The sequence below is a fragment of the Cynocephalus volans genome, chromosome X (genome assembly GCF_027409185.1).
Source record: "Cynocephalus volans isolate mCynVol1 chromosome X, mCynVol1.pri, whole genome shotgun sequence".
Taxonomy (NCBI): domain Eukaryota; kingdom Metazoa; phylum Chordata; class Mammalia; order Dermoptera; family Cynocephalidae; genus Cynocephalus; species Cynocephalus volans.
This window is the reverse complement of record NC_084478.1, coordinates 83968482-84112660: the sequence shown is the minus strand read 5'-3', so window position 1 is coordinate 84112660 and position 144179 is coordinate 83968482. Positions and strand designations below refer to the sequence as shown.

General features: G+C 39.4%; 1 protein-coding gene across 2 annotated transcripts; it reads right to left on the bottom strand.

Annotated features, from left to right (window-relative positions):
- Positions 1-32886: 32886 nt before the first annotated feature.
- Positions 32887-82991, bottom strand: UPRT (uracil phosphoribosyltransferase homolog). Of its 2 annotated transcripts, XM_063084036.1 has the most exons (8): positions 82955-82991; positions 82432-82852; positions 43702-43744; positions 40922-40991; positions 39795-39857; positions 36866-37027; positions 36073-36171; positions 32887-34039 (listed from the first exon to the last, which is right to left on the bottom strand). In XM_063084036.1, exons 2-8 carry the CDS (start codon positions 82815-82817, stop codon positions 33933-33935), a joined length of 930 nt encoding a protein of 309 aa, XP_062940106.1. In that variant the 5' UTR covers positions 82818-82852; positions 82955-82991; the 3' UTR covers positions 32887-33932. The 2 variants fall into 2 exon arrangements, with proteins under 2 accessions (XP_062940106.1, XP_062940107.1); XM_063084037.1 differs by lacking the exons at positions 82432-82852; positions 82955-82991 and adding an exon at positions 72035-72082.
- Positions 82992-144179: the final 61188 nt, after the last annotated feature.

Genomic DNA, 144179 nt, shown 5'->3' with positions numbered 1-144179 from the left:
TTTGCAGATGACATGATCCTATATATCGAACAGCCTAAAACCTCTACAAAAAAACTCTTGGAATTGATAAATGATTTCAGCACAGTAGCAGGATACAAAATCAACACACAAAAATCAGTAGCATTTCTTTTCTCCAATAGTGAACATGCAGAAGGAGAAATCAAGAAAGCCTGCCCATTTACAATAGCCACCAAAAAAATAAAATACTTAGGAATTGAGTTAACCAAGGAGGTGAAAAATCTCTATAATGAGAACTACAAACCACTGCTGAGAGAAATTAGAGAGGATACAAGAAGATGGAAAGATATTCCATGCTCTTGGATTGGAAGAATCAACATAGTGAAAATGTCCATACTACCCAAAGTGATATACAAATTCAATGCAATCCCCATCAAAATTCCAAAGACATTTTTCTCAGAAATGGAAAAAACTATTCAGACATTTATATGGAACAATAAAAGACCACGAATAGCCAAAGCAATGCTCAGCAAAAAAAATAAAGCTGGAGGCATAACACTACCTGACTTTAAGCTATACTACAAAGCTATAATAACCAAAACAGTATGGTACTGGCATAAAAACAGACACACTGACCAATGGAATAGAATAGAGAATCCAGAAATCAACCCACACACCTACAGCCATCTGATCTTTGACAAAGGCACCAAGCCTATTCACTGGGGAAGGGACTGCCTCTTCAGCAAGTGGTGTTGGGATAACTGGATATCGATATGCAGGAGAATGAAACTAGATCCATACCTCTCACCGTATACTAAAATCAACTCAAAATGGATTAAGGATTTAAATATACACCCTGAGACAATAAAACTTCTTAAAGAAAACATAGGGGAAACGCCCCTGAACTTATTTGACTGTTGAATTATTTATTTTGTGCATATTATGGAACCTTGTCTTCACTATAGTACTTGTCAGGACTTTTGGTATGCTAAGGAACTTTGTGAATCCCCAAAAGTGGAATAAGTTATTTCCCAAATTTATATGACCGTGTAACACTTTTTTTCCAGAACGTCTTGAGTGACAATTGAACAATGAAACACATTTTTGATGTGCTTCCACAGATAAGCAAAATTGCCCTTATGCAATGCCTTTTCCAGAGCACTCTGTACAAATAATTTAATTAACTGATTAGTTTTGTGGGAATAAAAAAGTCATGTTCTGATAGTAATGGAAAAATGTTTGGGAACACAGGAGGGAAGACTGGGAGAAGCATTTTGAAACTTATCAAAACAAGAATTGTTTTAAATGTATGTAAATAATTACTTCAGTGATATTTGCAAAAGCTCCAAACTGAAACAACCTGAATGTCTATCAGTAGGAGAATGGTTGAATAAGTTATGTATGTCCAAATTATTAGGTATCTTATACATATTTCTATTATTTTCTTTTGAAAATTTTTTAAATTAAAGGATGAAGATTAAAGTGAATACCCATGTGTTTACATCTTAGAATTAATAAATGCTAACTTTTAAATTTTTTAAATTAATTAATTAACTTATTTATTTTTGGTCAGAAAACAAGTCTTAATACATTTAAAAAGACTAAGATTATAGAAAATATGTGCTCTGACCACAATATCAGAAGGAAACTTAGAAAATTCATATATGTGTGGAAATTAACATTCTCCTAAATAAACAATGGGTAAAAGAGAAAAATCACCAGGAAATTAGAGAGTACTTTGAAATAAAAATCAAAGCTCAACATATCAAAATTTGTAGGATGCAGGGCTCATGCTGTGCTTAGAGGAAAATTTATACTTGTAAACACCTATATTAAAAATAAGAAAAATCTCAAATCAGTAATGTAAACTTCTCCCTTAATAGAAAAAGAAGAGCAAACTAAACCAAAAGCAAATGTAAGTAGGAAATAACAAAGATTACAACAGAAATATATGAAATAGGGAATTAAAAAACAAGAGAGAAAATCAACAATACCAAAAGTTGATTCTTTAAAAAGATCAACAAAATTTGCAAGCCTTTATCTAGACCAAGAAAAAAAGAGAGAATACAGAAATTACTAAAATCAGAAATAAAGCAGGGTCATTATTACTTTGTCATTATGGTTTTTTGTGGTGGTGTAAGATTTAGTTTCTTTCTCTTTCTTGTTTGCATTTTTGTTGTATCAATGGTTTTTGTTCTGGCCTGTGTATTCGTGGTAGTGATTATCATTTTTCAAATTCTAGATGCAGGACTCCCTTGAGGATTTCTTGTAGGGCTGGTTGTGTGGTAGTGAACTCCTGCAGTTTTTGTTTGTCTGGAAAATACACTATTTTCCCCTCATTTCTGAAAGATAGCCTTGCTGAGCATAGTGTTCTTGGCTGACAGGTTTTTTTCTTTTAGTATTTTGAATATATCAACCCATTTTATTCTTCTGGCCTGTAGAGTTTCTGTTGAGAATTATGCTGTTAATCTGATAAGGGCTCCCTTATAGGTGACTTGATGCTTTTCTCTTGCTTCTTTTAAGATTCTCTCTTTGTCTTTGAGTTTTGCCAGTTTGACTATAATGTGTCTTGGAGAGGATCTTTTTGGGTTGAATGTGTTTGGGGATCTTTGAACTTCCTGGATCTGAAGGTCTGCATCTCTCCCTATACCTGGGAAGTTTTTTGTTATTATTTCATTGAATAGGTTTTCCATGCCTTTTCCTTCCTCCTCCCCTTCTGGAACAACCATGATTCAAATGTTTGTGCACTTAAGGTTGTCTGCTAGCTCTCTTAGATTGTATTCAGTTTTTAAAATTCTTTTTTTCATTTTTTTGTCTGCCTGGGTTATTTGAAAAGTCTATCTTCAAGATCAGAAATTCTTTCTTCTGCTTTTCTAGCCTGCTGCTTAAGCTATTCATTGTGTTTTTTATTTAGTTGAGTGAATTTTTCAGTTCCGTGAGTTCTACTACATTCTTTTTTAAGGTATTAGTCTCTTTGTAAATTTCCTCTTTCATATCTTAGATTTCTTCTCTCATTTCATTATGTTGTCTAACTGAGTCTTCTTGTTTCTCAGTGAGTTTCCTTAAGATTGTTGTTTGGAATTCTTTTTCTGTCATTTCAAGGGTTTTCTGCTCTATAGGGTCTGGTTTTTGAGAGTTACTGTATTCTTTTGGTGGTGTCTCATATTTTCTTGAGTTTTTGTATTTCTAATATCTCTGCATTGGTATCCGGTGATCTGGTAGAGCAGTTGTTTCTTCTATTATTCTGGAGTGGGCTTTGAGGAGAGACATATCCTCTTCTTTTTCTGGTTTTCATTGGTGATTCTCCTTGTGTCAATGCAGTCGAGTGTCTGGCAGGTTGCCTGCATGGTGGCTGTGGCTACTGCTGTGGCGTCAAGCCACTTTTGCAGCAGCTGTAGCTGTGGCAATGGCTCTGGTGGGCCATCTGCACAGAAGTGTTTTTGGTGTGCTCTCTTGCCTGCTTCCAAGTGGAGGGGGTGGCCCTTGGCTCTTGCCTAGGACCCTGGGCATTACTCTCTTGTCTGCTTCTGCGTGGAGGGGGCTGCCTTCCAACATTTTTTATTCTGTCTCAAATATTTGTATATAAAAAAGTAATTGTTGCCATAATATTTACACAAAAAATGCATTGATATTTTCTTCGAAATGAAAAGGCAAACTTGGAAAAACATTTGCAAAATATACAATACAAAAAATTTAACATCCCTGATTTACAAAGCTCTTGAAAATCAGTAAGCAAAGGAAAAACACAGCAGTTAGAAAATGGGCAAAGGATGCAAACAATCAAACAGCAAAATAAAAATTAAAGTGAAGAATAAACATGAAAATTATTCAACTTCACTATAAAGAAATACAAATTAAAATAAATCAGTCAATTTTTACAAATTGTAGTACCTAGTGTTGGCAAGGACATGTTGAAACAGGTTTTCTTATACATTCCTGATGTAAGTTTAAATTTGTAGATAATTTCTCAAAGGCAATTTGGCAACATGTATGAAAACCTTAAAATATTCATATAATTTTATCTGGTAATGACTCCATTTTAGGAATGAATTTTAATGAAATAGAGATCTGTACAACTATTTGTCATCAACTTATTATAATAGCATAAAATTTGAATCAAAACTAAATATCTAGCAATAAATGGTGAAATAAATTGATACAGCATTATAAAATATTGTGCAATCATTGAAAAGAATAATTAATAGGGTTACGTGAAAAAGCTGTATGAGTGCAGTTTAAATGTAAAAGTACATTTTTTTTGTCATTTTTGTGACCGGCCACACCGTGCTCAGCCAGTGAGCGCACCGGCCATCCGTATATAGGATCCGAACCCGCAGCAGGAGCACTGCTGCGCTCCCAGCGCCGCACTCTCCCGAGTGCACCATGGGGTCGGCCCTAAAAGTACATTTTTAATCAGCTTTACTGAGATACAATTTACATACCATATAATTTGACCACTTAAACTGTACAAATCAGTGGTTTTTAGTATAGTCACAAAGTTGTACAACCATCACCAAAATCAATTTTAAGGCATTTTCACTACCCCAAAAAGAAACCCCATGCACATTAGCAGTCATTAACAATCCATCCCACTCCCACTCCTAGGAAATCACTAATCTATTTTCTATTGCTATAGATCTGCCTATTCTGGACATTTTATATAAATGGTATCATATAATATGTGGTCTTTGGGGAGAAAATATTTGTAAATCAAATAATAAGAGATTTTTATGTTAATATATAAAGAAGTTTCACAATTCAGTAATAAAAAGAAAAACAACCAAATTTTTTTTAATGGGCAATGACCATATCTCCAAAGAAGATACACAAATGACCAATAAACACATGAAAAGATGCTCAACATAATTAGCCATTAGAGAAGTGCAAATCAAAACCACAATGAGAGGCCACTTAATATCCACTAGACTGGCTATAATCCAAAAGATGGATAATATTAGTGTTGGTGAGGATGTGGAGAAATCAGAACCTTCATACATTGCTGGTAAGAATGTAAAATGGTGCAGTCACTTTGGAAAATGGTTTGGCAGTTTCTTAAAATGTTAAAAATAGAATTACCATATGACCAAGCAAGTCTACTCCTAGGTATATAACCAAAAAAACCAAAAACATATGTCCACACAAGAACTTATACATGAATGTTCATACCATTATTCATAGTAGCCAAAAATGGAGATAACCCAAGTGTCCATTTACTGATGAATAGCAATGCACATTTGGGAACCCAAAATTAAAAACACAATACCATTTATAATAACTTCAAAAAATTAAGTAGCTAGGTATAAATCTAACAAATCATATACAGATTTGTTATACATGTTGAACCTACAAAACACTGATGAAAGAGGCTAAAGAATACCTAAATTAATGGAGAGACATACCATGTTCATGGGTGAGAAGACTCAATGTAATTAAGATATCAATTCTCTCCAAATTGATATTCAGATTTAATGCAATCCCAACTAAAATTCCACCAGGATTTTTTTGTAGATATAGGCTGATTCTAAAATATAAGCTGATTCTAAAATTTATATGGAAAAATAAAGATCTAGAATAGCCAAAACAATTCTGAATAAGAAAAACAAAGTTGGAGGACTCAAACTATCCAATTTTAAGACATACTGTAAAGCCATAGTAGTCCAGGCAGTGTGGTATTGGCAAAAAGGTAGACTCATAAAGTAATGGAATAGGATAAAAAATAAAATAAGAAAATACAGAAATAGACCCACATAAAGTGGTTAACTGATTTCTCTACAAAGGAGTAATGGCAACTCAATAGAGAACATACAGTCATTGCAACAAATGGTGCTGGGACAACAGGACATCCTCACACCATATACACCTCACAACATATACAAAAATGAATGTAACATAAGCTTCTCTAAGTTCATCCAGGTTGCTGTGAATCATAGTATTTCATTCATTTGTACAGCAGGGTAATATTCCATTGTGTAGATATACCACATTTTCCTTATCCACTTATCTAGTAATGGGCATTTAGGCTGGTTCCAACTCTTGGCTATTGTACATAGAGCTGCAATAAACATGGGAGTACAGGTATCCCTTTGATGTGATGATTTCCATTCCTTTGGGTATATACCCAGCAGTGGGATAGCTGGGTCATATGGCAGATCTATCTGTAGTTGTTTAAGGAAACTCCATACCATTTTCCATAATGGCTACACCATTTTACAGTCCCACCAACAGTGGAGGAGGGTTCCTTTTTCTCTGCATCCTTGCTAGCATTTATTATTCTCAGTCTTTGGGGTATTAGCCAGCCTAACTGGAGCGAAATGATATCTCAATGTGGTTTTGATTTACATGTCTCAAATGCTGAGTGATGTTGAACATTTTTTCATGTGTCTGTTGGCCATTCGTATATCTTCCTTTGAGAAATGCTTATTCAGCTTCTTTGCCCATTTTTTAATTGGGTTACTTGGGGTTTTTTGCCGTTAAGCTGTTTGAGTTCCTTGTATATTCCGGATATTAATCCTTTGTCAGATGTGTATTTTGCAAATATTTAATCCCACTCTGTTGGTTGTCTTTTCACTCTGTTAATTGTTTCTTTTGCTGTGCAGAGCTTTTTAGTTTAATATAATCCCATTTGTTTATTTTTCCTTTGGTTGCCTGTGCTTTTGGGGTTATATTGATAAAGTCTATGTCCAATCTTACTTCCTGAAGTGTTTCCTCTATTTTTTCTTTTAGGAGTTTTATAGTTTCAGGACATACATTTAATTCTTTAATCCATTTTGAGTTGATTTTGGTATATGGCGAGAGGTAAAAGCCAGGCACAGAAAGAGAAATACTGAATGTTCTCATTTATGTGTGGGAGCTAATATAAATAAATAAACAAACAAGCAAACAAACAAACAAATGGGAGAAAAAAGACACAACCATCACAATAATTCTTTAACTTGTTAAGATAAGTGAACAGATATGATATTGATGGGAGTGGGAAAGGCAGGGGGCAGGGAAGAGAGGAATCAGTAAAGGGCCAGGAAAATCAACTACATTGTGTATTGATAAATTAAATTGTTTTTTAATTTTTAAAAAATGAACTTAAAATGGATCATAGACCTAAATGTAAACTGTAAAACTGTAAAACTCTTAGAAGAAAACATAGGAGAAAATCTTCATCACCTTGAGTTAGGCAAAGAGTTCTTAAATATGTCATCAAAAATAAGATACACAAAAGAAAAAAATACAAATTGGGCATCAAAAAAATTAAAAATGTTTCCTCTGCAAAGAACACTGTTAAGAGAATAAAAAAACAAGCCACTGACTGGAAGAAAATATCCTTAATATGAAAAGTGCTCTAAAATCTCAAAAATAAGAAAAAAAACCCAACAGAACAAAAAAGTAGCAAAGGTATAAATGCACATTTAATCAAAGAAGAAATGCAAATGACAATTTAGCACAAGAAAAGATGCTCAGCATCACTAGCCATTAGGAAAATGCAAATTAAAACCACAAGGAGATCGCCCATACTGGAATGGGTAAAATTAAAAAAAATAAATATTGTGATGATACCAAGTGCTGATAAGGATGCAGAAAAATCAAAACTCATACATTTCTGCTGGGAATGCAAAATAGTAAATCCACTCTGAAAAACAGTTTGGCAGTTATTTGTAAAGTTAAACAAACATCATGTGACTCAGTAATCCCACTACTGAATATTTCCCCTAGAGAAATGAAAACCTGTGTTCACACAAAAATTTGTATATGAATGTTTATAGCACCTCTATTCATAATAGCACAAGACTGGAAAACAAAACAAATATCCTTCAATGTGTGAATGAGTAAACAAACTATACTTCTCAACAATAAAAAAGAATGAATTATTGATACAACAACATAGATGAATCTTGAATGCATTATGGTAAGTGAAAAAAAGCAGTCTCAAAAGGCTACATACTGTATGATTACATTTCCATGACATTTTGGAAAAGGCAAAAATATAGGGACAGAAAAACATCAGTGGTTGACAGGGTTAGGAGTCAGGGAAGGTCCTGTGATAACAGTTACAAAATTCTATGCATGTGTAAAAGCTGTACACCAAGCAAAATCATTTTTAATGTATTTAAATTTTAAGATTAAAAAATTAAAGCAAAAAAAAAATCCTTCTCTCATGTTTCTCTCAAACTTTATATACCCTTCTTTCCTCCCCTCTACCACCAGAAGTCTCTTAAAGTGTCTTCCCAAACTTTGCTACGTTTTCTCCCAACCATCATCCTACTTATTCCTTAGGGAATCTATCCACTTATTGGCTAAAGACCATATATATGCTGATAACTACTGAACATGTGTCTCCAGCCCAGAACTCTTTCCTAAGCTCCAGACCTGAACGACCAAGTGACTTTCAACTTCAGTCCCCCCCCCCAAAAAAAACCCATTTACTGTTTTGCTCTCCTTCTCCCTCACCCTCATCTAATTAATCACCAAGGTGTGTTGGTTGTAACTATAATTCCTACATATCTACATATCCAGGGGAAAGCTGTGCACTTTATTCTAATTACCATAACCCCTAGATCACGTGTCATCCGTATTACTGCAATAGTCTCTTACTTGGTCTCCCTGCCTCCAATCTTGTCCCTCTTCCAGTCCATTCTCCATACTCCAACTAGAATGATGAAAAACTCAAATTCGTTCATGGCTCCTCCACTGACCTCGGAATAGTCTGAACTCCTTAACGCAGTTAACAAGCCCTTTCATGATCGGGCCCCTGCTCATCTCTCCAGGCTACTCTCTCATGATTTTCAACTCTGAAGCTTCCTATCCACCAGTACTATCCCCACACTCTGTGCTTGAACCACATTCTACTGCAGTCCCTCAAACATGCCCCTGCTGTTTCCCATGACTGGGATGCTTCCTCAGCCACCCCCACCTTCTCCACCCCAGCCCCATTCAGCTGGCTAATTAATATTTATTCTCCAGGTTTCAGCTTCCACATCACTTATTCAGGGTACCACTGATTGACCCCCCACAGCTGAGCTATATGTCCCTTCTGGGTGCTATCATAATATTGTTACAAGAGACTTTTATTCTGTGTTGTAATGGTCTACTGTCTGTCTCCCACACTAGATTGTAAGCTCCTTGAGGGCAATAACTATGTCTTGTTCACATTTTAGTACAGTGCCTGTCTCATGGTAAGTATTCAATAAATATTTCTTGAATAAATAAATGAGAAGGAGGGGGAATAGAAAACTGTCTCAGATTATACGTCATTATTTTTCCTACCCCTTTCTAAATTTTCTAAGTATTCTATGATGAACAAGCATTGCTTTTATAATCAGAAAACAATAATACATATTAATATTAGAATTAACTTTAAAGGTGTATTAAGCATACTCATAATAGAAAAGAGAAAAAACTATGAAGAAAATTAAATCACCCATAATCCTACCACCTAAAGAGAACTCTTGTTAACATTTTGTTGTAACCTTTCCAGTATTTTCTATGAATATATTTCTTAAACATTGAGACCTTATTGTGATCTCAAATTCTGCTTTTTTCATTAGTACAAAAAGTAAATTCCTGTTATATCAAGGTACTGTTGTTTAACCATTTCTCTACTGTCCAACATTAAGATTTTATCCAATTTTTCATGATTTGAATAAGGCCGTGAATAATATCATTGCACATAAATCTTTTCCTCATTCATAATTATTTCCATAGAATAGAATCCTAGAAGCAAAATTACTGAAACGAACTTCTTAAAGACTCAATGTGTGTGGCCAAATTGTTTCCAGAAAGCTTACACTAATAATAGCTATGTGAGGGCCTACTCTGTGCCAAATATTGCTTTAGGTAGATCTTATTATGCCTATTTTACAGATGAGGAAAGTAAGGTCTATTGACATTATTTCCCTAGAGTCATGGAGATAGCAAGAGGCAACAACTATAATTCAAATTCAGAATTGCCCAATTTCAAAGCTCATGTTATTTCCATGTGGATTTAAAAAATAAATATTTTGGAAAATTATATATTTAATAAAGAAAATGTGGAAAATACAGGTAGAAAGTAGAGAAAATGAAAATAAATTACCCATGAATCCACCACTTTCAACAGTTTAGTGTTTTGTTCCAAATATAATTTTGGGGTTAAAAATAACTATAACATTGTATATATAATTTTGCATCTTGCCTTTTTTTATTTGACATATTTCAATGCTTACCCATACTCTTCATAAACATTTTAATGGTTGCATATTATTGTCAAATAACTGTTAGCATGTGAATACTTACAGTTGTTCAGCTAACTTGTGAATTTTTTCTTTTCATTTCTAGGACCCGCCATTTCCCATGAAGCTTAGAAAGTTCAATGTTGGGAACCATTCTAATCTTCAAAATAAGTCACCATGTTGGATTAAAAGCTTCACAATTGAAAACATTCCATCAAATACTTGCTGTGCAGATGTTTAAGGATTTTACAAGTTACTTAATTTACTGACTGAACTCCAATTTGGTAGCAATTAATTCAGATCAGTTTCCCCTTCTTTCTTCATTTCCCCTCCCCCAATCCATGAAATTCTAAATGTAAAAATATGTATCTTTCATTCATCTTGTCAGGTAAAAGGGAATTCAGAAGACTTCCTTAGAGTCTTTAATTCCTACAGAAGACTCTTAATCACATCTTAGGGTCTTTTTTTGGTATTGAGGGGAATCAGACTCCATTTGCTGCTTGCATGCACGTGCATTTATAAACATGTATATGTGCAGCATATCTATACAAAATTCTGCTATGATGTCATGAAAATCAAGGTTAAAAAATTTGGAGGCTTTTATTTAATCATACTTTTCCCCTAAAGAGCAATTTAAATATTTGTTGAACTTTGAACCATCCCTGTATCAGGTATCTAAAACTTGAGAGGGAGATGCAATACACTGTGACCAAGGTCCTCAAATTGGGAACTTAACAATAGTGTAGAGCCTATTCTCTGTCACAGAGGTTCCTGGAAGCACCACAGCTAATAGAGAAGATCACATCAGATCAGCCTTCTTTATTAAACATAACAATGAGTGTTTTAAGGACTTTTAATGCCAGACTGTGGTAAAATTCTTTAATTACTTTTATTCATTTCTCTGCTACCTAGCTTTATTTTAGCCTTTATACATTACCTTTATGATGAAAGAAAAACTATGAGCCTAAGTTATGGACCATAGGTTTTGTTAAGGACTTTAAGGGTCATTTTGATTTTCAGGTTTAATTACAATACTGTCCATAGTGGTAAAGTTTCACAGATGACATTACCCTGAGGATTAGTACTAAAGATGCTGTGTTTTTACACAGGGGTTCAGGTACAGTGATAACCGATAAATAATGTGCCAATCCTTTCTTTCTTTCTTTAGCTTCAGTGGTAGCTCAGCCATTAAGATGGTTTACATCCATTTCCCCATTTATTTATAATCAGCCTTTCTTTCTTTCAGTCCTAGTGCCTGAATCAATGAATATGGACAATAATGCTGCTTCTTTATAATAATAATACCTAAGAGTATTGATATTTTTTCATTTTTCAGCCAGTGCTCTAGTGCTCAGCTGTTGACAATAAAAGCCCCAAATCTTACAGAGATCAGTGGGAGTTAGAGGCATCTTACAGATATCAAGGGATTAAGCTCCTAGAGGGATAGTTATGTCTACTAAATTATCCTCCTGAAATCTTTCTGAGTAAAAAAAGAGGTGCCTGCCACAAACAATTCAGTGTTGTTGCTCCAGTGGCACTGAGAAGGTGTTGCTCCAGCTACTTAGAGCAACAACAAAACCTATTCATTTAGACCCGCTAGGTAATTTTGACTGAGGTGAAACTTTTAGCATATATTAAATGGATTGTGGTCAGCATTTCTATGACAGAATACTAGACATGACTAAATCTATTAGGGTCAGGGACTGTTTCTCACACTCAGAAGCTAAGAAGCAGCCTGGAAGACTATGCACACTGGGTTTCATGATGAAATCTTATATGTACTGATGGAAAAATGCATCCCATCCCACTCTCTCTCTAAAACATTCTCTTGTTTAAGGTTCTCTTGAAAGCTTATTTGACTATCTACATGGTCTTATGATGGACAAGCCTTGCCTTCTGTTCTTTTAGAAATGGACCTTTCTCTAAATGTAGGGCCATTACTTACTCCACAGCCAGTGGGCCTCAAAGCAATCTTCCCCTTTCACATCTATCATCTTCTGCCAAGAGTTTAGGCAGAGCAGCTGCTAACTATGATTCAAAGTCAGGAAGGCATCAAGAACTTCTTCGATGCATGGAATATATCAGCACTCAGTTCTCACAGAAATCAGGTCACAAAAGACAGTATCAGGAAACTACAGGGAAGCATTGGAAGGGTAAAGCTCAGGAGAGCTATGATGCAAAGCTGATTGTTTAATATCTTACACACTTACACTGTCTTCAAAAGGCCAAATAAATCAGGGGTTTGGAGAAAAAAAGAAACCCTATTCCTATCTTAGCACCTTGATCCCTCTAGTTTATAGACTCTGATAATATCCCTATCCATGGATCATTTGAGTATTTGCTACTGTACATAGGCATCCAACTGGTTGATTATCGATCAAGAATTCAGAGAAGTTTGTCTAATAATTAGCACCCTCATCTGGCTCCTTTGCTTCCTTTTCCTTGGAGCCCTGTTCAATAACCTCTGTGGGATCTCATTCCCCAATCTTTGCTACTCATCTTCCCCATTTGCAAAATGAAGAAACTCACTGTTAGGATCCTACAGCTGAAAGGGGCTATGTAACTCCCTAGTGCTCTTACATCTTTAATTTCAGGACTGGAATGAAAAGTTTAACCATACCAGTATTTCTAAGCAAACTAGTTGCTCCATTCTTTCTTCCATGTACATTGTTGAGCTTAGAGTACTATGTTATTCTATTTGTTCTAACAATGTCCTTGGAAAGAGACAGAACAGAAATTATTTTCCTTCAGGCTGGCTGGTTAGCTCAGTTGGTTAGACCACCGTGTGTCATAACACCAAGGTCAAGGGTTCGGATCCCTGTACCAGCCAGCCACCAAAAAAAAAAAAAAAGAAAGAAAAGAAAAAAATTATTTTCCCCGTGGTACAATTGGAAAAATTAAGGGCAAAAGGTTGAAATGCCCTCCAAAAGTACATAGCTGCCTTGCGCAGACCTCACAGTTACCACGTCCTGTATACTGTCAGAGCTACTTGGCTTCCCAGTACTGGAATTACTAATTAGCAGTTTAGAATATTGAGAGCAATTAGAACAGAATCACATTCTAAAAGAGCCCCACTTTCTCCAAAATCTTAAAGTGTGCAATTTATACAACTCTTATTTTCTATGAAATAGAAATGCAAAATTCACCTCTTTCCCCCACATGCCCCATATGACACTTATTTTTCAGACTATGTGGCATCAGCTAGTGCCATGATCTCCTGTGGCACCCATATAGCCCAATTTCAGGGTTGTCTTTGCCAGGGAAAAGAACGTGCTTCCCCATGTTCATGCCAGATTGCACAAAGTGTAGACATTGAAGTTAATGGAGATTTAAGCACAATTCTAGCAGGTATGTTTTAAGAATATTGAATATACATTATTGTAATGTGCACCTGAAATTTAACAAGGCCCAAATCCACAGGAATGTAACAGTCATTCAAAGCCTACCCCTTTCACCTCTCATCACACATATCTACAATCTACATACATGTGTGCACATGCACACGCATATATACAAACACTTCCCCAAAGCAGGCTGCTTGGTCATCAGGAGCAAACACTTTAATGGAATGATTCTCTGTCCTCTCCTTTTAGGAAAAAAAAAGAACATTCCATTTATACATTAGAGAACCTCTGCTCTCAGAGTGGCTAAGAGACTCAGTTGGTGTAAAAGACATGATCTGTGCAGAGGCACAGAGGGCATCTGATAAGATCATCAGACCCTTCCACAAGTCCCATGTTTTTAAAAAATTCATGAGATCCATCAAATCAGTAGGAAATGGTTGATGAGGTATAGTACATCTGCATTTCTTTAACCATGTTGTAATGTACCATATCGAGTTGTAACCTTTTGCATGTGAGTCGTATGTAATATAATAATGAATGGGTGGCTCCTAATAGCATGCAATCCATGACTGTTTACTTCACCAAAAGGGGTAGGGCTGTGTCCTGCACAGTGCTCAGAACCATTAAAAGTGTTCTTTGGAACAGCCTGGAACATGGTCATCAGCAGAATGAGTTAAAACAAACAATGAATTGCGTACATCAGGAAATAGATTCTTAGTATGGCATGACAGTTAAAGAAAAAAAATGACAAGATGCATTCCAGGAATAATTGCTTTCACCCTGCTGGCTAAATCAGCAAAGGAATACAGCAGGAAAGCTGGGACTGGGTCGGTCTGGGTTACATATAAACTGTACTGGAGAACCAGAAAAAGAAAGACACTGGGGACCTCAGCAGTTAAGCTCAAGTTGCCAATTTGCTACAAGTCATTTTTTCCACCAATCTGCTCAAAGTGATTGTATATGGTATTCTTAAAACCATGTGTCTTGCTGCAGAAATACTGACAAATGCTGGCCAGCTTTATCTTCCTATGTCCTTTATTAAAAGTATATGCATAAAATCGTTTCTTTTCTATTATATGGTTTTGCCGAACAATGTTGGCAAAGCCTAAAGTTTCAGACCACTGTGATGCAAGTTTCTATACATCTCATTTCATGGGGTTATAGTGGAGTTTATTCACTTCCAAGTTTATTGGTATGTGTGATATGTAGACTCCTCTGTAACATATCTTCTGAACACCACCCCCCATGTGTTCAGCATTCCTCTCCGATGTTCCTACATGAATATGAGTTGGGAAATTAGCAGCAATGGCTTTTAGATACAAAGCTGACCAGTCTAATGGCACTTAATCATATTCAGTCTCTACTCAGCTTCACACATCTTTTGCCTTTCACTCTGCCATTGTGTTAAGCAAAAAGAAAAAGAAAGAACTTGTCTTATGTGCCTAAGGGTGATTTGAACTCTGGTTTGCTTTTTCTTATACTGAAGGCTATGTTTATTATTCTCCAGATACGTGTCACCTGAAAAAGAGAATACAATGGTCCTGAAAGAAGAACACAGTAGCCAACTTGCTCCTAAATCGTACATTACCCTCAGAGAAATATTTGAGGAGACTCTCATTAGGTAAGCCCCAAATAAGGTTTCCCTCAATAGATGCACCATTTGCACAAAAAATCCTCTTCAGACAGAAGGGAGAAAGCCCCCCAATTTGCCAACGAGGAAGGCAGAAGTCATTGAAAATGCAGAGCATTGAAAGCTGAAGTTTGGAACAGTCATTGCTGACTGTGTGACTAAGTAATAATGGAGAACTTGGATCACTTAGGAGAGGCCCAACCCATAGAGATCAGGCTTAACACAAAGCCAGAAAAAAGTCTTTTATTCCAGTTAAGCTTATGAAAACTGGTACTTTGTACTAGGTAAAGACCTAAATATCTCTGCTGAAAATCCCATTTCATTTTTTCCAATGCATCAGCTACAAACAGCTTGAATTTGCATCACAAACACAATGTAAAAAATTTATATCAGATTAGAAACAAAGGACAACTAATTTCTTTCTAGATTAAAAAAAGGCATAAAAGAGGAAACCTTTATAAAAGAATCTTATTTGAGTAAAAGTTACCAAGGAAATTTAAGGCATAGATGTTTAAAAGGAAACTTTAACTTATAAATATAAATAAAGATATACATATAATGCTTTGTACAGCAATGTGCAAACATACTGACATGCGTTTTCTTCATGTTACAAGCAACAAGATTTTCAAATCTAATTTTCTCACCCTATGCAATGACATTAAAAACAAGTCAGTTTCTCTTTGAATATTAAAATATTCATTCTCACACAGTAGCATAATGTTTCAAAGTTTAGACTTCCAATTTAGGGGAGTGGAACATTTATGACAGCAAAAAGTACATCTTAAGCAAACTTTTTTAAAACAAAGTATTTGAATATGTTTATGGTTTTGAAAGAAATTTTCCTCATAAACCTAAACTGAAGAACTCAAATCAATTTTGCAAATTAGCTCAGTCTCACACTCAGATCCTGACAATATTGGCAAACTAAAAATCCAGCTGTAGCATTTAGAATTTCAATGAAAATAAAACACAATTCACTGTATGAAAGGCAAAAGTTTTTCTATTGGAACATTAAAGAATGTAGGTTACCAATTAGTCAAAAATTATCCTAAAGTTATACTCACCAATCCACTGTTATACCATACATAAATTACCCTGAACAATTAGAAAGCATACATTAGAGTAATGTGATTCAGAGGGACCCAATACAAATGCAAATCTAAAGTTGCTTCTGAATCACAGAGTTTGTGTGTGGCAGGGCTACAGGGTTCTAAGAGCTGAGGGTCCTGTGAGACATAAAAAAATAAAGGGGAATATTGGGAAATATGCCAAGATGAGATAGAAAACATTTACATTTTAAACCCCTTTTCCCCTTCATTGTCATTTCCCTTAAACTCGAGACCTTCTATTTTCTATCTACATATTTTTGACCTATAAAAATTGCAGTTTTGTTGAGGGTAAAATTAATTTGCCTCTTCTATGTCTATCCTATTTGCTGAGTGATCCAGAGACAACTTCAGATTTGCATTTCTACCATTGCTTTGGTCTGATTATCTTAACAGAACCACCTGGAGCACCTATTTCTAAATATTATTTTTAAATACATTCATTTTGTAATAAACTTACAAAGTTTTCTATCTTTTATTCACTGGAAAGTTTTGGACAACCTCAATTCAGCCAAAGTCATTAGAAACACCTTTGCATTCATATACTGTTTTCTGTAGACATTACAGTCCTAGTTGATAAATTTAAAAATGTATATATTATATGGAGACATTCCAGTGCCATTCAATCTAGCTTTTCTACTAGAAGAAGCTACTTCTTCAGGATAATTCTCACTGCCATAGCTATCATCTTTGCGAACACAGTTGATAAGAAAGATGGGGAGTAGAAGGAAGGGAGGAAGAAAAGGACAGTGTTTGAAGTCATTTGAGGTTGCCTTAAACCTTACTTTGGTCATGCACCCCTTTCAGAATCTAAAAAAATCTATGGACACTCTCCATATTAAGATACATGCAAATGCATGCACACGCACACACACGTAACCTTACAATTTCAGAGGATTTCAAGAGGCTCTAAAATATATTCACGTACCCTAGTTAAGAATTCCTACCTTAAATTATGTCCCATATTTATAAAATCATCAAATCAAGACCCTGTGCTACATTATCAAAGGGGGCTACAAGTTACCAATTAATGCAAAGTCTATTATTAAGTTTATTATATTGTCAGAATCACTATTTTCGTAATCCTCCACCCCATTACCTGAGGCTTTGGAGCAATTGGATAAGCAGCAGTGTGGTTGTTGCTAAGGATATCAAAGAGATGGGCTGTGTACACAGCAGGTACTATATGAAACTCCTCTTTTCAGACAACAGGGGACCAAATGTTTCTCATCAAATTAAAAGAGCCTTAAGATGACAGCTGTTAGAATATTTAGCTCATGCCAGTGTTATTTTTAGTGGCATTGACATTGGTTTTTAAATGTCAGAAATGGGTTTTTAAAGAGAATTTTCTATTATAAGCATTATGCTCATTCTTCCTCTCAAGCCACCTGTCATTTATTGGATCTTGGAAATTGCATGCCTCAAGTTTTAATAGCTCTTTTAATTGTGTACAAATTAATACATCATGGCAGTGTTTCTCAAAGTGGGAACCCTAAAGAACTACCCAGGAGCAGAAGAAACAATATCTGAATCTTGTACAAGGACAAAAACAGTTCACTTTGCCTTCAGACAGTGAAAAAAAAAACTAGTAATACATATATAATGGACTAGAATACTCACAAGGGTTTTATGTGGTGAGTAGCAAGAAAAATTATTCCTAAAGGGTGCTCTGGACCTGCCCAGCAAAGCTCCTCTTATAAGGATCAAATTGTTTACAACTTCATTGCATCCCTGAACAAAACTCAAGAATATTTATGGTAACAAAAATATCTAGTACTGTAAGAAAATAATGTAAGTGATTCATTTTCAGAAATGACTTATCTGAGGGTGTTTTAACTGATTCAGGGTCTCAGAACAGATAGAGCTCTCCTTGAGATGGTAATTAGTTACTAGCCCCCATCGTTTTCTTCATTCCCTGGTGTTTCTCCTTTCACAGGTCTTAAGTGGACCTTTTTCAGAGGCTTATCCTGAGCCCACAAAGGAATTCCTTGCAAGCGGGTAATAAATTTAGGCATCATTTGGGAAGATTGTGCACCCTGTAGTACTCAGCCAATGAGGAAGCAGGGAGAGGGACTTGCATAGTAGGAAATAAATTGCTTGCTACAGCCCTTTTCCGTGTACCTGTCCCATTGACAGACATCTGGACTTGCAAGGCCATTATTAAAGTCTCTCTTGGCTGTACCTCGTGTCTCCATGTCCATCCTTTGACATTGGACAGGTGAGGGCATTTCTCACAAGTACCTAACAAGGTGAAATTCAAAATATCTGGCACCCAATAAAAAACGACTAGGCATTGAAAGGAGTGGTAAAATATAACCAATAAAGAAAAGAAAAATCAATCAGTAAAATCAGACCCAGCAATGACAGAAATAAGAGAATGTGCAGAAAAAAATATTAAAAGTTACATCTATATTGCAAGTTTTTAAAATTTATTTATTTCTATTAGCATATTCATTATTACAAATAATTATTCCTTATGCCCCTTATATTCAAAAAGGTAGAAGAAACTATAAGCATGTTAAGGAGAAAGATGAGGGATAAAAACAACTTCTAGAGTTTAAAAAAATGACAGAGGTGAAAAATATGCTGGATGATATAAACAAATGATTAGTCATGGCAGAAAAATGATTAGCGGGCTTGATCACATAGCAAGTTTAGATAGTTTATGAACTATCTAAAATTAAGCAGAAAAGATAAAAGACAAGTAAAAAGAACAAACAGTGAGCTGTGGGACATCCTCAAGCTGCTTAATCTAAGTATAATTGTAATCCTCATGGGGAGGGGGCAGAAAAACATTTTGAAGTAATAATGGCCAAAGGAGATTAACTCCAGAATGGTGGTATGAGAAGCCCCACAGACACTCTCTCAGCAAAAGAACCATAACTGGTAAAAATGTTTTTAAAACAACCATTTTAAGTCTGTCGAAATTATCCTAAGAGCATATAGCAAATGAAGACACAACGATTCAAAAAAATCTACAAAATTTCACTGCAAAGTGAGAATCTATAGCATTTGAAACACAGCCTGCTCTCTCCATTTGCGCCCTCCCCCACCAGCTCAGCATGATCCAAGCTCTACACCAAGTGGGTACAGCCAAGAACACAGAGCTTTCTCTCCCCTATCTGTTACTAGTGAAGGCTCTGGTCTCTGCCCTAAAGTGGCAGGCCTCAAACATTTCTCACCCGCTCCCCGCCAGTTGCATGTAGCAGAAGCTCTTTCCTAGGCAAGAGTGACTTAAAACTACAGGACTCTTCATCCGCCAGCCCACAACCATGGGGAAGAAGTTCTACCCCAGGCAAGGCAGGCTGAAAATACCAGTGCACCAACGCCATTCATGATAAAAACACTCAGAATATTAGGAATAGAAGGGAATTTGCTCAACATGATAAAAAGCATTTATGAAAAACCCACAACATCTCACTCAATGGCAAAGGGCTGAAAGTTTTTCTCCTAAGATCAGGCACAAGAAAAGTGTTCCTGCTTTCACCACTGCTATTCAACATTGTACTGGAAATTCTATTCATAGCAGTTAGACAAAATAAAAGCATCCAAATTGGAAAGAAGAAAGTAAAACTATCCCTATTCATAGATATGATCCTATATAGGGAATACCCCAAGGAATCCATAAGAAAGCAATAAGCGCTAATAAATGAATTTAGCAAAGTTACAGGGCTAACAAAAAATTAGTTTTGTTTCTATAAATCACTAATTAACAATCTGAAAAGGAAATTAAGAGAGTAATTCCATTTATAATAGCTTCTAAAAGAATAAAATACCTAGGAATAAATTTAACTAAGGAGATGAAAGACTTATACCCTGAAAACTGTAAAATATTGTTGAAAGAAATTAAAGAAAATCTAAACAAATGGAGAGACATCAAGTGCTTATGGATAGAAAGACAATTTTGTTAGGATATCAAATACTACCCAAAGCAATTTACAGATTCAGTGTAGTTTCTATTTTTGTATATATGGAAAAGCTGATTGTCAAATTCATATGGAATTGCAAGGGGCCCCAAATAGCCAAAATAATGCTGAAAAAGTAGAACAAACTAAGAAGATTCACATTTCTTGATACCAAACCTTACTACTAAGCTACAGTAATCAAAAAAGTGTGCTGCTGGCATAAGAACAGACATACAGACAATGCAATAGAAATGAGAGTTCAGAAGTAAATTCATATCTATGGCCAATTGATTTTTCACATGGGTGCCAAGTCCATTCGATGGGACAAGAATAGTCTCTTCAACAGATGATGCTGGTACAACTGGATATCCGCACACTAAAAAATGAAGTTGGACCCTTACCTTACACCATTTACAAAAGTTAACTGAAAATGGATCAAAAACCTAAACATAAAACTACAACCACACAACTCTTAGAAGAAAAACATAGGGAGAAATAGTCATGACCTTGGATTTGGCAACAGATTCTTAGATATACCAAAAGTACAAGCAACAACAAAAAAATATATAATTTGGATTTAATCAAATTTAAAAGCCTTTGGGCATCAAAGGACATTAACAAGAAAGTGAAAAAGCAATCTATAGAATGAGAGAAAATATTTGTAAATCATATAACTGATAAGGGTTTAATATTCAGAATATATAAAGAACTCCTACAGCTGAACAGCAAACAGACAAACAACTCAATTTAAAAATTTTGTGGCAAAGGCCAGCCACAATAAAAAAGAAAGGGCAAAGAACTAGAACAAATATTTCAGCCAAAGAAGATATACACATAAAAAATGCTCAAAATCATTAGTCATCAGGTAAATGTAAATCAAAACCGCAACGAGATCCACTTCACACCTGGCTATATTATAATAAATATATAATATATATGATATATAATATAATATCCAAAATACACTACAATCTGAAAATTTTGAGTGCTGATATGATGCTCAAAGGAAATGCTCACTGGGGCATTTTGGATTTCAGACTTTCGGATTAGGTATGTTAAACTTATATATATTCTGAAGATATTCCCAAACCTGAAAAAGTCCCAAATCCAAGACACTTCTGGTCCCAAGCATCTTGGGTAAGGGATACTCAATCTGTACATATAAAATTTAAAAGCCAGAAAATTACAAGTGTTAGAAAGGATGTGAATAAATTGGAACCCTCGTATATTGCTGTTGAGAGTGTAAAATGTTGAAGCTGCTGTGTAGAACAGTTTGGCAATTACTCAAAAAGCTAAATATGGAATTGCCTTATGACTCAGCAATTTCAGTCCTATATATACACCCAAAAGAAATGTAAACATGAACTCAAACATATGCTTGCATGTCAGTGTTCATAGAAGCCTTATTCATAAAAGCCAGATGGTGGAAACAACAGAAGTGTTCATCAACAGATAAATAAACAAAACACACACACACACACACACACACACACACACACACACACACACACACACAGAATGAAATATCATTCAACCATAGAGGAATGAAGTTCTGATATATGCTACAACATGAATGAAACTTCAAAGCATTATGCTAGGTGAAATAAGCCAGACATAAAAAAAGATATATATTGTATGATTCCACTTAAATGAAATACCCAGACTAGGCAAATTCATAGAAACTGAAAGTAGATAAGAGGTTACCAGGGCCGGGGGAAGGGGACAATGGAGAACTAATGCTTAATGGTTATAGAGTTTCAGTTTGGGGTGGAAAAAGTTTTGGAAATAGTAGTGATGGCTGCACACAATTGTAAATGTAATTTATACCACTGAGCTGTACTATTAAAATGGTTAAAATGGCAAATTGTATGTATACATATTTTACCACAATAGAAAAAAAGAAATAAAGACTTTCCTAGACAAACAAAAATGAGAGAATATATTGATAGCAGACATGCCTAATAAGAAATATGAAAGAAAGTTATTTGGTATGAAAAAAAGTAACCCAGACTGTAATTCAAATCTACACACGCAAAATAACAAACATTGCAAATAAAGGTTATTATAATTATATATAATATAAACATATAATTATAAACATTATATACTATATAATTATAATTATATAATTTCAATAATTTATAACAATTACAAATAAATTTATAAATGCTTATTTCTTTCCTTTCTTCTCGTATTTAAGAAGCCATTGTACAAAATGCGTAACACATAATGAATGTATTATTGCTCCTATAACATATACAAATATAATATATTTGGCAATAATAGCTCAAAGGAGTTAAGTAAAAAATGATGTCGAATCCACATGAAACAATGAAAAAATCCCAGAAATGGTAAATAAGAAGGTTGATATAATAAATTCTGTGAATATCTACTGGTTCTACTTTATTTTCTTAGGTTCTTTAAAAGACACAAAATTAATAAGGTAAAATTTTCACAATATATTGTTGGGTGATTGACATATATAGATGTAATATGCATAACAATAACAGTGCAAAGAAGGGGAAGAGCAAATAGAGCTACAAAAGAGTAATGTTTCGATACATCATTGGAATTGGTAGTATAAATCTGTGATATTGTGATATACTATACCTTGCCTTAGGTATCTCTTCCATCTGGCCGTTCATCTGTATTCTTTGTAATGCCCTTTATAATAAATCAGTAAATGTAAGTAAGTATTACCCTCTGTTCTGTGAGCCATCTAGCAAATTACTCGAACTCTAGGAGGGGGTCTTGAGAATACCCAATTCATAGCCGGTCAGTCAGAAACACAGGTAAAACAACCCAGGGCTTGCAACTGGCATCTAAGTGGAAGGCAGTCTTGTGGGACTGAGCACTTAACCTGTGGGATCTGATGCTGTCTGCAGTTAGTGACAGAATAGAACTGAATTAGAGGATATTCAGCTGGTATCTGCTGGAGAATTGATTGCTTGGAGCAGTCCCCACACATCTGGTATCAGAAGTGTTGTGTTGAGTGTGTGAGTAGGAAAAACACTTTGGTATTTCCAGTCTCTAATATAACATAAGTAAATTCAAGTAAGTTGAGATGTATATGGTAAGCCCTAGAGCACAGAGTAACCAATAAGAAAATAACTCAAGGGGCTGGCCAGTTAGCTCAGTTGGTTACAGCATGGTGCTGATAATACCAAGGCCCAGGGTTCAGACCCTGTAACAGCCAGATGCAAAAAAAAAAAAAAAAGAAAGAAAGAAAGAGAAAGAATAAAGAAAGAAGGAAAGAAAGAAACCTCAAAAAATATAGTAAAAAATAAGTAAAGTATAATGTTATAAAATATTCATTTAATGCAAAAGAAAACAGGAAGAAGGAACAGAGGAACAAGAAAGACATGAGATAGGGAAAAGAAAAAGTAAAATAGCAGACATAAATCCAAATACATCAATAATAATATTAAATTTGAACAGATTAAGCAATCCAATCAAAAGTCAGAGATTGTTAGAATGGATAAAATAATATCTAACTACATCCTGTCTACAGGAGAGATACTTTACATTTAAAGATAAAAATGGCTTGAAAGTAAAAGGATGGAAAAAGATATAATATGCAAAGAACAACATAAGAAACTGGAATGATGACACTATTATTAGCCAAAATAGACTTTAAACATGTTATAGAAATGAAGAGTTACATTTTATGATACTCAATAGTGAAAGTCTGGAATTGTTTTCCCTATGACCAGTAACAAGACAAGGATGTCTCCTCTCACCACTTTTATTCAATACTGTAAGGGAAGTTCTAGCTATAGCAATGACACAAAAAAGAAATAAAAGCCATCGAATTGGAGAGGAAGAAGTAAAACTCTATATGCTGATGACATAATCTTATATGAGAAAAATCCTAAAGAAAACAAACATAAAAAACAATTAAAGGTTATAGATGAATTCAGTGAAGTTGCAGGATACAAGATCAACACACAAAATCATTGGTATATCTATACATTAGCAATGAACAATACAAAAGGAAATTAAGAAAACAATTCTATTTACAATAGCATCAAAAAGAATAAAATATTTAGGGATACATTTAACCAAGGAGGTGCAAGCTTTATACATTGTAAACTACAAAACATTGTTGAAAGAAATTAAAGACCTAAATAAATGGAAAGACATACCATGTTCATGGATTGGAAGACTTAATATTAAGATGTCAATACTACCCAAAGTGACCTAGAGATTCAATGCAACCCTCATCAAAATCCCAATGGCCCTTTATGCAGAAATGGAAAAGCTGATCCTAAAATTCATAAGGTGTTGCAAGGGACCCAAAATAGGCAAAACAATCTTGACAAAGAATAACAAAGTAGGAGGACTCATACTTCCTGATATCAAAACTTGCTACAGGGCCGACCCCGTGGCGCACTCGGGAGGGTGCGGCGCTGGGAGTGCAGCAGTGCTCCCACCGCGGGTTTGGATCCTATATAAGGATGGCCAGTACGCTCACTGGCTGAGCGCGGTGCAGCCAGTCACAAAAAGACAAACAAAACAAAACAAAACAAAACAAAAAAACTTGCTACAGAGCTATAGTAATCGAAACTGCATAAGGACAGACACATAAGGCAATGAAATGGAATTGAGAGTCCAGAAATAAAACCTTCCATTTATGATCAATTGATTCTTGACAAGGGTACCAACACAATTCACTGGGGAATGAATGGTCTTTTCAACAAATGGTGCTGAGAAAACTGGATATCCTCATGTAAAAACATAAAGTTGAATTCCTTCCTTATACCATACATAAAAATTAACTGAAATGGATCATATATTGTATGATTCCATTTACATCAAATATTCAGAATAGGCAAATCCATAGAGACAGAAAGTAGATTAGTGGTTGACAGGAACTGGGGGAGGGTAATGGGAAGTGACTACTAATGAGTATGGGGTTTCTTGTTTGGTTGATGAAATTGTTTTGGTATTAGATTGTGGTGGTTGATCAGCTTTGTGAATATACTAAAAATCATTGAATTGAACACTTTAAAAAGGTTATTTTTATAGTATGTGAATTATATCTCAATAAAAAATGGACAGACTAAAGCATGGAAGCTTACATACCTTAATGAGTATCTGCTCACATTCAACATCAGGGGACTAAAGAAAGGTACCCTCTAGATAGACTTCTCTACTTTTGTGGGGGATCTGGGGTAGTGGGGGGTGGAGAAGATACTGTTACATCTATATAATTTTTCCCCACATCACATCCCCTTTCTTTTTTCCTACCTGATGCAGTCATTTCAAGACCAACTGCTCCTCCCAGAGACAGTGATAATCCCTAAGAAAATGTAAATATACCTTTAAACTGCTATTCCAGAATTTCTAAGGGCTGTTTAGGATGGATTATGCTTTCATCCTTAGGATTAACAATGACTACAACAGTATTGCCTAGTGGCCAAGACAGCCCACTAGTTTTATATCTGTGTAACTCTAATACAAGTAGAAATGGGCTGAAGGGAAAGAAAGCACATGATAGACTCATATTGCTGCTGGCAACAATCTGGGTCAGCCCTGTCACTGAATCTGATATTCCTTCCAGGTGAAAAGGTTTAGGTTAAAATCAATGACAAATACAAAGAAGAAAACATAGTAGCTGAAGGTAAAAGAATTAATAAGTGGATTGTGTAATGACGAAAATCCAACATTATGTTGGTTCCTCAAAGAGGCTCAGAGGAAGAGAATGCTCTCTCTTCACACAATTACACCAGATACACTAGAGGGTGAAGCTATACATTTGACCAGAACACCGTCATTTGGTGACCCTGACAAGGTCAAATGGAAAATTGAAAACTGGAGTGGTATCATGCTGGGAGACATTCTGGTCATGTGCTACGATGAACAAGATCAACTGTTGATAACTAAACAGAACCGTAGTAATTCACCAGTAACTTTTGATTCTTAGATTTCAATTTGTACCTACTATAAACGATATCATTTGGGAAAAAACTTCCAGGAATTACTCCCTGCTGAATTATCAAACCATGCAGTATACAATTGGCAGACTGATCACTGGGTAACTGTAAACTTTGATCACCAAATACTTAGGTTCTTGGCTATTATGAACAGAATACAGCAGCAGCATGCCTGTGCTGCTGAAGTGTGCTGTTTATAAATACAAATCACCCTTGTTTCTGTGGGCATAAAGCTATTAAATAAAATTGAAACAATGGGATTCTGGTGGAAATAAGGGAGTAGGCATCACATGGTGGACTCAAATTCCTATGAGAAATAACTCCATCACGTGACAAGGAAGGCTAGGGTAGCCCTTTATGGCATACTCAGAGTAAATCATATCTAAGTGTGATTATTACCCATAGAACCTTAATATGAGGACCCAACATTTTTGGGTACAAAACATGCATCCTAATTGCACTCAGGCAATTAGTACACAATGGCAAAACATGCCTGGTGAATTAAACATTGTTCCACAAGACGGAAGAAAGCTGCAGGAGAGATAGGTGCCAGTCTAAGTATCAAAGGATGAACCAAATTCTCTTTTAATGAGTGGCACTAAGAAGAAAAAAATGTGTTAGGCAGAGCAGAATAGGCCAATTAGAAGTAATACTCTTCCAGAAGAAAGGAAAAAGATGGGAAACAGCCTGGAAAGATGGTGAAGTTTTAGTAAACTGGGTCAGGCAGATTCAATGAATAATGCTGGGCAATGCTAGGACTTAGTGCTGGGAAAAGGCTTGTACTCTGACCCAACAGGGTCTCTTGACTATTTTTTACTTTTTTATTTTTTTAAATTTTTTGGCTCTTCTTTTGATTTTAATGAAGATTAGAAGAAGAAAAAGAAGCACAAAGGAATGAATACAGCTCCTCCAATATAATGAGTTAGACAGCCCCCCCCCTTGATCAAACAAAAGAATAAATGTATTAAAGAGTATAGATTTGACAAACCATCTCTGCTCTCACAAAGGATTTTTGAGGGGATTTGGAAAGTTGTAGCCTACTTGTGTTCTGTGATTTCTGAATACATTAAAGCCAGAACTCTGTTAGTTTAGGTATTGTTTTTGTGTGTGCTTTGCTTCCTGGCAATAGAGTCTTTAAGAAAAACAATTGGGAGATACCCTGGTCCTGGTTAATCTGTCCCCTTTTCACATACTAGGGATGCAGCTAGACTCTCAGCACCTCCATGGGGACAAATGTTATTTAGTGCCCTGCAGTCATCCATGAAGACAGCAGGACCTTTTCAAACTCTTGACTATTTTAAAACAGATGAAGCCTGATGTAGCAATGGGGCAATGACCCTTCATCAACACTTCTGGAAACCTTATGGATCTCCAAACTTATAAGTTCCCTGGGGGCAGGAGTAATTTACATTGATGTACTCTGTCTGCCCTCACCCCAAGAATGAATCAAAACAAGTTGTACCCTGTAGTGTGGTTAGCAGGAATAGGAACCATTCTGAATTACACCCTTACACTTGCCATAAGAAAGAGATAGTCCCTGCTACATAACAGCACACAAAAGAAACAGTCTCAGTAAAATCACGTGAATTGAGAGAAATTGACAAGTTTTGTCCCCATATGTTATGGGCTGAATTGTGTCCCTCCAAAATTCGTATGTTGAAGCCATAACCTCCAGTACCTCAGAATAAATATTTGGAGATAGGGTTTTTAAAGAATGGAATTAGTTAAAATAAAGTTGTTAGAGTGGACTCTAATCCAATCTGACTGGTCTCCTTATAAGAAGAGAAAATTTGAACATACAAAGAGACACCAGGGGCACATGCACAGAGGAAAGACAATGTGAAGACATGGCGGTCATCTGCAAGTCAAAGAGAGAGGCCTCAGAAGAAACCAAACTTGCCAGCACCTGGATCTTGGACTTCTAGACTCCAGAACTGTGAGAAAATAAGTTTCTGTTTTTAAAGCCACCTAGTCTGTAGTATATTGTTATGACAGCCTGAGCAAATTAATACACCATCTAACTTATAACCTGGAAACAACCAAATCCTGGTCAATTGTGACAACACCTGTCCAGAAGAACATCTGGCATGTGGTCAAGGGCCAATTATGTTGGGAAGGTTTAATAAATAGCTCTCTAACTTTTACTGTTTCATGGAATGAAAAGGAACTCTACTATAACCATTGTGTGATATGGTATAACATTAGCACTGCTGGTAAGATTGAATTACCTTATGTAAATAAGTCCTGTAATACAGATATTGATAATTATATATATTGGGAAATTTAATTAAAGCCTCCTCAGGATGTGACATCAATGGAAAATGATTGGCTTTAGGAGGAATTAGGTCTAGTTCAGCATCAGTTAATTAATATGCTAAATAGTTCTACATAAGTTTATTTTAAAGTACAAATAATGGTAGACCAAGGGAAGAAACAATCAAATTAATACAAAATTATGATGTATATAATGGCTTTAGCAGATAGATTAAATGCTTCTTCAAGTCTATCCCTATCTTGAACCAGCTCCTCCAAATGTTGGACATACTAATGCTAATGTTACTACATCTGTTAAATAAATGCTATACTAAATGTAGGCACTCAGAAAAATACAAAAGTTTTCCTTTAAGTGAGCCTGGGCCGAGGACCAGGAGGTGGACTTTACAGGAAAAATTGACTCAGCAGGTCTGAGTTGCTCAAACTTTGCACATTCCTAGAAGGGTCTGTTTTCATGAATAGCCCTTGTTCAGCTACTGAGAATTGAGGTCTTAGAATGCTCTAATTGATAAAATTGTTTTGCATACTTGGAGCTTTGAACCACACTTAGCTAATTACGTAGTCTTTGTAAACAATGTGATTTATAGGGAACACGTGCTTTCCCTCTGGTGGTACGTTTTGGTAACTGCAATGATTGCATATAGGCACTATGTGCCTATGTGACCAAACTCCAATTAAAAACTCTGGAATCTTAAGCTCCAGGGAGCTCCCTGGTAGACTACACTTCACACATGTTGCTACAATTTGTAGACAGAGGAATTAAATGCATCCTGTGCAATTCCACTGGGAAAAAACTCTTGGAAGCGTACATCTGGTTTCTTCTAGACTTTGCCCCATGTGCCTATTCCCTTTTGTTGTAATAAACCATAACCATGAATGTAATGGCTTCTGGGTCCTATGAGTTCTGAAGATGGTCTTAGGGATTCCTGACATAGGTACACTAGAAAATATACAATTAACATAAAAGAAGGCAGCAATGGAGATAAAAGACATAAGAAAACAAATAGCAAAATGACGGATGTAAATCCTACCTTATCAGTCATCACATTAAATGCAAATGGAAGAATAACAGCAGACTTCCATCGAAGAAATGCAAGAAAGACAGTGAAGCAGCATCTTTAAAGTACTGGGGGGAAAAAGCTGTCAACCTAGAATCTAATAACAGTGAAATGTCTTTCAAAAGTGTAGGTGAAATAAACACTTTTTCAGACATACAAAAGCTGAAATAATCCATTACTGGGAGATCTGCCTTACAAGAAATAGAAAGGAAGTCCTTCAGGTAGAAGGAAAATAATACCTGATGGAAATCTGGATCTACACAAAGAAATAGAAAGCACCAAAAATGTTAAATATATGGGTAAATAAAAATGGCCCTTTTTACTTATTTTTTATATCTCTTTGAAAGATAACTGTTGAAAGCAAAAAATAATAACAATATATTATGAGGTTTAACATGTGTAGAAAAGGTATGACGATAATCACAGAAAGGCTGGGGAAGGGGGAATAGAAGTACATTGTTTAAGTTCTTATATCATACTTAAAATGGACTGTGATAAAGATGTATATTATAAACTCTAAAAGAACCACTAAAAGAACAAAGCATAAATAAGCCATCAAGAGATAAAATGGAATCATAAATAATACCCAATTAATCCAAAAGAAGGCAGAAAGAGAGAAAAAAAGTGAACAAAGAACAAATAGAAAGCAAATAGCAAGATGGTATATTTAGAACTAATCATATCAATAATCACATTAAATGAAAATGGTCTAAACATCCCAATTAAAAGGCTGAGACTGTCAAATTGGATAAAAAGCAAGACCTGACTTGTAGGCTACCTACAAGAAACTCATATTAAATATAAAAACAAAAATAGGTTTAAAGTAAAAGAATGGGAAAAGATATGCCACATAAATACTATTCAAAAGAAAGCTGGAATATTTATATTAACATCAGCCAAAGCAGATTTCAGAACAAAGAATATTAATAGATTACTAGGGGATGTTTCATAATGATAAAGGGTCAATCCATCAAGAGGACATAACAATCCTTAAAGTTTATGTACCTAACAACAGAGCTTCAAAATACATGAAGCAAAAACTGATAGAACTGAAAGGAGAAACAGACAAATCCAAAATTTTAGTCTGAGATTTCAACACCCATCTCCCATAGAACAAGTAGACAGAAAATCAGCAACGAAATAGAAGACTTGAACAGCACTATCAACCAACTTAACCTAAGTGACATCTATAGAACACTCCACCCAAAAACAGTAGGATATGCATACTTTTCAAGCACACACAGAAGATTTACCATGAGAGACTATATTCTGGGCCATAAAACAAATCCCAATAATTTTAAAAGGATCCTTTCTCACAGAACAGGACCAGAATAAAAAAAACTAAAGGATTCAAATCATATAAAATATATTCTCTAACCACAATGGAATTAAATTTGGAAGAAATAGCAGAAAGAAATCTGTAAAATCTTATAAATATTTGGAAATCAAATGACATACTTCTAAATAACCCTAGGTCAAAGAAGAAATAAAAAAGGAAATGGGAAAGTGCTTTGAAATGAATGAAAATGAAAACACAACATATCAAAATTTGTGAGGTACGGGCCGACCCTGTGGCTCACTTGGGAGAGTGCAGCCCTGGGAGCGCCGAGGCCACGGGTTTGGATCCTATATAGGGATGGCCGGTGCGCTCACTGGCTGGGCGCGGTGTGGATGACACCAAGCCAAGGGTTACGCATCCCTTACCGGTCACAAAACAAAACAAAACAAAAAAATTTGTGAGGTACAGCTAAATCAATATATATAGGAAAATTTATATCATTAAATGCTTATATTACAAAAGAAGAAATGTCTGAAATCAAAATGTGGTCCCCAGACCAGTAACATCAGCATCATCTGGGAACTTGTTAGAAACACAAATCCTTGGGCCCTAACCCAGACCTACCAAATCAGAAAGTCTAGGGGTACACAGCCCAGCAATCTGTGGCCCTCCATTATTCTGATGCACATTCAAGTTTTGAGAACTACTGCTGTATATTATTTGAGGGTCAATTTTATTGTGCTAGAGATTTTCTTCTATAAGAAGTCTACACAGTTTATACCACTCTGAAGTTAATGTCATTTAAAAACGACCTTGTTTTGAATAGTCTGTTAATCTTGTGACAACTTTAGAAAATTTAGAAAATGTCCCAGGACGAAAGAGTTCTGCAAGTGATTAACCCTACAAATAATCCCTCATTTGCTAAAAAGACCAAAATTTCAAAAGAAATACTTACAATTTTTATTGAGATCTGTTGGGGGGTACAGGATAAACATCAGCAGGGGATATGACCCCAATGAATAATTCCTACTGTTTATGCTAGGCCGTCTGTGTGGGAACCGAATATAGTTAACTCCCAATCATGTTCACTGATGAAAAGGAACAGAGATGTTAAATCTAAATGGCTGATGATATAAAAATAATCTGCTTGAAATATGGTTTTATGCCTACATTTGAATATGAATTTACTGGTGTTCTGGAAAGTCACTTCAAACAAAATATTGTACACCTAACACAAGCACTAATTCAGAAGCACTGACTCTGCACTAATTCAGAAGCACTGACTCCTATACTGGTAGGCATCATCTTTCCAATTAATTCAGTACATCAATCTCAAGCAGATCTGGTCTCTATCTAAATTTGCTGGCTCACATTTTCCCTAGGACAGGGAGATAAAGATTTTGGCTTTAATGGGCTTCAGTTACAGCTTCTGCTAATCAGAAGTTAAAAAAAAAAAAAAAAAAACCATTGTATCAAAATACTTAATTGATAAGCATAGCTAAGAATTTAAATAAGAACTTGAAAGCAACAGTTACCATGGAAGAACAGTAATATGGGTAATCTATCTACAGTATTAATCGCAGCTTATTCTACAATAGTCTTCAAAAATAAAGGGAAAAATATAGTAAAGTTCTTCTGGTATTCTAGGCTTCAAAGGGAAAGTATAGTCCATTCTACACCAGATTTCTTCCTCTCCCCCTATTTTTGCTGACTTTCATCAGCTTTAGTTCTTTCTAAGACACTTTCTTCAGCTCTTTGCTTTTGAACAGAGGCCCACATCAGCTGCTGATGGGGCCATTAGAACATAATTAATCAAGTAATCAGCCAGCCACCACTGTTTTTTTTTTTCTTTTTTTTTTTTTTTTTTCGTGACCGGCACTCAGCCAGTGAGTGCACCGGTCAGTCCTATATAGGATCCGAACCCGCGGCGGGAGCGTTGCTGTGCTCCCAGCGCAGCACTCTACCAAGTGCGCCACGGGCTCGGCCCCAGCCACCACTGTTAAAATGTTTTAATATCAATATAAAATGAGATCATGGTTTTACAGATTTCTGAACACAAACACTGATTTCTAAAATGGTTTCTCTCCCTTTCAGAAGCCTAAATATGAACACGTGTAAACCTTATGGATTTTTTTTAATTATGGTATTTTTTTTCCATTAAACATGCAAAATAACTAATTTCTGAATCAAAGGCTTATAGTAGAAACATCTAAATTAAAAATGAAGCATTTTCATTTACTTATTGGCCATGAAATCTGGCAAGAAACCACTCTTTCCACCACAACTCAGAAAAACCACCACCAATTCCTTTCTTGAGGATTGATGACATTAACAGTACTTAGCACTCTCCCTTGTTAGCTTCTGGACATCCCTGGTTCAGTCTATGTAAATTAAAGTTACAGTTCCAGTTACTGAAAATGTTCTGCCATCTTCTTCACTGCATCACAGCTTGACAAGGCACCTACAACAATGCACAGTTTGGGAGATAAGCCATAAAGAACATAATGGCCTGACTGCAGAGTTAACCATACATCCTGGATCTGCCAATTTAGTGAGGATATTAATGGAAATGTAAAATTTCAGGAGGCATTCTTTTTTCTTCCTCTCCAAGTTACCAGAATATACAGTAGCAGGAAGTAAAGAGTAGAGGAAGGTGACAATAGCCACATACATGAAACCTCCCTAGAGCTAAAAGCAAACTAAACAAAATGCAAACTACAGCGGGACAAAGAACTGAGTCTCATTTGGGTTTTATTTGTGACTTCAAGCAATCTCCAAACTAAGAGGTTCACAAGTTAGGGAACAATTTCAATGCACTGAGGGTTCAGCAATTTTCATTAGCATATTATTAAAATTTCCATCTTTTCTAAGAGTTATGTGTGCTTCATTGTTGAATTTAGTACCAACAGTCAATAAACAATCAAATAAAATAAATAAACTTCAGATATTTCCTTTTTTCTATACCCACTTCCAAAACTAAAAAGCAACTCTAACGGGGCCGTGGCGCACCCGGGAGAGTGCGGCGCTGGGAGCGCGGCGACGCTCCCGCCACGGGTTCGGATCCTATATAGGAATGGCCGCTGCACTCACTGGCTGAGTGCCGGTCACGAAAAAGACAAAAAAAAAAAAAAAGCAACTCTAACGTATTTTTCTCTGCCATTCCTCAATCAAATTAGTAAAACAAGTAAAAACTCAAAATATAATTGTAATATTACACAAGATAATTCATTTTCCTTCAGTAACTTAGTCTGTTCCAAAGTATTTCTGTCCAAAATGTGTAGGTGCAACAGGATGAACTTCAGTAGTTAAAATTGTGATCTCTGGAAACTCTTGAATGATTGATTTGGCACCTTCAGAAAATAAAAGAAAAATTGTTGTTATGGCAAGATTTTTTGGTAACACTAGTCAGTATTCAGGAATTTTATAGTCATTATCGCTAGGTCTAATACTGACAGAGGCCAGACAGCAATGACCTTTGGATACCTAGTCAAACTTGGCTAATCTCTTTGTTTACATAATGTCTGATATCCAAAAAGCCTTGAGGGTAGTCAGACTACGCCCCTTCCCTCTCACTAATACATTCTTAGAATCAAATTGTTTTATATTCAAGATTTGAAAAATATAGTTATTCAGTTAAAACAACTTTTCCCCTGAAGAGTCTTTCTTCTTTTGTTTTATTTTAAAAGTGGCTGGAATAGAATGAATATAGTTCTTTCTAAAAAGAGGACTGCATATAAGATCGCAGTTTTCCAGCTGGAACTCTGTGAAACAAGTACAAAAACTTCTTTGGTGTGTCAGAGCAAGCTAGCTTTTTAGAAGGTACAATTCTAGCTTTTACGGAGGGGGAGAGGCAGGGAAAAGGAATTAGGACTAGCTGGGACCCCAGTCAAATTAAAAAGCCATAGCAAAGCTGTCACAGAATAGGATTTTTTCAGTTATAACGTCAAAGAATAGTATAATATTCTAATGTACATGATTAGAACTAAACAGATTATTTTCTATTCCCAAAGGGGGAAATCTCAATAATTACTGGATTAACTCAACATTTTCAATGCCATCTGTTATATATAAGTGGATGACCAAGCAAATCACCCTTTGTCATCACCAACATTTGCAATACAGGTAATTTTTGCTTGTGAAACAGTAAAGTAATCAAATAGGCCATAATTCCTATAGACTGGCCTACTGAAAGCAGCCTTCCCAACTAGTTGCCCTGTAACCTCTCTTCAGGGTTGGCTGAGACTTAGAACCTTTGGAAATGAGGAAACACACTTGCTAGAGAAGTCATGTATTTCTCTTATTTTCAATTATGAAGCAAATATGAATTCATTGTAGAACATTTGGAAAATACCCCCCCAAAAAACTTTAAAATAAAATGAAAATCACTTAAAATCCCACCATCCTAAGATAACAACTATTAATATTGTATGTGTATTTTGAAACCAAAATTGAAATAGTATTGTGTATCTGTCTAGCCTTTCTTTCTGAGGAAAGATTTATTAGAGTCCATGTTAAATTCAAGTCTGATTTTGGTAATTAAAATAGTCGTAATTTGTATTGGTCATCTCTAAGCTTGTTGATAACAGTTTACACTATTCTAACACTGTTATTTTTTATACTGCTTTTTTGCATTTACCATGTACATGTTTGGATGTCAAATATTTTTCAAAAACGTGATTTAACAGTTACACAATATTACATCCTTTGAATATATATTATTTGTTTAACCATTTCCTTATTGTTAGTCATTTATATACTTTCAAATTTCTTTTTATACTTAATAACTCTTAATGAACATCCTAGAAGCTAAATTTCCATATGTATCTATGATTATTTTCTTAGGATAGCTTCTCAATTATCCTAGACCGTATGGCAAAAAAGCTAGGGCCTTAAATTAGGCATACCTCCCTCAAGAAATAGAGAACACACAGTTCCCTCACCGTGCCCTTTGAGCAGAAATCTAACTCTAAAAACTTCTGCTCTTTGCTTCACACTGCAAAGCTTACTCCAGGAAGACCACAGAGCTAGCTAGAACATTGAGTTTCTTGCTATTTGTGAATAGTTCTCAGGCTCAGGTGAGGAGCCAGAGGAAACAGGGCACCAGGAAAATAATTGCTCAAACAGGGCCACCAAGAAAATAATTGCAATTCTTTTCAATGGTGTTAGTTCACACTTCTGCATTTGAATTTTAACTATATTAGAATAGTGTAAAATATTATTACTAAGCTTGGAGAGGACAGACATGCATTATTACTATCAAAATTAGATTTAGATTGAATGTGGGTGAAAATAAACTTTTCCTCAGGATGAGAAGTGAGACAGACACACACTTACCCATTCATGACCATCTGAAGCCCTAGTTACTGCCTCATGCTGAACTCACCATGAGGAGTGGAGAACAGACTGAGTAGGATAATAACACTAGGTTGAACTCCATGTTCTATAAGAACCTTTACAGCTTCAATTACAGTATTTCCAGTGCCTGAAATCAAAAGACAACCAAATGCATTAGCAACATTAACATTTATTTCAAAATGTCCTTTAAGTGTCTTTAAAGTAAGGGCAATATAGTAATCTAACATAACACACCAGTAGGCCAAGCTTCATTTGAAGGTGCTTGTTCTTTATCAGTGTTATTTTCAATAATGGATATGACACATAACGCTTTTCAGTTATCAAACTCATAATAAGCCCTAAATTCACTTAGTATTTGAAATATCAATTTTAACATATTCCCCCTCACCTCCCTGGGAGATCATGCCATTTGTGATCTGAGTAAGCTTAGGAAAGTGAAGAAAATAGCAGGGAAAAAAAAAAAGGATTTATCTAGAAAGGATAAATCCTTGAGAAAATCACTGCTGTACTCATCAAGCTAGAGAGGGAACATGTTTCAATATATTTTCTGTGTTTTATATATTTTGCCTCATTAGATCCTTTGCTTCAATGTACTCATTTCAAGAAAAAGCTCTTTAGAGCTAATAAAGTTTAACTAATGTGTATTCTCTCATTACACAACAAAAATTCCCTGGTGAACTGCCCTAGGCAACTCCAAATCCAACTGAGAAAAACACATTTAGAAACTGTTTTTGCCTTTTATATAATGGTACCTAGAAGGCAAGCACTAAATTGAATTTAAACGCTAACCAAAGATTATAAATTAAACTCAAGCCACTCACTGAGAATTGGGTACATCAGAAGGACTTTTCTTCGGTAAATATCTGGGGGGAACTTGGCATAATATACTTTGGCTCTTTGTGTCTCCTCATCACTCTGAATCAGGATCTTTCCAATTCGTATGGATCGACAGCAGTCTCGTAAACCTTGTTCCATTGCCTCACCTTGAAGAAGGAAATAAAAAAGAAAAAAAAAAGGGTTGGGAGAGATGAAGTACAAGTCCAAGAACAGGCCAAAGCACAGTTTGTGACTGTTGCTAATACAAAAAAGATACTGTCAAGAAAAAAGCAATTCTTAAGTTAACAGCTTTTACTTCTGATGTGCTCATATTTTAAACTTAGTGCAGGTCAATGAAACTAGGATAAGCTAGTTTTATTGCTGGCTTATAAATTTTAGAGCTGTCATGCTTCCATGATTACAGGAAATAAAGTGTTTTGTTGAGCTGTTCCCTGAGCTTTTTCAATATCAGGAACATTTTTACTCCTATTATTTTAAAGAAGCCTTTAAACCACCTACATTTCTCACTTTCATCTGAAAAATTATAAAAAGATTTATGAAAGACTAGGGACTGGAGACCCAAGGATTTCCATTTAGATCAAGGTGGCATCAGGAGAAATCATTTAGCTCAGCAAAGACTTCACTGGTAAAGGTTTTGCTGCAAACAGTAAAAAAGTGGCATATTGTTCCCCCTCCCCCAGAGAACCACAACCACCACCACCCGCTCTTGGTTTCTGAACAGAATCATTTTTGAGTCTGAATTCCTTTAAGGAAGTGTTTGCCAAAAGTCAGTCATTCTCATACCATCTTCAAGATTCTAGGCCATATCAGAATTCTACCAGTATTGGTATTTATTTAATATTTTTCTTAAATTAACTGTTTTCCTTTAAATTTATTTTTAAGAGGAAACTTTATATCACTACTTTAAACATAAAACCAAACAAAAAAGAAAAAAATAAACATAAACCAGTTTCTTTCCCATATATATGAAAATCAACAAATGACTATTTTTTAAAATTTATTTATTATAATTATTACTTTTTTGCATTCTAAGATATTGTTGTAGAGCAGTGGGGGGGGAGGGGGAGGAAGAAGATGGGAGAAGGGGAGTGTGGTTGAGACCCATGGCATCCCCCTCATTCATGGCTGAGCTGGATGTAGACTTGGGGCGGGGAGCGTAGCTGAGGCGCTCAGCCCCTCCCCCAGAAGCCTGGGGCACTTCCACTATGGCTCTGTGGTCTTCACTGGACTAGATGTGGACATTGGGGTGGTGTGGCTGATGCCCTCAGCCCTTCACCACCCCAGCTCAAACAAATGACTATTAAGGTTAAAAACAACTCTGTCTGCATCACTTGAGTCATCTGGTACACATTAGGGGTGCAAGGACCACGCTGGTGTCTTTAAGAAAGGAGCTGGACTGAAACAGAACAAACTGAGCCTTAAAAGTCCATTGTATTCACCAGTTTTAAAAAGTTGAACAACATTGTCCTGAGAACGCTATCATTACTTAAGAGCTTCCTTCCATAAAACAGGGAGCTTAAACCTCCTATTTTACTTGAGGTATTCAACTGTTCACAAATAGAACTTCATAGCCAGAGGAGAAAAGTCTGTATGTTGAAAAAAAAAATCCGTTTCCAGTGCAAGCAGGTGGGGCTTCCACCACTTGCGCAAAAAAAAAAAAAAAAAAAAAGTTTGCTGAATGGAAACAATCATCCCATGTAACAGGTACGAGTTTTTTGTTTGTTTGTTTGTTTGTTTGTCAATATACAATGTGGTTGATTATTGTGGCCAATTACCGAAACCTCCCTCCCACCAATGTCCTTGCTATATGCTTGTCATATCAATTTCAAGGAACTGTAATTGTTATGTCTTCTTCCCCCCTCCCCCCCCCAGGTTTTTTTGTTTATTTATTTATTTTTAGCTCCCACAAATAAGGGAGAACATGTGATATTTCTCTTTCTGTGCCTGACTTGTTTCACTTAGTATAATTCTCTCTAGGTCCATCCATGTCATTGCAAATGGCAGTATTTCATTCTTTTTTATAGCTGAGTAGTATTCCATTGTGTAGATATACCACATTTTCCGTATCCACTCATCTGATGATGGACATTTGGGCTGGTTCCAACTCTTAGCTATTGTAAAGAGTGCTGCGATGAACATTGGGGAACAGGAATACCTTCGACTTAAAGGAACTCTCATACATTGTTGGTGGGACTGCAAAATGGTGCAGCCTCTATGGAGGTTCCTCAAACAATTGCAGATAGATCTACCATATGACCCAGCTATCCCACTGCTGGGAATATACCCAGAGGAATGGAAATCATCAGGTACGAGTTCTAATTACACAAAAGTTGATTTAGAAGGGTAATCAGCTGGACTCAAATAGAAATACATTTATAAGACCAGCAAAAAGAAATACTTCGAGTTAATAACAGTTGCATGTTTTTGCTCACATGGTCATATAGTCATCAAATATAAAATTAAAAATATTGAACAAGCCATTCAGTACAGCACCTGACAGAATAGGACTGTTCCCTACAACAGAAATAAAATAAAAATGGAACAAATTTTTCTCTAGTCAGGTATTCAAAGTTCTCCAGGCCTGAATTTGTGCTATATTCCCTCAGTCTTCAAACTTCCCTGTTCTCCCCAAGAGGGAATTATCACATCCTCCTATCCTCCCACCCTCCCCTGAATCTCTTTGAAAGCTGGTTGCCTATGGGGGCAGGCATGGGAAGATGTTCTGCTGTTAATTAGCCAAACTTAGCAGCACACAGGCCATGACTCTGAGGCACCACGAAGATAGACAACACAGGTGGTGAGATTTAAGCAAAGGCAGGCTGCAATTATGACAGACAAGCCCGCCTCTCTCTTGGAAAGCAGCAACTGTTCCTATGCATGCAAAGAAACAAAATCGCACACATACAAACCTACCACTTCTCATTATGCTGACCCCACAATTTCCCTTCTCGAATTTCACTCCTTCATACTTGTACCCTGTTGGGAAATAAAACCAAAGAATTTATCTTTCATCATTGCAGCAACTTACTTATTTTATAAAGTGCCTATGGTTTAAAGCAGATGGGCACAGAGCAACCCTTGTCCAGACACACTGTATAATGCCTGAGGTTCCCTGTGAAAGTAATGAGATGAGAGTCATGATTTTTCATAGTTATTTCTTAATTCTTCATAAGAAACCTGTGAGAGAATAATTGGGAGGGGCAGACTTCATCGAATGGGAATAGGACATTCATATACACATCCTCAAATTGAATTCAAAGAAGAATCACTGCACTCTGAGGATGCTATCTATATACCACATAAATTCAAACTGGGACCCTACTGTGAGCCACAGCAGAAAGCCTCCTCATTGCATCCCTTTTTATAAGCCTCCATTCTGCCTTAAAAGCAGAAGAGGCTGAAGTAGTTATCAAGACATGCCCAGCCCTTGGTCTCATCCTGAATTTGTGTCAATCATAATGCAACAAGCTCAGCTCCCAATTTTCATAAAGTCAACCCTTTGAATGGAACAGTTCTCCATTATTTACTAAAGAACCACATCAGAATTTCAAATTCCTGAAAGCCAAACCAGTGATCTTTGGCTACTTTCTATTAAAGAGTATAACAAAGCACCTTCTTCAATTCTCATCATTTTAGTTTTCTTTTTCTTTTTTGCTTCTCATCCTTTTTTTTTTTTCCCCTGGAGTTTCAAACCACCCTCACCCATTTGTTAACACCAGCAGCTTCCCCACAGAGGTGAAGATAAGCTGCCAGCAATTCTTAACTCTGTGCCCAATGAGCTGTCAGCAGAGGCAACACCTGCATGCTGAAGAATATTTATTAACCTTTACCTTGAATTGACTAGCAATCTATTAACCAAAAAGGAACCTACATAGATTTCTTTACTAAATATCTGAGTTTTGTAAGATGTTTAAAAGAACAGCTCCACCTAGACTCCTCATTTTGCATATTGATTTTACTCAGACTGCTTTCCTTCCATTTTCCCCCATTCTAGCTCAGAATTTTCATGAGGAAAATTTGAAAGTAACAGTCCTGGTTACCTGTTGGAGTGGTCACCATGCATTCTTTATATGGCAGCTGATTCAATCCCTCTTCCACAACAAGTCTGATCTAGAGAGTCAAAGGAAGAATAAGTTGAGAACCTGCTAAGAATTTCCGGCTAGCTGTTAGCCTCAGGAGCTGAACAGTAGGCAGAGAGTCAGTAGCACACTGAGCAAGAGTTTAGCTTATGGAAATAGGAAGGGGGCCCCTATCATGTGTTAGATACAGGGATAGGTCCAAATGCCAGGCTGCTTGCTGCTAGGCATCTAACCTCAGTTAGGCACATGACTGCCACCACAAGACTCCAGCATGCCTTCTGATTCTATTCAATCAGTCCAGGCTATGAGAGATGCAAAACTCCAGCAGGTAACAAGAGTCACGGCAGGTACCCTTGGAAGTAATATACTTCTGGTTACCCTGGAAATAGTGCCCACTGGGAATTTCTCTACTTCGTTCAGTACCTATGAAATTAAGTCAGATTATTTTAACAAAGACCCACCATAATGCAAATACAGCCTGGAACTTCTTGTAAGGAAATAAATGAGTGGATGGGCTGAACCAATTTACTGACCTTGAAGGAGGATCCAGTAGAATGCATTTAGACTTCTCAGCTAAAGAAAAGTCTCACAACAATCGTAATGTGTGGTACAGAGGAAAGAATCACTCAGAACTAGTAGGAACAGCCTCCGAAAACCAGATACGGTATTCCATGAGCAACCAGAGCCTACTACAATAAAAACAGTGCTGAGTCTGAAATGCACATTTTCTCCAACCAATATTATGTTATTGATTGAGAATCAGGATCAGAAAGGAGAAGCACCAGGCCCCATGCTCTGTTATCACAACACTCTGCTGCCATTAAAAGGATCGATTCTAAATGGGCCAATACTTTGTCAGCATCAGACAGAGGGCTCAGGAACCTCATGAATACTGAATGTGTGTGCACACTCACCTCTAGCCATCCCCTTCTGTGGAGTGTTGATTTTTTATGAGCAAATTACAAGGCTAGAAGAGGATACTTTTCTTTGAAGAGCCTAAATCTCCTCCTCCTAGTAACACTCTTCTAAAGAGTCTTACCTCCCACCCCATCCCCTGCAACCCTGGAACAGATATTAGTGAGTTGAAGTCTTACAGAAGATCATAAAACCAGAAGAAGGGTGACTAAAATATAAGGAACTCAAGGATCTGAGGGCCAGGGAAGCCAACCCTGACAAATTCAGAATAGAATTAACATCCACTATAATGGGATCCTTGTGCTAGAAAAAATAGTGTACTAGAAATAGTGTACTAGAAATCCTCAATAATAGAAATCTAAACAGGTCAGATCCCTACTGCAACCACAATAGACACTTCCCCTCCCAATATCAGGACCTTCAAAGCCGACTGAAGAGAACAGAGAGGTCCAAATTACCATCCTCTCAGGTGAATTATGCCATAGGCCTTTATGATCACATTTGTCTAAGATATAATGCCTGCTCTTTCAGGAAAACATTTTATAATCACCATGAACTTTCTATAGAAAAAGAGCAGAAGGAAAGCAAAAGAAAGAGGAACCATTTTTCTACCAGTGAACACCAAGACCCCTGTTCTCTCCATAGCAGCCATTAAAAGACACAAGTTCCTTTGAACCTGTTCTTTTGATTTCATAAAAGCATAAAAGACAGAATGATGTAACTATTGCCCCAGGAATGTCAACCACATTTGTCTTGGTACTATCCAAGGGTTACTACTGCCTCTCAAAGCTCAAATAATTTTAAATAGACTTGGTCTCTGAACCAAGAATATTTAAAGCCAAAAACGGAACAGGAGTTGTCTACACTGTTCTGGAATAAATTCCCCAGGGAAAACCTAAATGAAAAGTTCCACACCTTTTTTCTTGCATTCCCTTTGATAATCTACTTTCTACTATCTGATTATAACTTCAAGATTAATAAGCCACATTTCTTTCTGTCCCAAATACTGACAGCACTATTTAGACTGTAAACTCCCCAAGACCAAGGACTATGTCTGTATTTGTCACTGTTATTATCTCCTCCCACCCAATGCAGCCTTGTACAGTGCCTGATTCACATGAGTTCAGTGTTCATTTCATGAATGGATGAAGACAACTAGCACAGCAGAAAATATGTCAACCTCATTCCAAGCACTGAGCACATTTGGATATAAAAACACAAGATGGAAACACAGTGCTTACCCGGAAGACAAACCAATTTAGCCTGAGATCCTCTCAGATCATACTAGCTAAACAGAATTGGGCTTGGTCAATGTTTAATGGGAAGTCCCTGAGGAAAGCATAGAGAGTCCAACTTCGTATTTCACATGTGAGGATAGTACAGAAAAGAAGAGGCAAAATAAATACCCACCCATGTAAACTGCAAGAAATGTGTTAGTTTTTGTGCATTAACTAGATACCACAGTGGTAACTACTAGGTCTCCTTATATCTTTGGTTTCCTTTTGATGTACCTCACTTCACTGCCCTAAGATGAGGCATTTAAAAATTTCTGAGAATCAGGTTATCCAGATCCATTTGAAACGTAGTGGAACCTCAGAACTCCAGGGAATGAGTTCATGGGCAATACTCTGAAGTGAAAGGGATTGAGGCAGACCTTTAATGCAACAGTAGAAAGAACACTTCAGAAGATGTGTTCTGGCAAGATGATGGTTACTGGTACAATCTCTCTCATCCCCAGAACGCTCTAGAACAAAAACACCCCTTGGTCTACCATGATTAAATCACTAGGTACAATAATGAAATGAAAATGGAAAGCCTCCACCTACCAAACGATCCGCAGAAAACATGAAGTCCCCTCTACTGGCTGTCCTAAAAAAAATAGTACAAGTTTAGTCTAAATTAGACCTTTAAGGTAAAATATTATTTAATACATATAGTAACATTGATATTAAGACCTATTACATACTAAAAGCTTAAATATTTATAGACTATTACTTAGGCAAGATGTTTTTTACAGGATACAGGCACCTAAATGAGATGACTTAATAAATGTTATTGGAAATGCTTATTTGATATCAATATTAGAGACAGAAATTTAAAAGATCATTCCCCCACAGAGCTGCCCAAGTACATATTATTCAACCAAGAGATGAACAAAGTTCCTGCTGGAAGATGGCAGCAAGCCCATGGCTCAAGTTGAGAAGAAACTCTGCAGTAAGAAAACCAGGTTCTCCCCAGCCTCCATCAATTCACCTTGATCTAAAACCCCCATTACCAAGATAAGTAACCCATCTACTTTGTTTCTAATCCTTTTTGGAATTATAATGGTACAAACACATAAAGTCTCTACTTTTGCCAACTACTTCAAGAATGTGCAATTTAATTTCCAAGACCTTCCTCTGAAATTATTGATAATTTGTTCCTTTTGCTGTTTTTTCAAACAAATACTTCACTCCCTAGCTCCTTCTGCCATTTTCCTGCACATTTCCTTCTGGCCAATACCTCCATATCCTCAAGAACCCAAGTAATAATAATCCAGGGTCACACTTACCCACAAGCTGTTAACCAGTCAAAAAGGGAATGTTAAAAGACAGATGTTTTTTCTATATGTAAGAATCTAGTATTGTTCCTCCTCCCTCTTCCATATAAGTTAAATGATCTGATTAAACAGACTGGTTTACAGCTTATGTACTTAAAAATCTCCATCTGCCTATCCAGAGCATACCTAAAATATTCCTCAACACAGCATCAAAATGGTATATGCAAGCATATATTATCTCAGTATACCATTAATCACCACTCTTTCTTTTTCCCTCAAGCTGCATTCACTCTCTCTGACACGGAAAAGCAATGAAATATTCCTGACACAAATGGGGCTAGGTTTCTTAGTGTAACCACGGTTCTATATTACAGATATTAACTCTCTAAAATATGGACCATGACTGAGCAACAGCAAGAATATAGGTCTGTATTCTTTATGTTCAAATATTCCTTAAACTCAGAAAACTCTATCCACACATATCTATACACACAGAGAGCCCATTTAAAACAGGCTCTATTCCATGTATAGTAGTTTTCAAACAAGACTGTACTATCACACCAGCACCTTTCATTTCTATAATTAATCTTTACAACTTGTTTGTCAAGAAAGTAAAAAGCAGTGAATTACAAAAAATACTGAAGCCTAGCCTCTGTTTGCTAGACCTATACAAACTTGTCTAGGCAGCCAGAAAACAGTTTTTCAATAGGGAAGAAAAATCTGGATTTGTCTCAAAGAAATATACAATGACATACATTGGGAACACATCTGAAATGTTTATTTTAATTTCTGAATAGTTACACATCAATTTATTACACAGAAAAGTTATATTAGGTAATGTGATGAGAGTTGCCCAAATCTGTTACTTTACTTTGGAATCAGACATTTTAATACCTTTCACACCCGGCCAAAGAAATCAGCCTCAGATGATAATTTTGGCATAATAAGCTTCTTCTCTAAATTCCAAAAAAGGTACACACTATGAGAATCTAATATAAACTGTCATCTCAACAGCTATTTTACCTCCAATTAAAGCATTCACTGCTGCAAGTCTCCTCACTACAAACGGTAATTACTAACCTACCTCCTGCTGTTTTATACAGACTTTAGACCCATACTGTTCACTCTAAATCAATTTAGAAATTAAAGTAAGGCTAGAATACAATAAGTTGATTGCATTTTTAAAAAATCCACAGTGGCCTTCAATATCACATTTAAATCCTTAACATTGTTAAGACTAGAGTTTCATAAAGCAGATATTTACTTGCTGAATCAATTGAGTTGCATGTATTCTGTAGAGCCCAACATTGGGCTAAATCATTTGTAAATAAAGATGTTTTAATGTAAACCAGATCACAGGTCTTATGCAGTCCACACATTTTGTTTTAAATCATAACTCTATTCATTTTAGTCTCAAAACCATTTGTAAAAATCTCTCCTGTCGGGCTTTAAAAACTAACGCCACCTTAAGTGACATTACAAGTGGCACCATTATGGGCCCACAAGGGCCTATTAATGTGGCAGCCTAAGACGGCACCAGGAGGAAGTAGGGTGGGAGTGTCTGCGGGAACCTTGCCTTAGCCCTTATTGGCCAAATACGTGCTTCTGCGCTCGTGAACACTGCATGATTGCAATAGCTAGGCACTGAGACAGGATGCATGCTCTTGTAACCCTTAAGCTGATTGGAGGATGTAAAAAACCTCCCTTCCCCATTTGCCTTTAAAAGCAAGTGCTTGGATGATAATAAACGGAACTGCTCGACAGAACCCCCACCGCATCTGAGTGCCCTTTAAACCGGGCTGTTTGGGGCTGGCGGTTGTGCTCACCTCTCTTCACGGCTCTCTTCCCCCATCTCCTTCCAAAGGGGACAGGAAGGAAAGAGGAATCCCAGGCCATTTGCTCGCCCACCAAAAGGAACGAGGCTAGGGCTGTTCGGGTCGGCCAGCGGCGGACCCGACACTCTCCCACTGGAAACAAAGCTTTGAAAGACATATTAATCTTCTTCTACCCGATAATGGTCCCAAATAAAACCTAATGCAAAATTATTACAAAGCAAAAAACAAACAGACACACATCCCTAGAATATTCTAAAATAAATTTAAATAACCAAATGTCAAATATGGAAACAGTGATATCCAGGCACTCCTAGTCCAAAGCATGGAAATCCAATTAATGGTAAGCTGACCGTCTCTTAAGTTGTACAAACCCCAAATAGGCTTAACAATGCAGACCTAACAATATCTGAGAACACACTTTCCTAACATAATCCCCCTATGCACAGATGTACAAATATGCCACATACCTGTAGCAACAAGATGAAAGCCAAAGGGAGCCATTTTAAAAAATGATCTTGACCCATGCTGGAAAAGGCAGGCACCACTGTGCAGGACTTCCAGCCCAGGCCAGACCATACCTCCCAAAGAGGCCCCAGAGCTGCCAGGCCCATAGGGTCCCAAGCCACCAGCACCACAACAGACAGGTGCCACCACAGGACTGCCAGCCCAGTTGAGTCCATGCTGCCCCAAGAGGCCCGAGCTGCCAGCCCACAGGCCCCAACGCAGCCACGCCAAATTGGCAGTCCCTGCAGGATGCTAGCCAGACACAAGGGTCAAATGAGTGGTGGTCATGAAACCCCATTCCACAGTGACTAAACACCAAAAGAAACATACCAGAAATATGAAAAATCAAGAAAGTACACCACCACCAAAGGAAAACAATAACTCTCAAGCTCTAGATCCTATAGAACAGGAAGTCCTTGAAATGAGTGACAAGGAATTTCAAGCAACAATTCTAAGGAAACTAAATGAGATACAAGAAAACTCAGTTAGACAACACAATTAAATGAGAAAAATATACAGGACCTGAAAGAAAAAATGTAAAAAGAAATCAATGCCCTGAAAAGAGCTGAAAAATTAATTCAACGAAATAAAAAACACAACAGAGAGTTTAACCAGCAGGGTAGAACAAGCAGAAGAGAGAATTTCTGTCCTTGAAGATAGGCTGTTTGAAATGACACAGGCAGACAACAAAAAAGAAAAAGAAATTTAAAAAATTGAAGAAAGGCGGGCGCCGGCACCCGAGCTCTGGGCAGCGAGCGTGCCCACCGTCGTGGCTGGGGCGCGGAGGCAAAGAAGCTGTCACCCTCCGCCGCTCCCTTCCTGCCCATCGCAGCCCCGCTGGAGCATCGCCCGCCCTCCTGGGCCGTCCATCCACCACCAGCTGGCAGTGTGATACCCTGTGTCACTGAAGCCACTACCAAGGAAGCCTTGACCAGAGGAGTTCCCTGGACTTTAGACTTCCCAGCCTCAGAAACTAGTTACTATTTTACTCTCTGCTTCCACCATCTTGCAATTTGAGACCCCTGGGTTGCTGTCACCACCACCAGATAGACTTTGGGCTTCACAGTCTCGTAAACTTGTGAGACTCCTGAGTCACTGTTGCCACCACCAAATGGACGTTGGACTTCCCAGCCTCAAAAACTAGAAGCTTTGTGTTTGAATGAAAATCACATACAAAAGGAATCTAGGCAAGATCTTTAGCTCCGCAAGGACCCAGATGTGACCAGGGGAGGCAGAAGAAAGGTGCTGGGAGAAGGAAAGAATTGCTGTTGAAAATCCAAGTGCTAAGTTCAAGGATCTAATCCAGGATTACATGTTGCAGTTAGTTGTTCAGAGCACAACTACAAGCAGTAGGTTGTGACTACAAAGGACAAGAGATTATACCTGACAGACACTTCCAGTCAAGATGGCAGAATAGACGGTCCCTAGTGCCACTCTCTCCCACAAATCAACCAATTTACAACTATAAAAACATAACATCAAGTCCATACGGAACGGGAAGACATCCAGCAGAAGAAGCAGTAGCTCCGCGGAGACCACATGCCCTGCACGGCTGCTGTCACGTGATCGAGCAGATAGGCTTCACTGCCACCCCCCAGCTCCATTTCCAGCCTGGCCCATTGCACACAGAGTGGGGAGACGTCTGGCAGGGGAGGCAGAGGCTCCGCAGAAACCACATACCCTGTGGGGCTGCAACTGCATGATCCAGCAGGTAGGCTTCACCGCAGGCACCTGGCTCCATTCCCAGACCGGCCTAGTGCACACGGAGCACAGTGACGTCTGGCAGGGGAGGCGGGAACTCCATGGGGACCACACCGCTGTCATGCAATCCAGCAGCCTGGCCCAGTGTGTGCAGAACGGGAATACATCCAGTGGAGGAGGGAGAAGCTCTGCAGAGACCACACCGCTGCCGCACCCGATCCAGCAGCCCGACCAAGTGCATACGGAGCAGAGAGATGTCCAGCAGGGGAGGCAGAAACTCTGTAGAGATCACACACCCTGTGGGGGGGCTGCTGCCGTGGGATCCAGTGGCAGGTATGCTTCACCACTGCCAACAGGCTCCATCCCAAGCCCGGCCCAGCATGGACGGAGCAGGGAGACATCCAGCAGGGGAAGGGGAAGCTCTGCAGAGACTACACGCTCTGTGGTGCCTCTGTGCATCCCAGCAGCCCAGCCCCGTTCACGCAGAACAGGCAGACATCCAGCACGGGAGGTGGAAGCTCAGCAGAGACCACACACCCTGCAGTACCACTCCGTGACCCAGCAACCCGGCCAAGTCCAAGCCAACCAGAGAGGTGGCTCCCTGGAGAGGTCCAAGACCCAAGGCAACCATATGCAAGGCACTAGTGGCCAACTGAGCAGTCACTGAGACAGCCATACCAAATTTACAAACCCAGGAACATCTTAGTCAGACAATAGTGTCAAATGTGTGGACTGTGAAACCCCATGCCACAACGAATAAACATCAAACAAAGGATAGCAGAAATATGAAAAATCAAGAAAGTACACTACCAAAGGGTAATAACTCTGAAGCTCTAGATCCTATAGAACAAGAAGCCCTTGTAATGACTGACAAGGAATTTCGAGTGATAATTCTAAGGAAACTTAATGAGATACATGAAAACTCAGCTACACATCATGATGAAATGAGGAAAAGTATACAGGACCTTAAAGAAGAAATGAACAAGGAAATCAACTCCCTGAAAAAAAATGTAGCAGAACTTGCCGAAGTGAAAAATTTATTCAGCGAAATAAAACACACAACGGAGAGTTTAACCAGCAGGCTTGCAGAAGTGGAAGAGAGAACCTCTGAACTTGAAGATGGGCTGTTTGAAATAACACAAGCAGAGAAAAAAAAAAGAATCAAAGGCATTGAAGAAAATCTGAGAGAGATATCAGACAACCTTAAGCACCCAAATATCCGAGTCATGGGTATTCCAGAAGGGGAGGAAAAAGGAGATTGCATTGAAAACATATTCAATAAAATAGTGGCAGAAAAATTCCCAGATACAGGAAAAATCACAGATCTTCAGGTCCAGGAAGCTCAAAGGTCTCCAAACATTTTCAACCCAAAAAGATCTTCTCCAAGACACGTTATACTCAAATTGGCAAAACTCAAGACAAAGAGAGGATCTTAAAACCTGCAAGAGAGAAGAGTCAAATCACATACAAGGGAGCCCCAATCAGGCTAACATCAGACTTTTCATCACAAACCCTAAAAGTCAGAAAGCAATGGGATGATATAATCAAAATACTAAAAGACAGAGATTGCCAGCCAAGAATACTCTACCCTGCAAGGGTATCCTTCCAAAATGAAGGGCAAAGAGTATATTTCTCAGACAAACAAAAATTGTGGGAGTTCACCACCATACGACCACCCTTACAAGAAATTCTCAAGGGAGTACTGGGTTTGGTTCCTGAAAAATATCTACAACTTCCATAAAAACCCAAGAAAAATCAAAACTCACTAGTATAATAAAAATGGCATTCATGAAGAGAAAATAAACAAATAAAAAGGCTATCTACAATGCAAGGAACCAACAAATACAGAAAACAAACAGGAAATCAGAAAGCAAGGAACAAAAGACACCTAAGACAACCAAACAATAATCAATAAAATGCTAGGAATAAATCAATACTTTTCGATAAAAACTTTTAATGTAAAAGGCTTAAATTCCCCAATCAAAAGACACAGACTGGCTGACTGGATCAAAAAGGTGGACCCAACTATATGCTGCCTTCAAGAGACCCACCTCACCCATAAAGTCTCACATAGACTAAGAGTGAAAGGATGGAAAAAGATTTACCATGCAAACAGAAAAGAAAAACAAGCTGGAGTAGCTATTCTTATATCTGATAAGATAGACTTTAAACTAAAAACCATAAAAAGAGACAATGAGGGACACTACATAATGATAAAAGGATTGATCCATCAAGAAGACATAACAATCATAAATATATACACAAACAATGTTGGAGCCGTGAGATTTATAAAGCAAGCTCTATTAGACCTAAAGAAGGAAATAGACACTAATACCATAACAGCAGGGGACCTGAACACCCCACTCTCAATATTGGACAGATCATCAAGGCAAAGAATCACCAGAGAAACACAAGATCTAAACAATACTCTAGACCAATCGGACTTGGCAATTATCTACAGAACATTAAATCCAAAAACCTCAGAATATTCATTCTTCTCATCAGCACATGGATCATTCTCCAGGATAGATCACATATTAGGTCACAAATCAAGTCTCAACAAATTCAAAAAAATTGGAATTATCCCATGTATTTTCTCAGACTACCATGGATTAAAATTAGAAATCAATAACAAACGAAATTCTGGAAACTATGAACCACATGGAAATTAAACAGCATTCTATTTAATGACATATGGGTCCAAGAAGAAATCAAGCAGGAAATCAAAAAATTTATTGAAACTAGTAAAAATAAAGATACATCATACCAAACCCGGTAGGATACTGCAAAAGCAGAACTAAAAGGGAAATTTATTGCATTAAATGCCCACCTCAGAAGAATGGAATGATAGCAAGTAAATAACCTAACGCTTCACCTTAAAGAACTAGAAAAACAAGAACAATCCAAACCGAAAGTTAGCACATAGAAAGAAATCATTAAGATCAGAGCAGAACTTAATGAAATTGAAATGCAAAAAACAATACAAAAGATCAATGAATCAAAAAGTTGGTGTTTTGAAAAGATAAATAAAATTGACAAACCTTTAACATGGCTAACAAAAAAAAAAAGAACAGAGAAGAATCAAATAACAAAAATTGGAAAAGAAAAAGTGATATTACAACTGATTCATCTGAAATACAAGGAATCATTCGAGACTACTATAAACAACTATATGCCAACAAATTTGAAAATCTGCAGGAAATGGATAAATTTCTGGACACACACAAGCTCCCAAAACAGAGCCATGAAGATGTAGAAAATCTGAACAGACCAAAAACAATAAAGGAGATGGAAGCTGTTATCAGAAGGCTCCCAACAAAGAAAAGCCCAGGACCAGATGGATTCACAGCAGAATTTTACCAAACATTCAAACAGGAATTGACACCAATTCTCTACAAACTATTCCAAAAGATTGAAACAGATGCAAATCTCCCAAACTCATTCTATGAAGCAAACATCATCCTGATACAAAAACCACGTAAAGATACAATCAAAAAAGAAAACTACAGGCCGATATCCTTGATGAATATAGATGCAAAAATCCTCAGTAAAATACTAGCAAACAGAATACAGCAACACATACGTAAAATTATTCACCATGATCAAGTGGAATTCATCCCAGGGATGCAAGGTTGGTTCAACATACGCAAATCAATAAATGTGATAAACCATATTGATAAAATCAAACACAAGGACCATATGATCATCTCTATAGATGCTGAAAAAGCATTTGATGAAATTCAACATTCATTCATGACAAAGACCCTGTATAAGTTAGGTATAGAGGGAAAGTATCTCAACATAATTAAAGTCATATATGATAAACCCACTGCCAATATTATCAAGAATGAGGAAAAGCTGAAAGCTTTTCCTTTAAGAATGGGAACCAGACAAGAATGTCCACTCTCACCACTCCTATTCAACATAGTGATGGAAGTACTAGCCAGAGCAATTAGGGAAGAGAAGGAAATAAAGCGCATCCAGATTGGAAAAGATGAAGTCAAACTGTCCCTGTTTGCAGATGACATGATCCTATATATCGAACAGACTAAAGCCTCTACAAAAAAACTCTTGGAGGTGATAAATGATTTCAGCAAAGTAGCAGGATACAAAATCAACACATAAAAATCAGTAGCATTTCTATTCTCCAATACTGAACATGCAGAAAGAGAAATCAAGAAAGCTTGCCCATTTACAACAGCCACCAAAAAAATAAAATGGTTAGGAATTGAGTTAACCAAGAATGTGGAAAATGTCTATAATGAGAACCACAAACCATTGCTGAGAGAAATTAGAGAGGATATAAGAAGATGGAAAGATATCCCATCCTTGGATTGGAAGAATCAACGTAGTGAAAATGTCCATACTACCCAAAGTGATATACAAATTCAATGCAATCCCCATCAAAATTCCAATGACATTTTTCTCAGAAATGGAAAGGACTATCCAGACATTTATACGGAGTAACAAAAGACCACAAATAGCCAAAGCAACGCTGAGCAAAAAAAATAAAGCTGGAAGCATAACACTACCTGACTTTAAACTATACTACAAAGCTATAATAACCAAAACAGTATGGTACTGGCATAAAAACAGACACGCTCATCAATGAAATAGAATAGAGAATCCAGAAATCAACCCACACACCTACAGCCATCTGATCTTTGACAAAGGAACCAAGCCTATACACTGGGGAAGAGACTGCCTCTTTAGAAAATGGTGCTGGGTGAACTGGATATCAATATGCAGGAGAATGAAACTAGACCCATACCTTTCACCATACACTAAAGTCAACTCAAAATGGATTAAAGAATTGAATATACACCATGAAACAATAAAACTTCTTAAAGAAAACATACGAGAAACACTTCAGGAAGTAGGGTTGGAAACAGACTTCATGAATACGACCCCAAAAGCACGGGCAACCAAAGGAAAAATAAACAAATGGGATTGTATCAAAGAAAAGAGCTTCTGCACAGCAAAAGAAACAATTAACAGAGTTAAAAGACAACCAACAAAGTGGGAGAAAATATTTGCAAAATATACATCTGACAAAGGATTAATATCCAGAATATACAAGGAACTCAAACAACTTTACAAGAAAAAAACAAGCAATGCAATTAAAAATGGGCAAAAGAGCTAAGTAGGCATTTCTCTAAGGAAGATCCACAAATGGCCAACAGACATGTGAAAAAATGCTCAACATCACTCACCATTCGGGAAATGCAAATCAAAACCACACTGAGATACCATCTCACCCCAGTAAGGTTGGCTAAAATCCAAAAGACTCTGAACGATAAATGCTGGCGAGGTTGCAGAGAAAAAGGAACTCTCATACATTGTTGGTGGGACTGCAAAATGGTGCAGCCTCTATGGAAGATGGTATGGAGGTTCCTCAAACAATTGAAGATAGATCTACCATATGACCCAGCTATCCCACTGCTGGGAATTTACCCAGAGGAATGGAAATCATCATGTCGAATGTATACCTCTTCCCCAATGTTCATCGCAGCACTCTTTACAATAGCCAAGAGTTGGAACTAGCCCAAATGTCCATCATCGGATGAGTGCATACGGAAAATGTGGTATATCTACACAATGGAATACTACTCTGCTATAAAAAAGAATGAAAAACTGCCATTTGCAACAACATGGATGGACCTAGAGAGAATTATATGAAGTCAAGCACAGAAAGAGAAATACCACATGTTCTCACTTATTTGTGGGAGCTAAAAATAAATAAATAAATTCATACACACACAAGAAAACGGGGGGGGGGGAAGTAGACATAACAATTACAATTCCTTGAAGTTGACATGACAAGCGAACAGAAAGGACACTGTTGGTTGGGAGGGGAGAGAGGGAGGAGGGAGGGAGGTTTTGGTGATGGGCCACAATAATCAATCACATTATATATTGACAAAATGAAATTTAAAAATATAAATAAAATAAAACCTTTCCATCACAGCAAAAAAAAAAAAAAAAAAAAAAATTTTAATTAAGGCTGCCTCCCCCCAAAAAAACGAAAAACAAAAAACAAACAAAAAAACCAATGGCCTCTTATAATTTTTATTTAACAGGCTTCAACCATCTTGCCCTGTATGTGTATATATACATAAAATTAATATATATATATCTATACATACATACACACACACACACACACACACACACACACACACACACACACACACACACACACACACAGGGCAAGATGGTTGAAGATATATAAATATATATATATTGGCAGCTTGCCGGCATAGGCAAAGAAAAAAAAAGAAAAAAGCAAAGTGATACATCATACCAAAACCTGTGGGATACTGCAAACGCAGTACTAAGGCTGAAACTTATCACATTAAATATTTACTTCAGAAGAATGGAAAGATATCAGGTAAACCAACTAAGACTTCACCTTAAAGAACTAGAAAAACAAGAACAATCCAAACCCAAAGTTAGCAGGCAGAAAGAAATAATTAAGATCAGGGCAGAACTTAATGAAATAGAAACCCAAAAATTTGATACAAAAGATCAATGAACAAAAAATTGTTTTTTTGAAAAGATAAATAAATTGACAAACCATTAGCAAGGCTACCTAAAAAAAGAAGAGAGAAGAACCAAATAACAAAAATTAGAAATGAAAAAGGTGGAATTACAACTGATACCTCACAAATACAAGGAATCATTAGAGACTACTATAAACAACTATATGCCAACAAATTTGAAAATCTGCAGGAAATGGATAAATTTCTGGACACACACAAAGTACCAAAACTGAGCCAAGAAGATATAGAAAATCTGAACAAACCAATACTGATAAAAGAGATTGAAGCTGTTATCAGAAGACTCCCAACAAGAAAAGACCAGGACCAGATGGCTTCACTGCAGAATTCTACCAAACTTTCAAAGAGCAATTGATACCAATTCTCTACAAACTATTCCAAAAGACTGAAACAGAGGCCATTCTCCCAAGCTCAATCTGTGAGGCAAAAATCACCCTGATACCAAAACCAGACAAAGGTACAACAAAAAAGAAAGTGCAAGCCAATATCCTTGAGGAATGTAGATGGAAAAATCCTCAATAAAATACTAGCTAACAGAATACAGCAACACATACACAAAATTATATACCATTATCAAGTGGGATTCATCCCAGGGATGCAAGGTTGGTTCCACATATGCACATCAATAAAAGTGATATACCACATCGATAAAAACAAAGACAAAGACCATATGATCATCTCTATAGACAGTGAAAAAGCATTTGACAAAATTCAACATTCATTCATGATAAAGACTCTCTACAAGTTAGGTATAGATGGAAGGTATCAACATAATTAAAGCCATATATGATAAGCCCACTGCCAATATCATCCTGAACGGGGAAAAGCTTTGCTTTTCCCTTAAGAACAGGAACTAGACAAGGATGCCCAGTCTCACTACTCCTATTCAACATAGTGTTGGAAGTACTAGCCAGAGCAATTAGGGAAGAGAAGGAAGTAAAAGACACCCAGATTGGAAAAGATGATGTCAAACTGTCCCTGTTGCAGATGACATGATCCTATATATCGAACAGCCTCTACAAAAAAATCTCTTAGAGTTGACAAATGATTTCAGCAAAGTTGCAGGATACAAAATCAACACACAAAAATCAGTAGCATTTCTATACTCCAACAGTGAACATGCAGAAAAAGAAATCGAGAAAGCTAGGCCCTGTACAATAGCCACCAAAAAAATAAAATACTCAGGAATAAAGTTGACCATGGATGTAAAAAATCTCTGCAACGAGAACTACAAACCATTGTTAAGAGAAATTAAAGAGGACACAAGAAGATGGAAAGATGTCCCATGCTCTTGGATTGGAAGAATTAACATTGTGAAAATGTCTGTACTATCCAGAGTGGTCTACAGATTCAATGCAATCCCCATCAAAATTGCAATGACATTTTTTCTCTGCACTGGAAAAAACTATCCAGACATTTATATGGAATAACAAAAGACCATGAATAGCCAAAGCAATTCTGAGGGAAAAAAAAAATAAAGCTGGAGGCATAACACTACCTGACTTTAAACTATACTACAAAGCTGTAATAAACAAAACAGCATGGTACTGCCATAATAACAGACACACTGATCAATGGAATAGAATAGAAAATCCATAATCAACCCATATGCCAAGTGCCATGTGATCTTTGTCAAAGGCACCAAGTCTATACACTAGGGAACAGACTGCCTCTTCAGCAAATGGTGCTGGGAAAACTGGATATTCATAGCCAGGAGAATGAAACTAGACCCATACCTCTCACCACATACCAAAATCAACTCAAAATGGATTAAAGAGTTAAATATATACCCTGAAACAATAAAACCCCTGAAAGAAAATAGGGGAAACATTCCAGGAAGTAGGATTGGGTACAGACTTCATAAATATGACCCCAAAAGCACAGGCAACCAAAGGAAAAATAAACAAATGGGATTATATCAAACTAAAAAGCTTCTGTACAGCAAAAAGAAACAATGAACAGAGTGAAAAGACAACCAAGAGAGTGGGAGAAAATATTTGCAAAATATACATCTGACAAAGGATTAATATCCAGAATATACAGGGAACTCAAACAACTTTACAGCAAAAAAACCAAGTAACCCAATTTTAAAATGGGCAAAGGAGCTGAATAGGCATTTCTCAAAGGAAGATATACAAATGGCCAACAGACACATGAAAAACTGCTCAACGTCACTCGGCATTCGGGAAATACAAATCAAAACCACAGAGATATCATCTCACTCCAGTTAAGATGGCTCATATTCAAAACACTGAGAATGATAGGTTTCAGAGAAAAAGGAACCCTCATACGCTGTTGGTGACAGCAAAATGGTGCAGCCTTTATATAATATGGTATGGAGGTTCCTCGAACAATTACAGATAGATGTACCATGTGACCCAGCTATTCACTGCTAGGAGTATACACAGAGGAATGGAAATCATCATGTCAAAGAGATACCTGTACTCCCATGTTTATTGCAGCACTATTTACAATAGCCAAGAGTTGGAACCAGCCCCAATGTCCATCATCAGATGAGTGGATATGGAAAATGTGGTACATCTACACAATGGAATGTTACTCTGCTATAAAAAAGGATGAAATACTACCATTCACAGCAACATGGATGGACTTAGAAAAAATTATATTAAGTGAAGTCAGTCAGGCACAGAAAGAGAAATACCACATGTTCTCATTTATTTGTGGGAGCTAAAAATAAATAAGTAAATATACAAACGGTGGGCAGGGGCTCCGCAGGGAAGAAGGCACAACAATCAGAACAATTCCTTGAACTTGTTAAGACAAGTGAACAGATATTATGTTGATGTTGGAGGAGAGGGGAGAGGGAGGGTGGAAAGAGGAATTGGTAATAGGACTCGAAAAGCAACTTCGCTGTACACTGATAGAATGAAAAAAAAAGTGTTATGAACCAGAAAATCAGATTTTTCACCTTTTGGGAAATTTATCATACCCACAACCTTGTGCTTTTTCCTGTTTAATTGCATCAGTAAGATACTGTGTGTGCTATGTTTTCTTGAAACATGAATTCCTCTACAAATGCTAAAAAAGTAAATAAAATAAATTAGCATTAAAAAAATGATCTTAGTGAAACAAAAGAATGAGATTCCTACTGGATGCCAAATCCTCATTTTAACATGGACTTGGTAAATCTAACTCTCCCCTACTGTTGATGAAGCACTTTAAAATTTAAAAAGAAATTTTAAATTTTAAAGAAAGAAAGGCTGCAGCAATTGTGTTTATTTTAAAACATGTTGTATGGGTAAGCAATTCATAACGAAAGCCAAAATGTTTCTCCATTTTAGTTACACTAAGTTTTCCAATTGTACTGCTAGGGCTCGGGCTCACAGACCCTTCAAACCTGTTATACAAACGGGGTCACAGACCCATCACAGGCCAGGCTGGGTCACCAGACCCCTCACATGCAGGTCCACGCTAGGTAATTGGGAAAGGTCCTGGTAGCCATTGGCAGACGACACGAGCTCAGTCCTCAGCTGCCTTGGCAGTAGCAGAGGCTTACAGCAGATCCAGCAGCGGCGGCAGTGGCCTCCCCGTGCCTGCCCCCCTCCCCTCCCAGTGGCGGGGAGCCCTGGATGGGAGCCATTTGTCCTTTATAAAGTCTGATAACCCAGGACACCTGGGCGCACATATGCAATTACATTAGACAACCAAGCAACACCTGGGCATGCGGACATATTTACATGAAATGCTCAGCAAGATTCCAAACCCCCTGAGGGACCCTGACCATTTATCTTTCATTTTCCCTACAATCCATCCCTTCAGGGTCCTTCACTGTACAATCTACACATTCGGAATCTTCCACAGTGTTCCCTTAGTGAGGATAATTGACACTTGTATCTATAACACATTCCATCCCAACAGCCCCAAAAGTCTTTAGCTTGTTGCAACACCAACTCAAAAGTCCAAAGTCTCATCTGAGACTAAAGACAAAAGTCCTTTCAGCTGTGTACCTGTAAAAAATCAAAAACAAGTTTATCTACTTCTGAGATACAGTGGGACAGACATGGGGTACACATTCCCATTCCAGAAGGGAAGAATAGACAAGGAAAGAGGAGAAACTGGCCCCAAACAAATCCGAAACCCAAACAGGGCAATCATTAAGCACACTGGGGCATCTGGACCCCCAAAGCACTGGGCAGCCTCACTCCTACAGCTCCACCAGGTGAAGCCCATTGGGCTGCCCTGGGCACTGTGGCTTTTCCAGGCTGGTGGTGCATGTTGCCAGAAGCCCCACAGTTCTGGGCTCCTGGTGGCAGTCCCACCATCCTGGCTCCACTAGACATTTCTCAAGTAGGGGCTCTCTGTGGGGGCTCCAACCCCACTTTTCTGCTTCACAGTGCTCCATAGAGGACCTCCACAGCAGCTCCACCCCTGCAGCAGATCTCTGCCTGAGTTCCCTGGCTTTTTCATACATCTTCTGAAATTTGGGTGGAGGCTGCCATGCCTCCACTGCTTTCATGTTCTGCCGGCCTGCAAACTTAACACAACGTGAATGCCACCAAGGTTTCTGGCTTGTGCTGTCCGGAGCTGCTGCACAAACCACACCTGGGGCTGCCTGAGGCAGGGCGGCTCCAGATTGAGCAGCTGAAATGCTGGGAGCAGTCTCCTGAGGGCAGGAGTGCCCCAGGTCTGCCCTAATGAAAAACCCAGTTCTCCTAGGCCTCCAGGCCTATGATGGGAGATGGGCTCCTCCAAACTTCTGAAACACCCTCAGGGCCTTTCTCCCATTGTCTTGACTACTAACATCTAGCTGCCCCATCCTGGCTCTTGAATTACTTGAATCAGCTTGGCATATACCTGCTATTCACTCACAGTCTCAGCCAGCTCTGCAGTGCTCACCCACACGGTTCAAACAGCTGCATTCACCCACCCCATTAAGGAGTGGTTGTCCTGCCCTTATGCATATCTGCAGCTATCCTATAACCACTGCCACAGAGACAGGTGCATAGTAATAGAGGCTGTTTTCTCCACCTTTTCCCCAGGTGAAAACATACTTGAAATTCTGCAGAGGCACCCATCCTCGGGTCATCTGCCCAACTGCATGTGGCACTCTTTTCTTGGGTTTATATGGTACCCAGTGAGCCATTGGGTTTATGCAGCACCCTCCAAGTCTTCTTAGGTTTAAGTGGCACCTGGTGAGATATTTGCCTTTGGACAAACATGACATGTGTTTACTACTTTGTCTCCAGAGCACGTTACACCATCCACCCCTAGGTCACATAACTGCAGCAGCCAGGAGCTCTCCCTGTTTCTGCCACTTTACTGTTTCTCCAAGTCAACCAATTCGACCTGGGTATATGGGACATAGGTAGTGAATTGGGTCACCTGTGGATTGCCTACCAGTCCACCCAGTCCCATAGGCTGCTCATGCTTCACTTTCTGATGAGCAACAGCTCATTTCAGGAGATGCAGTCTCACCCAACCCATCGGGTTCATCACTGTCCCCAGTGTCAGAAGCAGGAGTGACCTGTTGCTGTACTTCAGCCTCCAGGGCATGTACTTGCATTTCCAACCTGTCTGCTTGCTGCTGCAAATGTCAAAGCCACGCTGCTTCATGGGGTTTCTGGTCCATGTTAGCTCACAGGACAGTGAGCAACAGCCCAACCCCATCAAAAAGGAAAGCGGCCACAGAGCACCACATACTGAAGGGTAGCCACATTTCCTCCCCCTCCCAAGCAGCTTTCTGCTTCTTTACCTGCTTGGCATCCTACCCAAGATGCCAATTGCCAGGCTCTTTTACCTGCCTAATCCTGCTATGACTACACCAGTTGTTGGGTTACAGCAATATCTACACTAATTGTCTAGTTGGGGTTATTGTCGGAATCCTGCCAACTATGCCAGTTGTAGGGCTAGGCAATTCATAACTAAAGCCAAGATGTTTCATTATTTTAGTTACACTAAGTTTTCCAACTGCATTGCTAGGGCTAGGGCTCACAGACCCTTCAAACCCGTTGTACAGACTGGGTCACAGACCCCTCACATGCCAGGCTGGGTCAACAGACCCCGCACATGCAGGCCCACGCTAGGTAACTGAGAAAGGTCCTGGGATCCATTGGCAGACAACAAGAGCTCAGTCCTCAGCTTCCTCGGCAGTGGTGGCGGCTTACAGATCCAGCAGCGGTGGCAGTGGCAGTGGTAGTGACCTCCCCATGGCCTCCTCAGGGACATCCCGGGGGCAAGGGGACACTGGATCAGAGCCATATAAGTCCTATAACCCAGGACACCTGGGTGCATATATGCAATTACATTAGACAACCAAGGAACACCTGGGCACACATGCATACTTACATCAAATGCTCAGCAAGATTCCAAACCCCCAAGGGACCCTGACCATTTATCTTTCATTTTCCCTACACATGTATATCTCATAGCAAACCCAAACCAAGACAAAACCTCTTAGGAGTCCCACTGACCTTTCTTTCAAAAGGCTAATAGGTATTTACCTAACATCCACAAGATATAGAAATATGAAAGTGGAATTTTTTATAATATTAAAAAATTAAGACTTTAAGTGGAGATCTTCTCCCCTCTTCTTACTAGGCCTCACTGTTATTACTACTGCTGCTGCTGCTACTGTTGCTGCAAGCTATTGCTGCCAGGACTCCCAGGACCCTCTGGGAGGCTACTGCTGCTGCTGATTGACCTCCTCTCATCTGCCAATGGCTCCTGGGATCTTTCCCAATTACCTAGTTCGTGGACCTGTGTGTGACGGGTCTGGTGACCCAGCCAGGCATATGAGAGGTCTGTGACCCAGTCTGTATAATGGGTTTGAAGGGTCTGTGAGCCCTAACCTAGCAATACGTTTGGCTACATCAGCAGGATTCTGACAATTGCTCTAGCAATACACAACCCCACATTTATTTACAATAAAATCAACTTAACTATATGTGTATATATATATATATATACACGTGTGTATATGTGTGTGTATATACCGTATATATGCAGGTACTTCAAAAATTCATGGAAAGATTCATATTTTAACTATTTTTCCATGATCTTTTTGAACTACCCTCATATGTATATCCCAAATTCACAAAGACTTCTTTATAAAGCCTTTCTAAACGAGATCCGTAAGATCCAGAAGGTACCTAATGTTATACAAACATGTAGGGTAGATGTTGGACATAGCCCTATTCCCCCCTCCCTTGCATACCAGAGTTCCTCTCCCACCTACATGAGGGGGCTGCCCCTGGCCAAGGCGGTTGTCTAAGGGAGGGGTGCATCCTCTTTAGGTAAATAGAATGCTAGAAGAAGAAGGACACTAACTACATGAAAATGATCTACATTAGCTGCTTGAGGGCCTGCACGTGAAAGTGAGCTGGTTGAGGGCCTGCAAATGAAAGTGATTTACTTTGATCTGCTGACTATATAATTGCTGTGTGCAGTCCATGGTAGGGTGGACTTCTTATTGACTAGTCATCATTGGTGTCTCTTGTAAGCCTAATAAACCCATGCATCTACCTGCTTAGACCTCCAGATAATTTCTTCAAAATAGGTGAATGCTACATGAATGCCCTCTCTGATTTGGGGCTCCTATGTTACAATTGGTATAGTTGGCAGAATATTCTGGAGAAAACCTCTGTTGAAGCAGCCACGGGAGAGATGAAGAGGATGAGAAAATGTGGCAGGGGGAAATACCTGGGTGGGCCACTGGTTCAATGTGGTCCGACATTGCCAGCCTGGTAAACAAATACGGACTGCTGCCGAGCAATGTCAGCACCCTGAAAATGCTGGCAGGACTACTGGAGGTATTGGAGGCAGTCAAGGAAAGAGGTGGTATTCAAGGAAAAAAGGAATACAAGGCTGTGGCTGCCATGGTGGCATTGCTGCTCCTCTGTGGGCTCAGGTTAGCAACTGAGAAGGAAACTGAGTTGTGGAGCCAAGGACAAGGGCTGAAGGAAGAGTTAAGGCTAGAAAGAGAGACTCATTTGACTTAGGCTGACAGCAAGGATATGATAGCATGTCAACTGGAGTGAGCCACTGTGGAACTTGCTGAGTTAAAAACGCAAATATGGAAAATGAGACTAGACTTTCAGCACAAATTAGAAAATTTGCAGAATAGACAAGACTCTGAATGGTCTGTTCATGCTACAGATAAGCCCTAAGGACTAAACTGATGAAAGTCATTAGAGAAAAGGGGAGTCAGAAAGAGCCAGAACAGGTTACTAGAAAACAGCTGTGGGTGGACCTAACCAAGGCATAGATTGATCCACAAAAAAACAGATAAGCAGCCAAATGTGACATTTCTCAAACTGTGGCAACAGCTGCCCAAGGAAAAGTGATTCCAGCTTGTAGGGAAAGTGAAGATAAATGGTCAGAGTCCCTAGAGGGTTCAGAGTCTTACTGGGCATTTTGATGTAAATATGCACATGCACCCAGGTGTTCCTTGGTTATTGTCTAATGTGATTGCACATGTGCACCCAGGTGTCCTGGGTTATCAGACTTGAGTATAAAGAACTAATGACTCTGTTCCACAAGGCCTGCTTCCCCCAGGGGGGGGGCACAGGGAGGCCATTACTGCTGCTGGAGGCTGTTGCTGCCACTGCCAAAGCCCTCGGGATGTTCCTGGAGGTCACCGCCGCTGCTGGAGACTATTGCTGTAAGCTGCTGCTGCTGCTGCTGCTGAGGAAGCTGAGGACTGAGCTCTAGTCATCTCCCAACGGCTCCCGGGATCTTTCCCAATTACCTAGCTCATGACCTGCGTGTTAGGGGTCTGGTGACCCAGCCAGGCATGTGAGGGGTCTGGTGACTCAGCCTGTATATGAGAGGTCTGGTGACCCAGTGCATTGCTAAAGCAATTCATAACTAAAGCCAAAATGTTTCGTTATTTTGATTACACTAAGTTTTCCATTTGTATTGTCTGGGCTAGGGGTTAGGGCCCACAGACCCTTCAAACCCATTGTACAGACTGGATCACCAGACCCCTCACATGCAGGTCCATGCTAGATAATTGGGAAAGATCCCAGGAGCTGTTGGCAGATGACATGAGCTCAGTCCTCAGCAGAAGCAGCAGCAGTGGCAGTGGCCTCTTGGGGCATCCCGGGAGCACTGGCAGCAACAAATTGCAGCAATAGCCTCCAGCAGCAGTACTGGCCTCCCTGCGGCCCCCCTGGGGCATCCCAGGGGCAGGGCCCCTGTGGATCAGAGCCACTCATCCTTTATACTTAAGTCTATAACTCAGGACACTTGGGTGCACATGCGCAATTATATTAGACAATAACCAAGGAACACCTGGGTGCATGTGCATATTTACACCAAATGCTCGGCAAGATTGTGAACATCTGAGGGGCCCTGACTATTTTCCTTCACTTTGCCTACAACCAGTCTGTACAATGGGTTTGAAGGGTCTGTGGGCCCTAACCCTAACAATACAATTGGCTACATCAGCAGGATTCTGACAATAGCCCCAACCATACAATTGTCCTATTGCCATAACCATACACATCCCCTGCCAGAGAAAAGGCTGGAGGCTCGGCTGAGAAGGGAATGAACTCTTTGGGGGGAAGAGCAGGCAGAGCCACAGCTGAAAGACTTCACAAGCCGCCCTCTATGGGAGACCTCTTCAGTTTACCCCAGGTGGAGCCAATTGCTCCTCCAGAGGGAGACAAGACAGATTTTGGGTTCTCTTGGTCCCAAGCCTAGGGGTGGGGCCAAGGGACGGAGTTAATGCAGGCTGTCTCTGTCTACCGGAGGCCCCATGTTGAGCTTACTATATACCAGTCTTCATGGGATATACAAAGGGTGATTGCCTTGGTAGATACAGGATCTGAGTGCACATTGATATATGGGAATCCATCAAAATTCAAGGGAACAATTACTATTATAGATGGGTATGGTGCTCAATCCATTAAAGAAAGAAATGTAAAGTTAACATTAAGGATCGGTCGGCTCCCTCTTAGGGAACATACTGTGTGTATCCCCCTGATCTGGGAAAATATACTTGGGATTGATATACTATAAGATTTGTGTTTGCATACTAGCATGGAGGAGTCTTGCTTATGAAGTAGGGCTGTGAAAGAGGTACAAAGAGGTAATAAAGTATAACATCCACCAGTGCAACTGCCACCACCCTGGTGAGTAGTGGCATCTAAGGGGGTCACAAGGAAATTATACTGGAATTAGCCCAGGTGAAAATAATACGCCCAGCCCATAGTCTATATAACTCCCCAGTGTGGCCGATCTGGAAATCAGACAGCACCTGGAGGATGATTATGGACTACAGGGAACTAAAAGTAATCCTGCTTCACACGCAACTGTACCTAATATTACTGATATTATGGTTAAATTAGGGACTCAATTGGGGACATATCGTGCTGTATTAGATTTGGCTAATGCTTTCTTTAGTATTGATATCCATCCAGATAGTCAAGACCAATTTGCCTTCATATGGGAAGGATGCCCCTGGACATTCATGGTTTCGCTGATGGGCTACCTGCATAGCCCTACCATCTGTCATGGAATGTTTGCCAAAGGCTTGGAAAAATGGACGGCACCCCCATTGTGAGACTATTCCATCATATTGATGACATTTTGTTAACCTCGGATTCTCTCACAGATTTGGAAGAGGCCACGCTGTCTCTTACACTCACCTACAAAAGAGGATGGGCTATAAATCAAAATGAGGCCCTGGGACCTGGGTTATCTGTCACATTCTTGGGTGTTATCCAGTCAGGTAAGACAAAAGTAATGTCCTCCATGGTAACAGACAAGATTGAGGTATAACCTAGGCCGACTAATGTTAAACAATTACAGAAATTTCTAAGATTGTCAGGATGCTGAAGGGTGTTCATTCCCCATCTAGCTCAAATAGTGAGGCCCCTACATAAGCTAGTAAAAAAGGGATTGGACTTCTGAATGCCAAGCCACTTTTGGTTCTGCAAAAGCAGCAGTAGGGGGTATGCAAACATTGGGTGTTCTAAATCCAGTACTACCCTGTGAATTGGACACAAATATTTCCCAGGAGGGCTATGCTTGAGGGATATGGCAACAACAAGAGAAACCTCGCCTCCCCATAGGGTTTTGATCTCAGACATGGAAAGGAGCGGAGGCCTGATACACCCTCATAAAACAACAAGTAAATGCTTTTTATCAAGCATTGCTAGCCACAGAACTGGACACCAGGCAAAATAGCCAATGAGCTGTACTGCAAGCAGTTTGGATGGTGATAGCTAAAGAGAAAGGTCTGGTAACCATCTGTACTGACAGTTGGGCAGTTTTTAAGGGTCTCCCATTGTAGCTGCCCCAATGGAAAAAACAGGACTTGTTAATCATGAATAAGCCCCTGTGGGGTCAGGACCTGTGGCAAGATATATATGCTATCAGCCAATAACCAATATAAAACAGTTACTATATACCATATGTCGAGCACAACCTGCTGGGTAGTCTGGGCAATGACAAGGCCAACGCCCTACCCTGTGTGAGATGGCTGGAGGAAGACCCCACTAAAGATTTTGACAACAGAATGCTTAAGGGGGCCTTGAAGACAGAACAGCACACCCTGTAGGGGTGGACAAAGGTTAGTAGAATCCCCACGGACACTGAATGAGAGGCCCAGATCCAGATGCCCCTCCCAACTGGACACACTGATGCAGCCTTGGACAGCGGCTATAAGACTGCAAATTAAGACTTTAGAGGCCTAAGACTTCAGTGGGAGAGCGAAAATAACTTGTTGCCAACCCCTCAAGATAAAGTAACTGGAGTGAGTCCACTCCTTGGGCAAAATTTAAACCTGAACCACACTGGTGCTCCCTGTTGTCTCCCTGGGGTGAAGAAATAGAAAGGGGATTAGAGATCTACTCCTCAGTGGTAAGATGATGATCAAATACCATGAGATGTCACAACCCCACAGACCAGATTATAAAGGGACTATTTGTGCACACACACACCCCGCTCATCATAGATAAAATAGCCCTGGGCCTGATAGAGTTTGGTATGCTAAGCTGGGGAAGCCTCCCCTTAGTGTAACTATAATTGTCTCGGGATAAAACTATTGCTTGTGCGTTACCAGATAAACATGACCTACCACTGTACCTGACAAACATCTTTCTTATCCCTAGCATGACCATGAGGAACACCTATCTTCAGTGGGCTGCAATCCAGGCACAAATACATAACAGATTAGCCTGCTGGTTCTACTCAGAGTTCCTGGTATCTGCCATGTCGGGCCTGCCATGGACAATGCAATTGGCAAATTAGACTGAATGGATGTGGCTGCAAGTGTACTGAATTTGTATGCAATATGTGACTCAGCGCTCCACCCTAGGGGACACACGCAAGATAATGTGATGCAAAGATTGTGAGGGGAGAATAGTCATGTAGGGATGGAGTGTAGGGTGGATGCTGGACATAGCTCTATTCCACCCTCCCTTGTATACTAGAGTTCCCCTCCCTCCTCCCTGGGGCAGCTGCCCCTGGCTAAGGCAGTTGCCCAAGGAGGGGGGCATCCTCTTTAGATAAGCAGAATTCTGGAAGAAGCGGGACAATAAATATGTGAAAATGATTTACATTAGCTGGTAGAGTGATTTACTTTGATCTGTTGACTACATAACTGCTGTGAGCACTCCATGGTGGGGCAGACTTTTTACTGACCAGCTCCCATTGGTGCCTCTTGTAAGTCAAATAAACCCATGTCTTTACCTACCGGACCTCCAAGTGATTTCTTCAGAATAGGTAAACATGACACGAGTGCCCTCTCAGATTTCGGGTTCCCATGTTACAATACTTTACTACCTTCTTTCCCAGAGGCCACCATTTATTATAAGCTTCCTTGATGCCAAGTATTAAGCACTTTAGATGCATTATCTCATCCTCACACGATCTTAAGAGGTAGATTCTATTATCACCACCACTTTAGTGATGAGAACGGTGAGGCCTACAAAGGTGAAGTATTTCGAGGTCCTTTCCAGCCTGAAGCTCTCTGATTCCAAGCCTGAGTAAAGCCATTTATATTGTGCCCTAATAAAGGAATGTTTTCTAAAAGGTAGCAAATTTTTTAGAGGTATTTTTATATTTCTCTCCTTGTGAATCAGATTGGCATGTATACATGATGCAAACAATGCAAACAATGAAATAAAGAGCCTGGAAGGCAAATAAAACATCATTAAAGTGTTCTTTCTGAAGAGGGAGAAGCTTTTATGATAATATGGCTTGTAAGAAGTATGTGCTGTTAAGGGACACCCCAACCACTACTGACCTTAACATATGCATTCTGCTTCTGTACAAATCGCTTGCTAAAATAAATAGGGGAATCCAGGATGGGGAGGGGCTACAGGGCTAATCACAAAATTAGCTTATGTACCGCTGGCTTGCTTGCATTGGCTAGATTGTCAGGCACGAAAAATTCCCGCCTAGCTAAAAATAAAAGCTGCGAGAGGTTTCAACTCGGGGCTGCACTCCTCGATTGGCCTGCGTAGCCCTGGCTGCCAGAAATAAACTCTTTTCCTTTTCCTATCACCCGGTTCTCGTGGGCAAATTTCTTTTACCCATCAGACGTTGGCCATAACAGTGCTAAGATTATCACATACAAGAATACACCCTTTCTAACAATGATTAAAGCAAAATCTGACTCATCAATTTAAATCAAATCCTAGTAGAACTGAATTGTCTTTTCAAAAATTTAAAACAGGAGGATTACACACAAGGATTGTTTGCAGGATTTGAGGCAGGGGAAGATGGAGTTGGGCATACGGTTGCCAGATTTAGCAAGTAATGCAGGATGCACAATTAAATTTGTTTTAGAAATCCATGCAATATTCATACTTACATGAAAAAATTATTCATTGTTTATGTTCAGCTACAGCTAATGTCGGAATCCTGCACCGACTACGCCAATTGTAGAGCTGGGGCTCTTCTCAGAATCCTGCCAACATCTCCAATTCTGGAGCTCTTTTACCTGCCTGTAATCCTGCACTGACTGGGGCAATTATCGAGCTAGGGCTGGGTCTGTAGCTCACAGACCCCTCAAGCCCATTGTCCAGACTGGGTCACAAACCCTTCATATACCAGGCTGGGTCACCAGACCCCACACATGCCAGGCTGGGTCCCCAGACCTCTAACGTGCAGGTCTATGAGCTAGGTAACCAGCAAACAGGTCCTTGGAAGCTGTAGGTTGGAAAACATGGATGCACGCCCAGCGGCCACCCAAGGCAGTAGTCAGCCAATGTGGCAGCACTGCACAGGTGCACTAACTCCACCCACACACAATCTGCCCACAAAAAATGCTGCACCACCCCCAACCTGCCCTGAAGTGAGGGGGCCTGATTTAATTATTCTATTTTCCCAATAATCCACCTCTTCAGGACCCCTCGCTGTACAATCTATGTGTTCAGAATCTTCCACGATGTTCCCTTAACGAGGATAAATGACCCTTACATTTACATAACCTATTGTCCATTCAATATGCCTTAAGGCTTGTAGTTCTCTCCTTTTAACTATTAGCCACGTATGTCCAGTTAGTAGTCACCATTGGTGTGATCCTCCATGCAAATCCTGCAGTCATACTGATGGGAAGTTCAATGCATAATCAGTAGATGATCACGCCAACGTATGTATGTACCCAGTCAACTCTGGTGCAGTGCCTGCAGCCAGAATACTATGGGGGAAAAGACAGAAGGGTTATTGGTACCAATAGGAGAAGTTCTTGCCCCTCTGGCAAGATACATGGCAGTTTGCTATCCTGAGAAAGAATGGCTGCAGGAATAGGTATCTTACCTGGCTCATGATACCATATTTTATCCACTAACACTGTTGGATGTGTAGGTTCTACATGTAACAGTATAGGGGAACTCATAATTGGCCATAATGATAATACAAACATGCCCTTTGGAATAGAGTGCTTATCTGTTCCAGGCCATGTTACCTTTATGCAAGGAGGCCAGGTACTTAATACAAACATGCCCTTTGGAATAGAGTGCTTATCTGTTCCAGGCCATGTTACCTTTATGCAAGGAGGCCAGGTACTTGTCGCCCAAGGTGAAACTTGCAAGGTTTCCTCAAATCCTTTTCCCCAAGGCCCTATTAAGCCAACCCAGCGTATATGGGGGGCTTTTATTCTCCAAGGCCATTCCCATTGTACTGTCCCTGTTGCAAAAAGTTTGGGGCTGATAAGAGAATATTTCCATTTTTGCCCTATCCTGGCTTCAAAAGCTTATCTTTAGTAGTGATTTGCAGCTGTATAGGTGCTACGGCCCTATGCAACAGAGCTTCCACTGGAGAGGGTCCGCCCTTGTGGGGTTTCTCATTTAGAATCCTGACTGTTGGCCATAACTGCCATGTCCACCCCTTCAGGGATGGGGGTTGGGCAGATAGCCTTAGTCCCTTTTTTAAAAGGCCATCTTACTGTTTAATCGTTCCCACTACCTGGGGAGGATATGGCACATGTAACTTCCACTGAATGGACAACTGGGAGGCCCACATCTGAACCCCATTCCAGTAAAGTGGGTTCCATTATCATTCTCTATGACTACAGGCTGACCACACATAGCCATAAGGCTATTCAGTGCCTTCACAGTGTTTAGCTGGTCTGGGGCCTTACAAGGCCACACAAACAGAAGGCCAGGAGCCGTATCAACAGCTGTGAGGATGTATCTGAAATTCTCTGACCTTGGCAGTAGCACAACAAAGTCCACTTGCCATCGAGTCAGGGGCACCTTTCCTCAAGTTATTTGCCTATCTGTATGGGGCACGCACTGGTGGTGTGGACTCTCTTGAGCACACACTAGACAAGCAGGACAGGCATTCAATACACCTTCCCATTTTATAGGCAAGGCCCATCTTTGAGCCACCATCCACGTGGTTTTATACTGCCAGCATCCTGCATTCATCGATGTAACCACTGGGCTACATCAGCAGCTGAGGCTCTCTCCAGCCATCTTACCTTAGCCAAGGCATCGGCTTCATCATTTCCTGGACTGGCTAAGTGGAAGTGTCCTGTGACATGGGAAAGAGTTACTTCTTTCTCATGCCCCAATTCCCATAAATCTTGCCACATGGCTTGTCCCCACAGGGGTCGGTGGCCTACCATCCATTGTTGATATTTCCAAGTAGGAATCCAGAGGGTTAAACCTTTGTACACAGCCCAGCTGTCAGTACAAAGGTTAATGGCCCAGGCTCATTTTTTATCACCACCCATATTGCTCTCAATTCAGCCCACTGACTGCTTTTCCCTGTGCCATTTTCATACCACATGGTATCTGTTAAGGGCTGGACAGCAACAGCTGTCCACGATGCTGAGGGTCCCATGCTAGAGCCACCTATATACCAAGCCTGCTCTGTGATAGGTCTCTGTCCTCATGGAAAAGTGTAGCTTCCACCTCCATGGGTAACAGTTGCATCAAAATTTCCTCCACAACCTCTACTGGGCCTAGCACAGTTTGCAACTATTTGGACAGAGGACTCATTGACACAGTGCTCCTTTGTTCTATATATGCTCCCCATTTAGACAGAGTGGGAATCTGAGTTACACCCGTTTTAGAGTTAGTTGCCCACGTGTGCAGCCAACCTGCTATGGGGTATATCATCCTTACTAGGACTTTGGCAGTTCCTGTGATATCTTCAGTGGCTATCAAGGCAGAATATACAGCTACTAACTGCTTTTCTATTAAGGTATAACGCACTTCAGTGCCCTTCCAGAGCTGAGACTGGAGTCCTACAGGTGTTTGGAATCGATCCTATCTCTGCCACAAACCCCATTCTAACCCCTCCTGGGTTATATGTACATCTAACTCAAAAGGCTTGGTGGGATTCACCACTTGTAAAGCCTGTACTTGCTGTATTGCCCTTTTTGTAACCTGGTAAGCTTGTTCTACTTCCTCAGTCCAATCCCAGGGGGCTCTTTTCTTTGTCAATGCATATAGTGGGCTTGCCATTTGTGTCACATGGGGTACAAAAGCTCTACAATACTCCAAAAGTCCCAAATATGTCTGCAGCTGAGCTATCATTGTGGGTCGAGGGTATGCCTGTATCTTATCTATAATAGCTTCTGGGATGACTCTCGTCTTACCTGACCAGACCACTCCCAGGAATTTGACTGACAGCCCAGGTCCTTGCACTTTGGCTGTGTTCACAGCCCACCCACATTGCTCCAAATGACTTAACAGTGTCGGAGCTGCCTGAGTTAAATCTGTAAGAGAATCAGAGGTTAGTAACACATCATCAATGTAGTGAAACACTGTAACCATGCTGGGCCTAGTTCACTTGGCTAGGTCCCCAGCCACCAAACCATGACAGATGGTTGGGCTATACAGATAACCTTGGGGCAATACTTGAAAGGTCCACTGTCTTCCTTCCCATGTGAAGCTGAACTGATCTTGGCTATCAGCCAAGATTGAAATAGAGAAAAAAGCATTTGCAAGGTCCAATACATAATGATAAGCCCCCAGCTGACTCATCAACTGATCCATCAAATTGTGAACTGAAGGCACAGCTGCATGCAAAGGAGGCACTACTTTGTTCAGTTCTTGATAATCTACAGTCATTCTCCCGGTACCATCAGGCTTTTTCACTGGCCATACAGGAGCATTAAATGGGCTCTGAGCCGGATGAATAATCCCAACTTTCTCTAATTCCAATATAGTGGCACTTATCTCTGCATGTCCTCCTGGTAGGCGTTACTGCTTTACATTAACTATACATCTTGGCTTGGGTAACACCTGTGAGTCATGTTTAGCATATCCTTGTAACACAGGCTTTACTGTCCATATTCACAGCCGAAACTCTCCAACTGTTGTTTGCAGGTGCAAACCATAAAGTACACCCATACCCAAGATGTATTCAGCTATGGGGAATATATATACAGTATACACATGAGGAGGTAATCTTTCTGTGCCCAATGGCAGTGACACAGCTTTGACTTTAACAGTCTATCCTCCATAGCCATCTACACAAACTGTGGCCCCTGGAAATCTATCTGGATTGCCATATATCAGGCTACATTCTGTGCCTGTATCCACCAATGCCAAAACATGCTGCACATTTGTCCTCAACCAGTATATTGCCAATTCAACAAGAGGCGTTGGTCCTTGCCTGCCCCCCAAAGACGAGTACCTTGGCCTGCTCCCCAATTGAAATGGAACAGTTCATCCACTTCTTCGGGAGCAACCAAAAAGTCCTTTAAATCCACTGAGTCTACCTTGCTACCTGTTTCCTGATGTTTGGTGAAACACTGTTCAGGGCACAATTGCTGCCACAAGGCAAACAGAACTGCATTTGGCTGCTGGTCTGTTTTCTTCCTATCAACCCCTGCTGCAAGCAAGTCAAGCCACATCTACTTATGGCTACTCTTGCTTTGTCCCTTCAGGATAAAATCCCTAGTATTTCTTGGGGGTTTGGTCTTAGCCACCTTCCGGACCTCTTTTGCTTGTCTTCTATCCTCTACTTCACCCAAGCTGGCTATCGTGGTCGTCACCTCATGTATAGGACGACCAATGTATGGGGCCAGTATGGCCATCAGTGACTCAAAGGACTTTGATGGGGCATTTTGCAGCACTATGTCTCTCATGCTGCCTGCAAAGTTTTCATCATCTGGGCCACGAGTGTTCACATTAAACATGGACTGTTGCATCCCCAGCTCCCAAATGATTTGGACCAACTCAGCATACATTTGCCATTTACTAACAATCTTTGACAGTTCTCCAGCATTTGCCCACATGGTTTGGCCAGCTGCATTCACCCAGTCCATCAAGGAGTGATTACCTCACCCTTGTGCAAAGCTGTAGCTATTCTGCAGCTGCTGCCTCAGGGATGGCTATATGGTAATGGAGGCCAATGTCTCCACCTCACCAGAGCATATCACACTATCCACCCCTAGGTCCCATAACCACAACAGCCAAGCAGTCAGGGTCTCCCCATGTTTTTGCCTGAACTGTCTCCCCAAGTCAACCAGTTCAACCAGGGTATACAGGACATAGGTAGTGAACTGGGTCACCTGTGGATCGCCCACCAGTTGTCTGTCTCATCCCATAGGCTGCTCGTGCCTCAATTTCTTGTGTACAACAGGTCATGCCTGGAAACACATGGTTTCCCGCAACTCACCACTGGGTTGGTCGTCTTCCCTAGTGTGAGAGGCAGGAGTGGCCAGTCACTGCATGTCATCCTCCAAGACATTTATCCGTGCTTCCAACAACTCTGATTTCTGCTGCAAATTTTGATCAGTTTTCAGCATAGTTAGCAGTAGCCAGGCTCCAGTCAGCAGAAAAGTGGTCACCGGGCACCACATGCTCAAAGATAGCCACATTTCCTCCCCCTCCCAAGGGGTTTCTTATTGTAATACCTGGTCTATGCTGCCTTGCAGTACAGTGTGCAGCAACCAGATCCCAGTCAACAGGAAAGTGGCCATAGGGCAGAGCATATTCACAAGTAGCCACATTTCCTCCTTTCAAGGGCTTTCGGCTCCTGCACCTGCTCAGAATCCTGTCGCAGACAACGCCAATTGTTCGGCTATGGCTAATGTCAGAATCCTGCCAACTACACCAATTGTTCAGCTACAGCTAATGTTGAAATCCCACACCAGCTATGCCAAATGTAGAGCTGGGGCTCTTGTCAGAATCCTGCCAATGTCGCCAATTGTGGAGCTCTTTTACCTGCCCGTAATCCTGTACCAACTCAGCCAATTGTTGAGCTAGGGCCGGGTCTGGAGCTCAAGCCCATTGTCCAGACTGGGTCACAAACCCTTCACACACCAGGCTGGGTCACCAGACCCCTAACGTGCAGGTCTATGAGCTAGGTAACTGGCAAACAGGTCCTTGGAAGCTGTAGGTTGGAAAGCATGGCTGCATGCCCAGTGGCCGCCAAAGGCAGTAGTCAGCCAATGTGATGGCACTGCAAAAGCGCACTAACTCCACCCACACACAACCTGCCCACAAAGACTGCTGCACCACCCCCAACCTGCCCCAAGGCGAGGGGGCCTGATTAGATTATTCTATTTTCCCAACAGTTTATCTGAATTCAAATTTAACTGAGTGTCCTGTATCTTATCTAGCAACCTAAGTTGAAGAAGAAGAATTAAATGGACTCAAACTCATCTCTAACATGTTTTTTTTGTTTTTAAGCAACAGATTAAAGGAAAGTGGAACATAAAAGCTTTTCTGGCATGTTTAGGCCAAAAGAATGTTTCATTTAAAGTTAATGCTTATTGAAAGCTCTAAACACATAAGCTCTACATCCACAACTACTTTGTTATTATGTGATCGCTAAAATAAATAGCCCCAAAGTTTTCCATAGCATGCAGATGATTTATAAATGATTTCCTCCTCCCTTCACCATCACACAAATAAGCCCCTAGTGAAGTAGTTGGAGCAAATCTAATGCAATGTGTAAAGTTTTAAAAAGCAAAAATGGCTTTTACTACCTGCCAGGTGCAAGTCAACAAGGCCACAGCTCTTTAACACCTCCTCAATAAGCTCATGAAATAGAGTGCCAGTAATTATTTACTTGCACCTCAAAGCAGAGTTCAATGAAAATATTCAAAATCAGGTAGAAAAACAAGAAAAACTATCATTTTCTCATTATCATGGTTGCTACATTAATGCCTTTATATGCCAGACACTGTTCCAGGCCAGATCCTCTTTCTGCTTCCTCGGGGTCCAGCCTAGTGGATGAGACACTAGGATATTGTTTGGTTGGGGTTATTGTCGGAATCCTGCCAACATAGCCAATTTTAAAGCTATATGACTACGCCAGTTGTCCCGTTGAGCCAATAGCTACACTAATTGTATGGCTAGGCAATTCTTGACTAAAGCCAAAACGTTTCATTATTTTAGTTATACTAAGTTTCCATTTTTATTGTCAGTGCTAGGGCTCAGATCCTTCAAACCCATTGTACAGACTGAGTCACCAGACCCCTCACATGCCAGGCTTGGCCACCAGACCCCTCAAATGCCCATAGACCCTTCACATGCAGGTCCACGCTGGGTAATTGGGACAGATCCCAGGAGCCACTGGAAGACAACATGAGTTCAGTCCTTAGCAGTAGCAGCAGGAGCAGTAGCAGCTTATAGCAGCAGCTGCAGTGGCCTCTTGGAGTATCCTGAGGGCACTGGCAGCAACAGCTTGCAACAATAGCCTCCAGCAACAGTAGCAGCGAGGGCCTCCCTTTGGCTCCCCTGGAGACATCCTGGGGGCAGTGGACCCTAGGGATCAGATCCACTCGTCCTTTATACTTAAGTCCATAACCCAGGACACCTGCACAATTACATTAGACAATACATTAGACATGCACAATTACATTAGACAATAACCAAGGAACACCTGGGCACATGTGCATATTTACATCAAATGCTTGGCAAGATTCTGAACATCTGAGGGGCCCTGACCATTTTCCTTCACTTTCCCTACAGATATGCTCAATAAATATAACAGAGGCCTGTATAGTTTAAAGAGGCAACTTCTTCCCTCCTGCCCTAAAGGTCAGAAAATTCATATGGGAAACACAAAAAAACCAAAAACTGGTCCATGTTTTAAACAATTTTCAGGTCACAGTTTTTTCTGTGGTGGGCATTTGGTTTTGTACAAGTTGAAAAGTTCTGAGATTCCTCCAGTCATAGGGTGATGCCAGACCAGGCTCTCTAGGCTGGTTCTGTTAAGTGTGTGGAATCTCTGGCTCACCCTACACCCCAAATCCAAAGCCAGGCAAATCACAAAAGGGAAACTGACCATTCCCACAGACGCAGTGGCCCAGCCTGAGCATAGCATAATTACCTATGGTGTTTATAAAGCTACAGATAGTCGGGTTCCACACAAGACAATGCTAACAACCTCTAAGGATGGGGCCAGGCACTTGTATTTTTTTTAAAAAGACTCCACAGGCAATTCTGATGCACAGTTTTGGTTAAGAACATTACGTTATTTAGTCAGATGATTCAAATCACATTAGACTGCACTCACATTAGGTTTGCAAAGGATGTTCATCCATCCTGAGGTTAACTGTCTGCTCTCCAAGTGACTTAAAAAAAAAGTCACAAGGCTGAATGTGCTCCTTCACAATCACAACTGAAATACTCTTGATTGCTCAACTTTCTTCCAGGTAGCCTTCTGAGGCCATGCCAAAGCCCCTCCTAGGATAAGTATACAGGAAACATTCCACAGCTCACAAAATAACTTTAATATTTCAGGAGACAAAGTGTTGGGAAAATATAAGAAAATGGTCACGGCCCCTCAGATGTTTAGAATCTTACCAAGTATTTGATGTAAATACGCACATGCGCCCAGGTTTTCCTTGGTTATTGTCTAATGTAATTGCGCATGTGCACCCAGGTGTCCTGGGTTATGGACTTAAGTATAAAGGACGAGTGGCTCTGATCCACAAGGCCCCCCGACCCTGGGATGCCCCCAGGGGATCACGGGGTGGCTGCTACTGCTGCTGGAGGCTGTTGCTGCCGGTATCCCCAGGACCCTCCAAGAGGCCGCCGCCACTGCCACCACTGCTGGATCTGCTGTAAGCTGCTACTGCTGCTGAGGACTGAGCTTGTGTCATCTGTCAATGGCTCCCAGGATCTTTCCCAGTTACCTAGCATGGACCTGCATGTGAGGGGTCTGGTGACCCAGTCTGTACAATGGGTTTAAAGGATCTGAGCCCTAGCCTTGACAATACAAATGGAAACTTAGTATAACTAAAATAATGAAACATTTTGGCTTTAGTTATGAAACTGCCTAGCCGTACAATTAGTGTAGCTATTGCCTCAACCTGACAACTGGCATAGTCGTGTAGCTTGACAAAAAGAAAACATAAAACTGGGCAGGGAGGATGATCTTTTAAATACACTGCATAGCCTTAAATTTGAGGTCATGAACTATGTTCAAGGGAAAAGTGCCTTAGTCTCAGATTTTGCTGGGTTTAGTACATAAAGGAGGAAGGAAGGGAAAGAGGTGTGGTTTAATCCATTGCAACAACAACAAAATTCCAGAAATGAAGGAGTCATTTCTTTTCCCAAGTTCACCAGTAACCTATGTATGTATGGCTGAGTAGATTATCTGCTCATTTGGTGTTTAGATTACTGCACTCTCAAAAAGAAACATTTCCATGAAATTTAATAATAAAACCATGTTATGTTTCAAATATTGTGCATTTCAAAAAACCAAAGGACATTTTAAATCAGTAAAGACAATGTTCTCAATCTTGCCTGCTTTATATAGACAACAACATGCAGTCTTTCTAGCTCAACCTCCTTTTCCCCATGCCAAGGTCAATTCATAAAGCAATCCCTTCACTTGAAAGATACTAAGAACCAGGAAAAATAAAAGAAAAAACATGTACTCCAATGGCTTTTATTATCAGACTGCTCTATAGTGCACATACATGCTGTCACGTCAAAACAGAGGAGAACACAGCCCCAAAGAGAACAGGGTATGATAACTGATGGTACCTTCCATAACTAGACCTATATAAATATAGCTCCTCTTAGCATAGGCACTCCACACCAGTACCCTAGAGGTGCTGAAACAGGTTTTGTCTGTGTGAGGGGGATGACAATTTTTTGAAGATAAAGAAACAAGAGAAATCCTCTGTTAGATTCAGTTAACAAAAACAAAATCAAAAGCACTGTCCCCAGCTTAATAAGCATCAATTCATTATCGAAAATTGTAGTGGGTATTTCTATACTATATCAAACAGAATAAAAGTTATCTAGGATTTCCGAGTACAGTACTGATTTTCAAAATAAGAATGTAAGTTCTATGTACAGTTAAATCCCTTTTACTGTCTTTTGAAAACTCAAGAAACCAGTACAGAAGCATGCACAAATCCAAACATGAAGGCTTGAAATGCCTAAATGTGCACAGGTCTTCATAGTATATAACAAATGTTCACAGACAGTATCTTGCTGTAGACTCCAAAGAGCTCCATGAAATACTGCCAACATCCTCATTTTACAAATAATAAAGTTGAAGCACAGACATGCTAAACATCTTGCCTAAGATCAGTCCTCTGGATCTTCTGTCTCCTTCCAAACTCGAAAAAAAAAAAATTACACTTACACTCAGGTTTACTATATAACCCAGGCTTTTCTGAATAATGAAGTATATAATGAAATATAATAATGAAGTGATTATAATCAGGTATTAATATTGTCACGTGAATGCTCAATGTCAAAGCTCTATAGCAATGGTTCTCTTTGTGAAATCTAATGAAAGCTAAGGAATCCTCACCTCACAAAAAAGACACATATGCAAATGTTCATAGCAGCATTATTAATAATAGCCAAACAGAAGAAACCCCTCAAATGTCCATCAACTGATGAATGGATAAACAAATTGTGGTATACCTATAAAATGGAATATCATTCAGCCATAAAAAGGAATGATATACCGATACAACGTGGATGAACCTTGAAAACATTATACTAAGTGAAACTAGTCACAAAAGAACCACATACTGTATGATTCCTTTTATATGAAATGTCCAGAATAGGCAAATCAATAGACAGAAAGTAGATTAGTAATTGTTTAGGGCTTTGGGTGCATTGTGGGGAAATGGGGAGTGACTGCTAATGGGTAAGGGGTTTCTTGGGGTAATGAAAATGTTGTAAAACTGACTGTGGTGATGGTTACACAGCTGTGAACATACTTAAAAACAGAATTGTACACTTTAAATGCTTGAATTGTATGGTATATAAATTATATCTCAATAAAGATGTTACCTTAAAAACCCTTAAAATGCACATACAAGTAAAATCTCTCAGATAATTTCTGAGGGTTTACTAAAGCCTTGAATCTCATCTACAGGTGCAGTGGGGTCTTGGACCCAAGGTTAATAACTCCTGCTCTACAGAAACAAGAATCATCATCTTTTTGTTTTACAGATAAGTTTTATTTCAGCTGCTCCCACCATAACTACCTATGCCTCTTATTTTTTAAGATCACTACTTCATCTATTAGGTCATATAACAACAGCAGTTTTTGATATTGATTCATTAAAATCAGTTAAATAGTATATTTTCATAAATATAATTTTAAGGTCTAGAAAGAACCTTTAGCAATTGAGGGTCTATTATTTCCAAGCCATGGCTAGAATTCAAAAATGTAAAAGATTCTGCCCTCAAGGAGCTTAAAATCTAAAAGAAAAGATAAGATCTATACACAAATAACAATATACAAAATAGAAAGTGAATCTTGCACTAAAAAGGCCAGAGATGATCAGCCAGGAAGAACAATTAAAGGAAATCTTCTTGGCAGAGGTGCACATTTAATGCTGAGCTTGACCCTGAAGAATAAGTAGGATCTGAACATGCATAGAGGGGATATAGTAAATCCCAGACAAGAGCTGAAGCGGGAATGTTTCAGAATAGTTACTAGGCGCCATTAAGAAAGGCTTTAATATCAAGTTAAAGATGCTGCACTTTATTTGGTAGGCTCTGAGAAGCCAAAGAAGTCTGCTGAGTAGGGCAGTTACGGAATCAAAGCTGTACATTAAGAAGATTGATTGTACAGTAATGTGTGTGTACATGTGGAAGAGAGAAAAACTGCAGGCGGAAAAACAAATTAGGAGCCTACTGTAATAGCAGGAACAAAAAGTTACTAGAGTCTGATTTAAGGAGTGGCATCCTGTCATTCATTAGCCATTTTTAAAAGATCAAAGCATGCCCCACCACTGAAAAAGGAGTGTTTGACATGCTATAATACTCATTTACAAACACATGAAAAAATCCTCAACATCTCTAGTCATCAGGGAAATGCAAATTAAAACCACATTGCGATACCACCTCACTCCAGTTAGACTGGCTATAATCAAAAAAACGGTGAATAACAAATGCTGGCGAGGGTGTGGAGAAAAAGGAACACTACTGCACTGTTGGTGGGACTATAAATTAGTACAACCACTTTGGAAAACAATTTGGAGGTTTCTCAAACAACTACAGATAGATCTTCCATATGATCCAGTAATCCCTCTTCTGGGTATATATCCAGAAGAATGGAAATCATCATGTCAGAGATACCTGCACTCCCATGTTTATTGCAGCTCTGTTTACAATAGCCAAGATATGGAACCAACCTAAATGTCCATCAATAGTTGATGGGATAAGGAAACTGAGGTATATATACACTATGGAATTCTACTCTGCCACAAAAAAGAATGAGATACTCCCATTTGCAACAACATGGATGAACCTGGAGAAACTTATGTTGAGTGAAACAAGCAAAGCACAGAGGGATAAATACCACATGTGCTCACTCATATGTGGGAGCTAAGAGAGAAAGAAGGAAGAAAAGAAAGATCACAGTAGTGCTGTGATCCAACAGAGGGAGGGAACATTCCTAGGGCTACAAGTTGTAGTGGAGGGGAGTAGGGGAGGGGGAGGGAGGTTGGGGGATAATTGGGAGGGGACAAAGGGTACAAAAGTAATTTCTGGTAATGGGTATGTCCCCAGTATGAATCTGGCCCTAACATCATGAGCAGGAGGGGGGACAATCAGCTTTGTATCTCATGAATATTTGTAATAAGTAAATAAATAAATAAATAAATAATAAAACATTTGGCATGATCATAATCTGTGCAACCACCACCACCTCTGCCTAGTTCCAAAATGTTTTTATCACCCTAAGATTAAACCCCATACCCATTAAGCAGTTACTCCGCCCCCAGCCCCTGGAAACCACCAGTCTGCTTTCTGTCCTTATGGTTTGATCTATTCTGTATGTTTCTTATAAATGGAATCATACAGTAAAAAAAAATAAAATAAAAAAATTAGGTGCTGCCAATTAAAAAAAAAAAACAGCTGTAGCTCATCATGTTACATATTTCCCTTTACAAACCCATCTACAACATGGGTTTAGAAATTTCAAAACCAGCATTTTAACATGAAGTTTTGACTACATTGGTTTGTGGGACTAGAAGGAGCCAACGGATCTTTAGGCTCCTGTAAATTTACAGTAAAATAATCTCGACAAGAGTCGGATGATAAGCTTTCATGTGACCAGGTATACTTAAACTCCAACACTAAAAGACATTAGACAAAATGAAATATTTGCAGTAGCAAACACTAAAGGGTCAAAGGGCCTGTGGATCACAATAGGATTTCCTTGAAATTGCTTTATCTCCATTTGTGAGCCTGAGGTGATTGGTGGTAGGGCATAACCTTGGGTAGTAACCATTTCTGGGTTATAGATTCACCACCATAGCTTAGAGACTAAGAAGAAGCCACAGGCTACCTAAAAGGATTCCTCCCTACACAAAGCGAGGTTAAACACTGGGTCTAGGAAAGAGAGGGTTGGAGGCTTGAGCCTTATGACACACACTCACCCGCCCCTCACCCCCGCTTTCCCGCTCCCCGGAGAAAAGGCCCTATCGCAATCTGCAAAGACCAGTTTGCCAAAGCCAAGAACACTACCCAGTAGCCCTTTTACTTCCAATCCCCGCCCACCCTCTGAAAAACCCCCCACCTCCCTTTCCCGTTCTGCTTGGTTTACTTGTCCCGGATGATGGTCTGCAGCTCCCGGATCTGATCATTCATAGGCAGCAGCTTAAGCTGCGCCCCGATCTGCCGGGAGAGTTCGCAATCGCCTAGGAGAGAGTCGCTGGCTGGTGCGTCATAGTTGCTACTGTCATCGCTGCCACTGTTGCTCTCTGAGTTGAGGCTGGCGCCGCTGCAGGCCTGAGAATCCCGCTCGGCCGGCACGCTAGAATGGGCGTGCCCAGCGAGGAGTGTCAGCTTGGCCACGGAGGCGCTGTCTCCCCCGGCATGGTCCGGGATCGAGTCACCAGGTCGCGGCGGCTCCGGGCTTGCGGTTGAGGCAGAGTTTACTTGCTGGTTGTGACAGGGCATGGAATCCGGACACCGTAACTTCGTGGCCATACACCGGGCCGGGCTGTCTCCGCTGCTACCAAACGCTAAAGATAAAAGAGAGCGGAGAGAAGGGGCCGATGCTCACGTGCTCTCCCGGTCGCCCCCGCCTCCTCAGAACCTCCCTCTAACCCCAGCTGCCCTCTCACCCCTAGGCTGCTGTCCTTTGATTCCGCTTCTGTACTCTGGCCCACGCCCGCCCAAACCAGACGTACTTCCTGCTCATACACCCTATTGGCTTTTCTTCCTGCCACTCTGCGGCGCACAACTTGTTAACCCTTTGAGTCACTCCTGCTGCGTGGGTTCCTACAAGTAGCCAGGCAGACGCAGCGAGGCCAAGGGTGCCTGGTTGCGGGGCGTTCTGGGGACCCTAGGGCTTCTGCATTCAGAATTTTGATTGGTAGAGCCAGGAAAAGCTGGCGATGGAGGGTAATGAGAAGTGATTACACACGTAAGGCCCATGTTTTCAGACTTTGTGAGTTGGCAGAGAAATAATACCTCAGTAACTCCATCTTCAGTTAGCTTGTCTGTGTAACTGAAGGAGGAAGTAAAAATGCCTAGCAAGATGATGAAGAGCCTGTCCTCCCTCTACTAGCTTCCCAAGTGTGCTTGACCCCTAAAGCTTTTCTTAGCTTTATTGGTTGGGTCCTACAGTGTATACATTACCATGGGGATTCTGAGAACATTTCAGATCCACTATCACTTTATTTCCTTTAGATAACTTGGAAAGATGCTTTTTTTAAAAGTATGTGGACTCACTATAAAGGCCTAAGGTAAGAGTACTTTTCAAACATCAGTGTGTATCAGAACAATAGTAGAGTTTGTTAAGATGCAGGTTCTCAAGGCCCACTTTTAAGATTCTGAGTCAGTAGATATGAGAATCTTCATTTTTAACAAGTAACCTAGCAATCTGATTTTTTTTAAGGGTACTCTTTGAGAGAGAGTGATTTACAAGCTGCCTTTTAAAAGAGCTACAACCTGAAAGTCAGAAACCTGCTAACTCTGCCAAAAAATAATTGAGTGACATTTGACAACCCTTTGTAAAGCTAGGGCTCAGGCTCACAGACTCCTCGAGCCTGTTGTACAGACTGGGTCACCAACCCTTCACACGCAGGTTTATGAGCTAGGCAATAGGAAAATGTCCTGGGAGCCATGAGTAAAAAATTAATAGGCTTTATTCAGAGCTAGGAGCGGCCACCCTAGTGACCTCCCGAAGTGTCCCGGGAAGCACCATGTATCAGAACCGTTAGTCCTTTATACTTAAGTCCATAACCCAGGACACCTGGGTGCACATGCACAATTACATTAGACAATAACCAAGGAACACCTGGGCACATGTGCATATTTACATCAAATGCTTGGCAGGATTCTGAACGTGTGAGGGGCTCTCACCATTTTCCTGTATTTCCCCAACACCCTTCCCCTCTCTGGACTTGACTTTCCCCATCTATAAAGTAAGATGCATTAACTATTTGACCCCTGAACATTCTTCCAGTTTTGACATTCTATACTTCTATTTTGCCTTCCGAAAAGGTAATTCTTAAAATTCCTTTTTCCACACAGAAACATAACCAACACGTGCAGAGATTCAGAGAAAGATGAGTGATAGGTAACAGGAATATCAAGATCTTTGGTGGGACTTGAGGCTTGATCTGGCTCTCTGTTTTCCATTTTTTGTTTGTTGTTTTGGTATTGGTATTGGTGCCATTTTTCTCCCTTTATTCTTTTCCTTTATAACCTGTACGTATAATGTAGAGTTTAGGTTTGATTGTATTATACAAATTGTAACCTAGAATTGTAACCCCACTCTCTTTTGAAAGCCTGTACATCTTTTCACCTAGCTCATAATGCCAATCAAAAGGTCCCTAGGTTTACAAGCTGCATCCGCTAACTTAGAGTGGGCAGGAACAATTGAATAGTTACTTTGCCAATAAATACTCTAAGAGAAAACACTGAAATACAGTATTGTTTTATTAGCAGTATTTTAAATGCAGTAATTAGTTTAAAATGATATTGTAAGACATCCCAGGACCAAAATTGCACTGTAGTTTTGCCCAGTGTCTCATCAGGCAAGTGGCCTTATTCTCAATGCCACAGAATGTGAATTAGAACAGCACAATTGCCAGTGTGTCTGTGTTTTCACTCATAGGAAACAGTCATGCATACACTTGCCTATATTAACCAATAAGCATTATCAGGTCTATATATCTAGTCAATTTAATAATTTAAGGCTCTAGCTGGCCAGTTAGCTCACTCAGAGTGTGGTGCTAACACCAAAGTCAAGGTTCAGATCCCCATACCTGCCAGCTGCAAATAATAATAATAATATATATAATATATGTAATATATAGTTTAAGGCTCTATTAAAGCAAAATTCACTAATCAATGAAATCTTAAGTTTGATATTTTGTAATTTACAGAGTTTCATTTACAATCTCTCATTTAATTCTCCCAAAAAAAGTTGAGGATTGCCAATCTCCATTTACAACAATATCTGTGTAATTCTTTTTCCCAAAATGACTTGTCCAATGTCACAAATCCGAAAAGGAACATTGTCAAGCCAGGAACCCTAGTCTTTGACTATAAATTCAGTCTATTTTACATATGCCTATGGATGCATGAAATGATTCAATAAACATATACTGGTTGAGCCCTCACTATTTTCCAGGCATGTTGCTAGGTGCTAGAACAGACACAACCAAAAATGAGTGAATATCTTTTAATTCTCTATTGCTATGGAGGTCACAGAGGTCATGGATAGCATGGATCTTTGAATACCAAAGGATAATGTTAGGCAACATGGAGACCTTCACCATAAATACTAACAGCAGAATTGACAAATTTGAGTTTAACTCTCTTGCTTCCCATTTTCTGATGGAGATACAAAGCCAGATAAAGCAAAAAGTTAGTAAATTCTTCTGCAATAATTGAGGTGACTGTAAACTTCATTTTAGCTTTTGAGTTCTAAATTTGAGATGATCCCTAAAAATAATGGGAAACAGCAAAATTACATATATTAATAGGAATCCTTCACGTTCATGTATATAGTGCCTTTACAAAACACTTCTATATAGGTTTTCTCATTTAACATTTTGGAATAGTTAGGCCCATTATAATTATATGATTATTCCTGTTTTACAGGTGAGAATATTGAGACTTAAGAGCCTAAATTTTTTTTTTTTTTTGTAGCTGGTCAGTACAGAACCAAACCTTTGACCTTGGTGTTACAAGGCTGTCCTCTAACCAACTAAGCTAACCAGCCAGTCCAGGAGCCTAATTCAAAGTCACATCATACAAGGGTTCAGATCCCCAAACCGGCCAGTCATCACCAAAAGATAAATAGAGTCACATCATAAGTAGTAGAGTTGGGAGAAGACAAAAGAGAATTAATATTAAACCCTATCAGATTAGCTTCTCACACAGAGTAAAATGTAACTGCAGGAAATTTCAGAGAATTGTGTAAAGATCACGGGCAGAGGAACTTTTACAAAGGGCCAACACTAAATTATAAACAAGCAAATAAGAAGGGCGGCTGGAGCACACCCGGGATGGTCACGTGTACCCAGCACAGCAGAGGAGGGCAACCAGACGGCCTGGGGAAGTTTTGGAGCTGTGAGGGACACAGCAGTTTGGTCAATATTGCCTTAACGTGCTTCAGATAAATCAGCGTGTTAGACATCCAAGAAAAGATACCAGAAACACGAAAAATCAAGAAAGGACACCACCCAAAGATAATAAATCTCAAGCTCTAGATCCATAGAACAAGAAGCCCTTGAAATGACTGACAAGGAATTTCGAGTGATAATTCTAAGGAAACTCGATGAGATACAAGAAAACTCAGCTAGACATCATGATGAAATGAGGAAGAGTATACAGGAACTGAAAGAGGAAATGTAAAAGGAAATCAATGCCCTGAAAAAAACTGTAGCAGAACTTGCCAAACTGAAGAAGTTATTCAGTGAAATAAAAAACACAACGGAGAATTTAACCAGCAGGCTTGTCGAAGTTGAAGAGAGAACCTCTGAACTTGAAGATGGGCTGTTTGAAATAACACAAGCAGACGAAAAAAAGAAAAGAAAAAAGAATCAAAGGCATTGAAGAAAATCTGAAAGAGATATCAGACAACCTTAAGCACTCAAATATCCGAGTCATGGGTATTCCAGAAGGGGAGGAAAAAGGAGATTCCATTGAAAACATATTCAACAAAATAGTAGCAGAAAACTTCCCAGGTATAGGAAAAATCACAGATCTTCAGATCCAGGAAGCTCAACAATCTCCAAACACAGAAACCAAACAGTAAATCAGAAAGCAAGGAACAAAAGACACCTAAAACAACCAAACAACAATCAATAAAATGCTAGCAATAAATCAACACTTTTCAATACCAACTCTTAATGCAAAAGGCTTAAATTCCCCAATCAAAAGACACAGACTGGCTGACTGGATTAAAAAGGAGGACCCAACTATATGCTGCCTTCAAGAGACCCACCTCACCCATAAAGACTCACATAGACTAAGACTGAAAGGATGGAAAAAGATTTACCATGCAAACAGAAAAGAAAAATGAGCTGGAGTAGCTATTCTTATAACTGACAAAGTAGACTTTAAACTAAAAACCATAAAAAGAGACAATGAGGGACACTACATAATGATAAAAGGACTGATCCATCAAGAAGACATAACAATCATAAATATGTACACACCCAATGTTGGAGCAGCCAGATTTATAAAACAGACTCTATTAGACCTAAAGAAGGAAATAGACACTAATACCACAACAGCAGGGGACCTGAACACACCACTGTCAATATTGGACAGATCATTTAGGCAAAGAATCAGCACAGAAACACAAGATCTAAACAATACTCTAGACCAATTGGACATGGCAGATATCTACAGAACATTCCATCCAACAACCTCAGAATATTCATTCTCATCAGCACATGGATCATTCTCCAGGATAGATCACATATTAGATCACAAGTCAACTCTCAATAAATTCAAAAAAATTGGAATTATCCCATGTATCTTCTCAGACCACAATGGATTAAAACTGGAATTCAATTACAAACGAAACTCTGGAAACTATACAAACACACAGAAATTAAACAGCATTCTACTTAATGACATATGGGTCCAAGAAGAAATCAAGCAGGAAATCAAAAAATTTATTGAAATTAATGAAAACAATGACACATCATACCAAAACCTGTGGGATACTGCAAAAGCAGTATTGAGGGGGAAATTTATTGCATTAAATGCTCACTTCAGAAGAATGGAAAGATGGCAATTGAACAACCTAACACTTCACCTTAAAGAACTAGAAAAACAAGAACAATCCAAACCTAAAGTTAGCACATGGAAAGAAATCATTAAGATCAGAGCAGAGCTCAATGAAATTGAAACACAAAAAACAATTCAAAAGATCAACGAATCAAAAAGTTGGTTTTTTGAAAAGATAAATAAAATTGACAAACCATTAGCATGGCTAACAAAAAAAAGAAGAGAGAAGACTCAAATAACCAAAATTAGAAATGAAAAAGGCGATATTACAACTGATTCATCTGAAATACAAGGAATCATTCGAGACTACTATAAACAACTCTACACCAACAAATTTGAAAACTGGAGGAAATGGATAAATTTCTGGACACACACAAGCTCCTAACAGTGAACCATGAAGACGTAGAAAATTTGAACAGACCAATAACAATAAAGGAGATTGAAGCTTTTATCAGAAGGCTCCCAACAAAGAAAAGCCCAGGACCAGATGGATTCACAGCAGAATTTTACCAAACATTCAAAGAGGAATTGACACCGATTCTTCACAAACTATTCCAAAAGATTGAAACGGACGCAAATCTCCCAAACTCATTCTATGAAGCAAACATCATCCTGATACCAAAACCAGGTAAAGATATAACCAAAAAAGAAAACTACAGGCCGATATCCTTGATGAATATAGATGCAAAAATCCTCAATAAAATACTAGCAAACAGAATACAGCAACACATACGAAAAATTATTCATCACGATCAAGTGGGATTCATCCCAGGGATGCAAGGTTGGTTCAACATACGCAAATCAATAAATGTGATACACCATATTAATAAACTCAAACACAAGGACCATATGATCATCTCTATAGATGTTGAAAAAGCATTTGATAAAGTTCAGCACTCATTCATGACAAAGACCCTCTATAAGTTAGGTATAGAGGGAAAGTATCTCAACATAATTAAAGCCATATATGACAAACCCACTGCCAATATCATCCTGAATGGGGAAAAGCTGAAAGCTTTTCCTTTAAGAACAGGAACTAGACAAGGATGTCCACTCTCACCACTCCTATTCAACATGGTGTTGGAAGTACTAGCTAGAGCAATCAGAGAAAAGAAGGAAATAAAGGGCATCCAGATTGGAAAAGATGAAGTCAAACTGTCCCTATTTGCAGATGACATGATCCTATATATCAAACAGCCTAAAACCTCTACCAAAAAACTCTTGGAATTGATAAATGATTTCAGCACAGTAGCAGGATACAAAATCAACACACAAAAATCAGGAGCATTTCTATTCTCCAATAGTGAACATGCAGAAAGAGAAATCAAGAAAGCCTGCCCATTTACATTAGCTACCAAAAAAATAAAATACTTAGGAATTGAGTTAACCAAGGAGATGAAAAATCTCTACAATGAGAACTACAAACCAATGCTGAGAGAAATTAGGGAGGATACAAGAAGATGGAAAGATATCCCATGCTCTTGGATTGGAAGAATCAATGTAGTGAAAGTGTCCATACTACCCAAAGTGATATACAAATTCAATGCAATCCCCATCAAAATTCCAATGACATTTCTCTCAGAAATGGAAAGAACTATCCAGACATTTATATGGAATAACAAAAGACCATGCATAGCCAAAGCAATGCTGAGCAAAAAAAATAAAGCTGGGGGCATAACACTACCTGACTTTAAACTATACTACAAAGCTATAATAACCAAAACAGCATGGTACTGGCATAAAAACAGACACACTGATCAAAGGAGTAGAATAGAGAATCCAGAAATCAACCCACATACCTACAGCCATCTGATCTTTGACAAAGGCACCAAGCCTATACACTGGGGAAGAGACTGCCTCTTCAGCAAATGGTGCTGGGAGAACTGGATATCAATATGCAGGAGAATGAAACTAGACCCATACCTTTCACCATATACTAAACTCAACTCAAAATGGATTAAAGAATTAAATATATGCCCTGAAACAATAAAACCTCTTAAATAAAACATAGGAGAGACACTTCAGGAAATAGGACTGGACACAGACTTCATGAATACGACCCCAAAAGCACAGGCAACCAAAGGAAAAATAAACAAATGGGATTATATCAAACTAAAGAGCTTCTGCACAGCAAAAGAAACAATTAACAGAGTTAAAGGACAACCAACAGACTGGGAGAAAATATTTGCAAAATATACATCTGACAAGGGATTAATATCCAGAAAATACAAGGAACTCAAATATCTTTACAAGAAAAAAACAAGCAACCCAATTAAAAATTGGGCAAAAGAGCTAAGCAGGCATTTCTCTAAGGAAGATATACAAATGGCCAACAGACATATGAAAAAATGCTCAACATCACTCTGCATCCGGGAAATGCAAATCAAAACTACACTGAGATACCATCTCACCCCAGTTAGGATGGCTAAAATCCAAAAGACTCTGAACAATAAATGCTGGCGAGGTTGCAGAGAAAAAGGAACTCTCATACATTGTTGGTGGGACTGCAAAATGGTGCAGCCTCTATGGAAAATGGTATGGAGGTTCCTCAAACAATTGCAGATAGATCTGCCATATGACCCAGCTATCCCACTGCTGGGAATATACCCAGAGGAATGGAAATCATCAAGTCGAAGGTATACCTGTTCCCCAATGTTCATTGCAGCACTCTTTACAATAGCCAAGAATTGGAACCAGCCCAAATGTCCATCATTGGATGAGTGGATACGGAAAATATGGTATATCTACACAATGGAATACTACTCAGCTATAACGAATGAAATACTGCCATTTGCAACAACATGGATGGACCTTGAGAGAATTATATTAAGTGAAACAAGTCAGGCACAGAAAGAGAAATACCACATGTTCTCACTTATTTGTGTGAGCTAAAAATTAATAAATAAATTCACACACACACACACAAACCGGGGGGAGGGGGATGGAAGAAGACACAACAACTACAATTCCTTGAAGTTGATATGACAAGCAAACAGAAAGGACATTGTTGGGTGGGAGGGGGGGAGGGAGGAGGGAGGGGGGTTTTGGTAATGGGCCACAATAATCAACCACATTGTATATCGACAAAATAAAATCAAGGAAAAAAATATATATTAAACCCTATTTTCCATGCAGTACTCTTTAATTATCTCATTTAAACTTTCCAACAACTTTAAGAGGTAGGCTGCACAGTTATCCCCATTTTACAGATAAGAATACTGAGACCTAGTGAGATTAAATAATTTGATAATGTTTCACATGTGGTAAGTGAAGGAACAGGCATTTGAATCAAACCTAAATTTTTGTTTTGTTTAGTTTTCTTGGCAGCTGGCTGGTAAGGAGATCCATACTCGACCTTGATATTATCAGCACCACACTCTAGGTCATGTATTGCAAACAGGTATTGATAGTCAATGCTGTACACCACAGATATGTACAATCAATTATTCTTCAATTAAAAATAAAAAAATAAAATTATTTAGGACACCTACGAAGCTTTTGTTTATGTGGGTTATTCCTATCTCTACTTACGACATTAAAAATGAAGATTAAATTTAAAAAACAAATAAAAACCCCCAAACAACATGCTCTATCCAAGTGACCTAAACTGCCAGCTCCAATCCTAAGCACTTTTTGTTTTGTTTTTATTTTATTTTATTTTACCAATATAGAATGTAGTTAATTTTCGTGTCCCTTTACCGATTCCTCACTACCCCCTTCCTCTACCCCCTCCCACCCATCAAAATAATATCTGTTCACTTGTCTCAACAAGTTCAAGGAACTGTGATTTTTCTGTCTTCTTCCCTGTCTCCAATGTTTGTTTATTTATTTAGTTATTTTTAGCTCCCACAAATAAGTGAGAACATGTGGTATTTCTCTTTCTGTGCCTGACTGATTTCACTTAATATAATCTTTTCTAAGTCCATCCATGTTGTTGTGGGTGGTAGTATTTCATTCTTTTTAATAGCAGAGTAATAATATTCCATTGTGTAGATATACCACATTTTCCATATCCACTCATCTGATGATGGACATTGGGGCTGGTTCCAACTCTTGGCTACAGTAAATAGTGCTGCAATAAACATGGGAGTACAGCTATCAATTTGACATGATGATATCCATTCCTCTCTGTAGATTCCAAGCTGTGGATTAGCTGGGTCATATGGTAGATCTATCTGTAATTGTTTGAGGAAATTCCATACCATTTTCCATAAAGGATGCACCAACAGTGTAGGAGGGTTGCTTTTTCTCCACAACCGTGCCAGCATTTATCATTCTCAGACATTTGGATATTAGCCATCTTAACTGGAGTGAGATGGTATCTCAGTGTGGTTTTGATTGGCATTTCCCAAATACTGAGTGATGTTGAGCATTTTTTCATATGTCTGTTGGCCATTTGTATATCTTCCTTAGAGAAATGCCTATTCAGCTCCTTTGCCCATTTTAAAATTGGGTTACTTGGTTTTTTTGCTGTAAAGCTGTTTGAGTTCCCTGTATATTCTGGATATTAATCCTTTGTCAGATGTATATTTTGCAAATATTTTCTCCCACTCTGTTGGTTATCTTTTCACTCTGATCATTATTTCTTTTGCTGTATAGAAGCTTTTTAGTTTGATATAATCCCATTTGTTTATTTTTCCTTTTGTTGCCTGTGCTTTTGGGGTCGTATTCATGAAGTCTATACCCAATCCTACTTCCTGGAGTGTTTCCCCTATTTTCTTTCAGGAGTTTTATTGTTTCAGGGTATATATTTAACTTTTTAATCCATTTTGAGTTGATTTTGGTATGTGATGAGAGGTACAGGTCTAGTTTCATTCTCCTGCCTATGAATATCCAGTTTTCCCAGCACCATTTGCTGAAGAGGCAGTCTGTTCCCTAGTGTGTAGACTTTGTGCCTTTGACAAAGATCAGATTGCTGTTGGCATATAGGTTGATTTCTGGATTCTCTATTCTATTCCATTCCATTTATCCATGTGTCTGTTATTATGGCAGTACCATGCTGTTTTGTTTATTACAGCTTTGTAGTATAGTTTAAAGTCAGGTAGTGTTATGCCTCCAGCTTTATTTTTTTTTTCCCCCTCTGAATTGCTTTGGCTATTTGTGGTTTTTTGTTATTCCATATAAATGTCAGGATAGTTTTTTCCAGTGCAGAGAAAAAATGTCATTGCAATTTTGATGGGGATTGCATTGAATCTGTAGACCACTCTGGATAGTACAGACATTTTCACAATGTTAATTCTTCCAATCCAAGAGCAAGGGATATCTTTCCATCTTCTTGTGTCCTCTTTAATTTCTCTTAACAGTGGTTTGTTGTTCTCATTGAAGACATTTTTCACATCCTTGGTTAACTTTAATCCTAAGTATTTTATTTTTTTGATCACTATTGTACAGGGCCTAGCTTTCTTGATTTCTTTTTCTGCATGTTCACTGTTGGAGTATAGAAATGCTACAGATTTTTGTGTGTTGATTTTGTATCCTGCAACTTTGCTGAAATCATTTATCATTCTAAGAGATTTTCTGTAGAGGCTGTTTGATATATAGGATCATGTCATCTGCAAACAGGGACAGTTTGACTCCATCTTTTCCAATCTAGTTGTCCTTTACTTCCTTCTCTTCTCTGATTGCTCTGGCTAGTACTTCGAACACTATGTTGAATAGGAGTAGTGAGACTGGGCATCCTTGTCTAGTTCCTGTTCTTAAGGGAAAAGCAAAGCTTTTCCCCTTTCAGGATGATATTGGCAGTGGGCTTATCATATATGGCTTTACTTATGTTGATACCTTACATCTATACCTAACTTGTAGAGAGTCCTTATCATGAATGAATGTTGAATTTTGTCAAATGCTTTTTCACTGTCTATAGAGATGATCATGTGGTCTTTGTCTTTGCTTTTATTGATGTGGTATATCACATTTATTGATGTGCATATGTGGAACCAACCTTGCATCCCTGGAATGAATCCCACTTGGTAATGGTATAAAATTTTGTGTATGTGTTGCTGTATTCTGTTAGCTAGTATTTTATTGAGGATTTTTGCATCTATATTCATCAAGGATATTGGCCTGTAATTTTGTTGTTGTTGTTGTATCTTCGTCTTGTTTTGGCACCAGGGTGATGTTTGCTTCATAAAATGAGTTTGGGAGAATGGCCTCTGTATTAGTCCATTTTGTGTTGCAATAAAGGAATACCTGAGACTTGGTAATTTATAAGGAAAGAGGTTTATTTGGTTTATGATTCTGGGACAGCTGCATCTGGCATGGACCTCAGGCTGCTTCTACTCATTGCAGAAAGCAGGGCAGGCAGCTGGCAGATACAAGCATATCACATGGTTAGAGGAAGCAAGAGAGAGAGAGAGGAAGAAAAAGAGAGAGAGAGGAAGAAAGAGAGAGAGAGAGAGATAGGAGGTTTATGCCAGGGTCCTATAAACAACAAGCTCTCACAGGAACTCATAGAGTGAGAACTCACTCATTACTTCCCCCTCTCCCAGGGAGAGCATTAATCCATTTATAAGGGACCCGCCCTCATAACTCAATCAGTTTCCAACACTGCCACATTGGGGATCAAATTTGCACATGAGTTTTGGAGGGGACAACACATCCAAACTCCATCATCCTCTATTTCAATCTTTTGTAATAGTTTGTAGAGAATTGGTATCAATTGCTCTTTGAAGGTTCGGTAGACTTCTGCAGTGAACCCATCTGGTCCTGGGCTTTTCTTTGTTGGGAGTCTTCTGATAACAGCTTCAATCTCTTTTATCATTATTGGTCTGTTCAGATTTTCCACATCTTCTTGGCTCAGTTTTGGTAGTTTTAGTGTGTCCAGAAATGTATCCATTTCCTCCACATTTTCAAATTTGTTGGCATATAGTTGTTTATAGGAGTCTCTAATGATATCTTGTATTTCTTAAGTATCAGTTATAATATCACCTTTTTCATTTGTAATTTTTGTTAATTGGGTCATCTCTCTTCTTTTTTTAGCCTTGCTAATGGTTTGTCAATTTTATTTATCTTTTCAAAAAACCAACTTTTCGATTCATTGATCTTTTATACCGTTTTTCGGGTTTCTAGTTTATTAAGTTCTGCTCTGCTCTTTATTATTTCTTTCCGTCTGCTAACTTTGGGATGGATTGTTCTTGTTTTTCTAGTTCTTTAAGGTGAAGTCTTCGGTTGTTTACTTGCCAACTTTCAATTCTTCTGAAGTAAGCATGTAATGTGATAAATTTCCCCCTTAGTACTGATTTTGCAGTATCCCACAGGTTTTGGTATGATGTATCATTATTTTCATTACTTTCAATAAATTTTTTGATTTCCTGTTTGATTTATTCTTGGACCCATATGTCATTAAGTAGAATGCTGATTAATTTCCATGTGTTTGTATAGTTTCCAGAATTTTATTTGTTACTGATTTCTAATTTTAATCCATTGTGATCTGACAAAATACATAGAATAATTCCAATTTTTTTGAATTTGTCAAGACTTGATTTGTGACCTGAGATGTGATCTATCCTGGAGAATGTTTCATATGCTGATGAGAATAATGTTTATTCTGTGGTTGTTGGATGGAATGTTCTGTAGATATCTGCCAAGTCCAATTGGTGTAACATGTTGTTTAGATCTTGTGTTTCTGTGCTGATTCTTTGCCTAGATGATCTGTCCAATATTGAGAGTGGGGTGTTCAGGTCCCCTGCTATTATGGCATTAGTGTCTATCTCATTCTTTACGTCTAATAGTGTTTGCTTTATAAATCTGGCTGCTCTGATATTGGGTGCATATATATTAATGATTGTTATGTCTTCTTGATGGGTCAATCTTTTTATCATTATATAGTGGCCTTCTTTATCTCTTTTTATGGTTTTTAGATTAAGGTCTATTTTATCCAATATAAGAATAGCTACTCCAGCTCGTTTTTCATTTCTATTTGCATGACATATCTTTTTCCACCCTTTCACTCTTAGTCTATGTGTGTCTTTACAGGTGAGGTGAGTCTGCTGAAAACAGCATATAGTTGGGTCCACCTTTTTTATTCAGTCAGTCAGTCTGTGTCTTTTGGGTGGGGAATTTAATCCTTTTACATTAAGAGTTGTTAGTGAAAAGTGTTGATGTACTCCTAGCATTTTATTGATTTTTGTTTGGATGTCTTATGTATCTTTTGTTCCTTTCTTTCTGATTTACTATTTGTCTTCTGTATTTGTTGGTTTCTTGAGTTGGTAGATAAACTTTTTTTCTTCTCATTGTTAGCAGTTTTATTTTACTAGTGGGTTTTTTTTTTTTTTTGATTATTTATGGCAGTGTTGGTTGTTTTTCAGCTATCAAACCCATTACTCCCTTGAGAATTTCTTGTTAGGCTGGTTGTGTGGTAGTCAATTCCCCTCAATGTTTGTTTGTCTGAGAAATAGACTATTTGTCTTTCATTTCAGAAGGATAGCCTTGCTGGGTAAAGTATTCTTGGCTGGCGATATTTGTCTTTAGTATTTTGAATGTATCATCCCATTCTTTTCTGGCTTTTACGGTTTCTGATGAAAAATCTGATGTTATTCTGATTGGGGCTCCCTTATATGTGACTTGATGCTTCTCTCTTGCAGCTTTTATGATTCTCTCTTTGTCTTTAAGTTTTGCCAATTTGAGTATAACATGTCTTGGAGAGGGCCTTTTGGGCTGAATAAGTTTGGGAAACTTTGAGCCTCCTGAATCTGAAGATCTGTGTCTTTCCATATTCCTGGGAAGTTTTCTGCCATTATTTCATTGAATATGTTTTTAATGCCATTTCCTTTTTCTTCCCCTTCTGGAATACCCATGATTCAGACATTTAAGCACTTAAGGGTATCTGTTATCTCTCCCAGATTTTCTTCAATGTTTTTATTTCTTTCCTTTTTTTTTTTTTTTTTTCTTTTTTTGTCTGCCTGTGCTATTTCAAACAGCCTATCTTCAAGGTCAGAAATTATCTGTTCTAGCCTGCTGTTTAAACTCTTTGTTGTGTTTTTTATTTCATTGAATGAATTCTTCAGCTCCAAAACCTCTGCTACATTCTTTTTCAGGGCATTGATTTCTTTGTAAGTTTCTTTCAGGTCCTGTATACTTTTTCTCATATCATTTTGTTGTCTAACTGAGTTTTCTTGTATCTCATTTAGTTTCCTTAGAATTGTTGCTTGAAATTCCCTGTCAGTTATTACAAGGACTTCCTGTCTATAGGATCTAGAGCTTGAGAGTTATTCTTACCCTGTGGTGGTGGTGTACTTTCTTGATTTTTCATAGTTCTGGTATCTTGCTTTGGTGTTTACTCATTTTGGCAGGGGATTTCCCAGTCCACTCATTTGACACTTGGGTCTGGCTAGCATCCTACAGGGACTGCCAATTTGGCACAGCTGCCTTGGGGCCTGTGGGCTGGCAGCTCAGGCCTCTCTGGGCTGTGGAGACTGGCCTGGCTGGGAGTCCTGCAGCAGTGCCTACCTGTTGTGACATGGGTGGCGTGGGGCTCTGTGGGACTGTTGGCTTTAGGGCTTCTCTGGGTGGTGTTCACTGGCCTGCGCTGGGTGTCTTGCAGTGGCGCCTACCTTCTCTGGCATGGGTGGCTTGGGGCATGTGGGCCTGACAGCTCTCAGGCCTCTCTGGGTCCTTTCTGGGTGGTGTGCACTGGCCTGAGCTGGGAGTCCTGTGGCAGTGCCTATAATTTCAGAGGGTGGGAAGTCTAAAGTCCAGGGAATACATCTGGTTAGGGTCGTCCTTGGTGGTGGCTTTACAGTGCAGTTGTCTCATGTGGCAGAAAATGGTGGAACAGAGAACCCCAAACTTAGTTTGATCAGGTCAGTCTGAGTGTTTCTACAATGCAGGTCTTCAAATTAGTCAAGGTTATATTTCTCTAATGTATACCATGCTTTATGTTTGTATTAGATAGTATCTCACCTGCAATACTGGATTTAATCTACAAATCAAAAATTGTGCTGTATAACTGAACCAGGGATTCCTGAGCTCCTGAGATAATTTTCTATTAATTCTGAGTCCTCTGATGAACACTTTGGCAATCTCTTTGTGCCCTAAAGTCTCAGAATCCATTAAATCAAGTTTACTTTAGTTATGCTTAAGCCACTGCACAGTAATCTTAAATATCTCATGAGCAAAAATCTATTAATTAAAAAGAGAGCTAGTTCTCTGAACAAATATTATAATTGGCTTTTCTTTCCACATGAATATCTGTATCACCTTTCATATGTCTACCTTACCTTGGTTCTTATCTTGGGTCTCAAAAAGTCTATTTGGAGGGTTTCAAGATGGCGGTGGCTGCGGCAGTTGGCGCGGAGTAGCTGAGGTGGAAAAGGCGGCCACTGGGCCTCAGGCAGCTGAGAAAATTGTGGACCTTCCTCTTGCCATCTCTTAAGGGAAGACCGCAGCTGCTGGCCGGTCGTGGGGGCTGACTGCCACTTGGCCCCCGGCAGGAGAGGCTGCCTCATTTACAGGCAACAGCTTTGAAGGGTGGAGCAGGAAAAGAACTGTTTCTTAGCTGCAAAAGTGAGTCTCGAAACAGGGAACACGGTGCCAGGGCTGCTGTGGATGCAGACAGGATCCCGGAGGCTGGGGCCGCGCTGAAGGCGACCAGCTGCCCTATTCAGGATTCGAGGTTTCAGGCCGGCATTAAAGAAGATTCCTGGGAGCGCCCAAGCCGTGCCGCGACTGAAAAGCCAGAGGAGGCAGCGGCCGAGAACTGGGAAGGTGACAAAACAGGGGCAGAGAGTGAGCACCCGACCTGGCACAGCGCTCTGAGTGACCCCTGGCCCAGCCCTGTTCGGGGGGCAGACACCCACCCGACTCCCGCCTGCATCACTGATTCACTCACCACCCCGGGGCTGCCTCCATTTTCCCAGGTACTGGCAGCTCCGCCCGGCTCGGCCATCACTGAGCCTTCCCACTTGCTTGGCCTGGCGCGGGGCTTTCTGGAGCCTGCGGGCCGGCCTCCCCTCCGACTCCCTCCGTGGTTCTCTGGCAGGCTGGTGGCGTGGGGCGTCCCCGGACAGTGTTGGGAGGGCAAGGAAGTACGGGCGGGCTGACTGTCACTCCACCACACCCTGGACTCTGGCCCCCGGTAAACTTCCTGTTACTGGGAGGCAGATACCATCTCTACGGCCACCAGTTCTCAAAAAAGCCTAACCAATTTCTGGTTGGGAATAATGTGGTAGGAGAGTTCCCACATCCGCTTGAACCTGCTGGGGAGCTGGCTGCAGGTGGGCGCTAGATTCGGTCTATGCCGGGGGGATACAAAGGTGAACAAGTCCCGAGAAAGATCTACACAGTGCTACAAAGGCACCCAGAGCAACCAGTCGTCTGTGCCTACCAGAAACCTGGTAGACTTCCTCGGCAAGTCGGTGCTGAGCAGGGTCTTGAAGGCCCAGCTGATAGACGAGGGTTGCAGAAGACACGTCCCAGCCCAGCACAGTGTGCAAAGAGTGGAGAGACATGCGGCCAGGGAGGCGGACACTCGACAGAAACCACACACCCTGTGGGGTTGCCACTGCATGATCCAACAGCCTGGGCCAGAGCACACGGAACAGGGAGAAGTCCTGCACAGGATGTGAAAGCTCAACAGAGATCACACACCCTGCGGTACATGATCCACCAGCCCAGCAGAGTCCAAGCTGCCCAGAAAGGTGGCTCCCCAGAGAAGCCCAAGACCCCAGGCAATCACACACACAAGGCACTAGAGGCCAACTGAGCAGTCACGGAGGGAGCCATACGAAATTGGCAATCACAGCAACATCCTAGTTAGTCATTAGTCTCAAACCGGTGAACTGTGAAACCCCCTGCCACAATGAATAAACACCAAAAAAAGATACCAGAAATACAAAAAATCAAGAAAGTACACCACCAAAAGTTAATAAATCTCAAACTCTAGATCCTATAGAACAAGAAGCCCTTGAAATGACGGACAAGGAATTTCGAGTGATAATTCTAAGGAAACTGAATGAGATACAAGAAAACTCAGCTAGACATCATGATGAAATGAGGAAAAGTATACAGGATCTGAAAGAGGAAATGTACAAGGAAATCAATGTCCTGAAAAAAAATGTAGCAGGACTTGCTGAACTGAAGAAGTTATTCAGCGAAATAAAAAACACAACGGAGAGTTTAACCAGCAGGCTTGTTGAAGTTGAAGAGAGAACCTCTGAACTTGAAGATGGGCTGTTTGAAATAACACAAGCAGACAAAAAGAAAGAAAACAGAATCAAGGACATTGAAGAAAATCTGAGAGAGATATCAATCAGACAACCTTAAGTGCTCAAATATCCGAGTCATGGGTATTCCAGAAGGGGAGGAAAATGGAGATTCCATTGAAAACATATTCAACAAAATAGTGGCAGAAAACTTCCCAGGTATAGGAAAAATCACAGATCTTCAGATCCAGGAAGCTCAACGATCTCCAAACGTATTCAACCCAAAAAGGCCTTCTCCAAGACATGTCATAGTCAAATTGGCAAAACTCAGAGACAAAGAGAGAATCTTAAAAGCTGCAAGAGAGAAGCGTCAAATCACCTATAAGGGAGCCCCAATCAGGCTAACATCAGATGTTTCATCACAAACCCTAAAAGCTAGAAAGGAATGAGATGATACATTCAAAATATTAAAAGACAAAGATTGCCAGCCAAGAATACTCGACCCTTCAAGGTTATCCTTCCGAAATGAAGGGCAAATAGTATATTTCTCAGACAAACAAAAACTGCAGGAGTTCACTACCACACACCTACCCTTACAGGAAATCCTCAAGGGAGTACTGGGTTTGGTTCCTGAAAAATAACTACCACTGCCATAAAAACCTAAGAAAAATCAATACCCACTAGTATAATAAAAATGGCATTCATGAAGAGAAAACAAGCAAACAAAAACGCTATCTACAACCTAAGAAACCAACAAACACAGAAAACAAACAGTAAATCAGAAAGCAAGGAACAAAAGACACCTAAGACAACCAAACAACCAATAAAATGCTAGGAATAAATCAACACCTTTCAATAACAACTCTTAATCTAAAAGGCTTAAATTCCCCAATCAAAAGACACAGATTGGCTGACTGGATCAAAAAGGAGGACCCAACTATGTGCTGCCTACAAGAGACTCACCTCACCCATAAAGATTCACACAGACTAAGAGTGAAAGGATGGAAAAAGATTTACCATGCAAACAGAAAAGAAAAACGAGCTGGAGTAGCTATTCTTATATCTGACAAAATAGACTTTAAACTATAAACCATAAAAAGAGACAATGAGGGACACTACTTAATGATAAAAGGACTGACCCATCAAGAAGACATAACAATCATAAATATGTACGCACCCAATGTTGGAGCAGCCAGATTTATAAAACAGACTCTATTAGACCTAAAGAAGGAAATAGACACTAATACCATAATAGCAGGGTACCTGGACACCCCACTGTCAATATTAGACAGATCATCTAGGCAAAGAATCAGTAGAGAAACACGATCTAAACAAGACTCTAGACCAATTTGAATTGGAAGATATATACAGAACATTCCACCCAAAAACCTCAGAATATTCATTCTTTTCATCAGCACATGGATCATTCTCCAGGATAGATCACATATTAGGTCACAAATCAAGTCTCCATAAATTCAAAAAAATTGGAATTATCCCATGTATCTTCTCAGACCACAATGGATGAAAACTAGAAATTAATAACAAACGAAACTCTGGAAACTATACAAACACACAGAAATTAAACAGCATTCTTCTTAATGACATATGGGTCCAAGAAGAAATCAAGCAGGAAATCAAAAAATTTATTGAAACTAACGAAAACAATGACACATCATACCAAAACCTGTGGGATACTGCAAAAGCAGTATTGAGGGGGAAATTTATTGCATTAAATGCTCACTTCAGAAGAATGGAAAGATGGCAATTGAACAACCTAACACTTCACCTTAAAGAACTAGAAAAACAAGAACAATCCAAACCTAAAGTTAGCACATGGAAAGAAATCATTAAGATCAGAGCAGAACTGAATGAAATTGAAAACCAAAAAACAATTCAAAAGATCAACGAATCAAAAAGTTGGTTTTTTGAAAAGATAAATAAAATTGACAAACCATTAGCATGGCTAACAAAAAAAAGAAGAGAGAAGACTCAAATAACCAAAATTAGAAATGAAAAAGGCGATATTACAACTGATTCATCTGAAATACAAGGAATCATTCGAGACTACTATAAACAACTATACGCCAAAAAATTTGAAAATCTGGAGGAAATGGATAAATTTCTGGACACACACAAGCTCCCAACAGTGAACCATGAAGACGTAGAAAATTTGAACAGACCAATAACAATAAAGGAGATTGAAGCTTTTATCAGAAGGTTCCCAACAAAGAAAAGCCCAGGACCAGATGGATTCACAGCAGAATTTTACCAAACATTCAAAGAGGAATTGACACCGATTCTTCACAAACTATTCCAAAAGATTGAAACGGACACAAATCTCCCAAACTCATTCTATGAAGCAAACATCATCCTGATACCAAAACCAGGTAAAGATATAACCAAAAAAGAAAACTACAGGCCGATATCCTTGATGAATATAGATGCAAAAATCCTCACTAAAATACTAGCAAACAGAAAACAGCAACACATACAAAAAATTATTCATCACGATCAAGTGGGATTCATCCCAGGGATGCAAGGTTGGTTCAACATACGCAAATCAATAAATGTGATACACCATATTAATAAACTCAAACACAAGGACCATATGATCATCTCTATAGATGTTGAAAAAGCATTTGATAAAGTTCAGCACTCATTCATGACAAAGACCGTCTATAAGTTAGGTATAGAGGGAAAGTATCTCAACATAATTAAAGCCATATATGTCAACCCACTGCCAATATCATCCTGAATGGGCAAAAGCTGAAAGCTTTTCCTTTAAGAACAGGAACTAGACAAGGATGCCCACTTTCACCACTCCTATTCAACATAGTGTTGGAAGTACTAGCCAGAGCAATCAGAGAAGAGAAGGAAATAAAGGGCATCCAGATTGGAAAAGATGAAGTCAAACTGTCCCTGTTTGCAGATGACATGATCCTATATAGTGAACAGACTAAAGCCTCTACAAAAAAACTGCTGGAATTGATAAATGATTTCAGCACAGTAGCAGGATACAAAATCAACACACAAAAATCAGTAGCATTTCTTTTCTCCAATAGTGAACATGCAGAATGAGAAATCAAGAAAGCCTGCCCATTTTCAATAGCCACCAAAAAAATAAAATACTTAGGAATTGAGTTAACAAAGGAGGTGAAAAATCTCTATAATGAGAACTACAAACCACTGCTGAGAGAAATTAGAGAGGATACAAGAAGATGGAAAGATATCCCATGCTCTTGGATTGGAAGAATCAACATAGTGAAAATGTCCATACTACCCAAAGTGATATACAAATTCAATGCAATCCCCATCAAAATTCCAAAGACATTTTTCTCAGAAATGGAAAAAACTATCCAGACATTTTTATGGAACAATAAAACATAGCCAAAGCAATGCTGAGCAAAAAAAATAAAGCTGGAGGCATAACACTACCTGACTTTAAGCTATACTACAAAGCTATAATAACCAAAACAGTATGGTACTGGCATAAAAACAGACACACTGACCAATGGAATAGAATAGAGAATCCAGAAATCAACCCACACACTTACTGCCAGCTGATCTTTGACAAAGGCACCAAGCCTATTCACTGGGGAAGGGACTGCCTCTTCAGCAAATGGTGCTGGGAGAACTGGATATCCATATGCAGGAGAATGAAACTAGACCCATACCTTTCACCATATACTAAACTCAACTCAAAATGGATTAAGGATTTAAATATACACCCTGAATCAATAAAACTTCTTAAAGAAAACATAGGAGAAACACTTCAGGAAGTAGGACTGGACACAGACTTCATGAATACGACCCCAAAAGCACGGGCAACCAAAGGAAAAATAAACAAATGGGATTATATCAAACTAAAGAGCTTCTGCACAGCAAAAGAAACAATTAACAGAGTTAAAAGACAACCAACAGAGTGGGAGAAAATATTTGCAAAATATACATCTTACAAAGGATTAATATCCAGAATATACAAGGAACTCACACAGCTTGACAAGAAGAAAACAAGCAACCCAATTAAAAAATGGGCAAAAGAGCTAAGTAGGCATTTCTCTAAGGAAGATATACAAATGGCCAACAGACATATGAAAAAATGCTCAACATCACTCAGCATCCGGGAAATGCAAATCAAAACCACATTGAGATACCATCTAACCCCAGTTAGGATAGCTAAAATCCAAAAGACTCTGAACGATAAATGCTGGCGAGGTTGTGGAGAAAAAGGAACTCTCATACATTGTTGGTGGGACTGCAAAATGGTGCAGCCTCTATGGAAAATGGTATGGAGGTTCCTCAAACAATTGCAGATAGATCTGCCATATGACCTAGCTATCCCACTGTTGGGAATATACCCAGAGGAATGGAAATCATCAAGTCGAAGGTATACCTGTTCCCCAATGTTCATCGCAGCACTCTTTACAATAGCCAAGAGTTGGAACCAGCCCAAATGTCCATCATCGGATGAGTGGGTACGGAAAATGTGGTACATCTACACAATGGAATACTACTCAGCTATAAAAACGAATGAAATACTGCCATTTGCAACAACATGGATGGACCTTGAGAGAATTATATTAAGTGAAACAAGTCAGGCACAAAAAGAGAAAAACCACATGTTCTCACTTGTTGGTGGGAGCTAAAAATTAATATATAAATTCACACACACACACACACACACACACACACACACACAAACAAAACAAAACAAAACAAAACAAAACAAAAAACGGGGGGGAAGTAGATATAACAACCACAATTACTTGAAGTTGATACGACAAGCAAACAGAAAGGACATTGTTGGGGGGGAGGGGGGGAGGGAGAAGGGAGGGAGGTTTTGGTGATGGGGAGCAATAATCAGCCACAATGTATATCGACAAAATAAAATTTTTAAAAAAAAGTCTATTTGGTTATCTTTTCAAATGTATATCTTATCTTCTCTACTGTTTACTTCCCCTGCTTTCAAAATTTTTCTTTAATGCCTGATCCTGTTATTCTCTTTGTTTGCTTATTTCCAGCTTTATGGAGGTAAAATTGACAAGTAAAAATTATATACATTTAAATTGTACAACATGTTGATTAGATACACATTGTGACATGACTACCACAATAAAGCTAACTAACACATGGTTACCATTTTTGTGTGTGTGTGCTTGTGGTGAGAACACTTAAGATCTACAAGGATATTTCAAAAAGCTTATGGGAAGATTCATATTATCTTTTAATCCCATTTTTCCATAAACTTTTTGAAGTACTCTCACACTCTTTCAGCAAATTTCAGGTACATAATACAATATTATTAACAATAGTTAACATGCTGTACATTAGATCCCCAGAACTTATTCACTTTGTAACTGAAATTTTGTACCCTTTCACCAACATCTCCCCATCCCACACACCCCGCAGTCCCTGGCAACTACCATTCTACTCTCTGCTTCTAGGAATTCAACTTTTTTAGGGTCAAATAAGTGAGATCACACAGTGTTTGTCTTTCTGTGTCTGGCTTATTTTCATTTAACATAATGTCCTCCAGGTTAATTCATCTTATTACCAATGGCAGGATTTCAAAATTTTTTAATCACTTTTCAAGTACATATTGCCAGCCTTATAAGTTGATTCACTTGGGAACACAAAGCCTTCCCTGTAGATCCAAAACAATTCCTGGTAATGTGGGGGAGGCAGTGTAGGATAGGCAGATCTTGTATAAAAGAGTGTACCTGTCATAAAAGGTATAAAAATGAGAACCTGTAATATTGATATATATTAAGAACTGAGGTGTCATAGTTCCTGGCTTATGGCTGCTGGTCATTTCCATTCACTTCTTCCTGCCTGCAGATCTTAATCAACCACAAGATGCCATATTTCAAAACCAAAAGACAGTGAAATTCTGCTGAACGCTGCTACAGGCTTAATAGTGCAAAGAGTAAGGCAAAGAATGAGTGAAAGAAACCATTTGAAGATGGCAGTATGGGGAAGTAGAGGAGGGATGAAACTAAAGAAAAGAAAGTGTGATGGATAATGAAGTGTGCCACCCTCATCCCCCGTGAAGGACTCAGGCACTCAATTCTATAGCTGCCTCGAATGTTGCCTGTCAAAGCCCACAAGTAATTCCCTACCCAGGAATTGTCCTAGGCTGAGAGATCTGCCCTACTCAATGTTACAGACCCTTCTGAATGCATCCATTGACAGGTCCATGTGAGGATGCAAAGACCCAACACCCTTGCTTCAATTTGAGACATCTCTGAAGGGCCATCACAACTCAGAACTCCTCATGAAATTGACTGATTCCTCTGTTACAACTTATCCCTCTACTCAATCCTGCTTGCTTTATTCCCTCTCAGGGGTTGTTCTCAAGAGCACTCCCCAGTAAACTTCTTGCACACAAATCTCTACCTCAGAGTCTGTTTCCAGACTCACACAACCTATGACAGAAAGAAACCTAATTCCAAACAACCCACTATCAAAATTCCTGTGTGAACCTGATGCTTCAAACTGTCAAAAAAATCAAAAGGAAAGAGGCAATGCTGCATTTCATTAAACTCCTACTTTGAAAATTGCAGTATCAAAACTACTTATCAGTGAATTTGATTGACAAGATTAATGAAATGTTTCTGGCTTTGATTTGTTAAAATGAAGTTAGAAGATTATGAACTAACATTCACCTGCTTACAAAAGTCTCGACACATATCCCGTAATTATTGCTGAGACGAAATTCTCTGGATAAGTATAGGCACTGTGTATTACGCTGCATTTGTCTTCTGCTAAAATATGTCTGCTTATTGTAGGGGTTCTCTTCAGTTAGGGTACACCAAAAAGAAAGAATTTAATGTCTCCTACTTGAAAGAGCATCAGACTAGGAAGCAAGAAGAAAAGATTTCAATTTCTCACATTTGCCATATGTGGGAACTTGGGCAAGTTTCTTCCCCTCTCTGGGCCTCAGGTTTTTCTTCATTAAATATGAAAATGGGGTCTCAGGGTCCTTGCAAATCTCAGATTGTAGTCTATTGTTAAGATACTGTACAATGGCATGTCTGTGGAAAACCCCAGAGTGGGATAAAGTTCTGAGCAAAGTAATGACTTGGATTGAACTCTGGCTCTGGCTCTAGGCCCACATAGTTACATCCCAAACACCACCCTCATCCGCTTCCCTCAATCTTATGCACATATGCATGCAAAGTCATGTGACTATAACAATTGGCAGGATATGGAGGGGATTGGAAATCCAACAATTTGTCTAGACCTGGTGAGTAGGGGCCTATGCCCATGGCCATCGGGAAGCATTGGCATGGCCCAAGTCAACTGATTTACAGACAAAATACATAATGACTTCACTGCATAAGAGGGAAAAAGGAAGTACTGGGCACTGAGGCACACCTGAGTTTATATAAATTCCCAAAGCTGGTTTCTGCCCAATTTGTGATGACAATAAAGAGTTCTCAAGCCTTTTATTTTGATGTCCAATTCTTCCATTCCAGAAAGTACCCTTATGCTCTCTCCCTCTATTGAAACCTATTCCTTCATTCATTCAACAAATATTTATAAAATCAATGTTGCTTGTCAGCTTTAGAAGGAAGAGGATGAGAAGGAGGAGGAGGAGGAGGGGGAGAACCATCCTTGTGCCAGACACTCTTCTTAGATGTTAGGTGGTAAACAAAACAAACAAAAAAAAATAGCCCTGCCCTCATGGAGGTTGCAGCCAATTGGCAGGGATACAGACAATATACAAAATAAATAAGTGAAATATGCATTATTTTAAATGGTGGCAAGCAGGGAAAGGGAATAGAGAGTGATGGCAGAGAGAGGAAACCAATTTTAAATGAGGTGGGAAGAAAAGGCCTCATAGAGAAGATGACATAGAACAAAGAACTGGCAGGGTCCTATGGAGGATCCGTGGGCAGCCCCCACCACTGGCAGAAGGCAGGAACACTCTTGGGGTCCTACACAGGAAGCATAGGCAGACCCGACCCCAACACCTGGCAGAAGACAGGAGCACACCAAAAACACCACCTCCACGTGGGTGGTACATCACAGCCACAGGCACCACCACAGCCACCTCCACTGTAAGGGCAGCTTACTGCCACAGTAGCAGCCATGGCCATCATGCAAGTGGTCTGCCACCCACTTGATTGTATTAACACAAGGAGTGCTACCAGTGGAGATCAGAAAAAGAGGCAGTCTCTCTCCTCAAAATTCACTCGAAAGCAATAGAAGAAACAACTGCTCTACCAGATGACTAGCCATTAATGTAGAGATACTAGAAACAGGAAAAAAAGTAAAAAAGAAAAAGAAAATATAACCCAACCAAAAGAATACAGAAATTCTCAAGTACCAAACCCCATAGAATAGGAAACTCTTGAAACGACTGAAAAGGAATTCCAAGCAACAATCTTAAAGAAACTCAATGAGATACAAGAAGACTCAGTTAGAAAACATAATGAAAGGAGAAAAAATGAGCTACCAGTCAAGATGGTGAAATACATGTTCCCCGGTGTCACTCTCTCCCACAAATCAATCAATTTATGACTATTAAAAAGCAATGACAGCCAAGCTGTTTAGAGCTCAGGGGAAGAGAAGGAGAGAGCTATGGAGTGCATGAAGGCAGGAGAAGCCATGATGAGAGAAAGAAAGATCACTCCCACCATTTTGAATCCCAGCTGCTTCAAGCCTGGAGCTGGTGATTGCATGGAGCAAGAGCTAACAAAAGCTGCTGCTGTGCATTTCATATGAAGTTTCCTGGAGGCAATGGGGAGAAGACAGCCTTGGTGGCCCTCAGTACAGCAAGACAACTAACATAGTTCCCATGGGCCCACATAGGAGCGAGGAGCCACAACTGAAAAAAGGAGCTGTCAGAGGCTGGTGAGTCATCACAAGGGACCAGTGCATGGACCATCCCATGGGAAGTGTTTGGAGTATGGGCGATGGGGAAATGGGCCACCAGGGGAACACTGGGGCACAGCAAGAATAGCTAATCTGTCCTCCAATCAGCACAGGACTGCTCTGCATAGACTGGTCAGGGATATAGATCTGCAGGGTGAGCAGTTTGCTGAAAAGACTCAAGTCCAGACCAGAGTTCCTATACAGCCCAGGTGTACTGGATCTCACAAGACCTGGATGTACTTACAAAGTAAACCATTAAAACCTGAGCTGCACAAAAAGCCTTCCCCAGGGAATCAGCAGCAAAGCAGCAATTTAGCTCAACTACAGGGCTTAAGTGCTAGTCCCTACAGGAAGTTTCCCATTTTAGAATCAAAGGACAACAAACTAGTTCCAGTGCAGAGTTTAAGTAGTGGAAACAGTGAATAATCCAACATATAACTGAAAGAAAAAACAAAATATCCACAGAACAGAGACAAAGTTTGATATTAACTAGTAAAGTTCTCACTTCACCAAAGAACACCTATAAAATCCAGGTGCATCAGAAGCCCCCTGGGCCCCAAAGCCAGGGAGGAAGAGTGCTGGGGCTTAGGCCATGCTCCCCAACACGCACATCCAGCCCAGTGATGACCAACAAGGTGCTACAGGAAGTTCCCCAGAGTCACTAGCCAGGATGGTGGGGAGCCCAAGGCCTCACCCATGTCCCCCCAACACCTGCACCCAGCCCAGTGATGACCAGCGAGCCATGACAGGAAGTGCTCTGGGCTTCTGGGCTGGGGCAGTGGGGGGCCTTGGGCCTTGCCACACACCCCCAACACCTACAACCAGCCCGGCAACAACCACTGAGCTGCCACAGAAAACACCCTCAGCTCCTACGCTGTGTCAGTGGGGGGCCGAGGGCTTTGACCACATACCCTAATATCTGCAACCAGCCCAGCAATGACCACCAAACCACTGCTGGAAGCCCCCTGGTCTCCTGAGCCAGGGCAGTGGGGGATGAGGGCTTCAGCCATATCCCCCCGACATCTGTATTCAGCCCAGCAATGACCAAGCCACCAATGGAAGCTCTCTGATCTCCCCTGTGGTAATGAGGGGGGGTGCCATGGGTCTCAACCACAGCCCCCTACTTCCTCCTTCTCCCACCCTTTTTCCTTTCCCCCTCCATCTCCCCCTCTCAACCAACTGCTCCACCACAACATCTAAGAATGTAAAAACAGATGGAGCTGGTGACCAACCCCTCTTTCCACATCCAAGCATGCTTCCATTGGCATGGGGCCTTCCTGGGTTCCTGAGGTCCGGACCTGGGGACTGACCCCACCTCTCACAGCCAGTCATGCGACTGCTACCATGGGGACCACCCAAGATCCTGAGGCATGGAGCTGAGGACTGACCCCTCCTCCCACAACCAGGCATGCTGCCACTGCTACAGGGCTCACCCAGGGTTCTGAGGCACAGAGCTGAGAATGACCCTCCTTCCACATCCAGGAGCACTGCCAATGCCTTGGGCCTACCCAGGAATGTGAGGCATGGATCTGTGGACAAACGCCTCCTCCCCTAACCAAGAAAGAAGCATGCCAAAAACACCACTTCCATGTGGGTGGCCCACCACAGCCACCACAATAGCCACAGACACTGCAAAAGTGGCTAGATGCCACAACCGCCATGCAGATGGCCTCTCAAGTGCATTGACACAAGGAGAGTCACCAGTGGAGAACAAAGAAAAGAAGAAGATGGCTCTCTCCACAAAGCCCATTTCAAGTGAAAGAAGAAGCATCTACCCTATGATAATAGTGGGGGACCTGAACACACCTCTCTGAGCACTGGACAGATCATATCTAGGCAACAACTCAACAGAGTAACCTTACTCTTTCAGAAGGAGAGAAGAAACCTGGGGTTTTCAGAGCTGAGAGATGGGAGGGAGAGGGAGAAGGGGAGAGACTGGATAAGGGGCATAAAGAATAAGTCCAATTTGTAATAATATATGTGCTAATAATATTGATTTTATCAACACACATCAACACTGAACCCCCAAAATATGTATAATCAATTATGATTCAATATAAAATACAATAAAAAATAAGAAATAAAACCACAATGGATACAAAACAAATTGAAGAAAAAAGATCCAGGATATGAAGGAGGAAGTTTACAAAGAGATTAACACCTAAAAAAAGAATGTAGCAAAACTCCTGGAACTTAAGGATTTACTCAATGAAATAAAAAACAACCAAGAGCTTAAGCAGCAGGTTAGAGCAAGCACAAGAAAGAATTTCTAATCAAAGACAGTTATTTCAAAATAACCCAGGTGGATAAAAAAAGGAAAAAAGAATTTTTTTAAATGAAGAAAATCTAAGAGAGCTAGCAGATAATCATAAACACACAAACATCCAAATCATGGGTGTTTCAAAAGGGGAGGAGAAAGGAAAAGGCATTGAAAACCAACTCAATGAAATGGTAATGGAAAACTTCCCAGGTATACAGAGAGATATGGACCTTAAGATCCAGGGCTCAAAGGTCTCCAAACAGATTCAATCCAAAAAGGTCCTTTCTAAGATACATTACAGTCAAAATGGCAAAGCTTGAACACAAAGAGAATCCTAAAAGTAGCAAGAGACAAGCATCAAGTCACCTATAAGGGAGCCCCATTAGAATAACAAAAGACTTCTCAACAGAAACTCTACAGACAAGAAGAAAATGGGATGATATATACCAAGTACTAAACGAACAAACAATCAAAGAACAGCTAGCCAAGAGTACTATACCCAGCAAAGCTGTCCTTCAGAAATGAGGGAGAAATAGTATATTTCCCAAAAAAAAAACTGTGGGAGTTCACTACCACATGACCAGCCTTGCAAGAAATCCACACAGGAGTCCTGCATCTGGAACCCTAAAAATAATAATCACTACCATGAATACAAAAGAAAGAACAAAACCCATTGGTAAAAGAAAAGATGCAAACAAGAAAGAAAAAGTCTTAACATCTCAAAAAGCCCAAAAACATAAGGGCAAACAATAAAAAGGAAAGAAAGGAAAAAAAGATATTTAAAACATCCAAATGAAAATCAACAAAATGACAGGAGTAAGACAGTAACTTTCGGTAACAACCGTAAATGTAAATAGATTAAATTCCCCACTCAAAAGACACAGACTGACTGATTGGATTAAAAAGCTAGACCCAACTATATGCTGTCTTCAAGAGACTCACCTCACCTGTAGAGACACACACAGAATAATAGTGAAGGAATGGAAAAAGATTTACCATGCAAATGGAAGCCAAAAACAAGCTATTCTTATACCAGATAAAATAGACTTTAAACAAAAACCACACTGGACAGATCATCTAGGCAACAAATTAATAGAGAAATAGTATTTAAACTACACTTCAGACAAATTGGACCTGGCAGATATCTACAGAACATTATATCCAACAACTACAGAATATACATTATTCTCATCAGCACATGGAACATTCTCCAGGATAGACTACATGTTAGGTCTCAGATCGAGACTCAACTAATTTTTGAAAAATGAAATTATTTCAAATATCTTTTTATACCACAACAGATTAAAACTAGGAATCAAAAGCAAGTGAAATTCTGGAAACTGTACGAACACATGGAAATTTAACAGCACGCAACTGAATGACCTATGGATCCAAGAAAAAATTAAACAGGAAATCAAACAATTTCTTTAAACTACTGGAACAAAGACACTACATTTTGAAACCCGTGGGATAAGGTAAAAGCAGTATTATGAGAAAAGTTTTTTTGAAATAAATGTTTACGTCAAAAGAATAGAAAGATTTTAAACCAACAACCTATTGTTACACTCTAAGAACTAGAAAAACAAGACCAATTCAATCCCAAAATAAGTGGATGAAAAGAAATAATTAAGATCAGAGCAGAACTTAATGGCATAGAGACCTTAAAAATGATACAAAAGATCAATGAAACAGAAAGTTGGTTTTTTGAGAAGGTAAACAAAATAGACAAACCATTAAATAGGGTAACCACAAAAAGAAGAGAAAAGATCCAAATAACAAAAATCAGAAATGAAAAAGGAGACAACACAACAAATACCACACAAATACAAAGAATAGAAAGAAAATTTCTCAACATGATTAAAACCACATATGACAAACCCATAGCCAACATCATCCTGAATGAGGAAAAGCTGGAAGCCTTTCCCTTAAGAACAGGAAATGACAGGGATGTCCACTCTTAACACTCCTATTTAACATGGTATTAGAAGTAGTAGCCAGAGCAATCAGGCAAGAGAAAGAAACAAAGGGCATCAAGATTGGAAAAAAGTCAAACTGTCTCTGTCTGCAGATGACATGATCCTATATATAGAAAAGCCTAAAGACTCTACAAAGAAACCTCTTACAGTTGATAAATGATTTTAGTGAAGTTGCAGTATTCAAAATCAACACACAAAAATCAGTAGCAATTTTAAATTCCAACAACAAACTAGCAGAAAAAAAAATCAAGAAAGCAAGCCCATTTACAATAGTTACCAAAAACAAATAAAATACCTAGGAATCAATTTAACCAAGGAGGTGAAAGATCTGTACAATGAGAACTACAAATCACTGTTGAAAGAAATTAAAGAGAAGAGGAAAGACATTTATGCTCTTAGATTGGAAGAATTAACATTGCAAAAATGTCCATACTACCCAAAGTTATCTACAGATTCAATGCAATCCCCATCAAAATACTAAAGACATTCTTCACAGAAATAGAAAAACTAACATTCATATGGAATAACAAAAGACCCCAAACAGCCAAAGCATTCCTGAGTAAAATAAATAAATAAAGCTGGAGGCATTATACTACATGGTTTTAAATTATACCACAAAGCTATAGTAACCAAAACAGATGGTATAAAAACAGACACTTGGACCAATGGAACAGAATTGAGAACCCAGAAATCAAACCACATACTTAAAGCCAATTGATATTTGACATGGACAACAGGAGCATACATTGGGGAAAGGACTGCCTCTTCAAAAAATGGTGCTGGGAAAACTGGACATCCATATGCAGAAAAATGAAACTAGACTCATACCTCTCACCATATATCAAAATCAACGCAAAATGGAATAAAAAACTTATACATAAAACCCAAAACTTTATAGCCATGAAAATAAAACAGGGGAAATAGTTCAGGAAGTAGGACTGGGCAAAGTCTTTATGAATAAGACCCCCAAAGCATAGCCAACACAAGAAAAAATAAACAAATGGGATTATATCAAACAACAAAGCTTCTGCACAACAAAAGAAACAGTTAACATAGTGAAAAGATATCCTACAGAATGGGAGAAAATATTTGCAAACTATGCAACCAACAAGGGAATATGCAAGGAAATCAGACAACTTCACAGTAAAAAAACAAATAACTGATTAAAAAATGGGCAAAGGAGCTGAATAGGCATTTCTCAAATAAGATATACAAATGGCCAACAGACACATGAAAAAATGCTGAACATCACTCAGCATCAGGGAAATGCAAATCAAAACCACATTGAGATATCATCTCACCCCAGTTAGACTGGCTATTATCAAAAAGACAGAGAATAAAACATCCTGGTGAGGATGTGGAGAAAGGGAAACACTCTGCACTGTTGTGGTACTGTAAATTAGAGCAGCCATTATGGAAAACAGTATGTAAGTTTCTTAAACAATGATAGAACTGCCATATGATCCAGCAATTCCACTGTTGGGTGTATACCAAAGGAATGGAAATCATCATGTCAAAGGGATACCTGCACTCTCATGTTTATCGCAGGTCTATTTACAAGAGCTATAGCTGGAACCAACCTAAATGTCCATCATCAGACGACTGGAAAAGAAAGTGTGGTATATAAGCACAATGGAATAGAACTCGGCCATAAAAAAGAATGCAATTCTGCCATTTGCAACAACATGGATAAACTTAGAGAAAATTATGTTAAGTGAAATAAGCCAGGCAGAGAAAGAGAAATACTGCATGTCCTCACTCATAAGTGGGAGCTAAAAATAATAATAATAAACAAGTTTTTTAAAAAGGAAGGAAGACAAAACAATCATAATAATTCATATATCTTTCAGAAGGAGATAACAGAACTGCGGCCACAGAGGTGGGAAAGGGTGGGGGGAGGTTAGCAAGAATTTGGTAAAGGGCCACAAAAATTGACCACATTGTGTAATGATAAATATAGTAATAAAAAAATTTTAAAACAAACAAACAAACAAAAGAATAAAGACCTGAAGGAGGTAAGGATGCAATCTGTGAAGATAGCTGAGAAAAGAGTGTTTCTGAGAAAGGGGATTACAAGTACAAAGGACCTGAGATGAAAGCAAGGTTGGCATTTTAAGGAGCAGAGTGGAATGTAGCAGAGCGAGTGAAGGACTACAGTAACAGCAGATGAGGTCACAGAGCAAACCGGTCATGGAGTGTTCAGATACTGTGAAGGTTTTTAGGCTTTTGTAAGAGCATAAACTTTTTCTCTGAGGTGGTAAGACGTGAAACGGTTTTAAGCAGAGGGGTAACATGATTCAATTTAGGTTTTAACAGTATCCCTCTGACATGTTAGGAGGTAGAAGGAAGTAGAATCATGGTGAGGGTAGGCACAAAGGGACCAGTTAGGAAGCTATGGCAATAATTAGGGGAGAGATAACAGTGGCTTGAACCTGGTTGGAAGTGGTGAGAAGTGGTCAAATCTTGTTATGTTTTAAAGATAAAGCCCACAAATTTTGCTAGCAGATTGGATGTGGGTTAAGAGAAAATGAAAGGAGCCAAGAATGACTCCAAGGTTTCGGACTAAAACAACAGGGAGAATTTCTGTTTACCAAGATAGAGAAGACTATGGATAAAGTAGATTTTAGGGTGAGGTGCAAATCAAGCATTCAGTTTTGTTAAGATTGAGATGCCTATTAGACATCTGTAGAGCTAGGGCTAGGGTCTGGAGCCCACAGACCTCTCCAGCCCATTCACAAACCCCTCCCATGCAGGTCTATGAGGTAGGTAACTGGCAAAAAGGTCCTTGGAGCCTTGGTTGAAGAAAGAATAGTCTTTATTCAGCACATACAACACTAGGAGCTAGGCAGTACAAAGAGAAACTCAGAAACTCAACTGCTACTGGCAAAGTCCAAAGAGAAACTGAAACTGAGCAGCTACCAGCAGAGTAAACATTCTCTATTTTTAGACTCCAGCTCTGCCAGCCAGCTCTGCTTCCCAAACTCTGAAGAACACACAATAGCAATTAACTAGAAAGATACATGTGTGCACATGTGCACTAACTCCACGCACACACAACTTGTTTACAAGAAATGTCCAGGGAGCCTGACTAAATTATCCTATTTTCCCCACAATCTACCCCTTCAGGGTCCCTCGCCATACAATCCACATGTTCAAAATCTTCCGTGATGTTCCCTTAGCAAGGATAAATGACCCTTTTATTTATACAATGTATCGTCTGTTCAATATGGCTTAAGGCTTGTCCTTCTGGCTTGTCCTGTAGTTCTGTCCTTTAGTCACACATGTCCAGTTAGTAGTCATGACTGGTGTGATTTTCCATGGGAATCTTGTAGTCATACTGATGTGAAGTTCAGTGCATAATCAGTAGATGATCACGCCAATGTATGTATGTACCAGTCGACTCTGGTGCAGTGCCCACAGCCAGAACACTATGGGCGAAAAGACAGAAGGGTTATTGGTACCAGTAGGGGAAGTTCTCACCCCTCTGGTAAGATACATGCCAGTTTGCCATCCTGAGAAGGGATGGTTGCAGGAATAGGTATCTTACCTGGTTTATGATACCATACTTTATCCGCTAACACTGTGGGATATGTAGGTTCTACATGCAACAGTATAGGGGAACTCATAATTGGCCGTAATGATAATACAAATGTGCCCTTTAGAATAGAGCACTTATCTGTTCCAGGCCATGTTACCTTTACTTGAGGAGGCCAGGTACTTGTCACCCAAGGTGAAACTTGCAAGCCTTCCTCGAATCCTTTTCCCCAAGGTCCTATTAAGCCAACCCAGCATATATGGGGGGATTTTATTCTCCAAGGCCATTCCCTGCAAACAGGTTGGGGCTGGTAAGAGAATATTTCTATTCCTGCCATATCCTGGCTTCAAAAGCTCATCTTTAGTAGTGACTTGCAGTTGTATAGGTGCTGCAGCCCTATGCAACAGAGCTTCCACTGTAGAGGACCCACCCTTGCGGGGTCTCTCATTTAGAATCCTTCTGTCGGCCATAACCACCATGTCCACCCCTTCAGGGATGGGGGTTGGGCAGATAGCCTTAGTCCCTTTTTAAAAAGAACACTGTACCATCCAATCATTCCTGCTGCTTGGGGATGATATGGCATATGTAACTTCCATTGAATAGACAACTGGGAGGCCCACCTCTGAACCCCATGTCCAGTAAAGTGGGTTCCATTGTCACTCTCTATGACTACAGGCCGGCCAAACATAGCCGTAAGGCTATTCAGTGCCTTCACAGTGTTTACCTGGTCTGCGGCCTTACAAGGCCATACAAACAGAAGACCAGTAGCCATATCAACAGCTGTTAAGATGTATCTGAAATTCTCTGACCTTGGCAGTGGTCTGACAAAGTCCACCTGCCATCGAGTCGGGGGTACCCTTCCTCGAGTTATTTGCCCATCTGTATGGGGTACCCATCGGGGATGTGGACTCTCTTGAGCACACACTGGACAAACACGACATGCATTCACTACATCTTCCCATTTTATAGTCAGGACCCACCTTTGAGCCATCATCCACATGGTCCTACTGCCAGCATGCTGCATTCATCGATGTAATCGCTGGGCTACATCAGCATCTGGGGCTCTCTCTAGCCATCTTACCTTAGCCAAGGCATCGGCTACATCATTTCCTGGACTGGCTAAGGGAAAGTGTCCTGTAACATGGAAGAGTTAGTTCTTTCTCATGTCCCAATTCTCATAACTCTTGCCACATGGCTTGTCCCCACAGGGGTCAGGGGCCTACCATCCACCATCGATATTTCCAAGTAGAGATCCAAAGGGTTAAACCTTTGTACACAGCCCAGCTGTCAGTAAAGACAGTTAATGGCCCAGGATCATTTTTTATCACCATCCAAACTGCTCTCAGTTCAGCCCATTGACAGCTTTGCCCTGTGCCATTTTCATACCACATAGTATCTGTTGAGGGCTGGACAGCAACAGCTGCCCACGATGGTGAAGGTCCCATGCTAGAGCCATCTGTATACCAAGCTTTCTCTGTGATAGGTCCCTGTCCCTCTTCCCAGGTGAAGTTGAACTGATCTTGGCTACCAGCCGAGATTGGAATAGACAAAAAAGCATTTGCAAGGTCCAATACATAATGATAAGACCCCAGCTGAGTCATCAGCTGATCCATCAAGTTGTGAACTGGAGTCACAGCTGCATGCAAAGGAGGCACTACTTTGTTTAATTCTCGATAGTCTACAGTCATTCTCCAGGTACCATCAGGCTTTTTCATTGACCACACCAGAGCACTAAATGAGCTATGAACTGGACAAATAATGCCAACTTTTTCTAATTCCAATATAGTGACATTTATATCTGCATGTCCTCCCAGTACATGATACTGTTTTACGTTAACTACACATCTTGGCTTGGGTAACACCTGTGAGTCATGTTTAGCATATCCTCATAACAGAGGCTTTACTGTCCATATTCACAGCCGAAACTCTCCAACTGTTGTTTGCAGGTGCAAACCATAAAGTACATCCATACCCAAGATGTATTCAGCTACATGTGATATATATATACAGTGTATACACAAGGGGGTAATCTTCCTGTGCCCAATGGCAATGACACGGCTTTGACCTCAACAGTATGTCATCCATAGCCATCTATATGAACTGTGGCTTCTTGAAACTTAGCTGGATTGCCATATATCAGGCTACATTCTGCACCTGTATCCACCAAAGCCAAAACATGCTGCACATTTGTCCTCGACCAATGTATTGCCAATTCAACATGAGGCCTCCGGTCCTTGCCTGCCCCCAAAAGACAAGTACCTTGGCCTGCTCCCTATTTGAAATTGAACATTTCACCCACCTCCTCAGGAGCAATCAAAAAATGCTTTAAATCCACTAAGCATACCTTGCTACCTGTTCCTGGACGTTTAGTAAAATGCTGTTCAGGGTGCATTTGCTGCCACAAGGCAAACAGAACTGCATTTGGCTGCAGGTCAATTTTCTTCCTATCAACCCCTGCTGCAAACAAGTCAAGCCACATCTGCTTATGGCTAGTCTTGCTTGGTCCCTTCGGGATAAAATCCTGAGCATTTCTTAGGGGTTTGGTCTTACCCACCTTTTGGACCCCTTTTGCTTGTCTTCTATCCTCTACTTCATCCAAGCCAGCTATCATGGTCATTACCTCATGTATAGGACGACCAATGTATGGGGCCAGTATGGCTATCAGTGACCCAAAGGACATTGATGGGGCATTCTGCAGCACTATGTCTCTCATGCTGGCTGTAAAATTTTCATCGTACGGGCCACGAGTGTTTGCATTAAACATGGACTGCCACATCCCCAGCTCTTGAAGTATTTGAACTAACTCAGCATACCGTTGCCATTTACTAACAATCTTGGGCAGTTCTCCAGCATTTGCCCACACGTTTCAGGCAGCTGCACTCACCCATTCCATTAAGGAGTGATTATCTGGCCCTTGTGCATACCTGCGGCTATTCTGCAGCTGCTACCTCAGGGACGGGTGCATGGTGACAGATGCCAATTTTCCATCTCCTCACCAGAGCATACCACACTATCCACCCCTAGGTCCCATAACCACAACAGCCAAGCAGTCAGAGGCTCCCCCTGTTTCTGCTGAAAATGTTTCCCCAAGTCAACTAATTCACCCTGGGTATATGGGTCACCTGTGGATTGCCCACTTTTTGTCCACCCGGTCCCATAGGCTGCTCATGCTTCATTTTATGATGTACAACAGGTAGTACCTGGGGACACACGGTCTCTCCCAACTCACCACTGGGTTCATTGTCTTCCCTGTTGTGAGAGGCTGGAGTGGCCAGTCACTGCACCTCATCCTCCAGGACATTCATCCATGCTTCCAACAACTCTGCTTTCTTCTTTGAATCTTCCAGTGGCTGCATGTCATCTGCCAAAAGCTCTGCTTTCCACTTCAAATCTTAATCAACTTGCAGCAGAGTGAGCAGCAGCCAGGCTCCAGTCAGCAGAAAAGTGGCCACTGGGCACCACACACTCAAAGACAGCCGCATTTCCTCCCACTCCCAAGGGGCTTTCCACTGTAGTGCCTGGTCTATGCTGCCTTGCATTACAGTGAGCAGCAACCAGATCCCCATCAACAGGAAAGTGGCCATGGGGCACAACATGTTCAAAAGTAGCCGCATTTTCTCCTTCTCAAAGGGCTTCTTGGCTCCTGTACCTGCTCAGAATCCTGCCAACTATGCCAATTGCAGAGCTAGGGCTAGGGTCTGGAGTCCACAGACCCTTCAAGCCCATTCACAAACCCTTCACACGCAGGTCTATGAGGTAGGTAACTGGCAAAAAGGTCCTTGGAGCCTTGGTTGAAGAAAGAATAGTCTTTATTCAGCACATACAACACTAGGAGCTAGGCAGTACAAAGAGAAACTCAGAAACTCAACTGCTACTGGCAAAGTCCAAAGAGAAACTGAAACTGAGTAGCTACCATCAGAATAAACATGCTCTATTTTTAGACTCGAGCTCTGCCAGCCAGCCCTGCTTCCCAAACTCTGAAGAACATACAATAGCAATTAACTAGAAAGATACATGGGTGCACATGCACACTAACTCCACGCACACACAACTTGTTACAAGAAATGTCCAGGGAGCCTGACTAAATTATCCTATTTTCCCCACAACATCCAAATGGAGATGTTAACTAGGAAGTTGGATATATGACTCAAGTTTAGGGGTATAGGTCATTTCATAAGATGTAAATTTGAGAGACATCAGTGTACAGTTGATATTTAAAGCAATGAGACTGGATATAACTTCCAGTGTTATGATGAATAAGGGTGGGGAAACTGGGAATCCTTGTCTTGTTCCAGATCTCAGAGTAAAAGACTCCAATTTTTGTCCATTCAGTATGATATTAGCTGTGGGTTTGTTGTATATGGCTTTTGTTTTATTGGGGTACATTTCTATACCTAACTTGTTGAGTGCTTTTATGAAAGATGTTGGATTTTATCAAATGCTTTTTCTGCATCCATTGAAATGATCATATAGGTTTTTTCCATCATTTTGTTGATGTGATATATCATGGTTATTGATTTGCATAAGCTGAACTATCCTTGCATCCCTGGGATGAGTCTCACTTGATCATGTGAATTATCTTTTTAATGTGTTGTTTGTTGTTGGATTCTGTTTGCTAGTATTTTCTTGAGGATCTTCACATCTGTATTCATTAGGAACAATGGCCTATAGTTTTCTTTTTTAGTTTTGTCTTTTTCTCTGTCTTTGGTATAAGGTTAATGTTGGCCTCCTAGAATGAGTTTGGAAGTGTTCCCTCCTCTTCAATTTTTTGGAAGAGTTTGAGAAGAATTGGTAGTACTTCTTTGAATGTTTTGTAAAATTCAGCATTGAAGCCATGTGGTTCTTTGATTTTCTTTGTTGGGAAATGTTTTATTACTGCCTCAATCTCATTATTCGTTATTGGTCAGTTTAGGTTTTCTAGCTCTTCATGGTTCAACCTTGGTAAGTTGTATGTGTCCAGGAATTTATCCATTTCTTCGACGTTTTCCAGTTTGTTTACATATAGTTGTTTGTAGTAGTCTCTTATGATCCTTTGTATTTCTGTAATACCAGTCGTAATGTCTCCTTTTACATTTCTTATTTTATTTAATTGAGTCTTATTTTCTTTAGTCTAGCTAAAAGTTTATCAATTTTATCTTTTCAAAAAACCAACTCTGCATTTCATTGATCTTTTCTATTGTTTTTTAAATCTCCAACTCATTTATTTCTGCTCTGATCTTTGTTATTTCTCTCCTAGTGATTTTGGGTTTGGTTTGTCCTTGGTTTCCAGCTCTTTGAGGTGTAAGTTAGGTTGTTTATTTGAAGTCTTTTTTTTTTTCTTTGATGTAGGCATTTATTGCTGTAAACTTCCCCCTTGGAACTGCTTTTACTACATCCCACAGGTATATTGTGTTTTCATTTTCATTTGTCTCCAGAAATGTTTTAATTTCCTTTTGGATTTCTCCTTTGACCCATTCATTGTTTAGGAGCATGTTGCTTAATTTACGTGTATTTGTACAGTTTCTAGTGCTCCTTCTGTTGTTTACTTCTAGTTTAATTCCATCATGGTTGGACAAGGTAGCTAATATGATTTAAATTTTTTAAATTTGTTGAGAATTGTTTTGTGACCTAACATGGGGTTTATTCTAGAGAACGTTCCATGTGCTGCTGAGAAGAATGTATATTCTGCAGCTGTTGGAGAAATGTTCTACATATGTATATTAAGTCCAATTAGCCTAGAGTAGAGATTAATTCTGATGTTTCCAGGTTAATATTTTGTCTGCATAAGCTGTCCTTTGCTGAAGGTGGGGTGTTAAAGTTCCCAACTATTATTGTGTTGAAGTCTATTTCTCCAATTACGTCTAATGGCAATTGCATTATATAAATGGGTGCTCCAGAGTTATATATATTATATATATATTTGGGGGGTGTATATATTTAGAATTGTTATATCCTCTTATTGAATTGATCCCTCTATCATTATATAATGACTTTCCTTATCTTTTTTCATTGTCCTTGGCTTGAAGTCTATTTTATCTAAGTATAGCTACTCCTGCTCTTTTTTTTTTTTTTGGCTTCCATTTATATGGAATATCTTTTTCTATCCCTTCACTTTCAGATGGTGTGTGATTTATAGGTGAAGTGAGTTTCTTGTAGGCAATACATTGTTGTTGGTTCTTATTTTATAATCCATTGAGCCACTCCGTGTCTTTTAGTTGGGGCATTTAATCTATTTACATTTAGAGTTATTATTGATATATATTCACTTGCTACTGCCATTTTATTTCTTTTTTCTGGTTATTTGGTTGTTCCTATTTTCATTTTTTTCAACTTTACTGTTTTCCTTTGTGATTGAGTGGTTTTCTCTAGCAGTGTATTTTGATTTCTTGCTATTTATTTTTAGTATGTCTCACAAGTTTTTGCATTATGGTTACCATTAGGCTTATGGAAAATATGTTAAAGTTATAACAGATTATTTTAGGCTAATAACATCTTAACTTTGATATCTAAGGAAAAGGAAAGAATCAAAGACAACTCTATGCATCATTCCCCCCTACTTTTTGACAATTTGTTGTTTCAGGTTACATCTTTTTAAATATTGCCTCTCTCTTATACAATCATTGTATATATTAGTATCTTGCTAGGTTTTCCTTTAGTCTTCATACTAAGTATGTAAGCAGTTTATTCACCACCCTTATGACATTAGAGTATTCTGAGGTTGTCTGTGAACTCATTTTAATAATAATTGACTACCTTCAGATGTTTTCTTGCAAGGCAGGTCTACTGTGGATGAATTCCTTTTAGCTTTTGTTTGTATAGGAAAGGCATTATTTCTCCTTCATATTTGACGGTTAGTTTTGCCAGATACAGAATTCTTGGCTGACAGTGTTTTTTCTGCAGCACCCTTAATATATCATGTTTCTTCTGGCCTGTAGGGTTTCTACTAAGAAATCCACTGAGAAATGTATTGGGGCTGTGTTGAATGTTATATGTTTCTTTTCTTTACTTCTTTTTTTTCATTCACTCTTTTATTCATTTTTATGTAAATTTTTTTATTGAAGCATAATTGATTATATATATTTTGGGGGTACAAAATTGACTACCATCACCTGTGTACAACATGTGTTAATCAAATCAATATTATTAGCATGTTCATTATTACAAATCATAATTATTCTTCATGCCCCTTACCCAATCTCTCCCTACCTCTCTCTCCCTTCCCCCCTCCCCTCTAGTAACCATAGGTCCTTCCTTCCTTCCTTCCTTCCACCTATTTCTGAGTGAGGACATGTTGTATTTCTCTTTCTGTGTTTAATTTATTTCATTTAACATAATTTTCTCCAGGCTCATGCATGTTGCTGCAAGTGGCAGAATTTCATTCTTTTTTATGGCTGAGTAGTAGTCCATTGAGTATATATACCACAGTTTCCTTATCCAGTCATCCATCAATGGACACTAAGGTTAGTTCCATAGTTTGGCTACTATAAATAGAGCTGTGATGAACATGGGAGTGCAGGTATCCCTTTGACACAATGATTTCCATTCCTTTGGGTATATAACCAGAAGTGGGATTGCTGGGTCATGTGGTAATTCTATCTGTAGTTGTTCCAGAAACTTCAGTACAGCCATTACAGAAAACAGTATTATTTTACAGTCCCAGCATCTGAGTAGGAGGATTCCCCTTTCTCCACATCCTCACCAGCATTTGTTATTCTTGATCTTTTTAATACTGGCCATTCTAACTGGGTGAGATGATATCTCAATGTGGTTTTGATTCACATTTCTTTGATGATTAGTGATGTTGGGCATTTTTTGATGTACCTGCTGGCCATTTGCATGTCTTTCTTTGAAAAATGTCTATTCATCTCCTTTGCCCATTTTTTAATTGGATTATTTCATGTTTTACTGTGAAGTTGTTTGGGTTTCTTATATATTCTGGATATTAATCCCTGTCAGATGTATAGTTTGCAAATATTTTCTCTCATTTTATAGGTTGTCTTTCCACTCTGTTGACTGTTTCTTTGGCTGTGCAGAAGCTTTTTAGTTTGATATAATCTCATTTATATTTTTTCTTTTGCATTTTTCTTTTCTCTTGCTGCTTTCAGTATTCTTTCTTTGCCTTTGGTTTTTGATAATTTGATTATGATGTGCATTGGGATGTTTTTCCTTGTATTGAATTTGTTTGGCTACCCCTGAGCTTCCTGTACCTGGATGTTGTCATCTTTCTCTATACTTGGGAAATTTTCAGCCATTATTTTCTTGAACATGCTTTCTACATCTCTCCCTTTTTCATCTCCTTCGGGCCTGCCAATGATGCAGAGATTATTTCTCTTGAAGTTATTTCCCATATTTGCTGTATTTCTGTTTAATTTTTTCTTATTTTTTCTTTTCGCTCATCTTATTGGATAGTTTTATATGTTCTATCTTTGAGTTCACTAATTTTTTGCCTCTGATTAAGTCTGCTGTTGTCACTTTCTATCAAATTTTTCATTTCAGATAATGTATTATTTCTAGAATTTCTATTTGTTGTTTTTTTTTTTAATTGATTCTATTCCTTTGTCGAGTTTCTTGTTCTGCTCCTGGGTTGTTTTCCAATATCGTTTAATTTTCTATCTGTATTTTCTTGTGACTCTGTGAACATTATTAAGAGGGTTATTCTGAATACTCTGTCAGACCTTTCATAAATCTGCTGTTCCTGTGGGTCCCTTGCTTGTGCTTTGTTTGTTTCCTTTGTTGATGTCATATTTCTCTGTTCTTGTTCAATCTTTGCATCTTTACATTGATGCCTGGGCATTTGAGGAAATTGCTACCTTTTCTAGGATTTATAGGTTTTTCTTGATGGTGTTAGATAGATCTTTACTAGTTAATATCAGAGCTTTGTCTCTGGTCTGTGGTTTTGGTTAATTCCAAAATTGGGGGAGCTTTCTGTGGGGACCTGCAGTTGAGCTCTGTGTTTGCACTAAAGTTCTGCTTTCCTGCTGATTCTATGGGAAAAGCTTTTTGTGCAGACTGGATTTTAATTGTTGTCATTTTAATTATTTCTGGGTCTTATGAGATCAGATACACCTGGGCTGTGTGGAAATTCTCGGCCAGGACTTAGTGTTTCCAGCAAACTGCACCCGTGCACCTCTGCTTCCCTCATCAATCTCCACTGAGTGGACCTATGTCAATCAGAAGGCAGATCAGCTGCCCACTCTGCATCCTAATGTTCTCCCAGTGGGCCAGTCTGCATCCTGTGCTCCAAACACTTCCCATGGGTTGGGCATGCACAGGTTCCTCACGATGACTCATTGTCCTCTGGGTGATTTCTTTCTTCCATTGGCTGTAGCCCCTCTCTCCTACGTGGGTCCATGGCAATCCTGTCAGTGGTCTTGCTGGCCTGTGGGCTGGTGTGGTGCACTCTGAAGCCTTCACCTCTCCTTCAGACTCCAGGCAATTTCACGCAAAAGGTTCAGCTGCAGCTTTTGCTAGCTGTTGCTCCATGTGCTGCAGCTCCTTCCTTGCTCTCACAGAGGTGGCCGAAAGCCAGGGTTTGAAACATTCAGAGTGGTTTCTTCTCCTTGCTGTGGTTTCTCCCACCCTCATAAACTCCATAAGCCTCTCCTCCTTGTCCTCCAAGCTCTAGCAGTCCCAGGTTGGCAGTCTTTGCTTTTTAATAGTTTTAAATCCACCAGTTGTGGGGGAGAGTGATGCTGGGGGCCATCTAGTCCACTGTCTTGATGACATACTCCATGTTTGATCTAGCCCAGATGATTTTAATGTCTCTTTTTTATAGATCCCTTGAGAAGTTTTAGAGCCCTTGGAACATCCCAAAGTAGTCCAAATCAAGAGAATTCATTTTAGAATTTAATTTTGGGGGGGGGGGTTGTTAAATAACAAAGATTTAAGTCACGTAATTAAATAGGGACATAAATTACCCAAATCATAAAAAAAAACTCTCACACAATTTCTTTTATTAAGAGCTGTCCAGTGTTTTGAGAAAACCCTGTTATTCTATCAGAAGGGAGCAAACCCTAGCCTTGCATCAGTGAACTTTTGATATTAATATTCAAATTTTGAAACACTTATAAAAAATTCCCTTCTAATCTTAGCCCACTAGATCACACATAAAATTCTTTTCATTTTACTCTCCACAAACCACTATTATGACTTGCTCAAACCTTGTAGAACATGCTTAGACTTTCTGTTTTGTCTCATACTTTCTTCCTATTCTGGAACAATCCAGCCATTCTATTTTAGAACAAAATTTATTACACAATTTTCCTTTCCACACAGAATTACTCTTTCCCTTTTAACCTTCCTTGCCAAAAATACATTTTCATGCCTATACCTTTCTTTATATTATCTCTCTCTCCTAGTTACTGGTTCCTTTCTATCTTGTTTCTATTTCTATCCTAAATTTACTTCTTAAAACAACATATCTTACTTCATTGGCACATTTTGCATAGAGAATTATTTCCCTATTTCTGCTACAGGTTTCTACAGTCTTACTAGGTATCAGAATGTCACCTACATACTGAAGGAGAATCCTTTCTTTCAGCTGAAGCTCTTTTAAACCTCTGGCTAGAGCCTCCCCCAAAATGGTTGAGATGTTCTTAAATCCCTGAGGCAGCACAGTCCAATAATATTGTTGTTTCATATTAAACTCTGGATCATCCCACTCAAAGGCAAATAACTCTTGGAATTCTGGAGTTAGGGATGTACAATAAAAGGCATCCTTTAAATCTAAAACTGTGAACCAACAAAAGTCTCCAAAGTGGTGAGAAGGTGTAGGGATTTGATACTACTGTTGTATATCTACTATAATTTTGTTAATGGCCTTCAGATCTTATACAAAATAATAATCATGAGTCCCTGGTTTTTGCACTGACAAGGCCTAATGAGCTGATACTCAAGAAAGGCTGTTATTAGGAGATTTATGCCTTCCCTAACTTTCCCAAAGGACATTCAAGGGGTTATAGGAAGGGGTTATGATAAACTTCCAGAGACACTCATTATTCTTTCAGTGGGTTTTGAGGAGAGGGGACATGGTGGGAATTCAAAATTCAATAGGCAGCTCCAGAAAATCTACAAGTCTTTTTCCCACAGTCATGGTTACCCGGGTTTCCTTGTGAGAAATGCCATTAGAATCAAGAGGAGCCCCCCCCACCCCCACCCCATCCCTGTCATTCCTGATTGCTATCCATAAGTTGTGGCATTTGGTGGTTTGGGTGTGACTGGCTCCCTTTCCTTCTTTTCTCCCTCTGGGAAGGTTGGGGAATTCCTGTTTCCAATGGCCTTCTTGTCTATAATAGGCACATTTTATTTTTTATTTTTTTGTTAACTTTCTTTTTCAGTCTTATTTTATTATCCAAATAATATTTAATATTCAGGATCATATTAATCAATTATAATAGTGATCTTTACACTCTACACCCAGTCATTTTTGCTGCTGTTGCTCTTTTTTTTAAATTTTATTTTATTTTGTCAATATACAATGTGGTTAATTATTGTGGCCCATTAACGAACCCTCCCTCCTTCCTCCCTCTCCCCCTCCCTCCCAACAACCTCCTTTCTGTTCACTTGTTGTATCAACTTCAAGGAATTGTAATACAATAGGCACATTTTCATTGTCCCATGGCTGGATAACCTCTGCAATTAGATGGTAGCAGCCCTGGGGGTATTACCCATGGCTGTCTGACTTTTCCAGTTGATCTGACAGTGATAGCAAGTAGTGTGGCTTCCTGCTTCATAAAGTGTAGCTTCTGTTTCTCTTGTACTTGCTTATGACTATTAAAGACTTTGAAGGCAATCTCCATCAATTGAGACATCAGCATTCCCAATCCCCCTTCTAATCTTCATAGCTTTTTCCTTATATCTGGAGCACTTTGGCTAATATGTTATAATAACCAGCCTCGTATTATCTGGATGCTCTGGGTCAATGTTGGTATATTGCTTATAAGCCTTGAAAATCCTCATGAGGAAGGTGGAGGGATTTTCCTTCTGCTCTTGTTGTACCTCCCAGATTCTATCTAAGCTCTATGGTTTAGGTGCTCCCTTCTGCATTCTTGTCATTATGCGTGTTCTATAATGATTTAGCCTAGCTTAATCTCCTGGGTCATTGTGATCCCAACCTGGTTCAATTCCAGGTACCACATTAGCTGCTGGAGTAGTAATTGGATTATTAGGTTGCAACTCATGAAGCCTCTTGGCTTCCCAGTAAGCCTTTTCTAATACCATTCTATGCTTCTCTGGAGACAGGAGGGTATTCATGAGGGCCTGAATATTAGCCTAATTTGGTTCGGGTTCCAAATATATATGTGAATAAGTTTTCCATCTTCTAGGGTCATCTCAATAGGAGGGCATGTTATTCTTCCAATTATATAAATCTGAAGTGGAAAAGGGAGAATGTACATACATGAATACATGGGGTTGGCCTTGGTCATCAAGGCCTATAAGGATTTGCCTTAATGGAAATTTTCCTGCCTGAATTTGAGTGTTTCCTGGGCAAATTTGAGTATCTCAACAGGTGTGGGGAGGAGGAGAGACCACTTCCTGCTGGCTATCTGTTAAAGTTGAACCTCCAGTCTCAGGAGTATCTACAGCTTCAGTAGCATTCCCATTATATGGGGATGGAAAGGCAGGAGAAGAAGGCAGGGTAGAAGGCCCTGTCATTAGATAGGGCATGATGAGGTTTTCCCCCACCTCTTAGTCAGGCAAAACCTGCTTTTTCTGAGGTTTCCCCCTTTGGATTATTATCTTACACTTGTTCTATAAAACTTCATTGTGATATGAAGCTATAAAAGATTGTACATATGGAACCTCATCCCATTTTTCCTTCCTCCTACAGAACAAGTCTTACTGCAAAATGATGTCATAATTTCATGTACCATTTTGGGGCCATTTCTCACCTGACTCTAGTGAATATTGGGGCCAGGCAGTGTTACATAAGAAGATCATTTGCTTTCTTTTTGTTGGTCCATAACTAAACCCTGTCCAATTCTGGAGAATACAGCCCAAGGGGCTGCTTTTTGGGGTGCTATTCACATTCTCCTTAATTTAAAGAGAACTTTATCTAAGGTAACAGGCACAAAAGCCTAATTCCTAGGGAAAGTGTTTTGGTTCTGTTAGTGTGCTGTTTTACATGCAGCTCTTTTGTGAACCAGCTCTTTTGAGTGTCAGCTCTTCCACATGTAATATGCAATCCCAAACACCCTTTGAGTTGCTCAGATTGCTGGGAGACAAAACCCTTACGTGCACACCCCTGTACAAGTCACAGTTCCATCTGACCCAGGAATAGGACATGTTCTTCTGCGTAAGTTCCTATGAAACTGCTACACGTTGTGGATAATAAATCCTGACATGCTTGCAAGACTGTCAGTCACCTAAGAGTATCCTGAAGGAAAAGAGGAAGAAGTATCTCTTTGGGAGTCCTATGACTCTCACAAGTGCAGGACCTAGGAGGATTTTGCTATGGTCATGAAATAATCCAGTCTCAGTCAGCCAAATTAAACAAAGTAATCAGGTGAGTGGATGCTCAGTCTGGCCAAGGTGGAATGGACAGCTGCCCTGAGTTAGGCCTGCCTATCTACCACCGGTGACTCCTTCAGGGTGTGCTGAGAAGTCCACAGACACAGATGGACAAATACTAATACATACACATACATGAGACTAAATACTCCCAGATCCAGACTGATAATCAAACTAAAAAACTGGAAGAACTTCTGTGAATGGAATTTTTCTACTTCCAATGTTTGCTTCCCCTGACATCAACCCACCAGACCAGGGCTTCCTTGTGGAAGTCAAACTGAGGCTCTAAAGTGAGGGTCAAAACCAACAAGGAAGGTTGGGGGAGAGATAGGAAAAATTGCCACATGCCATCTCACACAAAGAACTTACCAAACCAATAGTTGCCTTCCAAACCAAACCCAGCCCAACCCTGAGCAGTTTTTCCTCACAAAAGTTGAATAAGCAGCAAAGAGCCTGAAGCACCATAATAGGGAAGCAGAAACCTCACATCCGTGCTTCCAGACGAATCCAATCTAGGTGGCCACCCAGGATCAGTGGAGAAGGTCCATGCCCTGCTGGGGGGCTGCAGCATCATCAAGCAGTAGGTCTCAAAGACTTTGTCACATCTAGGTGACACCAAGCAAGGGCTTGCTGCCAAATGCATACAGAAGTCAATACAATGACACTGGCTTTTGTGAGAAGAAAAGCTTTATTCATGAAGTCAAGTGATGTAGAGACAGTGTTGCTTTGTGTTGCTTTGACCCCCACGGACTTGTCACCCCACTTCCCCTGGGTGACGGAGATGCAAAAGATTACTCAAAGCCCATCTCTTCTGAGCAGTGAGAGGCCCCAAAGTGGTTAATCTCCCTTTGGGATGCTCAAGCAAGAGCCAACCCTTCCTCAGGAAATTAATGCCAAATTGGGATTCTCTTCCTGCATTTATTTTCCAGACCAGGAAGTTACAGGAAGAGACATAGGTAGGGTTATAGTTTAACAGTATAGGCTGCTAACTTTCAGTGAAACAAGCCAGATGACATTCCAGTAAGGCAATTAAGTGGTCTTATCAACACAAGCTTGATCTTAGCAAACATTCCTTTTCCCTCTGGCAGTTTCTCGGTATCTTTACATAACAATCAGTAACTAGTCTGTCTTTGAGCCAGCAACCTGCTGTGCCACAATTCTTATCTTGCAACAGAGACTTATAGCCTGAGGAAAATTTCCAGTCCTCCGCAAGGTTAACATTTGAAACTGCAAGGCTTTGGAAAACCAGGCCCTGTGAAGTACATATGCTTTTTAGTATATTCCACAAGACAGGAGGTACAGCTCTCTCAGATCTATTCCCAGAACCTGGGACAGAACAGACTTTTAAAGGAGCACCTCTTCAATTAGGGTACAAACAAAATTAATTTTTTCCAGGCAAATTGTGTGGATGTCTGTTGTGGGCTTCATTTTCTACGTGGACTCATCCTTGCTTAAAACAAGTTATCCATTTTAAACTGCTGATTTCTTTGGAGCATTGACCCAATAAACTTTTCATAAAGCATCAATGATTTCACCATTCTTCCAACAAAGCTTTACCATAAATTTGATGCTTGTTCTTGAAAGGACGAGTCGACACCAGTTGCTGATCCACCAGAGAGAGCTCGTTTATTAGGCGGCACACACACATATATATAGGGCTTTTAGGGAAGGCTGATTGGCTTAAAATACAATCCCTACTTAGCATACCGCATGGGGCTTGGGGTGAGCTGATTGGTGTGCAATTCGTGCCAGCAGCAACCAGCACCATGATGGGGTGTGGCTGAGAAGGACTTATGTGATCAGGGTGTGATCCCTTGGGGCATTTGGGTTCTTACAGTTCTTAATTCAATTTTAGCAGAAATTCATGTTGCTTTTCAAGCTGATATCTTATCCTTCTTAGTGCTTAAGACTAAATCCTGTTCAGACATATTATAACAACTTAGTATGAGTTTATTTGGTGCAAAAAAATTTTGAAATCCATGAATAGTTTTTTCATCATACACGTTTTCCATGAAAATTTTGAAGACCTCATATATATATGTGAATACATTATTGATATTATTTTGAATAAACTATTACCTGTTAGATTAATTAAAAGTAAGAAAATAAACATTTTTATTTTACTTTTATTTATTTCTTTTCCATTGCTCTTCCTTTTGTTGTGTAGATCCAAATTTCTAACCTATATAATTTTTCCTTTTTCTGAAGAACTTATTTTAACATTTCTCACAAGGCAGGTCTACTGTCAATAAATTCACCTCTATTTTTGTTAGTCTGAGAAATTCTTTATTTCTCTTTCACTTTCTATGAATAATTTCACAAGATACAGAGTTCTAGGTCAATAATTTTTTCTCTCAACACTTTAAATATTTCACTTTACTCTCTTCTTGCTTGTGTCATTTCTAAGGAGAAGCTAAATGTAATCCTTATCTTTATTCCTCTATAGGTACAGTGTGTTTTTCCCTCTGGCTTCTTTCAAGATTTTTTCCTTATCGTTGATTTTTTGCTGTTTGAAAATGATATTCTTAGGTGTAAGTTGGTTTGGGGCTTTTATTTCTGTTTTTTGGTTTTGTTTGTATGCTTGTTTTTGTCATTTATCCTGTACACTGTTCTATGAGCTTCCTGGATCTATGGTTTGGTGTCTGACATTAACTTGTGAAATTTCTGTTATTATTGCTTCAAATATTTCTTCTGTTCCTTTCACTCTTTCTTCTCCTTCTGGTATTTCTAGCACACATACATTACAAATTTTGTAGTTGCCCTCAGTTCTTGCGTTTCCTATTCTATTTTTGCCATCTTTTTTGTCATTAGTTTTCCATTTTGAAAGCTTCTATTGACATATACACAAGTTTGGAGATTGTTTCTTCAGCCATGACCTGTCTACTAATGAGCCCATTAAAGGCATTTTCATTTCTATTACAGTGTTTTTGATCTTCAGCATTTCTTTTTTTTTTTTTCCCAGAATATCCATATCTTTGCTTACATTGCCCATGTGTTCTTGGATGCTGTTTACTTTATCCATTAGAGCCCTTAGCATACTAATCAAAGTTGTTTTAAATTTCCAGTCTGGTAATTCCAACATCCCTGCTATATCTGAGTCTCTGATGTTTACTCTGTCTCTTCAGACTGCATTTATTTAATGCTTTGTCTTTGTAATATTTTCTTCATAGCCGGACATGGTGTACATGGTGTATAACTGTGGTAATAGGCCTTTAGTAATGTTGTAGTAAGGTGCAGGGTGATGGGTAAGTGTATTAGTCCATTTGTGTTGCTATGACAGAGACTTGGAATTTATAAAGAACAGAGGTTTATTTGGCTTACAATTCTGGGACAGCTGCATCTGGCATGAGCCTCAGGTTGCTTCTACTCATGGCAGAAAGTGGCAGGCAGCTGGCAGGTACAAGCAGATCACATAGCAAGAGGAAGCAAGAGAGAGAGGGGGGAGGTGCCAGAGTTTTTTAAATGACCAGCTCTGGCAGGAACTAGTAGAGTGTGAACTCACTCATTAATCCCCCCTCCCCCAGGGAGAGCATTAATCCACTCATGAGGGATCCGCCCCCTGACTCAATCAGTTTCCAACACTGCCACATTGGGGATCAAATTTCCACATGAGTTTTGGAGGGGACAACACATCCTAACTCCATCAGTGCATTATATAATCCTATGATTAAGTCTTGGTGAGTGTAATTTAATTAAAAAGTGAGTCTGTACATCTGGACTGTGAATTTCAAAAGTGCTTCTCAGCTCCCCCACCCCTTAGGTTGGACAGGATGGCTAGAGTGGGCTGCAATTGGGTATTTCCCTTCCCCCATGTGGAAAAATAGTATAGACCCTCTGTCCAGATGCAGACAAGAAACAGAGCATGCCTGGGGTCTTAAGGCAGGAGCTGAGGGCCAGCCCCTTCACCTAGAAGCATGAAAGAAACAGAAGCACACCCAGGGTCCTATGGCAGGAGCCAAAGCCCAGCCACCTCTGTCCAGAAGCAGGCAAGAAACAAAGCATGCCCGGGGTCCTTGAGCAGGAACCGAGGGCAGCATCTACCACCAGGAAACAGTCAAGAAGCATCCCAAAACACCATTTCCTTGTGGGTGGCCCACCACCACAGCCACAGCTGCCCCAAAAGTGGCTTGATGCCACAGCAGTAGCCACAGCTACTATGGAGGTGGCCTGACAAACACCCAATTGACAGACTTTGCTATGGGAAATTGAAATAAAGCTAAAAACCCGTTTCTCATCATAATCTAAGTTTTTCTCCTGACTTTATTTCTTTTCTGCCTCTCTTCTCTTCTGACAGTTTCAAATTTTCTAAATCAGATAGTTAAGGACCACCAGCTGAGTGGGAGCCCAGGTGAGTGCCAGTCCTGCATGCTGCCCCTACCACAGCTCCTGGCCTATGCCTGAGCCCTGGAGAGGCCTGCATACCAACTGATCAGAAGCCTAGGCACCCCACTGCACACTCAGCTGCATGGATACAAGAAAACTCACCTGCAGAGCCTACAAATAGAGAAGGAAGTCTTTCACCTCATAGCCCACTCCAGAGTAACAGAAGAAACAAGTGCCCTACCACATTATCAAACATCAATGAAAAAAATACTAGAAGTACAAATAAACAAGAAGATATGACACCACCAAAGGAATATGTTAATTCTTAAATACAAGACCAAATAGACCAGGAAAACCTTGAAATGTCTGAAAAGGAATTCCAAGCACTGGTCGTAAGAAAACTCAAATAGATAAGAGAAAAATCAATGAGAGAACACAATGAAAGAAGAAAAAAATATCCAGGATATGAAAGAGGACATTTAAAAAGAGATTAATACCTTAAAAAGAATGTAGCAGAACTCCCAGAACTGAAAGATTCACTCAATGAAATAAAAAACAGAACTGAAAGCTTGAGCAAAAGTGTAGAGCAAGAAGAAGAGAGAATTTCAGACCTTGAAGATGGTCTTTTTGAAATAACCAGGCAGACAAAAAAAAAGGAAAAAAGAATTTCAAAAAATGAAGAAAATCTAAGAGAGCTAGCAGACAACCTCAAGAGAACAAACGTCCGAATCACAGGTATTCCTGAAGGGGAGGAGAAAGGAAAAGACATTGAAAACCTATTCAAGGAAATAATAACAGAAAACTTCCCAGGTATAGGGAGAGACATGAACCATCTGATCCAGGAAGGTCAAAAATCCCCAAAGAGATTCAATCCAAAAAGATTGTCTTTGAGAAACATTGTAATCAAACTGGCAAAGCTCAAAGATGAGAAAATTCTAAAAGCAGCAAGAGAAAAGCATCAAGTCAACTAAAAGGGAGCCACCATCACACTAACGGTGGACTTCTCCACTGAAACCTTACAGTCCAGAAGAAAATAGAATGATATATTCAAAATACTAGAAGAAAAAAATTACCAGTCAAGAATTCCATACCCGGCAAGGTTATCCCTCAGAAATGAGGGAGAAATAGTGTATTTCCCAGAAAAACAAAAATTATAGACATTCACTACCACATGGCCAGCCCTTCAAGAAATTCTCAAGAGTCCTGCATCCTGAATCTGAAAAATGATAATCATTATTATGGATTTACAAGAAAGAGCAAAACCTGCCATTAAAACCAAAATGCAAATGAAAAAGAGAAAGAAGCTAAATCATGTCACCTCAACAATCAAGCTAACATTGAAGATGAAAAATAAAAGGGGAAGAAAGGAAAAATGGTATTTAAAACATCTATACAAAAAGCAATATTATGATAGGAGTAAAGCAATACTTGTTAATAACTACCCAAAATGTAAATGGATTAAATTCTGCATTCAAAAGACACAGACGGACTGATTAGATTAAAAGACTAGACCAAACTATGTGCTGTCTTCAAGAGACCCACTTCATGTATAAAGACACACATGGACTAAAAGTGAAGGGGTGGAAAAAGTGGGATACTGCAAAAGCAGTACAAAGGGGGAAGTTTATTGCAATAAACACATCAAAACAATGGAAAGACTTCAAATAAATGACCTAACAATATGCCTCAAAGAACTAGAAAAACAACAACAATCCAATCCTAAAAGAAGTACATGGAAAGAAATAATTAAGATCAGGGCAGAACTAAATGAAATAGAGACCCAGAAAATGATATAAAAGAACAATGAAACAAAAAGTTGGTTTTCTGAGGAGGTAAATAAGAGAAAGATTAGCTAGGTTAACAAAAAAAGAAGACCCAAATAACAAAAATCAGAAATGAAAAGGGAGACAATACAACTCGTACCACAAAAATACAAAGAATCATTAGAGATTATTATAAACAACTGCACACCAACAATTACAAACCTGGAGGAAGTGGATAATTTCTGGACACATATGAACTGCCACAAATGAACGAAGAAGAAATGGAAAACTTGAACAAATCAGTATTAATCAATGAGATTGAGGCAGTAATCAGCAGTCTCCCAATGAAGAAAAGCCCAGGACCTATGGTTTTACTGCAGAATTCCACCAAACATTTAAATGGGAATTAATACAAATGGTATGCAAACTATTCCAAAAAATTGAATCAGAGGCCACTCTTCCAAGCTTATTCTATGAGGTCAGTATTCTATGAGGCTTGACAACCAAAAGCAGACAAAGATACAACAAAAAAAGAAAATTACAGGCCAATATCCTGACGAACATAAGTGCAAAATCCTCAACAAAATATTAGCTATCAGAATACAGCAACGTATAAAAAAATTATACACCATGATCAAGTGGGATTCATCCCAGGGATGCAAGGATGGCTCAACATGCACAAGTCAATAAATGTGATATCGCACATCAACAAAATCAAAGACAAAAACCATATGATTATCTCAATACATGCAGAAAGCATTCGACAAAATTCAACATCCTTTCATGATAAAGACTCTCAGCAAATTAGATATTAGAAGGAAATTATCTCAACATAATAAAAGCCATTTACAACAAACCAATCACCAATATCATCCTGAATAGGATGGTAAGAACAGGAACAAGAAAAGGATGCCCACTCTCATTACTCCTATTTAACATACTATTGGAAATACTAGGCAGAGTAATCAGGCAAGGGAAAGAAATAAAGGGCATCCACATTGGAAAGGATGAAGTCAAAGTGTCCCTGTTTGCAGACAACATGATCTTATATATCAAAAAACCTAAAGACTCTATGAAAAATCTCTTAGAGCTGATTAACAATTTTAGTAATGTTGCAGAATACAAATCAACACCCCCAAAATTAGTAGTGTTTTTATACTCCAATAACAAACTAGCAGAAAAAGAAATCAAAAAAGCAAGCCCAATTACAATAGTCACCAAAAAAAATACAATGTGTAAGAATCAATTTAACCAAGGAGGTGAAATATCTCTACAATGAGAATTACAAAACACTGCTGAAAGAAATTAAAGAGGACACAAAAAGGTGGGAAGATTTACCATACTCTTGGATGGGAAGAGTTAACATTGTGAAAATGTCCATACTACCCAAATCAATCTACAGATGCAATGCAATCCCCATCAAAATGGCAATGACGTTTTTCACAGAAATTGAAAAAGCAATCCTAATATTCATATGAAACAACAAAAGACCCAAAATAGCCAAAGAAATCCTGACAAAAAAATAAAAATAAAAAAATAAAGCTGGAGGCATAACACTATTTGACTTCAAAGTATATCACAAAGCTATTGTAACCAAAACGGCATGGTACTGGCATAAAAAGAGATACTCAAATCAACAGAACAGAACAGAAAAATCCTGGGAATAAGCCCACATTCTCACAGCTAACTGATCTTTGACAAAGGCAATAAGAACATACATTGAGGAAAAGACTGCTTCTTCAATAAATGGTGCTGTGAAAATTGGACACTCATATGCAGAAGAATGAAACTGTACCTGTACCTCTCACAATATACCAAAATCAACTCAAAATGGATTAAAGACTTAAATATAAAACTACAAACCATAAATTTACTAAAAGAAAACATAATAGAAGCGCTCCAGAAGTAAGACTAGACAAAGACTGTGAATAAGACCCCAAAAGGATAAGCAACTCTTTTAATCTGTTTCTGTTGCTTATTACATAAATGCCTGCAACTGTGTGATTTTTAAAAGAAACAAAATTTGCTGGTTACAGTTTCTGAGGCTGGGAAATCCAAAGTCCAGGGAACTCATCTGGTGAGAGCCTTTGTGGTGGCAACAGTAATGGCAGAGTATCGCAATGTGAAAAATGGCAGAGCAGAGAGAGCAGAGAGAGATAGAGACAGACTCTCCTCTCTCTTCTTTTAAAGCCACCAAATCCATGCCCATGACCATCATTTTAATCCATTCACTATGGCATGGTGCTACAATCTAATCCCCTCTTCAAGGCTCTGCATTTCAGTTACCATAACAAGATTTCCCACCCTTGTAACAGTTACAGTGGGGGCCAAGTTTCTAATACATAAAACTTGGGGGACACAACTCAAGTTTCAATGCGTTTTGGGGGGACATAATTCAATCCACTGCAGCGACAAAAGAAAAATAAACAAATGGGATTAAATCAAACTAAAAAGCTTCTGCACAGCAAAGGAAATAATCAACAGAGCAGAAAGACAACCTATAGAATGGGAGAAAATATTTGCAAACTATACATCTAACAAGGGACTCATATCCAGAATAAATAAAGAACTCAAACAACTATACAGTAAAAAACAAATATCCAATTAAAAAATTGGCAAAGGAGATGAATAGATATTTTTCAAAGGAAGACATACAAATGGCCAAAAGGTACATGAAAAAATGCTCAGCATTGCTAGTCATCAGAGAAATGCGAATCAAAACCACATTAAGATATCATCTCACCTCAGTTAGACAGGCTATTACTAAAAATATCAAGAATAACAAATGCTGGCAAGGATGCAGGTAAAGGGAAACTCTTCTGCACTATTGGTGGGAATCTAAATTATCACAGCCATTACAGAAAACAGTACAGAGTAGTGTACTGTTACTACAACAGTATTTAGTAACAGTTTAGAAACAGTGTAGTGTTTCCTCAAACAACTACAGATAGAACTACCATATGATCCAGCAATCCAACTACTGGGTATATATCCAAAGGAATGGAAATCATCATGTCAAAGGGATATCTACACTCCCATATTCATTGCAGCTCTATTTACAATAGCCAAAATACAGAACCAACCTTAGTGTCCATTGATGGATGACCGGACAAGGAAAATATGGCATATAAACACAATGGAATACTACTGAGCCATAGAAAAGAATGAAATTCTTCCATTTGCAGCAACATGGATGAGTCTGGAGAAAATTATAAGTGAAATAAGCCAAATAAGGAAAGAGAAATACCTCATGTTCTCATAAGTGGGTGCTAAGAAAGAAGGAAATAAAGAAAAAAAGACAGATGAGTGGATGGAAGGAAGGAAGGAAGGAAAAGACCACACCAATACATTGAACTTTCAGAAGGAGAAAACAAACCTAAGGATACTAGAGATGGGTAGGAGAGAGGGAGGGTGTTTGAAGAGTGATAGGTCGGGTAAAGGACATAAAGAAAAATCATGATTTGTAATAATAAATATGCTAATAATAAAAAAATCAAAATTAATGACACTATAAGCAAAAAAAAAGAAAACAACAGAAGTATATTTTGAGACACAAAAATTGTATAAAATTCAAATTTTAGTGTCAATAAAAAGAGTTTCATTGAAATGCACAAAAAATTAAATCAGATAGTTAAGAACATTTTTGTTTTCAAGAATTCATCATAATACATTTCTATATAATTAAATAAAATTTAAAAAATAAAATATAAAATTAAAAAATAAAGAAAAATAGAATGGGCTGAAATTGGGTGTTTCCCTTCACTCAGGTTGGTTATGTTCTGAAAAAGCCTCAATAGTTTGGGCTCTGACACAAATAGTTTCTCTTGGGGATGGGCCTTTTTAAAAGGAACAGAGTGCTCTGGAGTGCTTCGAAATGGTTCCTTTTCTCCTCCCCTTGCCAAAAGAACAAGGGGATTTTTCTGTGATATTCCCTTGTGAGAACTTAATAGAGTTCCAGGAGGTAAAACTCACAAAAGCATGGGGCCCACTATAACTGGGTCCCCCTGGAGTTTTTACTCTTCAGATGTGTCCATTGCAAGCCTCCATCAATGACCATTATTTTATTGTTGTTATATATATATCAATGTACATTGAAACCCCCTTAATATGATAAGTTTGGTTTTCAACATTCACGTGCATTTTTTTTAACTTGAGGAACAGTCTTTTATATTTACTAGATATTTATCATTTCTTTGCTCTTCCGTGATGCCTAAAGAACCAAATTTCTTTGATCATGCTAATTTAACCTAAATATCTTCCTTTAGCATTTCTTTTAGAACACGTCTGCTGTTCTCTTAGTTACCCATCATCTGAGAATTTTTTTATTTCACCTTCGTTCCTGAAGGGTATTTTCTCTGTCTATAGAATTCTGGGTTACAGTTCTTTTCTTCCAGCACTTTAAAATTGTCCCACTGTCTTGTGGCCAATTTTTAATGAAAAACTTGATTTATTCCAATCGTCCCACTGTATCTAATGTGTCCCTTTTTACTAGCTGCTTTCCAATGTTTTTAAATATGTGGTTGTCACTAGTTTGATTATGATGTGTCTAGACATGGTTTTCTCTGAGTTTATAATTTGTGGAATTTGCTGAGCTTCCTGAATCTGAAAATCTATTTATCAAATTTTGGAAGTTTACAGCTATTATTTCTTCATACTTTCTTTTCTCTGCTCTCTTATTCCTCACCTCTGAGAGTCAATGACATGAATATTAGAACTTTTTATATTGTCTCAAAGGCACTTGAGACTCCATTTGTTTCATCTTTTCTTTTTTCTTTAAATTTAATCATTTCTTTTCATCTAATTTCAAGTTCATTGACTCTTCCTTTTGTCATCTCCATTCCACGTATAAGCACATCTATTGAGGTGTTCTTTCCAGATATTGTATCTTTCAGTTCTAAAATTTACATTTGGTTATTTTATCATTTCCATTTCTCTGCTGAGAACTTCTATCTTTCCATTCATTTAAAGTGCAATTAACTTTATTTTATGGAGCATAGTTAAAATATCTGCTTTAAGGGCGCCGAGCCTGTGGCGCACTCGGGAGAGTGCAGCGCTGGGAGAGCAGCGACGCTCCCGCCACGGTTCGGATCCTATATAGGAATGGCCGGTGCACTCACCGGCTGAGTGCCAGTCACGAAAAAGACACACACACACACAAAAATATATATATCTGCTTTAAAGTCTTTGATGATTTCAATGTTTTGCTCATCTTAGTATTGGCACGTATTAGATTATTTTTTCTGTTGAAAATTGGTCAGTTTCCTGGTTCTTTTTATGTTTAATTCTTTTGGATTATATCCTGAATTTATTGAATGTTATGTTGTATAGATGCCCTATTCTGTAATAATTCTCTGGAGAATATTATTTTCTTGTTGTTGTTCTTTTATCTATCAATCCAGTTATGTTTAAACCACAAATTCCATCTTTCATTCTGTGAGTATGAATCTAATCTCAGTTCAATTTTCAAAGTTCTTCCTATGCTGCTTTAGTTCATATATGTGCCACGCATGGTTTAGTCTGATACTTGAGTCATGGCTTAAAACTGTTCCATTCTCAAAACCTTTGCTAGGTTGCTTTGCATCTATCACAAGTATGCTCAGTTCAGCACTGAGCCCAATATTGTGCAGGTTTATGTACAGAATTAAATGATCCTCTTCTCTTGTTTTCCCCTCACCAGAATTCCCCCACCCCAACTCTTTATGGTCCATAGGGTCCATTTTCCCATTTTCTCTGACCAGAAATAGGGGCTTTTTATTGGGATTTTAGCTGTCCATGCCACCGTTATGTCTTGCATCTCCTTGACTTTTGTTTACTTTGGTTTTCTTTTCAGATTCCTAGAGTAGTTAGTTTCTGCATTCATCTAGAAATTTTAGTTGTAATTAGGTAGAGAAATAAGCTGTTAGTGATTGTACCCTGCCACACTGAAGAATTCCAGAATGATATTTTAAGTCACCTAACGTCTCTTGGAATTCGTTTTCTTAATGTAGAATGTCAGTAATAATCCTTGTCCTATCATTCTCAAAGCATTGTTGGGAAGGTAAAATGAGATCATCTATATGAAGGGATCTATTAACCTTTCTCCTGCGGACACTGTTCCCATTCAGTATGACTGCTAAGTAGTGGGAAAATCTTCTGAAAATAAGTAATTTTTAAACTTTATTTTGGAAATAACTTTAGACTTCTAGAAAGATTGCAGAAATGGTATAGGGAGCCTAAATATTTCCTTCACCAGGTTCTCTTAATGTTACTATCTTACATAACCAGAACCCAATGATCAAAACCAGGAAATTAACAGTTAATTAGATGCTGTTAACCGAATTACAGATGTCATTCAAATTTCATTAGCTTTTTTAAAAAAATTAATTTATTATTATTTATTTTTTTTTTTTACATTCTAAGATGTTGCAGAGCAGTTGGAGGGGAGGTGAAGAGGGGAAAGAGGAAGGAAATAGGGTGGGAAGAGTAGGAAGGAGAGCAGGCTTTGTTGAGGCTCACGGGACCCTCCTCATTCTGGCAGGAGAGACCAGGGGGCTTCCAGTGGTGGCTTAGTTTTTGCTGGGTTGGATGCAGATGTTAGGGGGGTGGCTGAAGCCCTCGGCCCTTTGCTACCCTGGCTCAGGAGCCTGGGGTGCTTCCAGTGGTGGCTCAGTGGTCATTGCTGGGCTTGTTGTGGATGTTGGGGGAGCATGGCTGAGGCCATTGGCCCCCCACTGCTGCAGCTCAGGACTCAGGGTGCTTCCTGTGGCAGCTCGGTGGTCATTGCTGGGCTGATTGCAGATGTTAGGGGGACATGGCTGAGACAATCAGCCCCCTACCACCCTGGTTTGGGAGCCTGGGGCACTTCCTGCAGCCGGTTGGTGATCATCACTGAGCTGGTTGCATATGTCAGAGGTGTGTGGCCAAAGCCAGCCGCCCCTTAGCACCCTGGCTCAGGAACCTGTCGCATTTCCAGTGGTGGTCTAGTGATCATTGCTGGGCTGGGTGTGGGTGTCAGAGGGCATGGCTGAAGCCCACAGCCCTTCTCCCTCCCTGGCTTGGTAGCCCAGGAGGCTTCTGGTCCTTCTAGGTTTTATAGGTGTTCTTTGATGGTGTTAGACCTTTACTAATTAATATCAAACTTTGTCTCTGGTCTATGGGTATTTTGGTTTTTTTCTTTCAGTTCTGTGTTGGATTATTCGCTGTTCCCACCACTTAAACTCTGCACTGGAATACTTTGTTGTCCTTTGCTTACTTCTAAAATGGAGGAACTCCCTGTGGGGTCCAGCACTTGAGCTCTGTGGTTGAGCTAAATTGCTGCTTTGCTGCTGATTCCCTGGGGAAGGCATTTTGTGCAGCTCAGGTTTTAATTGTTGACCTTATAGGTACTTTTGGGTCTTGTGAGGTCCAGTATATCTGGATTATGTGGAAACTCTGTCCTGGGCCTGAGTTTTTTCAGCAAACTACATCCCTTACAGTTTTATATTCCTGACCAGTCTCCACTGAGTGGGCCTGTGCTGATTGGGAGGCAGGTCAGCTGTCCATGCTGTGTCCCAGTGTTCCCCTGGTGGGCCTGTCTCCCCTACCTCCCATACGCCAAACACTTCCCATGGGACAGGTCATGTGCCAGTCCCTTGTGATGACTCAACTGGCCTCTGAATGGCTCCTTTTTCAGTTGTATGTGGCCCCTCATTCCTATGTGAGTCCATGGGAACCCTGTTAGTGGTCTTCCTGGCCTGGGGGCCACCAAAGC

Coding starts and splice junctions, on each gene's coding strand:
- UPRT (XM_063084036.1), bottom strand. CDS start 82,817: ATGGCCACGAAGTTACGGTGTCCGGATTCCATGCCCTGTCACAACCAG. Junction 37,028..39,794: donor GGTCAGCATAATGAGAAGTG/GTAGGTTTGTAT, acceptor TCCTTCTTCAAG/GTGAGGCAATGGAACAAGGT. Junction 34,040..36,072: donor TCTGTTCTCCACTCCTCATG/GTGAGTTCAGCA, acceptor TATTTTCTGAAG/GTGCCAAATCAATCATTCAA.